The 144,179-nt window shown below is 37.1% G+C and overlaps 1 long non-coding RNA gene across 1 annotated transcript; it reads left to right on the top strand.

Moving 5' to 3' along the window:
• Positions 1-43,668: 43,668 nt before the first annotated feature.
• LOC144339441 (uncharacterized) lies at positions 43,669-90,598 on the top strand. The gene is made up of 3 exons (XR_013414465.1): positions 43,669-43,758; positions 44,675-44,865; positions 90,083-90,598. It is a non-coding gene; the product is annotated as an uncharacterized LOC144339441 (long non-coding RNA).
• The last annotated feature ends 53,581 nt before the right edge of the window (positions 90,599-144,179 follow it).

Here is a 144,179-nt window from a genome sequence, read left to right as displayed (position 1 = left end):
AGCTGCCAAGAACACAGATTGAATAAGAGGCAGCCTATTCAATAAATGGTACTGGGGAAATTGGATAACCATATATGGAAAACACAAAACTCATCCTCTATCTCTCACCATATACAAAAATCAAATAAAATGGACTAAAGATCTAAATCTAAGATTTGAAACTATCCAACTACTAGAAGAAAACACTAGGGAAACTCTCCAGGACATTGGTCTGGGCAAAGATTTCTTGAGTAGTATCTCAAAAGCACTGGCAATCAAAGCAAAAATAGACAAAGCACAGCAAAAGAAACAACAAAGTCAAGAGATAACCCACAGAATGGGAGAAAATATTTGCAAAGGTTAATAGCCAGAATATATATATAAGGAGCTCAAACAACTAAAAAAAAAAATCTGATTTTAAAATGGGCAAAAGATCTAAATAGATATTTCTCAAAAGAAGACATACATAATACCAGCACTTTGGGAGGCCAAGACGGGCGGATCATGAGGTCAGGAGATCAAGACCATCCTGGCTAACACGGTGAAACCCCGTCTCTACTAAAAAATACAAAAAACTAGCTGGGCGAGGTGGCGAGTGCCAGTAGTCCCAGCTACTCGGGAGGCTGAGGCAGGAGAATGGCGGGAACCCGGGAGGCAGAGCTTGCAGTGAGCCGAGATCCGGCCACTGCACTCCAGCCTTGGTGACAGAGCGAGACTCCCTCTCAAAAAAAAAAAAAAAAAAAAAAAAGAAGACATACACATTGTCAACATATGTATGAAAAAAATCTCAATGTCATGAATCATCAGAGAAGAAGAAATGCACAACAAAACTACAATGAGATATCATGTCACTACAGTTAAAAATGGCTTTTATCCAAAAGACAGGCAATAACAAATGCTGGTGAGGATGTAGAGTAGAGAGAACCTTTTTACACTGTTGATGGGAATTTAAATTAGTATGGCCACTATGGAAATCAGTATGGAGATTCCTCAGAAACTACAAATAGAACTACCATATGATCCAGTAATTCCACTGCTGGGTATTTATCCAAAATAAAGGAAATCGTATACAGAAGAGATATCTGTACTCTCATGTTCATTGCAGCACTATTCACAATAGCCAAGATATGGAATCAACCTAAGAGTCCATCAACAGTTAAATGGAAAGAGAAAATGTGGTACGTATACACAATGACATATTATTCAGCTCTAAAAAAGAATGAAATCCTGTCATTTGCAACAACATGGATGGAACTAGAGTACACTATGCTAAACAAAAGAAGTCAGGCACAGAAGGATAAATATCACATGTTTTCACTCCTATGTGGGAGCTAAAATTAAAAAATTGAACTTATGGAGACAGGGAGTAGAATGATGGTTATCAGAGGCTGGGAATGGGAGCAGGGAGGAAGGGAAAATGTGGTAATGATTAATGGATAGAAAAATATAGTTAGAACAAATAAGATCTAGTATTTGATAGCACATCAGGGTGACTGCAGTCTATAATAATTTATTGCATATTTTAAAATAGCTAAAAGAGTGGAATTGAAATGTTCCTAACACAAAGAAGTGATACATTCTTGAAGTGGTGGATACCCAATTACCCTGATGTAATTATTACACGTTATATTCCTATATCAAAACATTGCTTGTACGTGGGAACTAAAAAACAAAGTCATGGAAATCGAGAGTAGAATGATAGTTACCAGAGGTTGGGAAGGGTAGTGGGGAGGGTAGGAGGGCTAAAGAGGGGATGATTAATGAGCACAAAAATACAGTGAGATAGATGGACTAAGATCTAGTGTCCAACAGCACAATAAGGTAGCTATAGTTAACAATAATTTATTGTATATTTCAAAATAACTGAAAGAGTGGAATCGGAGTGTTCCTAACACAAACAAATGATAAATGCTTGAGGTGACAGATACCCTAATGATTTGGATGTAATCATTATACATGGTATGTTTATATCAAAATATCACATGGACCCCATAAATATGTGTAACTATTATATATCCATAATAAACAGATTTTTTTAATTTGCAAAATAATGAAGAAATTAACTGATATGTTTCTATTTTCCTTTTAACTAATTTAAAGGTTCAATGTGACCATGCATACGTACGCCTTACAGATAGCCATGGACAGACAACCCGCTTCTGTAAGCCTCACTGAGGTTTCAAATGTAATTTCCAGTGATTAGTATCAGCCTTCGTTTCTTAGTAGAGTCAATAGTGGGAAGAAATCAACCTCCCACAATCTTGGACATTGTTACCAATATCAGGAGAGCCTGTCTTACTGCACTAGCATTTAGGAGGGTGGAATATGGAGTACAGGGGTCTTTGTGGCATGAAGACATCCCTAATTCAACTGTAAAATAAGTGCTATGTGAAGTGAGTAAAAGTGTGGAATGGCAGGTCCTCTCATGATCACATCCTTTTTTTTTTTTTTTTTTTTTTTTTTTGAGACAGACTTTCACTTTTGTTGCCTAGGCTGGAGTGCAATGGCAGGATTTTGGTTCACTGCCACCTTTTCCTCCCTGGTTCAAGCGATTCTCCTGCTTCAGCCTCTGGAGAAGCTGGGACTACAGGCGCGCGTCACCACGCCTGGCCAATATTTTGTATTTTTAGTAGAGATGGTGTTTCACCATGTTAGTCAGGCTGGTCTCAAACTCCTGACCTTAGGTGACCCACTCACCTCGGCCTTCCAAAGTGCTGGGATTACAGGCATGAGCCACCATGCCCAGTCCCCCACCCTTTTTTTTTTAACTTTTATTTAAGATTTAGGTATAAGCGCAGGTTTGTTCCGCAGGTAAACTTGTGTCATGGGGGTTTGTCGTACAGATTATTTCATTACACAGGTATTAAGCCTAGTACCCATTAGTTATTTTTACTGATCCTCCCCTTCTCCTACCATCCATCCTCCGAAAGGCTCTAATATGTGTTGTTCTCTATGGATCACATCCTTCTTATGAGCCCTACTATTCCATAAGAAAATTCTGATTGCATTTTTCCATTTACTGGGATAATTTTCCTGATCATAGAGTCCTAGTCTGTCACTGTCATTCTCTTGAGGTGATGTGGTCCTACCGCTGCCATCATGTGTTATTTAATTAATGAATTACAAATTAATTGAGTAAATATGTATTGCATGTCTGAAAGATGTTATTTTCTGAGATGGATAATCCTAAAAAAGAAGCACGTATAGGGGTGTGAAATAATAAAAAAATTTTCATTTTAATCATATCAGGCATGAGATGTTCCATTAGATAGCAAAATGGAAGTGTTGAATAGGCATTTGGACATAAGTGTCTAGGGCTGAGGTAAAATTTGGGGCTGACATACATATTTGAGAGTCATTAGCATACAGAATATATCCAGAAAAGGAGATATTTAGTGTGGATATGGAGGAAAAGTGGCTTAAGGACTGATATCTGAGGGCACATTGGCATTCAGAGATCAGAAAAAGGAAGAAGAAGCAGTAAAAGAGGCAGAAGTGGCCAAGGTCTTGGAAGGAAAAAGTAAGAGTATAGTATATTCTGGAAGCCAGCCGGAGACAATGTTTCAGGGAGTATGAAAAAATCATGTCAAGTACTCAGGGGTCAAATAAAATGAAGACTAAGAATTGCCCTTTGGATTTGGCAATGTTCGGGTCATTGAGAACCTTGAGGAAAATTGTTTCTATTAAGAGGGTGCCCTCTATCTTACTTTAGCAATGGATGATATTATATAAGCCACTTATCAACAGAAGTAACCATACTGGTTTTAGACAAAGGGTAGCCCCTTGTTTTATTTAATTGCCTTTGGATCAAAAGCTACTCATTTAGTCCATGTAAACATTTGTTTCTCGTTTGGTGACCGCGTTTAGATGGACTACAGATAAAATAAGTTTGTTTTTATGGCTAGGATTTTTTTTTTTTTTGGAGGGAATCTTTTGATTCAAACTTGGTTCATGTACACAGAGGACAGGCTGGGTATATGATGAAAAACTGTAAAGCGCACATCGGAAATGAAACCCCAATACTGAGTTCTTTCAAACTGTTTTCTCATTTTAATGAGGGTTTTTCTTTGGTGCTCAAACCCCATTTTTTCATAGAATACTTTCTAGTTAGCATTGTGATAATAAAGTAAACTGGATTTTTACACACACTATATGATTGAGATGGCTTTAATTTACATTATTCCCATCTTTTCTGTGGGAGTTGATTAAAAAAAAATCACAAGACAGTAGGTTCATACATTGCCAGCATGTCCATCACTTACTTTCTAGGCGAGCCACAATTAAGGAATTAGAGTGAGCTAATTATACATCCCAATATTAAATATCTCCAGGAAAGGAGATTAGAAATGTACTAGAAAATTGTAATAGCTTTTCCTGAAATGCTCAAGCTTTTTCTAATAAATATTGTAATTTCCAGTTTCAACTGCACTGAGGTCAGACTGAGCAGTCAAAAATAGCTTCTTAATACCATTTGTATATTCTATATCTTTTCCTGGCTCATATTTTAGTCTGTGTGTCAAAATGGAGAAAATGAGTTATGTTGTCTCCCTTTTCCTCTCTCTCACTTTTGCTAAAATAGGACAGCCTGACAATGAGCTAAGTTTTTCAAGGTCAGCACCTGACTGTGCCTCTGTTTCTTCCCTCGCAAAACAGTCTGAGGGCCTCCTCTTTGTCATGCCATCTGAACTTTGGAAAGTCTGATTAAATGATCAGATTCTTTAAGCAACAATTATCAGTAGCCTCCTTGTACTAGGGGAAAAACGACTAGCTCTATTTGTTACTTGAAATCTATGAAGGAAAAGCTGTTGGGTTTGTTATTTGAATTCTATGAGGAAGTTTAGGTAACACATATTCAGCTAACTTCCAGAGAATTTGGTGTTAGTTATAACCAACTAAAAACCTAACCACCTCATTCTGATAGCTTTTCTTTCAGCTCCTTCACATTTATCATGGTAAAAAGCCTTTGAGTAAACCCCTAATGCAATTTTCAAAGACAAAGAGGCTGTGGCGTTTGGTAGTCAGCTTAATGCATTCTTTTCTTTCTTTTTCTTTTTTTTAGTTAGCTGTGAGATGAGATAATTTGTGAAATATGGTGTCTGGCAGGATAATCAAATAGGACTGAATTTGGACACATATTTCAATTTCAGCGATTTCTAGTTTTGACTGCAAACATGTTTAAGGGAGTGGTGGAATTTTATCATTTCATATCCTGTAGATGGCAATGTTGCCCTTGAAAAATAAACACATACATGCTTATGGCGTAGGCTTCACAGATGCTGTATTGCTTAATAATGGATAAACAGGAACTTTCATACCAATTCAAGGTATGTCATTCGGAAAATATACTTCAGATGGAGAGTACGTATGGAACAGATAAATATCTGTAAGTGTCAGCATTTACATTTAAAATTGTGCACGGTTTTAGACCATGTTCTGTTTAACTGTGCTCTTTCCTTTTAAGTGATCTCATTTTTCCTTCAATAATGCTTTATTTCAGGTATCATTACTTACAGTTGTTTTCACATTACTGCAAGATGAAGAATGGTCATGGTTAAAACCTACAGACTTTTTTTGGGTGAATGTACGCCATTCAGTGAGCCACAATGGAACCAGCAAGACAAAGAGCCCAGGAATAAACCACTGTGGCCTTCTCCATGATTTCCAAGAGCATTTTCTCTTTCTCTGGGCCTGAGTCCTGAGGTTAGTCAGGCATTGAGGTAGGAAGGAAGTGATGGAGAATTTTGTTATTCTCAATCAACGGATGCAATTTCAAAAGCAGCCAAGAAAGAACCAGATGACAAAGTTTTAATTAAAATATAAACCCTCAATAAGGCAGATACGCTAAATCACTTGCTTCTAAACTGAGATGAAAAATTCAAATGTATGCAAAGGCATACTACAAACTTCCAGAAAGAAAATGTAAACTGAAAAGAATTTCAGCTTTAGAAACCTAGTATTTTGTCTTTTGGACCAAAATATACCCTTTTTTCCCGTGGCCAGAGACTGAGGGCACATGAAGAAACAGAATCATGATCTTATTCTGGTCCATTTTCCTCTTTAACCATGAAATCTCAGAATCAAAATTTCTTGGCAAATTTAATCCATACAAAGAAGCAATTATATGTCTTTGATAAGAATGGGAGATTCAGAATAAGAATGGGCTGGGAGTTGGAAAAGAATTTTAAAGTATGACTTAAAAATCATGGTATAGTATCAGATTGAATGAGAATGAGCCTCCTTAGGAATAGAATACATTCTAGGCTTTTTATTTTAACTTAAAACATGCCTTTGGTTTCTGAATATTAAGTTTTGCCCTTAGAAAGTCATAGCCATATTCCATTTTATTGTGTATTTATGTTCTGGACCTCATTTAAAAAAAAACAAAAAAACGAAATTGACATCATGAGAGAAGGAGTTGTTAAGAGCACAGACATTGAGATTGGACAGCTCTGAGCGACTCACCTCAGCCTTGTGACTTGGTGAACATCAGTTATGAACATCAGTTTTAATCTGTACAGTAGTAAAATTAAGTGTACCTATGGGCTTAGAAGAAGTAGTCAATAAATAAAGGTGTTTATTTATTTATTTATTTTGTCTGTTAAATGGGCCTTCCTTTCCTTTTTCCTCTTTTGGGGTAAGAAAAATTACATAGTAACTATTTAATAAATATTTGTTGAAATAAGTAGTTGAAACAGTGAATCATTTAATTACTGAAGAAATTTTTTTCAGTGACATTGATGTCAGAACATTTTCTCCAGCTTCCCTCTCTAAGATCAAGTACAAGACAAAGAGTAACCATGTCTCAAGGGTCTATGATTAAGTCATACAAAACAGAGAAAGCAAAGCAAAAGAAGTCAGGATACTTAAAAATGTATTATGGCATGTCAGGTAGAATCGTAGACATTTTCTTATGGAAGAGAATTTCTAGTGAAGGTCATACTAGACTCTGGACTCTTCAGTTTGTGAACGGGAACCCACTTTAGCTTTGCATTATGGCCAGGAAAGTGAGACCTCAAACTCAGTCTCAAAAGAAAAGTTAGTAATTTACTTTTGTTGTTGTTGTTGTTGTAAGTATGTATATGTTTTCGCTTTAAAGCAAAGTGACTACTGAAGTTCTGTTTTATGTAGTAAGCTTATAGAGTTTTACAGAACATTAAAAATCATTGCTAAAGTATCCCAAAGCTGAACATTTGGATCTAATAAAATTTCAGGTGATGCAAATCTTTGTAAATTAGTTTATTATGAAGTGAATGCTTCAGCTAATGATCACAAATAAATCTAATTGTATAAAACTTGTGGCCCAGCTGAAAAATCTGTGATTAAAAATTGGATTCTAGGCCGGGCGCGGTGGCTCACGCCTGTAATCCCAGCACTTTGGGAGGCTGAGGCGGGTGGATCACGAGGTCAGGAGATGGAGACCATCTTGGCTAACACGGTGAAACCCCGTCTCTACTAAAAATGCAAAAAAATGTTAGCCAGGTGTGGTGCCAGGAGCCTGTAGTCCCAGCTACTCAGGAGGAGAATGGTGTGAACCCAGGAGGTGGAGCTTGCAGTGAGCCCAGATTGCGCCACTGAACTCCAGTCTGGGCAGAAAGCGAGACTACGTCTCAAAAAAAAAAAAAAAAAAAAAAAAAATAGATTCTAGATGTAAACTTCTCTTCTTTTCCTGGGTTCAGTGTATTTTGTGGAACAATCTTCTGATAAAATATAATGCATTTGGATGACTCACCTTTAACACAAAACAGAAGGCTGGCTTTTCAACTTTTGAAATAAAATGCTGTCTCATGTACATGCCTGATACCTAGAATACATTCATTTTTGTCAGTAAGGAACATTGGGTGTCTCTAACATTGAGATAATACCTACCAGATATTTGGTGTTGTGTTGAACAACTCACATGGCTGATTTTTCTGTGGTTACTTTATGCAGTAAGCTAAATATTGTTATTATCATCATTGGCCTTATTTTAAGGAGTCACCAGACTGCTGGAGATGTTAAATAACTGTCCACTATTTCCAGCCTGAAAGTGATATGCTTGGGCCTTGAACCGAGGCAGTCTAGTAAATAACATGGTAATAGTTCTGAGACTAGACTGTAAATACTGGGCAATCCTACTTCTCTAGCAAACACCTTTCAGTGGAACTTTTGTCAAAACTCTCGCTGAGAGAGAGTTTTTTCCACAAGAGTAGATAAGTCTACGTTTCTTATTCTGGTGCATGTTTGTTTCTCTGCTTATGTTTCCAGTTCTATATTTCTTAGTCTAAGACTTGTTATATTTCTTCAGAGGTTTCATTACAACATAGGATGAACATGACATGCCTCCTGAATGGTCTATTTTACTTTAATATTGTGGGGCAAAATGTTATTACTATTGCATGCTTGTGGCATAAAATTATTTCCAGCAGAAATAATTAAAAAACACTTGTAATTTTAAAACTTATCATCTTATTCTCTATTTTAATGTGAGCTTGAAGACCAAAAAGTTACATAGCTTGGCTATATCCCTCTGGCTCGCTTTATAATTTTTATTAGTGAACTCTTTAAATGTTGTAATATCAGTTTTCATAGATGATCTGATACAATAGGAAACTTTTCTGTTGCATTAAAAAACCCTGCTGTCAAGGTCTTCATTCATTACTTTGTTAAAAGCCCTTGTAAAAATCCCTATGAAAAATTTCTCCAAGAGCTCAGAACTCTCCCAATGAGTTCATGGTCTACTTGATGATAAGAGATATGAAATTCATTGTATTGTCCTTTGACCTAGATTGCTAGAAACTTAGAGCTAAGGTTTGAAATCACTTGCTATATTTTTCTCCAGTCAAGACTTTATATAATTTTTCTTTTTAGCTCTCCTGCTACAGTCCTTTTACTTTTTTTAAAATCATGAGTTAATAGTTTTAGGTTTATTTATATGCTTTTATTTCAAAGAATCTCAAATCTTTTATAAAAATTAAAAGGGTACAAAAGGGTGAGCAAGAATACATATAGAAATAAATATTGTTAGGTGTGCATTTATTTTTCTAGCACATGTGAGAATAATTTTCTTCAATGGGATAAAATTTCAATGTATGCTTGACAACTTATTTTTGTAAATTTTCATTTTTGATGCATGGATATCATAGTTGTGTAATGACCTTTCACAAACCAAACTTTATAGTAAAAATAAATATTTTTAGGGTATATTAAGATTTTGGTTGATGTTTCTTTATCATGTAGCTAAATGTTGGACAGAATAAGCATTAAGCAGATATTTCAATCTAAAAAATATTTTAAAATTATGATCAAGAAAGGGAGATTATTTTATGTATTTTATATTCTCTATTGATTGTGAAGACAATGTCTCAGTTTATTAAATGCTCTGTCTGTTAAGAAGTTTCCACAACTCAAGGAGGTACCTACCTTTCTATATGTTTTCCTTAATTAAAATTTGTATTTCATCTCCCAAGTTGTGGAAAATATGATATTGTTATAATATTACACAGAATCTTTTCCCCCATAACTATGTGTGAGATAAAGGGCAATTCTTTACATTCTGAATTTCTCATGATTCAGTGTCATATTTTCCAATTATGAATTTATAACTATATTTGTTTAATTTGTGATTAAATCCTACCGATTTTCCAAAACTCTTAAAGAAAGTGATTTTTCACCTGTTGCTCAACTTATGTAAGTCTACACTGTGAAGGAAACAGTTATAAACATGCAAAGTAAGATAATTCCCAAATGTGCAACAGAAATCAATTCTGAAAGCATCATGACATTGGGGGATGTTTGAAATAAGTTGGCATTTATCTATGTCATCAATGCTTCATGAAATTCTGACTTATTTCATTAGTAAAAATATCTATCCAGAATGTCAATAAAGAGTGCTGAGAGCATTTGTGAAATGCCATTGACTTTTGCGATTGCGAGAAATCCATCTCCCTAAACATGAATTGTGCTATGTCTGTGTGTCTTCCAATAAACATCTCCCCATCAAATAATTTCAATGTCAGTAAATAGAATGGAACACAAAAATCCTTCGTGTCTATTCTCTCTTTCAGAAGAAAAACTGACCTTGCCACATCTATAGAAAGTTAATATACATGGAAAAATTCAATATAACTCTTTTGGCTATAACTGTAGCATTAGTTTACATTTTGGAAACTACTGCAAAAGTAATTTGACATCTTTATTTTAAAAAATGCATTATATTAATAATTACAGGAAAGCAGGTGAATGGAGCAATTTTTTTTTCAATCAAATTATTGTGCTTTTGTGCAATGTGTATTTTGTCTTTAATGACTTGGAACCATATTCCTCTTCCTGGAGAGGTCATTATGCTTTTATTAGATTGTGATTTTCCCCCTCAGTTATTTCTTCCTTTCCTAAGTGCCAGAAATGTTCTGAAAAGAGAAAACAGAGCACATTGATGCCATTTTTCTCAGAATATATTGTCTAGAATGTCTTTGTCATATGGATTTTTATTATTATCTTTACTTAGGACAATATTCTTTTATCTTTATTATGCATTTATTCCTTTTAGTACATTTGGAAATTAGGATGCTTTCTTTTATGGAGAAAGGATGTGAAGTCACAAAAAAGTATTTAGACTTGTCTCCTATTGCCTCAAAGTGTAGAAGCAGGACAGGTGAATGAAAGCTTCAGGGGATCACTGATTCATTGCAAGAAATAATTTTGGACTTGACTGTCTTGGCATTTCCAGCCCTGGGGGTAATATAGTAAAGTGAGTTCAGTATCAGATTGGTGGTATTGAATGTTCTATTCCCATGCCTAGAAGCCCCTCTCACAAATCCATGTTTGAGCTAATTCTAATATTCCTTCACAAATCAGCTTGAATTTTATCCCCAATGTGCCATTTTCTTGGAATGACTCCACTCCCACCCACAGTAATATCTTTGTGCTCCAACAATACCGTGTGTACTTCTCTATCACATGTTTCATTCTCCACTGTTATTGTTACTTGTTATACTTGCCACTAGTTTTAAGTGGCTTAAGAGTGGGGGTCATAACTTATTTGGTTGTGTATCTCTAGCATCCAGTAGAGTTTTTGGCAAGAGCAAAATTACGTGAATGAATGAAGAAATAAGAATTTTTACACTCTTTCAAATATGTAATTTGGAAAGAAATTTGAAGAAAATCTGTAGTGTTTTAGCTTCTTTGGTTTTATTTTTATACCCATTAGGAACTCATACAATGTATCATGTTATATGGAGAAACATATGTGTACAGTTGCTCTAAAAGACAGAATTTGATAAGTCCTTATGAATTATGAATGCATCTTTTAGTATCACAGGAAAGATACTTTGCAAATTTGCTGCTGTTATTGTTGAAATGTCATTGACTTTCAATTTCTACTTCCATTTTATTTTATTTTATTTTATTTTATTTTATTTTATTTTATTTTATTTTATTTTATTTTTTTGAGTTGGAGTCTAGCTCTGTCGCCCAGGCTGGAGTGCAGTGGCCAGATCTCAGCTCACTGCAAGCTCCGCCTCCCGGGTTTACGCCATTCTCCTGGCTCAGCCTCCCGAGTAGCTGGGACTACAGGCGCCTGCCACCTCGCCCGGCTAGTTTTTTGTATTTTTTAGTAGAGACGGGGTTTTGCCATGTTAACCAGGATGGTCTCGATCTGCTGACCTTGTGATCCGCCCGTCTCGGCCTCCCAAAGTGCTAGGATTACAGGCTTGAGCCACCGCGCCCGGCCTCCATTTTATTTTTTGTGATGCTAAATATTTGTGTGGTAGTGATATTTATTTATTTATTTTTCACTTCACTGTTTCTACCAAGGTTTTAGCCAGAACTTAAAAATCAATCGACCTAAAATGGAAAAGACAGAAAATGCCAAGTGTTGTTGAGGATATGGGAACAACTGGGACACTCACCCACTGTTGATAGGAGTGTAAATTGCTATAAATATTTTGGAAACCTGTTTGTCAGGATCTCTAAAGCTGAATATATGCATACCTTATTACCTAGTTATGGCACTCCTAGGTATATGACACGTAGAAATGAATATATTCATCAATATATATACACACAAATGTTTGTGGCAGACCTATTCGTAATTATTTCAAATTGGAAATAAATCAAATGTCCTCAACAGTAGAATGCATGATTCTTGTATATAAATACAGTGAAATGCTTATATAACAATGCAGATGAATGAAATGCAACTATATGCCACACTAGGAATGAATCTGACATATACAACAATAATAATGTTGAATGAAACAATAAAGATCTGAAAGAGCTCTCATTGTATGATTCCATTTATATTGATTTTAAACACTGACAAAACTAATATGTGGTATTAGAAGTCAGAAGAGTGGTTACCCTTAAGGATTGAGAGAGAATGGTGATAGGAAGAGGGGCATGAGCAGGGGCTTTTAGAGGGTTGCCAATGTTTTGTTTCTCTGAGTGGTGGTTTTTTGGGTGTATTCAATTTGGTGAAATGGTTTTGAATTATAAAGCTTTGATCTGTGCCATTTTCTGTATGTTTATTATACCTCATTAAAAACTTAAAAATGAAATGAAGTCAGAATAAAAAGTCCAAAATCATGATTTAACAATTAGTAAACACCTTAAAGGGATATTTTGTGTCATGAATGAAAATTTCAGGATTCCACCTTAGTTTTATTAAATGTGTAGAATTTGGCTATGTTAATGTAGTAAAGTTTATCTACACCTTTAGGCTTTTGGTATTGCCATCCTATTGACTGACAAATATGGATATGAAAAACCCCTTGGATAATTAATAGTGATAATGTTTTATTTCTCCCTCAAAGAATATTAAATATTATTGTACTATGAAATAATTTCCTATCTTTTAGATACACTAATCCTTCAGAAGGTTTTCAAGTTGCTGCAAAAATGATCTACTATTCAGGTCATGTTAATAAAATGGCTCAAATAGTGATGGTGCTTTAATAATAAAAACCGTTGAGCATCGTGTACATTATAAATTTTGTGTATTTTTTGAGGAGAAGCATGTTATTTATAGTGTTTTCTCTGGAAAAAATAATTATTCCTAGTTAAATAGAGCAAATATATATTATTTCCTACTTTAAACTCAAATTCCGGTGTTCATATTTTATAAAAAGATAGCAACTAAGAAAACAAAGCTCTAAACAACTTGCTACCTGTAGAGAAATATATAGCATTTGTACTTATTAGCTACCAAAAAGAAAAAGGTAATAAATCTGCTATTTACTTTTTGTCAGGGGCCAAAGGGAAAGAGCTTCATTAGCATATTTGTCACGCAGATGTGAAATGAGACAGAAAACTACTAGAACAATTAGGAGAAATCTAAAATATGAAGTTCCAGCACAAACTTAGATGGCTTCTCACTATGTGAAGGTTTGAATAGCAACTTCTGACATGGAAAATAATCACAGCAAAAAGAAGTGAGGGAAAATTATGAACATGATAATGGGAAAAACAATGATACAATCTTTGCAATTTAGATTGGCCTTTGAGATGTGCCATATTGCATAGCTTAATTTTGAAAGGTCATTGAAGCAGAGTTAATTGCCTCTGTTAAATTGGATGGTCAACAAGTTTTGTTCAAATGCTTGGTGCACTTGAGGTTTCAGAATTACAACACAAAATTTATTTCTTCTTAGAACTGACCTGATAGATGGGCGCCACAAATGTTTCCATAAATGTTTTCTGTCTGGTGTTATCTATATAAAAATCAAATAGATGACCAGATAAATAATGTCAAGGTATATGAGTTAGAAATACCTAACTTTATAGCAGTTTGTAAAGAAAGAAAGAGAAACAAAAATTTCAGCTGTGGATTCAGACTTTTACACAAAATATTATGTTAGATATACATAGTATTATGATAGTATTTCTAAAAAATTCTATCTTTAGTTTTAAATTGTTGGAAGTGTTATGTTGGTTACTATGGTTTCAGCACCATTACTCTTAACAGGAGGGCATATGTTCAGTTGTGTCATTGGTTAGCAATGAAGCAATTTATATATTGGCCTCTATTAGGGGCAATTACAGTGGCTCATGTACACTATATATGTATGCCTGTATGCATAAAAATCCTGAGTGATGACAACATGGGAATTTCCAAAATTGGTTCCTAGGAAAATGTGGGCTGGATAGAGCCCATTTTTCATTATCTGTGAGAATGAAGATTTGGTATAATATAAAAATGAAATTAATGTTTATTACATGGTTTCATCCTCTTTACTAATAAATTTTTACTGTAGGCACTAACAAGTGACAGATGTGGTTGACTCATCTCCTTCTTCCTTGGACTCTCTAATGAGCAATTAAATAGCCTGAAACAGAACAATCAAGAGGTCTGGCAAATCCACACACTAGGTAATCGGTTTTTGAAAAATTGAGAGTTAATGGTACTTAACTCTGTTGTTAGTCAAGAATTCCCCAAGCATCTTTCTCAGAAAGACCGAAAAAAGGGACACCCAATAAACAGTATAATTCTCAGCATCATCAACCCAGTCCATAATTTGCCAACAGTTTTTCAAATACTATTTCAAATGAAGGTATGAAGAAGGCACGTGGTCATATGTGCTGTGTTGTTTGAGGAGATCTTGTGAAATTCTGATAATCCAAGCTAGCTTTCCTCCTCAGTTTGTGGGCCCACCAGTATTAATGGGTTCTTTGGGTGGTAATACTGCTTAGAATTTTCTTTCTTTCTTTCTCTTTCCTTTCCTTCTTTTCATTTTTCCTCCATTCCCTCCCTTTCACTATAAACATTCGTTGAGTGCTGAATGTGTGTCATGGATTGTGCTGGGGTATGGAAACAGGAAGATAAATAAAGACAAATTTTTGATCAATACTGACTGCTGTCTCTGAAGAGAGTATAAATATAAAGATACAAGGCAGTATGGCTTGTTCAAAAATAGAGAGATGCCATGGGTAATTGGAAGCATATACGAAGGGCGGTTTAGGAGTAGGGCTAGAAGATCATCTGGACAAGAAAGATAGCAAGAGCAAGAGAAGATGCCTTTGAAATAGCAGTGTCTATGAGGGAAATAACAGTCCAATATTTCTGTAGTGTAAAGTGCAAGGCAAGATTGTGATGAAGGATGAGGTAGGAAAGCACGATAAGAGCCTTACAATTCATGTTAATGAAATAAGGATTTTTCTTATAGATTTTGGAAACTCACTGAAGGTTTTTAAGTAAGGTAGAAATATGATCACCTTTGCCTTTCAGGGCAGCATTCTGGCAGTACTGTGGAGGCCGAGACCAACACAAGAATGGAAGCAAGACTGAAGCAGCAGTGCAGATTCTGACATATTCTGACATAGTGCCCGAGTACTAGGGAAAGAGGATGTGATGGCTTCAATGCATATTTAGGAGGATGAATTAAAAATATTTAGTGCTAGAGCAGATCAGTCTAAAGATAATTCAAACTGAGGTGTGTACGTGCTAAGTTCAAGCTGCATTTAAGATAGTCTAGCAGGTAAGTAGTTTGATGAGTCTATTTCATGGCAGATATATGTGCAGAAAATATACGTTTGGAAATAGGGAACATGTATGTTTCATTTGAAACTATACTAGTGGGTGAAATTTCCAAGGGACTGGAAGATTGTGATGAGATAGAGTCTAGGAATCCCCCTAATATCAATATTTAAAGGGAAGACAGAGATAGAGTTGCACAAAGGAAACAGAGGGTAGGCACAAAGAGGTCAGAAAAAGGACATGGGCACTATTTATTTATTTATTTATTTAGAGACAGTGTTTCACTCTGTTGCCCAGACTGGAGTGGTGTGATTTCTGCTCACTGCAACTTCTGACTCCCAGGCTCAAGTGATCCTCTTGCCTCAGCCTCCCCAGTAGCTGGAATTCCAGGCATGCACCACCATTCCCAGCTAATTTTTTTTTTTTTTTTTTGGTATTTTTAGTAGAGACGGGGTTTCATCATGTTGATCAGGCTGCTCTTGAACTCCTGACCTCAACTGATCCGCCCACTTTGGCCTCCCAAAGTACTGGGATTACAGGTGTGAGCCACCATGCCCAGCATCTTTTTTTAAAAACAAGAGAATTGGGCATCAAGGGAGTGGAGAGTTTCAAAGATAGTGCTTAGTGCAGTCAAGTACTTCAGAAAGTTCTTAGTCATTTTGCAAAGCTTAATAGGTTAGTTCCAAGGATCATGAGCAAATTGTCTTCCACTCGGTTAAACCAACCTCAAGAAATTCTGGAAGAATATGTACAAAAAAAAAAAAAAAAAAAAAAAAAAGGAAAAGAAAAGAAAGAAAGACAGAAAGCCAGGCCACACCAAACCCAAACAATACTTTTTGTTTCCAGATGAAGTATTGGCCCAAACTGCAATGTAGAACTGTAATTTAGGTATTTGGTTGACACACAGAAAGACCTTAAAGACTCTTTTACTTAGAATAGGCATGTTACTTGGAACGCCCAATCTCATTGTTCTGTGTTTTATTTAGATGAAGAAGAAATGTACCTTCAAGGAAAATCAAACCAACTAAAGGAGGAAAAACTTTGAGTTCTGCTTAAGGTCTAGGACTTCCTAAGGCTAATTCCAACTCCTCCAGATGAAGGCATTTTTTAAGCTAGAGAAAATTAAAAGTAATATTAAAATTTTTTGAATGAAAGAGAGAGAGAATTCAAATTAAATCTGATGTCTGAGAAAAAGAGATCAGAATCCACGATGACTTGTCATGACATAAACTCTGTGATCCAAATAAATACCCTGGCCCTAAGCCAGAAGTATCCCTTAGAGATCAATATCTTTCCAATATTGCAGTAAGAAAATCTCAGAAATACATCTGTTGAAGTTTATCATTAGGAAGACATTGATTTTTTTAGGGATAGCATTTTTTTTTTTTTAATTATACTTTAAGTTCTAGGGTACATGTGCACAACATGCAGGTTTGTTACATATGTATACATGTGCTGTGTTGGTTTGCTGCACTCATTAACTCATCATTTACATTACATGCTATCCCTCCCCCACCCCTCTGCCCCATGACAGGCCCCAGTGTGTGATGTTCCCTGCCCTGTGTCCAAATGTTCTCATCATTGAATTCTCACCTATAAGTGAGAACATGTGGTGTTTGATTTTCTGTCCTTGCGATAGTTTGCTCAGAATGATGGTTTCCAGCTTCATCCATGTTGCTACAAAGGACATGAACTCATCCTTTGTTATGGCTGCATAGTATTCCATGATGTATATGTGCCACATTTTCTTAAACCAGTCTATCATTGATGTACATTTGGGTTGGTTCCAAGTCTTTGCTATTGTGAATAGTGCTGCAATAAACATATGTGTGCATGTGTCTTTATAGTAGCATGATTTATAATTCTTTGGGTATATACCCAGTAATGGGATGGCTGGGTCAAATGGTATTTCTAGTTCTAGATCCTTGAGGAATCACCACACTGTCTTCCACAATGGATGAACTAGTTTACACTCCAACCAACAGTGTAAAAGCATTCCTATTTCTCCACATCCTCTCCAGCAACAGTTGTTTCCTGACTTTTTAATGATTGCCATTCTAACTGGTGCAAGATGGTATCTCATTGTGGTTTTGATTTGATGACCAGTGATGATGAGCATTTTTTTCTTGTGTCTGTTGGCTGCATAAATATCTTCTTTTGAGAAATGTCCGTTCATATCTTTGCCCACTTTTTGGTGGGATTGTTTTATTTTTTCTTGTAAATTTGTTTGAGTTCTTTGTAGATTCTGGATATTAGCCCTTTGTCAAATGAGTAGATTGCAAAAATTTTCTCCCATTCTGTAGGTTGCCTGTTCACTCTGATGGTAGTTTCTTTTGCTGTGCAGAAGTTCTTTAGTTTAATTAGATCCCATTTGTCTATTTCGGCTTTTATTGTCACTGCTTTTGGTGTTTTAGTCATGAAGTCCTTGCCCATGCCTATGTCCTGAATGGTATTGCCTAGGTTTTCTTCTAGGGTTTTTATGGTTTTAGGAATAACATTTAAGTCTTTAATCCATCTTGAATTAATTTTTGTATAAGGTATAAGGAAAGGGTCCAGTTTCAGCCTTCTACATATGGCTAACCAGTTTTCCCCACACCATTTATTAAATAGGGAATCCTTTCCCCATTGCTTGTTTTTGTCAGGTTTGTCAAAGATCATATGGTTGTAGATGTGTGGCATTATTTCTGAGGCCTCTGTTGTGTTCCACTGATCTATATCTCTGTTTTGGTACCAGTACCATGCTGTTTTGGTTACTGTAGCCTTGCAGTATAGTTTGAAGTCAGGTAGCGTGATGCCTCCAGCTTTGTTCTTTTTCTTAAGATTGTCTTGGCAATGCAGGCTCTTTTTTGGTTCCACATGAACTTTAAAGTAGTTTTCTCCAATTCTGTGAAGAAAGTCATTGGTAGATTGATGGGGATGGCATTGAATCTATAAATTACCTTGGGCAGTATGGCCATTTTCACAATATTGATTCTTCCTATCCATGAGCATGGAATGTTCTTCTATTTGTTGTGTCCTCTTTTATTTTGTTGAGCAGTGGTTTGTAGTTTTCCTTAAAGAGTTCCTTCACATTCCTTGTAAGTTGGATTCCTAGGTATTTTATTCTCTTTGTGGCAGTTGTGAATGGGAGTTCACTCATGATTTGTCTCTCTGTTTGTCTGTTAGTGGTGTATAAGAATGCTTGTGATTTTTGCACATTGATTTTGTATCCTGAGACTTTGCTGAAGTTGCTTATCAGCTTAAGGAGATTTTGGGCTGAGACAATGGGGTTTTCTAAATACACAATCTTGTCATCTGCAAACAGGGACAATCAGACTTCCTCCTTTCCTAACTGAATATGCTTTATTTCTTTCTCTTGCCTGATTGTCTTGGCCAGAACTTCCAACACTATGTTGAATAGGAGTGGTGAGAGAGGGCATCCTTGTCTTGTGCCAGTTTTCAAAGGGAATGCTTCCAGTTTTTGCCCATTCAGTATGATACTGGCTGTGGATTTGTCATAAATAGCTCTTATTATTTTGAGATACATTCCATCAATACCTAGTTTATTGAGAGTTTTTAGCATGAAGGGCTGTTGAATTTGGTCAAAGGCCTTTTCTGCATCTATTGAGATAATCATGTGGTTTTTGTCATTTGTTCTGTTTATGTGATGGATTATGTTTATTGATTCGTGTATGTTAAACTAGCCTTGCATCCCAGCGATGAACCGACTTGATCTTGGTGGATAAGTTTTTTGATGTGCTGCTGGATTTGGTCTGCCGGTATTTTATCATGGATTTTCACATTGATATTCATCAGGAATATTGGTCTTAAATTCTCACTTTTTGTTGTGTTTCTGCCAGACTTTTGTATCAGGATGATGCTCGTCTCATAAAATGAGTTAGGGACGATTCCCTCTTTTTCTTTTGATTGGAATAGTTTCAGAAGGAATGGTACTAGCTCTTCTTTGTACCTCTGGTAGAATTTGGCTGTGAATCCGTCTGGTCCTGGACTTTTTTTGGTTGGTAGGCTATTAATTATTGCCTCAATTTCAGAGCCAGTTATTGATCTATTCAGCGATTCAGCTTCTTTCTGGTTTAGTCTTGGGAGGGTGTAAGTGTCCAGTAATTTATCCATTTCTTCTAGATTTTCTAGTTTATTTGCATAGAGGTGTTTATAATATTCTCTGATGGAAGTCTGTATTTCTGTGGAATCAGTGGTGATATCCCCTTTGTCATTTTTTATTGCGTCTATTTGATTCTTCTCTCTTTTCTTCTTTATTAGTCTTGCTAGCGGTCTATCATTTTGTTGATCTTTTCAAAAGCCAGCTCCTGCATTCATTAATTTTTTCGAAGGTTTTTTTGTGTCTCTATCTCCTTCAGTTCTGCTCTGATCTTAGTTATTTCTTGCCTTCTGCTCGCTTTTGAATGTGTTTGCTCTTGCTTCCCTAGTTCTTTTAATTGTGATGTTAGGGTGTCAATTTTAGATCTTTCCTGCTTTCTCTTGTGGGCATTTAGTGCTATAAATTTCCCTCTACACACTGCTTTAAATGTGTCCCAGAGATTCTGGTACGTTGTGCCTTTGTTCTCATTGGTTTCAAAGAACATCTTTATGTCTGCCTTCATTTTGTTATTTACCCAGTAGTCATTCAGGAGCAGGTTGTTTTATTTTCCATGTAGTTGTGCAGTTTTGAGTGAGTTTCTTAATCCTGAGTTCTAACTTGATTGCACTGTGGTCTGAGAGACAGTTTGTTGTGATTTCTGTTCCTTCACATTTGCTAAGGAATCCTTTACTTCCAACTATGTGGTCAATTTTGGAATCAGTGCAATGTGGTGCTGAGAAGAATGTATATTCTGTTGATTTGGGGTGGAGAGTTCTGTAGATGTCTATTAGGTATGCTTGGTGCAGAGCTGAGTTCAAGTCCTGGATATCCTTATTAACCTTCTGTCTTGTTGATCTGTCTCATATTGACAGTGGGGTGTTAAAGTCTCCCATTATTATTGTGTGGGAGTCTAAGTCTCTTTATAGGTCTCTCAGGACTTGCTTTATGAATCTGGGTACTCCTGTTTTGGGGTCTATATATATTTAGGATAGTTAGCTCTGCTTGTTGAGTTGATCCCTTTACCATTATGTAATGGTCTTCTTTGTATCTTTTGATCTTTGGTGGTTTAAAGTCTGTTTTATAAGAGAGTAAGATTGCAACCCCCACTTTTTTTTGCTTTCCATTTGCTTGGTAGATCTTCCTCCACCCCTTTATTTTGAACCTATGTGTGTCTTTGCATGTGAGATGGGTCTTCTGAATACAGCACACTGATGGGTCTTGACTTTTTATCCAATTTTCCAATCTGTGTCTTTTAATTGGGACATTTAACCCATTTACATTTAAGGTTGATACTGTTATGTGTGAATTTGATCCTGTCATTATGATGTTAGCTGTTTATTTTGACTGTTAGTTGATGCAGTTTCTTGTTAGCATCAATTGTCTTTACAATTTGGCATGTTTTTGTAGTGGCTGGTACCAGTTGTTCCTTTCCATGTTTAGTGCTTTCCTCAGGAGCTCTTGTAAGGTAGGCCTGGTAGTGACAAAATCTCTCAGCATTTGCTTGTCTGTAAAGGATTTTATTTCTCCTTCACTTATGAAGCTTACTTTGGCTGGATATGAAATTCTGGATTGAAAATTCTTTCCTTTAAGAATGTTGAATATTGGTCCCCACTCTTCTGGCTTGAAGGGTTTCTGCTGAGACATCTGCTGTTATTCTGATGGGCTTCTCTTTATGGGTAACCCGACCTTTCTCTGTGGCTGCCAATAGCATTTTTTCCTTCATTTCAATGTTGGTTAATCTGACAATTATGTGTCTTGGGGTTGCTCTTCTCCAGGAGTATCTTTGTGGCGTTCTCTGTATTTCCTGAACTTGAATGTTGGCCTGCCTTGCTAGGTTGGGGAAGTTCTCCTGGGTAATATCCCGAAGAGTGTTTTCCAGCTTGGTTCCATTCTCCCCGTCACTTTCAGGTACACCAATCAAATGCAGATTTGGTCTTTTCACACAGTCCCATATTTCTTGAAGGCTTTGTTCGTTTCTTTTTAGTCTTTTTTCTCTAAACTTCTCTTCTTGCTTCTTTTCATTCATTTGATCTTCAATCACTGATACCCTTTCTTCCACTTGATCGAATCGGCTACTGAAGCTTGTGCATGCGTCACATAGTTCTTGTGCCATGGTTTCAGCTCCATCAGGTCATTTAAGGTCTTCTCTACACTTTTTATTCTAGTTAACCATTTGTTTAATCTTTTTTCAAGGTGTTTAGCTTCTTTGTGATGTATTCGAACATCCTCCTTTAGCTCGGAGAAGTTTGTTATTACCGACTTTCTGAAGCCTACTTCTGTCAACTCGTTAAAGTCATTCTCCGCCCTGCTTTGTTCCGTTGCTGTTGAGGAGCTGCAATCCTTTGGAGGGGAAGGGACACTCTGGTTTTTAGAATTTTCAGCTTTTCTGCTCTGGTTTCTCCCCATCTTTGTGGTTTTACCTACCTTTGGTTTTTGATGATGGTGACCTACAGATGGGATTTTGGTGTGGATGTCCTTTTTGTTGATTTTGATGCTATTCCTTTCTGTTTGTTAGTTTTCCTTCTAACAATCAGGTCCCTCAGTTGCAGGTCTGTTGGAGTTTGCTGCAGGTCCACTCCAGACCGTGTTTACCTGGGTATCACCAGCAGAGGCTGCCTAACAGCAAACATTGCAGAACAGTAGATATTGCTCCCTGATCCTTCTTCTGGAAGTTTTGTCTCAGAGGGGCACCCAGCAGTATGAGGTTTCAGTTGGCCCCTACTGGGAGGTGTCTTCAAGTTAGGCTACACGGGGGTCAGGGGCCCACTTGAGGAGGCAGTCGGTCCGTTCTCAGAGTTCAAACACCTTGCTGAGAGAAGCGCTGCTCTCTTCAGAGCTGTCAGAGAGGGATGTTTAAGTCTGCGAAAGTTTCTGCTGCCTTTTGTTCAGCTATGCCCTGCCGCAGAGGTGGAGTCTATAGAGGCAGGTGGGCCTCATTGAGCTACAGTGGGCTCCACACAGTTCAAGCTTCCTGGCTGTTTTGTTTACCTACTCAAGCCTCAGCAATGGTGGACACCCCTCCCACAGCCAGGCTTGCCGCCTTGCAGTTCGATCTTGGATTAGTAGTGAGTAAGGCTCTGTGGGCGTGGGACCCACTGAGCCAGGTGCAGGATATAATCTCCTGGTGTGCCCTTTGCTGAGACCACTGGAAAAGTGCAGTATTTAGGTGGCAGTGTCCCGATTTTCCTGGTACAGCCTGTCACGGCTTCCCTTGGCTAGGAAAGGGAAATCCCCCGACCTCTTGTGCTTCCCTGGTGAGGTGATTCCCCTCCCTGCTTCGGCTGGCCCTCCGTGTGCTGCACCCACTTTCCGATCAGTCTGAATGAGATGAACCAGGTAACTCAGTTGGAAATGCAGAAATCACCCATCTTCTGCATCAGTCACGCTGGGAGCTGCAGACTGGAGCTGTTCCTATTCTGCCATCTTGGTGAAATCTCATCGAATTTTCTTTTATAGAGTGGAGGTGGTGGAAGCCAGATTGCAATAGTTGGGAAGTGGATGAAAGCTGAGAAAGTAAAGAGTGTTGGCTACATTTTTAAGAAGTTTGGCTAATGCTTGTAATCCCAGCACTTTTGGAGGCCAAGGCGGGTGGATCACGAGGTCAGGAGTTTGAGACGAGCCTGGGAAACATGGTGAAACCCCATCTCTACTAAAAATACAAAAATTAGCTGGGCATGGTGGCACATGCCTCTAATCCCAACTACGCAGGAGGCTGAGGCAGGAGAATCACTTGAATCCAGGAGGCAGAGGTTGCAGTGACCCGAGATCGTGCCCCTGGACTCTAGCCTGGCCAACAGAGCAAGACTCTGTATCAAAAAAAAAAAAAAAGAAAGAAATTTGGATAACAAATGGAGGAAAGAAGTTCAACGATAGATCAATTAGGACCAAAGGTGGAGGAAATTTTTAAAATTGTACTTTAGAAAGGGAGATAATTTGTGTTATAAATTGAAGAGTTGGAAGCAGTATAAAGGGAGACACAAAATTTTAGGAAGATTAATGACTTATTTAAAAAGACTCTCCAAACCAAGGAGGGATACAAAGATGCTGAAACAGCTGGTAAAACAAGCCTTCTAAGATGTTATGTGTCACTTTTGCATCCAACCCAGCCACAAATAATTTTCTGCTGCCCATACAATTAAAAGAAAATATTTACTGACAGGATAAAGATCTCTCATGACAAAGCTTCCTGGGTATAATACTCATAGTTATAAGTTGCAGAACAATGCTTACATTTTGTAAAGCTAATGGCTAAAAGTCTGTAATGAAAACCGAGCTTAAAGTAGCTTAACACATAGAAATTAAAAATGAGTCAGTCTTGTAACTTTGCCGTTTGGTTTTTGTTTGTTGGCTTTTTACTTAAAATAATCATTTTAAGAGGTGATGGATGAATGTCCACATCTATTTCTGTTTGGCCTAGAACAATTAATTGTCTATAAGTCTTAATGCTCTCCGTGATAGGGAGTCCCATCAAGGGACGGGGTGGTCGTGGGGCAGGTAGCCAAGCCATCCTGGCAACTCTGTGGGATAAAATAAAGATTTGCTGGCCTTTGATGTTGCTTCTGGCAAATCTTGGCCAAAAATAAAATTCTAAGCATTTCTGCACACCCCCCCATCCTGGCCCCCATCCACTGGCCAACCAACCATCTGAATGGACTTCCTTCATTCAGGGCTCTTTTAACATTTAACCTGAGAGACTGTTTCAGGCCATGACTGGAAGTGGGGGTTGGACATGCCTCATTATACCTCTCTGGCATTAACAGCAACACAGACTTTCAGTCTGATAAGTCTGATAAAAAACAAGAAACATTTTACAGTCTATTGTTCTGAAGTCTTTTACCTGAAGGATTCCTTTGCAAATAAGAACTTGGATCTCCACAATCTGTTATCCTAACCAAGACTTTTCTTTCTGTTGATCCCAGGTCTTTAAACTCTGCCACTTGTCAACCAGAAAATGTAAAAATCCACCTATAAGCTGGAAGCATCCCCCCACCCTCCAGCTTTGAGTTGTCCCACCTTTCTTGACCAAACCAATGTATTTCTGAAATGTAATTGATTGAAGTCTCATGCCTTCCTAAAATGTATAAAACCAAGCTGCACCCAGACCACCTTGGGCACGTGTTCTCCTGAGGGCTGTGTCACAGGTCATGGTCACTCATCTTTGGTTCAGAATAAATCTCTTCAATATATAAAAAAAAGCTATCAAGGAGGCAGTAGTAGATGGGATCAAGGATTCAGAGGTCATTTAAATTTAAGTGCTTGTTCACTAATATTCTGATTTTCTATTTTCTGGCAAAACAGTAGGATACACTTCTTCATCCTTAGGAGGACACACTTCTTCATCCTTAGAAGGACAGAAGAATTTGCCATAGAATGTGCCAGTCAATAAAATATTAGTGAAAGTGATATGTGTCACTACCAGTTATGATTTGCCATCTTCTCAACCTTCTGCCAGAATGCCTCACCATGATTCAGATGATGACGTCACCATTAGCTGGAGTCACTGGGCAAGAATGATGTGAAGCAAGCTCAAGGCTGACCTACTAAGGTCTACAAACTGAATCTAATGTCTAAGAAAGTGAGATCCACCATGACTCATCATGCTATAAATGCCCTGCCTTTGTCCTTGACTACAATTTTAAGAAATTTGAAAAATACATGGAAGAAAGAAATGAATAGATGGATTGTGACTAGTGGTGAAGGACTATATTGCATGTCAGGTAGCAGGAGCAAGAAACACACCTTTGTTGTTTCAGGCTTCTAAAATTGTAAGGTTGCTTGTTTACTATGGCAGCATCCAGTCTGCCTTGACTGACACATTAGATAATATGAATCATTCATGCTTAAGTATTATTGATTTATTGTGTCTTTCCCACATCAAGCCAGGCGATAATTGTAGCTCTAAAACAGAATATACATAAAAATCAAACTGTATATATATTTTTTAAGACGGAGTCTCCCTCTGTTGCTCACACTGTAGTGCAGTGATGGGATCTTGACTCACTGCAACTTCTGCCTCCCGGGTTCAAGCGATTCTCCTGCCTCAACCACCTCAGTAGCTGAGATTACAGGTGTGCACCACCAAGTCCAGCTAATTTTTATATTTTTAGTAGAGACGGGGTTTCACCATGTTGTTCAGGCTGGTTTCGAACTCCTGACCTTGTGATCCGCCCACCTCAGCCTCCCAAATTGGTGAGATTACAGATATGAGTCATTGTGCCTAGCCAAAATCTATTCTTTTAAAGTACATTCAAGTGGATATGTGATGGTGTGTGTGTGTGTGTGTGTGTGTGTGTATACTTAAATTTTATATAGTAATAGATTAATATACACATATTTCACTAATAGTATATTGTAAAACCATTGCATGTCACTGCAAAGAAATCTGAAACTATGAACTCAATTTATTCAACTGTTTTCATATTAATGGACCTTGATGTTGATTTAAATTCTTCTAGTATGAATAATATTGTTATGACCATCCTTTACATGATATTTTTGTGTACACATGTAAATACATCATTTGAATGTTATTTTAGGTGGAATTTCTGAATCAAAGGTGTACGCATTTAAAATTTTAGATGTTACTCAATTGTATGCCATAAAAGTGCAACGTCTGAGAATACTTGTTTGCACCAATATTACCAACATAGTACATTACCTACGGTATTTTCACCTTTGAAAAACTAGTTTACAATAATAGAGTTTTCATTCTAGAGTAGTCGGTATTTCTTTTGTCCCTAAAGTTAAACATCCTTTAATATAATTTAAATCTTTATGCATTGCTTTCCTGTGATCTGTGTATACTCTTTGTCCATTTTTAGGTAACATTTGCCTATTTCTTGATAATTCAAACTTATGTATTTTTTTTTTTCTGAGACAGAGTCTCATTCTGTTGCCCAGGCTGGAGTGCAGTAGCCCAGTCTTGGCTCACTGCAGCCTCCTGGGTTCAAGCGTTTCTCGTGTCTCAGCCTCCCAAGTACCTGGGACTCAGACGTGCACCACCATGACCAGCTAATTTTTGTATTTTTAGTAGAGAAGGGGCTTCAACATGTTTGCCAGGCTGGTCTTGAACTCTTGGCCTCAAGTGATCCACCCACCTCTGCCTCTCAAAGTGCTGGGATTACAGGAGTGAGCCATTGCACCTGGCCTAAAATGTATTTCTATATATTAGGGAACTCAGTCCTACATAATAAAATTTTAAATTGCTTGCTCCAAATATTATTTTTACTTTCACTTCAATTAAATTGTGATCATTTTTGTCATATAGAAATATCAAATTTTTATGAAGTATTCAAATCTATTTTATCTTATTGCTTATGCATATCAATTAACTTCTTCACTTCTAGTTTATAGGAATAAAATTTTTTTAAAATTATACTTTAAGTTTTAGGGTACATGTGCACAATGTGCAGGTGTGCCACATATGTATACATGTGCCATGTTGGTGTGCTGCACTCATTAACTCGTCATTTACATTAGGTATATCTCCTAATGCAATCCCTTCCCATTTCCCCCTCCCCACAATAGGACCCAGTGTGTGATGCTCCCCTTCCTGTGTCCAAGTGATCTCATTGTTCAATTCCCACCTATGAGTAAGAACATGCGGTATTTGGTTTTCTGTCCTTGCGATAGTTTGCTGAGAATGATGGTTTCCAGCTGCATCCATATATTTTTTTCTAGCATGTCTATAACTTCATTTATATATTTTCTAGCATAATATTTTTTCTAGCATGTCTATAACTTCATTTATGTATTTTAATTTTTACTCCATTTGGAATTTATCATTGCCTGATGTAAGGTAAGAGATAAGTCTCTACCTCAGTTGGTTTGAATTAGTGTTGTTTTTGTCTCTCATTGGCAAAGCTACATATGGTTTATCTAAAAATATATATTAAAATACCAGATTAATATTACTGCAAATGATTTGTCATTTTGGGAAATGTATGAACATTATTTGTTTTAGATAGAGGTTGCTGAAAGTAATCAAGTGAGAATTCAGTTCAAGCAAACAAATTACTAAATTTTATTATAACAAAAGCATTGACTTAACTCTGGAGATGGATCTGCTAACTAGAGTTCCCTGCTCAGACATATTTAAAGATATATTCCTTGATGAGTAATTCTTTCCTTGATGAGCTGTATTAGGTTTTTAAATGATATTAATCAAAATCTCTCAAAGTCTTGAGAACCTGGAAACTAAAACTATTTCCGAAAACTGGTCCGAAGAGACTCTTATTTTGGTAATCAGTGAGTTATCAGAAGTGACCTATGAAACTTTTGTTAGGGTAAGATAACTTTTTATGAATATAGTTTCAGTTAAGGCAAGCCAGAGCAATTCATGATATGCAATTGTATGTCTCTTATTGATGTTGGTTTCCCTAGAATATTTTAAAATAAACTTTTAATTTGAGGCCAGGTTTAGGATTACAGAATTATTGTGAAGATAGTACAGAAAGTTTATTAACTGAAACTCGTATTTTATTCAGATTTCTTGTTTTTCCCTAATGTCGTTTTTCTGTTCCAGAATCCCACCCAGAATGCCACATCACACTTAGTCATCATGAATCTTTACTTCTTTTTGGTTGTGATGCTTAGAATCTCCTTTGTTTGATGACCTTGAGAATTTGGGGAGCATTGGTAAGATCTTCTGTAAAATGTCCCATAATTGGGATTTGTCTGATATTTTTCTGATGGTTAGACTTGGGTAATCTGCCTTTGTGAGAAAACCATAGATATAAAATGCCATTCTCTTCATATTACAATATGGCTTATCACTATTGACGTTAACCTTGGTCACTTGGCTCGTGGCAGTATTTGTCAGGTTTCTCTTCTGCAAATTTATAGTTGGCCCTCCATATCTGTGGGTTCCTGCAGATACAATCAACCATAGATAAAAAATGTTCAGAGAAAAAAGCACCAGCAACAATAAAAAATAATACAAGTAAAAGCAATATAGTATAACAACTATTTACACAGCATCCACATTGTATTAGGTGTTATAAGTAATCTAGAGATCATTTAAAGTATATGAGAGGATGTGTGTGGTTTATGTGCAAATATCATGCCTTTTTAAACAGAGGACTTGGGCAGCATTGGGTTTTGGTATCCATGTGGTCCTGGAACCAATCCCTTGTGGATAACAAGTGATGGTGGTAATTCTTTTTTCTCCACTTTCATATGCTACTCTTTGAAAGAAAGTCACTATGTGCAACCCACACTTAAGGAGTGGGTAGTTATGCTCAGTCTCCTTAATGGTGAGCATCTACATACATTATTTGGAGTTCCTCTACACAGATTTGTTAGTTTTTATTTATTTATTTATTCAAATAATTGATTTACACTGGCATAAACTCATGGATATTATTTTATATTTTGGGTTATAATTCAATACTAATTTGGTTTACTTTGTTACTCAAATTGTTCCAGGTTTGGCCACTGGGACCTTTTCCAGTTGGTTCCTATATCCCTTTGATATAACCACATCATTGTCTTTTTGTTTCTTTGTTTGTTTAGGTACTTCAAGATGCTCAGGGCTCATCTAGTATGTTCTTTGCCCCTGTCCTCGAATCAGCCATTTCTCTAGGGAGTTCTGGTTCCTTTGATTAAAGAATGGTGTTAGAAATCAAGGTTAGGATACTAGGTCTGTTCTTTGCTATTAGGTCTCCTTGCTTCTAGGCCTTCTTAGCTGACAGAGCAAGGAGACCTATACATGTATATGAATGCCCATATATCTATAAATATTTCCATATGTAGCTGTCTTTATTAAGCTAAGCATTGGTTCATATTGATGTCCTCAACTATAATTCATTACCATATGGCCTCATCCCCTTGCTTATCTTCAACCTCCCCTTCCAACATCCACTTGACTCACCATCCAGCATCCATTTATATAATTGTTCAGTTCCAATATAAGTGTATGTTGGCTTAAGAATTATTAACCTGTAGCTTTGTAGGGATCGATTTTATCACTGAAAGTACAGTGCTAACTATAGTTCCTTTTGCCTTTGTTCTTTCAAAAATTGCTTAGGTCAGCACTTTATTCTACCATCCCCTTTAGTGAGGTTGATTCAATCCTGTGATTTCCCCAATCTCTTCAGTGAGTTTTTAAAAATTTATATACATGAAGGCCTACTCCTTGTGTTGTAAATTTCTCTGGATTTGATAAATGTTTAATGTCTTATATTCAGAATTATTGTATTATACAGAATAGTTTTACATCCTAAAAAATATCCCATGCTTCACCTATTCAATCCCTCTCTGCCACTGAACCCCTGGCAAATATTGATCCATTTATTGCCTCCATAGTTCTACTTTTTCCAAAATGTCATAAAATTGAAATCATACAGTATATAGCTTTTCTATATTAACTTTTCCACTTAGCAGTATATATTTAAAATTCATTCATGTCCTTATGTGAATTTGTAGCTTATTTCTTTTTGTTGCTGAATAATATTCTTTTTATGGGTGCACTACAGTTTATCCATTCACCTATTAGAGATCATCTAGGTTGCTTTCACTTTTTGGTGATTATGAATAAAATTGCTGTCTTCATTTACATTCAGGTTTTTGTATGGACATGAGATTTCAAATCAATTGGATAAATACTGAGGAGTGTAATTGCGAGATCATATGGTAAAACTATATTTAGTGTTGTAAGAAGTCACAATGGTCATCCAAAGCAGCTGCACCATTTTGTATTCTGAATAGCAGTGATTGAGAGAGTTTTTGTTGCTCTCCACCCTGACCAGCAATTGGTACTGTCAGTTCAGATTTTTAGTCTTTCTAATGGATAGATAGTGGTATCTCATTTTTGTTTTAATTTACAATTATCTGATGACAAATTATCTTTTCCTATCATTATTTGCTATCTGTATATCTCCTTTGGTAAGGTTTCCAATAATATATTATGCCCATTTAAAAAAATAACGTCAACTTTTATTTTAGATTCATGGGGTACATGCACAGGTTTGTTCCATGGATACATTGAGTGATGCTAAGGTTTGGGGTACAAATGATCCCATCACCCAGGTAGTGAGCTTAGTATTGAATAGGTAGTTTTTCAGCCCTTGCCCCAACCTTCCCCCTTTAAAGTCCCTAGTGTCTATTGCTGTCATCTTTATGTTCTCTAGTAGCCAATCTTTAGCTTCCACTTATAAGGGAGAACATGTGGCATTTAGGTTTCTGTTCCTGCATTAATTGTCTTGGGATAATGGCCTCCATCTGCATCCATGTTTTTGCAAAGGACATGATTTTGTTTTTTTTAAATGTATGCTCTTTTTTTTTGAGACTGAGTCTCGCTCTGTCACCCAGGCTGGAGTGCAGTGGCATGATCTCAGCTCACTGCAAGCTCCGCCTCCTGGGTTAATGTTTGCTCATTTAAAAAAATTGTGTTGTTTCCTTATTGTTGAAATTTTTGTATATTTTAAATACAAGTCCAATATCAGAGTTCTGAAAATAGTGTCTTCAAGTCTTTGGCTTCTTTTTGCATTGTTTTAACAGTATCTATCATAGAGAAAATTTTAATTTTACTGTGTTTCCTTCAAGAAATTTTAAAGCTTTAAATTTTACATTTAGGTTTACAGTCCATTTTGACTTCATTTTTGTGAAAAGTATAAATCTGTGTCTGGATTCATCTTCTGTGGGGTGTGCATGTTCCATTGTTCCATCACTATGTTTTTAAAAAGGACCACCCTTTCTCCACTGAATTGTTTTTGCTACTTTGTCAAAAACTAGTTGACTGTATTTGTGTAGGTCTAACTGGGCTTTCTTTTTGGCTCCATTGAACTGTATGTCTATTCTTTTGCCAAGATCACAGTCTGCGTCTTATGCAAGCCTTGAAATTTGATAATGCAAGTCATCTAGGTTTGTTCTTCCTCAGTATTGTGTTGGTTACATTGGGGTCTTTTGCTTTTCCACATAAACTTCAGAATCAGTTTGTTGGTTTCTGGAAAATAGTTTGGTGGGATTCTAATTGGGATTGCATTAAATCTATAGATCAGGTTGGGATAGTTTGGCATCTTCATAATATTGGATCTTCTAATCCATAAACATAGAATATCTCTCCATTTATTTAGGTCTTCTTTGATTTCTTTCATCAGAGTTTTGTAGCTTTACACATACAGCTCTCATATATATTGTTAGATATACACCTATTTTATTTTGAGGAGTGCTAACATAAATGATATATATTTTTTTAATTTTAAATTTCAATTATTCATTGCTGGTTGTGGTAGACAGAAAAATGGCCCCCAAAGATGTCCATGCCTTAATGCCCCAAATCTGTGAATATTTAACCTTAAATTGCAAAATGCACTTTGCAGATGTGGTTAAGGATTTTGAGATGGGGAGATTATCCTGGCTTATCTGGGTGGATCCAATGTAATCATTTGGATACTTACAAGAGTGAGGCAGTAGAGTCAGAATCAGAGAAGGAGATGTGATGATGGAGACAGAGTCCAGAGAATCAAAGAAAGGTTTGCAGATGTGGTGCTCCTCATTCAGCAAATAGGTTGAGTCCATGAGCCACATAATGCAAGTGGCCTCTAGGAGCTAAAAATGGCAAGTAAATGGATTTTTCTGTAGAGTATCCAGAAGGAATGCAGCGTTGCTGACACCTTGATCTTAGCTCATCTAAAACGATTTCATACTTCCACCCTCCAGAATTGTAAGAAGATACATTCATGTTGTTTTAAGTCACTATAGTTGTGGCAATTTGTATACGCATGTATAGAAACACATTTGTATTTTGCATGTTAACCTCCTATCCTGTGTCATTGCCAAACTCACTTATTGGTTTCAGGAGTTTTGTTGTTCATTTTTTGGATTTTCAGTATAGACAATCATGTCATCTGTAAACAGAAAGAGTTTTATTTTTTCTTTTCTGATTTATATATGTCTTATTCTATTTGGGCTGCTATAGCAAAATATCATGAAGTGTGTTTCTTATAAACAACAGAAATTTATTTCTCCGTTCTAAAGGATAGGAGTCCAAGATCAAGTGCAGGCAGATTTAGTGGCTGATGAGGGCCCCCTTCCTCATCAACAGCTGTCTTCTCACTCTAACTTCATGTGGTTAAAGATGTGAGGGATGTTTCTCAGGGTACTAATCTCCCAAATGAAGGCACTGTCCCCATGATCTAATTACCTCTCAAAGGCCCCACCTCCCAAAACTTTCACCTTGCGGGTGAGGAACTCAATATTTGAATTTTGAGGGGATATAAACATTTAGACCATGGCAATATACCTCTTATTTCTGTTTCTTGCCTTATTGAACTAGCGAGGACTTTCAGTACAACATTGAATAGGAGTGTTAAGAAAAGACAGCTTTGTTTTGTTCCTGAACTCAGGGAGAAATTGACCAGTTTCTTACCTTTAAGTATAATGTTAACCATAGGTTTATTTGTAGACATTCTTTCTCAAATTGAGAGAGTTTCCTTCTATTCTTAGTTTGGTGAGAGTTCTAATCATGATTTGATGCTGGATTTTATCAAATATTTTTGTGTGTTGATTTATATGGTCATAAGATTTTTCTTTTCTTTGTTAATGTGATGCATTACATTGATAGATTTAAAAATTTGGAATCAGCCTTTCATACCTGGAATAAATCCCACTTGGTCTTGGTATATGATGATTTTTGTACAATGTTGGATTTAATTTGCTACAATTTTGTTGAAGATTTTTGCATGTTCATGATAGATATTGTTCTTAAGGTTTCATTTGTTGTAATGTTTTCATCTAGTTTTGGTGTTAATACCGTACTGACCTGGGTTAGTAATCTTTCTTCTGCTTCTGTTTTCTGGTAGCAATTTAGAAGAATTGGTATCATAAATGTTTGGTAGGATTTACTGATGAAAACATCTGGGCCTGGTGCTTTCTTTTTCATAAAGTCATTATTTATTGTATTTACCTACTTGGGCTGCCATAAAAAATACAATACATTGACTGACTTTGGCAATAAAAATTTGTTTTCTCCCAGTTCTGGAGGCTGGAAATCTGAATAGAGGGTGCCAGTATGGTTGGGTTCCTGATGAGGGCTCTCTTCTGTCTTGCAAATGACTGCCTTTTCACTTTACTGGGTCCTCATATAGGAAAGAGAGAGAGAGAGACAGAGAGAGAGAGAGAGAGAGAGAGAGAGAGAGAGAGAGAGAGAGAAGAGGAGAGGTGAGACAAGTTCTCTCGTGTTTCTTCTTACAAAGCACAAATGCCATTATGAGGGTCCCACCCTCATGACCTCATCTAAATTTCCTCCCAAAATTAAATCTCAAATGTCATCACATTGTGGTTAGGGGTCAACACATAATTGGGGGTCATGGTGGGGGTTAAGTCACAAACAATCATTCTATAGCAATTATTGATCTTAATGGATTTAGGACTAATGCTACTTATTTCTCGAGTGAGTTTTAATAATGTGTGTCTTTCAAACAATTGTTCATTTTATTTAAATAATCAGTTTTGGGGCCAAGAATTGTTAATGCTCTTTCTTTCTTTCTTTCTTTCTTTCTTTCTTTCTTTCTTTCTTTCTTTCTTTCTTTCTTTCTTTCTTTCATTAATGTCCGTGGGAACAATAGTGATGCTTTTAAATTCATTTTTAGTATTAATTGTCTTCTTCCTTCTTTTACAGTTACCTTGGCAAAAAGTTCATAAACTTTATTGATGTTTTCAAAGAATTAGCTTAAAAAATATTTTTTGAGACAGGGTCTTTCTCTGTCACTCAGGTTGGAGTGCAGTGGTATGATCATGGCTAACTGTATCCTTGACCACCTGAGCTCAAGCAGTCCTCCCACCGAGTCTCCTGAGTTTCTGGGACCACTGGTGCATACCACCATGCCTGGCTAGTTTTTTAAAATTTATTTTTATTTTGTAGAGACGGTGCTTCACTACTTTGCTTACTCTGGTCTCAAACTCCTGACTCAAGTGATCCTCCTATCTTGGCCTCCCAAAGCGCTGGGATTATAGGTGTGAGCCACCATGCCAGGCCAGAATTAGCTTTTGTTTTCATTAATTTTTACTATTGTTTTCCTGTTTTCAAGTTCATCGTTCTGCTCAAATTTTTATTGTTTCTTTTCTCCTGTTTGCTTTATGCTTAGCTGCTCTTTCTTCTTTAGTTTATGTGGAAATGTAGGTGAGTGGATTTAGATGTCTCTTCTTTTCTAATATATACATTTAATGCTATAAATTGTCTTCTAACTACTGGTTTGGTTCAATCCCTCAAATTTTGATAAATTGTATTATAATTTTCTTTTAATTCAAATAGTGTTTAATTTATCTTGAGATTTCATTGAGCCATGTGTGATTTAAAAGTGTGTTGTAAATAATCCCACTAAAAAGGGGGCAAAAACATTAACAGATACTCCTCAAAAGAAGACATACGGCCGGGTGCAGTGGCTCATGCCTGTAATTCCAGCACTTTGGGAGGCTGAGGCAGGCGGATCACGAGGTCAGGAGATCGAGACCATCCTGGCTAATACGGTGAAACCCTGTCTCTACTAAAAAAAATACAAAAACATTAGCCGGGCATGGTGGCGGGTGCCTGTAGTCCCAGCTACTTGGGAGGCTGAGGCAGGAGAATGGCATGAACCCAAGAGGTGGAGCTTGCAGTGAGCCGAGATTGCGCCACTGCACTCCAGCCTGGGTGACAGAGCAAGACTCCGTCTCAAAAAAAAAAAAAAAAAAAAAAGACATACAAGAGGTCAATAAACATGAAAAAATGTTCAGCATCATTAATCATCAAAGAAATGCAAGTCAAAATCACAATGAGTTAACATTACATACCAATCAGAATGGCTATTACTAAAAAGTCAAAAAACATGCTAGCAACAATGCAGATCAACAGGAAACATTTATACGCGATTAGTGGGAATCTAAATTAGTTCAGCCACTGTGGAAAACAGTCTGGAGATTTCTCAAAGAACTTAAAATAGAGCTACCATTAAACCCAGCAATTCCATTACTGGGTATATTTCCAAAAGAAATAAATCATTCTACTCAAAAAAACATGCACATGTTCATGGCAGTAGTATTCACAATAGAAGACATGGAACCAACCTAGGTGCCCATCAGTGGTGGACTGGATAAAGAAAATGTGGTATATGTACACCATGGAATATAGTATGCAGTCATAAGAAAGAATGAAACCATATCCTTTGCAGAAATGTGTTTGCAACTTGAGGCCATCATCCTAAGTGAATTAATGCAGAAATAAAGAAAAAAACCCACATGTTCTCACTTATAAGTGTGAGCTAAACATTGGGTACTCATGAACCTAAAGATGGGAAAAATAGACACTGGAAGCTACTTTGGGGGTGGGAAGGGGGAAATGGTTTAAAAACCATCTACTGGCTACTATGTTCACTATTTGATTATGGGATCATTTGTACCCCAAATCTCAGCATCATGTTGTATACCCATGTAATAAACCTGCACATGTACTCCCTGAATCTAAAATAGAAGAGGAAATTAAAATTATAAAAAATAAATAAATAAAAATGTGTCGATGTTGTCTTATTTCTGAGATCTCTATTCTGTTTCATTGGTCTATGTGTCTGTTTTGTTACCAGTACCATGCTGTTTTGGTTACTGTAGCCTTGTAGTACAGTTTGAAGTTGGGTAGTGTGATGCCTACAGCTTTTTTTTTTCTTAATTTTGTCTTGGCTGTACAAGCTCTTTTGTGGTACCATATCAATTTTAAGGTATTTTTTTTCTAATTCTGTGAAGAATGTCATAGTAATTTAATGGGAATAGCATTGAATCTATAAATTACTTTGAGCAGTATGGCCATTTCATGATATTGATTCTTTCTATCCATGAGCATACAATGTTTTTCCATTTGCTTGTGTCATCTCTTATTTCCTTGAGCAGTGGTTTGTAGCTCTCCTTGGAGAGGTCCTTCACATCCCTTTTAAGCTGTGTTCCTGGGTATTTTATTCTCTTTGTAACAATTGTGAATGGTAAGTTCACTCATGATTTGACTCTGTCTATTGTTGGGGTAAAGGAATGCTTATGATTTTTGCACATTGATTTTGTAGCCTAAGACTTTGCTGAAGTTGCTCATCAGCTTAAGGAGCTTTTGGGCTAAGACAATGGGATTTTCTAGATATAAGATTATATCTTCTGCAAACAGAGACAATTTGACTTCCTCTCTTCTTATTTGAATACTCTTTATTTCTTTCTGTTGCTTGATTGCCCTGGCCAGAACTTCCAATGCTATGTTGAATAGGAGTTGTTAGAGAGGGCATTCTTGTCTTGTGCCGGTTTTCAAATGGAATGCTTCCAGCTTTTGCCCATTCAGTATGATATTGACTGTGGGTTTATCATAAATGTCTCTAATTATTTTGAGATATGTTCGATCAATGGCTAGTTTATTGAGAGTTTTTAACATGAAGGGATGCTGAATTTGTCAAAGGCCTTTTCTGCAACTATTGAGATAATCATGTGGTTTTTGTGATTAGTTCTGTTTATATGATGAATTACATTTATTGATTTGCGTATGTTGAACCAGCCTTGTATCCTAGAGAAAAAGCTGACTTGATTGTGATGGATAAGCTTTTGGATGTGCTGCTGAAGTCAGTTTGCCAGTATTTTATTGAAGATTTTCACATTGATGTTCATCAGGGATATTGATCTTCAACAAACCTGACTAAAACAAGCAATGGGGAAAGGATTACCTATGTAATAAATGGCGCTGGGAAAACTGGCTAGCCATATGCAGAAAACTGAAATTGGACCCCTTCCTTATACCTTATACAAAAAATTAATTCAAGATTGATAAAAGACTTAAATGTAAAATCCAACACCATAAAAACCCTAAAAGATAATCTGGGCAATACCTTTCAGAGCATGGACATGGGCAAAGACTTCATGACAAAAATGCCAAAAGCAATTGCAATAAAAGCTAAAATTGACAAATGAGATCTAATTAAACTAAAGAGCTTCTGCACAGCAAAAGAAACTATCATCAGAGTGAACACACAACTTACAGAATGGGGGAAAGCTTTCACAGAATAGGGGAAAGCTTTCACAATCTACCCATCTGACAAAGGTCTAATACCCAGAATCTACAAGGAACTTAAACAAATTTACAAGAAAAGAGCAAACAACCCCATCTAAAAGTGGGCAAAGGACATGAACAGACACTTCTGAAAAGAAGACATTCATGTGGCCAACAACCATATGAAAACAAGCTCAACATCACTGATCATTAGAGAAATGCAAATCAAAACCACAATGAGAAACCATCTCACACTGGTTAGAATGGCAATCATTAAAAAGTCAAGAAACAGACGCTGGTGAGGCTATGGAGAAATAGGAATGCTTTTACACTGTTGGTGGGAATATAAATTAGTTCAACCATTGTGAAAGAAAGTGTGGCGATTCCTCGAGGATCTAGAACCAGAAATAACATTTGACCCAGCAATCCTGTTACTCAGTATATACTCAAAGGAATATAAACCATTCCATTACAAAGATACATGCATGTATATATTCATTGCGGCACTATCCACAATAGCAAAGACATGGAATTAACCCAAATGCCCATCAATGATAGACTGAATATAGAGAATGTGATACATATACACAATGGAATACTATGCAGCCATAAAAAGGAATGAGATAATTTCCTTTGCAGGAACATGGGTGAAGCTGGAAGCATCATCCTCAGCAAACTGTCACAGGAACAGAAAACCAAACACCACATGTTCTCACTCCTAAGAGGGAACTGAACAATGAGAACACATGGACACAGGGAGGTGAACAACACAGACTGGAGCCTGTTAGGGAAGTGTGGGGAGGGAGTACATCAGGATAAATAGCAAATGCATGCAGGGCTTAGTACCTAGGTGATGAGTTGGTAGGTGCAACAAACCACCATGGCACATGTTTACCTATGTAAAAGAATCTGTGCATCCAGCACATGTATCCTGGAACTTTAAAAAATGGTGTATTGTTTAATTTCCAAATATTTGATGATTTGGAAGATATCTTTCTTTCTGTTATTGATCTCTAGTTTTAATTCCATTGTTGTCTGAGCTGACGCTTTGTGTGATATCTATACTTTTAAATTTGGTAAGATGTGTTTTATGACCCAGAATGTGATCTAACTTGTTGAACATTTTGTGTGATCTAAAGAAGAAAGTATATTCTAGTGTTGTTGAATGGCATATTCCACAAATGCCAGTTACATAAAATTGATTGATATTGCGTTTAAGTCAACTAAATCTTTACTGATTTTCTGCCTGCTTCATCTATCAATTGCTGAAAGATAGATGTTTAAGTCTTCACCTATAATAGTAAGTTTACCTATTTTGCCTTAAAGTTCTATCAGTTTTTGCCTCACATAGTTTGATGCTCTATTGTTAGGGTTGTTGTGACTTTTTGGATAATCATTCCCTTTATCATTTAATCATTGCCTTGTTTATCTATGGCATTTTTTCTTATTCTGAAGTCTGCATTGTCTCAAATTAATTGAGTTACTTCAGCTTTCTTTGGATAAGTGTTAGCACAGTATATCTTTTTCCATCCCTTTACATTTATCCTATCAGAGTCTATATGTAAAGTAAATTTCTTGTATGCAACACATAGTTCAGTTCTGTTTGTTAATTCACTCTGACAGTGTGTGTCTTTTAATTATTATATATGGACCATTTGTCTTTAAAGTGTTTATTAATATACTTGGATTAATATCAACCACATTTTTACTGTTTATTTGTTGCCAAAAGCTGTCTTTTCTGTCTTCTTTCATTTTAATTGAGCATTTTATATAATTCCATTTTCCTATCTCTCTTAGCATATTATCTTACTTTTACAAATATTGTTAGTGGTTGTCCTGGAGTTTACAATATAAAATTTTAACAAATCTAAGTTCACCTTCAAATAAAAGTACTCCATTTCACATGTAGTACTTATTTGTCCCTTGCATCTCTTGTGACGTTGCTGTCATTCTTCTAATTATCCAGAAGATAGAAGTTGTTATTATTATTATTTAGTAACAATAAATAAGCAATAAATAGTTATCTTTTAATCAATTAAAAATGTGAAAAATAAAAAATTTAATTTTTCTTTATTTATTCTTCTCCCTTGTTCTTCTTTTTTAATGTAGACTAAAGTATCCGGCTTACATAGTTTTCATTCTATCTAAAGACAATCTTTACACATTTTTTACATGATAGATATGCTGGCAATGAAATTCCTCAGTTTTTGTTTGATAAAATATTTTTGTTTCATTTATGAAGGACAATGTATTTTGATATAGAATTCCAGGTTTTTTTTCTTTTAGCACTTTAAATATTTTGCTTGTTACTTTAAATATTTTAATTATTGCTTGCATAGTTTCTGGTGAGAAGTCCACTGTAATTATTGTTCCTGTTCCTGTATAGGTAAAGCATTTTATTTCTTTCTGGTTACTTTCAAGATTTTCTCTTTGCATTCAGTTTTCTGCAGCTTGAATATGATATGCCGATAGATAGTTTTTGTTTTTGGAGGGAGGAAAGAGAGGTTATTTATTCTCGGGGTATCTCTGAGCTTCCTTGGTCTGTGGTTTGTTGTCTATAATTAATTTTGGAAATTTCTTGGTCATTATTACTTCAAATATTTCTTTTGTCTCATTTTCTCTTTATATTCTGACATTCTGTAATATTACATCTTTTGAAATTGTCCCGTAACTATTGGCTATTCTATTTTATTCTGTTTTGTTTGTTTGTTTTTCTTTTACATCTTGTCTTCTCTTTGCATTTTAATTCAGGAAGTTCTGCTAATGTTTCTTTAAGGTCACTGATTATTTCCTTGGGTTGAGTCTACTGATGAGCCCATCAGATAATCTTCACCACCCTTGCTCTGTTTTAGATTTCTAGCATCACCATCAATTCACCAAAATTACCATCTAAGTCAGGAACGTACAAGCTTTTGACTTCCCTGGGCCACATTGAGAGAAAAGGAATTGTATTGGGCCACACATAAAATACACTAACGATAGCTGATGAGCTTAAAATAAAAAATTGCAAAAATATTTTAAGAAAGTTTACAAATTTGTGTTGTGATTCATTCAAAGCCATCCTGGGCTGCATGTAGCCCATTGGGCCATGGGTTGGATAAGCTTCATCTAAGTGTTGCTGCTAGTTAGTGGTTCCAATGGCTTTTGCTGCAGACGATCTTGGCTTTGGGTTCCAGTTTGCCCTGGGACCTATGTTCTCAGATGGGTTTTTAAAAAGTCACTGATTTTCATTTTATATAGCCCAATCTAAAAATCTCTGCCCTAGAAGTTTGCACTAAAATATACTGGAAAAAAAAGATTAATTCAGAACTTTAGGATCTCTGTACCAGGAATTTAGGATTTAAAAACTCAGGAGTTATATAATTTTGGGGGTGAGGGGTGCACATACATCTTTCTTTTTTTAAACTGATTTAAAACTGAAATTTATCATGTCTTTCAATTATAAGCATAAGCAACAAAGCACAACAGTATTGGCAGTAGCTGTGACATTGTTACCAATGGAACTCACACGTATTTTCATATTACATTTATAGTTTTTTTCTAATAAATTAATATATCATTTATGCTGAACCCTTTGAAAAAGGGTTAGTAGACTCACAACTTGATCTTATTATTTAAAGCATTAGTGAAGATGAGGACATATAACTATATTTAGGTATATTCGTTTCCTTTTCAATTTGGTGTATTTTTATTTTAAAATACAAAATTATTCTGAAGAAGTATGCGAAGCAGAATAATGACCCCCAAAGATGTCCACACCCTATTCCCAGGTACCTGTGAATTTCTTTTTTTTTTTTTTTTTTTTTTTTTTTTTTTTTGAGACGGAGTCTCACTCTGTAGCCCAGGCTGGAGTGCGGATCTCAGCTCACTGCAAGCTCCGCCTCCCGGGTTCACTCCATTCTCCGGCCTCAGCTGGGACTACAGGCGCTGCCACCTCGCCCGGCTATTTTTTGTATTTCTTAGTAGAGACGGGGTTTCACCGTGTTAGCCAGGATGGTCTCGATCTCCTGACCTCGTGATCCGCCCATCTCGGCCTCCCAAAGTGCTGGGATTACAGGCTTGAGCCACCGCGCCCGGCCTACCTGTGAATTTCTTAAAAGAGACTTTGGGTTTGTTGGCCTGTAAATTAGTTCAACCAGTGTTGAAGACACTGTGGAAGACAGTATGGTGATTCCTCAAGGATCTAGAACCAGAAATACCGTTTGACTCAGCAATCCCATTATTGGGTATATACCCAAAGGATTATAAATCATTCTACTATAAAGACACATGCACATATATGTTTATTGCAGCACTATTCACAAAAGCAAATACTTGGAACCAACCCAAATGCCCATCAATGATAGACTGGATAAAGAAAATGTGGCACATATACATCATGGGATATACACTATGCAGACATGAAAAAAGATTCATGAAAAAAGAGTTCATTTCCTTTGCAGGGACATGGATAAAGCTGGAAACCATCATTGTCAGCAAACTAACACAAAAACAGAAAACCAAACACTGCATGTTCTCACTCATAAGTGGGAGTTGAACAATGAGAACACATGGACACAGAGAGGGAAACATCACACACCAGGGCCTGTTGGAGGCTGGGGGCAAGGGGAGGGGTAGCATTAGGAGAAATACCTAATGTAGATGACAGGTTGATGGGTGCAGCAAACCACCATGGCACGTGTATACCTATGAAACAAACCTGCATGTTCTGCACCTGTATTCCAGAACTTGAAGTATAGTAATAATAAAAAGAGAGACTTTGGGGATATGATTAAAGTTAAGGACCTTGATATGGGGAGATTATCCCAGATTATACACATGGGCTCAATCTAATCATACAAGTCCTTAAAAGTGGAAAAGAAAGGCATAATGTTGGGTCAAAAAGTTGAGACATGAGTAGAACTGTACTTGTTTTTGCTGGAGTTGAAACTGCAGGCAGGTGACCATGAACCAAAGAATGCAGTGGGAAAGACCTTCAGCTACAGACAGGAAGAAAATGGGGATCTCAGTTCTACATCTGCAAGAAGTTGAAATCTGCCAGCAATCCAAATGAATAGGAAACAGATTACCTCCTAGAACCTCCAGCCTGCCTACATTTTTTAGTCTGGTGTGACCTGTGCTAGACTTCTGACCTACAGAACTGTAATATACTGTTGTTTTAAGCCACTTAGTTTGTTCTACTTTGTTACAGCAGTAATACTAAACTGATATGCAAAGGATGCCCGTACTTCATCAAAATATCAATGTTGTCCATGACAGGCAAAGAACCCAGCTGTAGTTTAATTCAACATCACAGTCCCAACATGTTTTCAAAGGTAAATGTTATGGAATGAAATAATTAATGATCATTAAAACACCCCAAATTTTGGCACTGAAAATGATTCCATCTATGTTAATAAAGGCATAAAACAATTGTAATAAATTTCTACCTTATCTCTTCCAATTTGGTTCCTGAATTTTCTAACTCTATGTGCATGGCTGATTATGACAATTCAAAATTCTTTTTCTGAAAATTATGATGCATATATAAACTCGGGCACCTAACTCAAGAGTAGCTTTTAAGGAATTGATTGCCATACGCAATCAATTGAATGTAAACTTATGTCATTGAAGAATGCATATGGGTGGAAAGGTTGTACTAGCAAAATCTAATGAGGAAAATGATGTATTAGAAATACAGAAGAGTGATGGCTTGTTCTGAGTATGTCTCTTAGGTTAGAATAGATTATCTTCTGTTATAATCTCAATATCCTTTGGTAAGAGTAACTCTGAAAATGTATGTTGGTGCCAAAGCAACATCACTGTGTATTATTTATGTAAATATGTTTCTAAAGTAGTAATCAGAAGACCATGAAATTCTTTAAACATCTGTTAGAATTAGGGAGTGGTAGAAATCTAAATTAGGCTGTTGGAATATTGCAGTATTGCTACCAGAAAATAGAAAGTCCATAGGCAATTATATGAAGGGACAATTCTTGAAAAACAGATTCTTGATTTTTTTCTTGGCATACACTTTCTAATTAGTTTTACTTTAGCACCTTTCTTTTTTATAGTTTGCCAAAATGTACTATCTTTTATTCACAGCTTTTGGTCCCAGGATTATTCAACCTAGCTCATAAAAGAAAACAATATTGCATTTCTAAGCATTTGTTCCTAGAATTGGCAAGTTTAGTCGAAAAAAGCTGGAATGACATTAAAACAACACCCTGTCATCTTTCAATCAGTCCTTAGCTGAAGTTAAAATCCCACTCATTCTACATGATCCAGGTAAAGATCTTCTTCCTTAAGGCACTTCACTGCTTCAGGCCTCTGGTTTGCTTTTTCCCTAAAAATCCTTAAATGTTTGGCACCCATAAACACTAAATTGAGTTTTCAGTATTCAATTCACTCATTCATCCAACACTATTTGATTGTCTGCTGGATGCCAGTCATGGGGCTAAGCTCTGTAGATACAAGGATGAAAAGGACTCTGACCACATTCTTAGTATAAGAGGGAAATAAACATGAAAAGTGATAGTTACGGTACAGTCTGATAAGCACTGTCTTAAAAATTGGAAGATTATCACACATTGACAATTATAAAATTATGGAGATGTGTTCTCTCTTTAGCTGTTAGTTAAGTCCCCAAAATGCTTTATGCTTTGTCTCCCTGTATTACCATGCTGATCTGTTCATAATGCCTGTTGTTAATTAAGTCTTCTTGATAAAATGTTTTTCTCTTACTGTGCTCTTCTCTTATGTTTTTTTCCCCATTCTTTCCATTTCGTACTGTGAACAGTGAGAAGGCATTTCTTCTCAGCCCAGTACTACTACTTTGAGTTAGTAGAGGGGAGCGGTTAAAAATTCAGGCTCAGGGTAGAGATTACCTGCATTTGAATCTAGGTCCAGCCACTGGATAGCCTTTTAACATAGGCAAGTCATATAAACTCACAGTACCCAAATCTCCTCATCTGCAGAATGATGAGGAACAGCACCTGTTCCACAGTGTTCTTGTTAGGATGAAATGAGATACTGTGTGTAAAGTGCTTGGCATATAATAAGCACTGTGCAAATAGTGGCATTATTATTTGACAGCAGAACAGAGGCCAGACATTTCTTCAGTTTATAATTTAGGACCAAATAGAAATGCTATTAATAAGAAATATATTGTTTTTATTTTTGATTGCACATGACTGCTGGAGAGCCTCTGTAGCATAGAGTAAGTAGCCCCTTAGCAAGAACCAAAATGGAGGGTATGGATGAGGCTCAGATCATCACCATCTGGAGAATAGAGACAGTGCCTGAGTCGCCAGGAAATCTGTCCCCTGCTCATCCCAGAATCCCCAATCTTTGACTTTTTAAGGGAACATGTGACAGATAATGCCATCTGAGAAGGTAAGCAGCAGATCTTCTAAGTGGTAGAATTGAGATTTCAACCTTTGGCTCTCTGACTTTAAAACATGATTTTTCCCCCTCCATAAATAAAGTGTGTTCCCAATGGGACAAGGATCCAATGAATGAGTATGTAGGAAAGAGACTTGTACAGAAGATGCTGTGATAAAGTGGTCTTAGCAAGAATTGGGAGCAGACATGGGAGTGTGGGATGTCATCTGTTGTCTAGGGCAATGACGATGTAGAACAGGGACAATATTTCTTAGTAGTGCTGCCATATGCTTAGATACACCCTAAGCTTTGTTGGTATGAAGTAGTCTTTAAGATGATTGGCTGTTGGTAAAACCACAATCAGTATTGGCCTTTAAATTATACTGTGTTGATATTCAATATTGACTCTGCTGGAGTGTCATATAGATTTGCTTTTTCTTCTCAATGCTGTGGCATGACATTGCCTTAAATTTTAATAGATTATTAGTGTTTTAAAAGAGTGTGTCATTTTATATTCATATTAATGAAATTCTGTTTTTGTTTTTGTTTTTCCTGAGACGGAGTCTTGCTCTGTCGCCCAGGCTGGAGTGCAATGGCCGGATCTCAGCTCACTGCAAGCTCCGCCTCCCGGGTTCACGCCATTCTCCTGCCTCAGCCTCCTGAGTAGCTGGGACTACAGGCGCCCGCCACCTCGCCCGGCTAGTTTTTTGTATTTTTTAGTAGAGGCGGGGTTTCACCATGTTAGCCAAGATGGTCTCGATCTCCTGATTTCGTGATCCGCCCGTCTCGGCCTCCCAAAGTGCTGGGATTACAGGCTTGAGCCACCGCGCCTGGCCTGAAATTCTGATGTTGTTAGGATCACACAAGGTTGTCAAGACAAGACAGAATTCATACAATGTGCTTCCTACAATGCTCTTGGCTAAAGGGCTTTCACCACTGGCAGGACCTTGTTACAATAGCCCGACCTTCCTGGATTCCCACAGCCTGGACCCTGAGGGCTGCCACGGAGCCAGGCTCCTGTATGGCATGGGTTTGGGGAAGAAGCCAGACAGGGTTCTTAGCAGGAATATAAATTGTGTGAGGAGTCATAAAAACTAGATAAGGAATGTGTTGTTCAGTAGTTAAAGATGTGCTGGCCTTAGTTTAACTATTTTAAACCCTTAGAAGGATTTGGAAAATGAATTGAGAGCTGGTTTGTTATTTTTGCCCCCATGAGTCTTTCTTTGTTTGTCTTTTTAACAAGCACAATGGCTTTAGAAATCCTGTCTCTAGTGATGTTTACTTCTTTTCTACTTGGGAAACATTCTAAGGCTCACAATGGTACTTGTGGCACCCTAGCACATTTCCCCACCTCTTATCCCCCATCCCTCCCAATATAAAAAGAAAGAAAAGGAAAAGCTACTGACCGCACCTGAGGCTTTGTCAAAACTCTTTGGCACAATTCAGTGCCTGCAAATGTTACAGGAGGATGTGCAGATAGATGCAAAAGGGCGTTTGTCAAATCAAGAGAACACTATTCAACCGAGACGCATTTCCAGCTCTCTGTTATGTGGTTGCCTTGAGAATAATTATGTACAAGCACTGCTTGGATCTTATGGTGACCTGGCTAGGGGAAGAAGATTCTGGGAATAAACAGCAGCTAAGCAGCAACAGAGCTTGCCGTCTGTTTAAATAGTGCTCTGTAAATGTCTTCAGGTAGCCTGTCTAAACCCTGGAATTTTATTTTCTTCAGGGCTGCTAACCACCTCTCTGTGCTACCAAACTGTATAGGAGAAACCTTTGCATTTTATCTTTTAAAAACCTGCTTTTCACTCCTCCCTACATACAACTACCATCACATATTTCATGATTATCTCAGACTCTTTTAGCATTTGCATGTGGTTAGTTTTCTTTCGTTATTTACTAGCCTTGAATGAATCTGTAGCCTTTTATATTTTATAGATATTATATAAAACACATCATGTTTGTTTCATAAAGATCTTGTTTTTCAACACTGATGACTGTAGATGCATAGTTTTTGCAGCATGCTAAATCTTAATCTCCATTTTGTATTTTCTGGTTAAAATCATCTCTGTAAAACATCAATAAAAGAGAGAAAGCACAGTTTTTTTCCAGGTGCTCCCAGGTTGATCTTGTACAGTAGAAAGGTACAAGACTTCACATATATTTATCCAATCTAGAAAAATTTATTACACATCTGATTCTGAGTGAAAATACAGAATTACTATCTTTAACTTTCAGGAAGCAAGGACTATAGTAGCTTTTTTTTGTGTGTGCTAATGGAAAATCTCCATTATTCCATAATTTTTGGAGCCTGTTGCCAAATTTGGTGGAGCAAGAATAGAGCTCTGCTTTTATCTTTCATGGTGCTTGAATCTTCGCTCTCTTTCTTGGCTTTGGAGAAGTGTACAGTTGTTTTTTCCTTCTTCTTTTCTCAGTCCTTCTCTGAAATTCTTGAATGGCTTGTTTGCCTCTGTTCACTGTTTTATGGCTTTAGAGCTCAATTTTATATCTCCTTCCCTGACATCTCTCATGAGCTCCAGTACCTGGTGGAATTTCCACCTTAGACTTGGCCTGTCTAACATTGACTGAGCTCACATCTTCCTCACTCCATCTTTCAGCACATTTGTGCCAAAGTTGTTTGCTGCCTCCTTTAGTCAGGCTCCAGAGGGCTTTACTAAGATTTCTATCATTTATCTTGATTGTGCCTGATTTAAAAAATGATTTAAATAATAAGCTCATCTTACTTTTAATTCTAAATCTTCCTGGATGGGTTTGAATTCAAAGTTTTCTTTTGTTTATTCAAAATCCACTGTCTAAAAATTTTCACTTGTGTTGAAGGTTTATGAAAAACTGAAAAGTATGAACAAATTTAAAAATATATACTTTCTACATGCTTAAAAGGGTCTTAGAAGTCATTTGGTAAAATTACTCATTACATAGATGAATAATTCATTGTAGACTGTAGTGAGTTGGGTTTCTAGGCCCTTGGTGAAGCTTTGCTTTTACTAAATATAATGAGAAAAGTATGGTTGTTAATGAATTACATATTCCACATCTCTATGTACATTCATGTTTATTTCTTCATTCATAACATTTTGAATCTTCAGACCTATAAGAGGATCATCTTTTGGGAATTATATGCTTTATATTTGCAAAAGTCTATTTCTAAAAGTCTGACCTGAGTTTCACATAACTTGAGTATATTGCTTTCTTTCAGAGAACATTTGTCTTTGGGCCTCATCACACGTTGTTTCTTGTGTAGAGACCTGTCACATGGCCAGTCTCAAATCATTAGCCAAGTCCAAGTTTTGCAATAACCAACCCATGAATAATGACACAATAATGGGAATTGAGCAGCAATATAAATTATGTTAGATTTAGCAAACCACACGTTATGAACACATTAAAAAAAGAAATACCGTTCCACTTTTAGAATGACCCTATTATGTGATGAAAAAGGAACTGAAGAGAATGTGGGCACTGCTAACTTCTAGAAGTAAGGAAAGTACACTTAGATATGGGCATAATTTTTGGTGAACTGAAATTCCTGTCCTCAAAGTAATAAAATTTGATTCATTTCTCTAAATGATCATCTCTAAATAGATCTATACAATACTAAGTACCTACTGGCTTATATGGCTGTAGTTCCTCATAGTTATTTGAAATGAGCCTGTGGTGATGGTTTGAGGCTAATATAATTATTTTCTTCCACTGCGGGCAAGGTATAAATCCTCCAGGACTTCTGAAATGCCCTTTTATACTCCTTTCAGGAAGGTAAAATGATCACTTTATCAAATCCATGTCCGTAGGAATTGCATTTCTATGTATGCTGTTTGATCTTATTAGATCAAATCATTTTCTATGGATCAACTTGTCTCAGTCTTCATTTCTTTCAAGAGGAAGGAGTTATAAAGACTACGGTGGGGATATTTCACTTGGTTTGCACACTATTGGTAAAGGATAAATGATAAAAGAGGATATAATCATGACTCATACAAATATAAAATAGATACATGTCAACATTTTTATTTCACTCACTAATTAGTGAAGGAACTGGAACAGTTGTAAAATTGGTTGCTACAAAGGAGAATTTAAACAGCCAACCAATACACAAGCTCATCAGAAAGGCTGATTTAAATTTGCTTAATAGATACAAAGCTAGCTTCTTCAACAGTGGGAGAGGGAAGTCGATTGAATTTCCACTGGACAGAGTTTATTTGCATGCCTCTAACCAAGAATTATTTGCATTGCTATCAGTTTTCTGCAGGTTAATGTATACCTCTACAGAATTATAAAATAGCTGAAGACAATGAAAAGCACAAACTTCACAAAATTAGATAACCTTGGGTGTGTTCTAAACAATGCATTGTTTTGCATTAATGACACCCTTAGTCTTTTGGTCTACTTCATTAGCTTTCCCAGTTTTTCCCTACAGATTGCCCTCTTCTTTTGGCTTTAATTTTTCAATGGTTTTGGGGAAGGTAACACCCAATTTATGTTTCAGAATAATTTTTATTATCTCTGCTTAAGCCTTTTGTTCCCTCGTCTTCAAGTCCAGCTTAGGCAACTAGTCACCCTCCTCGCGAAGAGCATATCCCCAAATTGGAAAATAATCCTTCAGGACATCTGAACATAAGTACATTTGGCTTACTTGGTGAAGCAGTGGTCTGAATAGAATAAGACTACATGGAAGGAGGCGAGTGTTCGACATTTTAAAATGCATTTTAAGAAAAATTAATTTTGGGTCTTTTTGCTTACCATATTTATTTGCTATGTATTTTATTATTATTTTTTGAGACAGGGTCTTGCTCTGTCACTCAGGCTGGAGTGCAGTGGCACAATCATGGCTTACTGCAGGCTCTACCTCCCGGGCTCAAGCAATTCTACCACTTCAGTTTCTTGAGTAGCTGGGGCTACAAGAGTGTGCCACCACACCCAGCTAATTTTTTATTTTTTTGCAGAGATAGGGGTCTCACTATGTTGCCCAAGCTGGACTTGAACTCCTAGGTTCAAGCAATCTTCCTACCTTGACCTCCCAAAGTGTTGGGATTATAGGCATGAACCACCATAGTCACCATACACTGCTATGCATTTTAGAGTAGTTAATACAATTGTGACAAATTACAGTGGGAGGTAAATCAATGAATATTGTAAAACATTAGCAAAAATTCAAGGTCATATGGTCCAAACATCTAAACAGTTCTATTGTTACTTCACTAATGAATTAATTCATTTATTCACTAGATCTGAAGCTCGGTAAAGGCAATAACTTCACCTATTTTGTTCCCTATTGCCTCCCCAAAGCCTTGCACAGTGTTGGAGGCATAGTATATTTGTGATATACACTTATCCAGTGAAATTTTAAGAGTAATTTATTAACCACCTACTCTTTATCTGACACTATGATAGGTGCTGGGGGTTAAAAATAAATATATAATATTCATTATGATTAATGTTTTAGAAAAGTTCCTCATCTTTTATTGGATCTTTTCCCTCAAAGGAATTTGTCCTTGATGAGATAATTTTAGGCATTATGGCAGACTAACTGGAGAACAGTCTGAGTTTTCCCCAAATCACACCATATAGGCAAGTTTCTTTTGAATGTGTGGTTAATATTATCTCTACTGGGATCTCCCCAAGCAGTATGCTGGGTGTCACCCACATGGAGACATTGGAGGTTGCTGAGATATAGACCGCTGGCTTCAATGGCAGCAGTTCAAGTTCTTCTAGCAACCCTTCACCGTGTTTCTGAGTCTGATCAGAGATTCTTCCTCTTATAGTAGCCTAAGAAGAAGAATCACTACTACCGATTAGTATGTGCCAGAATCTAGGCTAAGCACTTTGTAACTTATATCTCATTTAATCCTTATACCTAGCCTGTGGAGTAGGTGAGAAGTTAAGGTTTATTATTTCATTAATGCAGCTAGTGAGTGGCAGGGTTAGGACATGATTTGAGGTCTGCCTGAAGTCAAAGGCCATACGCTTTGAACTGTGTAGCCTCAATATCTAGAACTGATGTGATGAGAATATGGCTGAGTCTATGTTGAGTGTTTTTGGGTCTGCATGAGTGGATGTGGGAGAAGCAGGATTCTTTTTTCTTCATTCATGATGCAATAAAGACAAAATGTGCATTATCCATTTTTGCTCTGCTGTAGACTTCTCTCCATCTAGGCTCCTGTTGAAAAATTACATAGTGACTCTGACAATTGAATCAAGACTTCTATTAAGACCCCAGAGAGGTCAGCCTTTCATACAATGGCATTTCGACCTTCTCTTCCACCCTCAGCCTGAAGAGTTCTGAAATAGCTGCTGTCTGCCCATAAGTCATCCTTCAAACCTTTGTATTTACAGGACAACTTGGCATTTTTCTTTTATTCATCTTTCAAAATTTCCAATACCCTTAACATTTGATTTTTTCTCTCAGAATTTACTTCTCTGAAAATGTCTACATTTTGGCTTCCTTTAGTTTCGTTTCCAATTTTGAACTCAGTGTGCTCCTCTGAAATCATTTCCCTCCTTCTAATTAACCTGACTCCATTACATACACATTCCCTATTCTTAGCTTCATTGTATCATCTACATAAATTACTAAAGTTATTTCAGCTTTATCTCAGACCTCCTTTAACACCTACTCTTCAGAATTCTTGGTTTCTTGCCATTATCCCTGATTAGCCTCAAATCTCTCTCTCTCTTTTTTTTTGAGACAGAGTCTCTCTCTGTGGCCCAGGCTGGAGTGCAGTGGCATGATCTCTGCTCACTGCAACCTCTGCCTCCTGAGTTCAAGCAATTCTCCTACCTCGGCCTCCCGAGTAGCTGGGATTACAGGCACATGCCACCATGCCCAGCTAATTTTTGTATTTTTATGTATTTTTTGTATTTAGAGACGGGGTTTCAACATGTTGGCCAGGCTGGTCTCGAATTCCTGACCTTGTGATCCACCTGCCTCAGCCTCCCAAAGTGCTGGGATTACAGGCATGAGCCACCACACCCCCAAATTCTTTTGATTATCTCTTTCTAACATCCCAACTAATGTGAACTGAGAGGAAAAAAAAAAAAAGAAAAAAGAATGTGTGGAAAACTAGAATAAATTCTATAAAGATTTACATAGTCATTTAGTTTTTATAAACAGACTCTACTCAACTTTGTTGGTCTAAGTTCTAAAAGGTACCTTTGGGGTAAAAAATAACTACATAGCATATTATAGCAAAATAACTATGTTTTAAGAGTTTAATTTTCAATTTTTATTTGATCTGTGACTATTTCAATGTAATGGTTTATGTATGCTCCTTTTGTTTTAACTTTTTTTTTGTAGAAAATTTCAAAAATATACAAAAATAGGATAGAATTAACAGCCATGTAGCTGTCACTTAGTTTTAACTATTTACAACTCATGACCAGTCTCATTCCATCTACTTCCTCCTTCCTCCTGAAGTGTTTGGAAACAAATTCCAGACATCATATCATTTTATATAAGTATTTCAGTATGTATTGCTAAAGGAAAAGCAATACTTTGGGAAAAATCATAACTGCAACTAAACATTTTCTTAAAGATCATCAAGTAATAGCCAATGTTCTAATGTCCTTGTCTTATTTATTTTACAGTTTGTTTGCTTCAATCAAAATCAAGTTCATGAATTGAATTGGTTGTTATATTTTGTGTCTTTTTAATATGTAGACTCTCACTCATCTCTTTATTGCCATCAATTCATTTGTCGAAGAAGTCAAATTATTTGTTTTATGGTGTTTCCAACAGTTTGGATGTTATTGATTGTATCCCTGTGGTGTGTTAAATGTATTGCTTTAGCATTTATATTTTCTCTAAATTGGTGATCTGATTCAGATCACCTTAACCAGATTCAGGTTTGACTTCTTGGGAAGGTTACTTCATAGGCAGTATTGTGGACTTTCATCAGGAGGTAGCACAATGGCTGGTTATCTCTCTTTTTATGATGTTAGTGACCATTGGTTTTCACATCCTAGATTCACAGAGCAACCAAATAAGGACGATTGAGTGAATGGCTAAAGAAATAAATATGTTCGAATCTGTACCCATCTCATGTCTTTCCCGATGTAAGTATAGAAATTAAGATTATTCGAAGATCATAATAAGTTCTACCTCCTCCAAATAAATATTTTTTTCAATAAAGTTTCCAAGGACCTAGATAATTTAGGATTATCTTGTCCAATGAGACCTTGGAATATTTGTGTTTGGAGTCACTGTGGAAGACACATGCACATATTTTAGAAAGCTGAGGAGCAAGCTGGCATTCTCTAGATAAGATTAAAGAACACGGCTAGATGTATACTTTTTTAGGTGAGGGAGGGAAATGATCTGGGCACACACAAAATAAGCTGTTAACAATGATTATCACTGGTGAGAATGAGTGGGGGAGATGGGAAAGTTTGTCATTTCATTTTGTACCTGTCTATTGTTTGAACTTTCTCCATGATTATCTAGATGGGATCATGTTCATTTCGATTTTCTTCCTTGTATTTATATAGTTAAAAATGTAGTAAATGCTAAATAAATGAATGAGTAATTAATTAAATTAGAAAGCTATTTAAGACACTTGTCTGGATGGAGATGCTTCCCATTCTTTTTTTTTTTTTTTTTTTTTTTTTGAGATGGAGTCTGACTCTGTCACCCAGGCTGGAGTGCAGTAGCTCGACCTCGGCTCACTGCAAGCTCCATCTCCTGGGTTCACGCCATTCTCCTGCCTCAGCCTCCCGAGTAGCTGGGACTACAGGCGCCGCCACCACATCCGGCTAATTTTTTGTATTTTTAGTAGAGACGGGGTTTCACCGTGTTAGCCAGGATGGTCTCGATCTCCTGACTTCGTGATCCACCCGCCTCGGCCTCCCAAAGTGCTGGGACTACAGGCGTGAGCCACTGTGCCCAGCCGATGCTTCCCATTCTTAAGGAACTTACCTGGTTGGAGAAAAAAAACAAAACTAGGACATAGCACTTATGTTTATCAGCATACTTACTGCACGTATGCTAGGCACTGGGGGTGTTACAAGAGAAAAGATCATATTTCTTTTTAAGATTTCCCATAGGACTTTCATCAACTCTACTGTGTAGGAGAAGCGATCAATCATCAGGCCTCTGCCCATGCTCCCGAGCACATCACCTATAGGCTCTGAAAGCCCCAAGATCTCAACTGGCTTCCTGTAAGCCTCTGTACCAGCTGCCTTACACCCTAACCTAACTTGAAGGCATCCTGCCCCAGGCTGCTTCTCTCCCACTGCAATTCTCCTCTGCACTGCTCTCTTTGCTTTGTACAACTCCGGACTCTCTGGAACCTCTGAACATTGCTTTTTACCTCGTTTTAATTAAACCAGTTTCCCCAGTGGCATGGCTCTCCTTTTTGATCTCCTTAAGGGACAGGTTGATTTTACTTCTTTGGTAATATTCCCCTTCAGAGGCTTGAGGCGCCTTCAAACTATAAACTTATACACGATAATTTTTCTTCTCTCTTAGAAAAAGGATAAATTTATAATGGCTCTGTTAACTAAGGTTTTTAATAAGCTACACCAATATTAATGTGTACCCTTTTCCTGGAAGATATATTTTACTTACAGAAAAGAATGAAATATGCATTTTCAAAATTTTTGTAAGAATTTTCCAGCCCCAAATCATTCTGGTTGGAGGTTTAATGTGGGACCTGACCAGTGAGCCCATTTCAAATAAAGTAGGGAGCTGTGACTCCCCTCACTGCACATAAGAACTTACGTCCCAGGAGAAGAAAGGGGCAAGGACCAGCACAGCTCTTAAAGCTGGTGGAACCCATCCTCAGTACCACTTTCCACAGGGCATTGGGTTAGGAAAAAAGTCTAGATCTGCTCAGACAGCTGAAAAGAAAAAGGAGAAAAAGAAACCTAACAAGCAGAGTGCTAAAATCGATGTGCCCAATGTGAGAAAACAATAAAAGGTGCATCCCTTGTGAATTTATTTAGTTTCCAATAACAGAAAGTTCACCTAAAAGACTGATATAAGTAGGCATTTATTCTGCTTATGAAACAAAACATCCAGAGGTGAGATTTTTCTGGTATCAGTTCAGTTGCTCAAGTTATCATCAGAGATTACATTGATTTCTCCTCTTTTGTTCTGCTACCTTACTTTGTTGATCACATAAATATACATGTTTGCTGCATCTTTATCACAAGATGTGCCAGATATTTTGTCCACATTGACAGAAGAAAGAGGAAGCACATCCAATCATTCTCAACCTCTCTCTTCAGGAAGACAAAAGTCACCAACTTCCTCAAGCAAATGTTGCTTTATGCCTCATTGGCTCAAGCTGCATTCTCTTGGCACCCTCAGATGTAAGAGAAGCTGGGAGGCCAGGGAGCAGTCATTGTCTCACCTGAGACTGGATGTGTGGCAACATTAGGCAGTGATCTGTTAGCAAGGAACAAGCTGTGAAGCGAGGGTGGCAGGTGGAATTACAGGTAGGCAACTATGAAAGACGGCAGAATCTGTTTGATACCTAGGCCTTTTGGAATCCTGGAGTGTCTGTCCTCACTACTTGTTTTAAAAAATCTCAAACAAAGCTCAGACTGGAGTATGAAGTCACTGATTTTCACACGTGCCTAAGATTATTTGACACTGAGGATTTTGGGGATATGTAAAAAGCAAATCCTAGGTCCAAATAAACTCCCTTGTGTTGAGCTGGGAGGTGCCTTTTCCTGGGAACTGTGGAGAAAGATGATCCTAGGTCCAAATAAACTCCCTTGTGTTGAGCTGGGAGGTGCCTTTTCCTGGGAACTGTGGAGAAAGATGATGTAGTGAGTTCGAGTTTATTTTTTTCTCTTTTTGGCACTGTCTATCCCAAATGCCTGTCTCTTTTTTTCATGGGAGTATGGTAGGAAAAGTAACTCACTCATATCTTATCAATTATAACTATAAACTTTATTTTTTATATATGTGAGTTAATTTTTCTATTTTTGTCTGTGATTCTGAAGAAAAACCTGTGATCTTGGAATCTTTTACTTTATGCAAACATAAAAGAGGCTAATTTAGCTACAGTTGTGTTTATAGAGATCAAGGGTAAAAATGGTTTTGTGGAAAAGATGACTCATAAACATAATTTAAAAAACTCAATTGATAACATAAAGTACCTAAGTTTAAAACATAAAGTTATCTTTTAAAGATTCTAATTGAAAGACAAATGGGTGCTAGCTAGTCCAGGAAAAGATGAAGAAGCTTGTTTGAAAGATTAGGTGGTTGTAATCTTTATTATTTCCAAGATGCAATTCCACTGAGTGGGCTAAAAAATCCTATTATGAGTTCCATCCTCTGTATCAGAACATTTTAAAAGAAACCTGCCAAGATGAGGGGAAATTCCCTTTTATTTGCCAGGATCTAATTAATGAATTGGGGGTTTTGGAAAGCAGTGAAACATGCATTCACAGCTCTAAGAGATAGAAATCAGTTAAAAGATTTGTTTTCCATCCAAATTCTTCCATAAGTTTGGAGCTAATATGATACAGTCTTCCAAAATCTAGATCATTGACAGTTAGGATGTCCAATCACAGTTGTTTTTATTTGAAATATTGAAATGTGTAGGAGTTTCTTTATGAAATATTTGAAGCAGTAAGCGTACATATATTTTCTTGACTTAAATAATAAAAAATTTCTAGAACATTATATAAGTTAATTTCTATTCCTTGTTTTGAGTCAAATAAGTTATGTCTTGGGATAAAACAGGGCCTTGGTTGGGAGCTGGGCTTGCTTTTTTTTTTTTTTTTTTCTTGAGATGGAGTCTCCCTTTGTTGCCCAGGCTGGAGTGCAGTGGCACGATCTTGGCTCACTGCAACCTCTGCCTCCTGGGTTCAAGCGATTCTCCTGCTTCAGCCTCCCTGAGTAGCTGGGACTACAGGCACATGCCACCATGCCCAGTTAATTTTTTTTTTTTTTGGATTTTTAGTAGAGACGAGGTTTCATCATGTTGGCCAAGCCGGTCTTGAAGTCTTGACCTCAGGTGATCCTCCTACCTTGGCCTCCCAAAGTGCTGGGATTACAGGTGTGAGCCACCACTCCTGGCCAGGCTTGCTCATCCTTATTGCACATTTCTCTGCACACCCATATGCCTCCACCCAAGTGAAAAACCCATGCCCTTGAGAGGCTTGTGACTCTGGCATATTCTCTACATCTCTGCATTGTTGTCATCCTTGAACACTCAGATGCCATTTGTTGAAGTCTTCAGCAATAAACTGACAGATGTCACGTCCATGTCCTGTCCTGTCATAATCCTAGCTCCAACTCTCTGACCATTCAGTCCTAGAATACAAATGACTTTGACCTACCTCTGCCTCATGTCTGTCAGTGTTCAGTCCACTTCAGTCCACACATGCTTTACAACACTTTGAGACTTTTAGGCTCCCCTCACTCTGAAATCCTCTCTTGGCACCTGTGGCACTTTCTAGCTTTTTTCCTGTTCTCTGGATGGGTCTTCTTAGTCTTTTTTAAAGCTCCTAATTCTCCATGCCTCCCTTGAATCTTGTTTCTCAGGCTTCAGTCTGTGTGTTTTTCTTAGGCCAGCTCATCCTTCGCATGGCTTCAATTAGCACCTGATGAAAACAAAAATCTACAGCTGCAGTTCAGTACTCATCCTTGAACTCTAGGGCCCTATCAAACTTCATCCTGGGTCTCTCAATTTGAAAGTCTAATCTCAAACTCCCCATGTACCTCCTGCACTCATTGCCTTCACCTTCCACACCACCATTTCGCCATTGACCATTTTACAGCTCTGGCTCCTGTTTTCCATGTCTCAGTGTTGGCATCTGGTTGCCCAAGCTATAAACCCAGACGTTTTCTTTCACCCTTTCCTTTCCTCCTCATTTCCTCTATAAAAAATCAATCTGGTCCTATGAATTCTCCTTTTAAAATGTATCCATAACAGCTCTCAAATGTGTTTATTGCTTTCTGTTCTTCCATTACGCATTTATAGGTGACTACTTCAATAGTTCTTGCTGCTTTCATCTTCCCTTTTTCTACTCCAAAGAGTAACTATAGCAATTAGTTTACTCCCTTTTGATAGTGCCCCAATTTTTTCTTTCTTTTTTTTTATTATTATACTTTAAGTTCTAGGGTACATGTGCACAACGTGCAGGTTTGTTACATATGTATACATGTGCCACATTGGTGTGCTGCACCCATTAACTCATCATTTACCTTAGGTGTATCTCCTAATACTATCCCTCCCCCCTACCCCCTCCCCACAATACGACCCAGTATGTGATGTTCCCCTTCCTGTGTCCAAGTGATCTCATTGTTCAATTCTCACTTATGAGTGAGAACATGCAGTATTTGGTTTTCTGTTCTTGCAATAGTTTGCTGAGAATGATGGTTTCCAGCTGCATCCATGTCTCTACAAAGGACATGAACTCATCCATTTTTATGGCTGCATAGTATTCCATGGTGTATATGTGCCACATTTTCTTAATCCAATCTGTCACTGATGGACATTTGGGTTGATTCTAAGTCTTTGCTATTGTGAATAGTGCCGCAATAAACATACGTGTACATGTGTCTTTATAGCAGCATGACTTATAATCCTTTGGGTATATCCCCAGTAATGGGATGGCTGGGTCAAATGGTATTTCTAGTTCTAGATCCTTGAGGAATCGCCACACTGTTTTCCATAATGGTTGAACTAGTTTACAGTCCCACCAACAGTGTAAAAGTGTTCCTATTTCTCCATATCCTCTCCAGCACCTGTTGTTTCCTGATTTTTTAATGATTGCCATTCTAACTGGTGTGAGATGGTATCTCATTGTGGTTTTGATTTGCATTTCTCTGATGGCCAGTGATGATGAGCATTTTTTCGTGTCTGTTGGCTGTATGAATGTCTTCTTTTGAGAAGTGTCTGTCCATAACTTTTGCCCACTTTTTGATGGGGTTGTTTGTTTTTTTCTTGTAAATTTGTTTGAGTTCTTTATAGGTTCTGGATATTATCCCTTTGTCAGATGAGTAGTCTCCCATTCCTTAGGTTGCCTGTACACTCTGATGGTAGTTTCTTTTGCTGTGCAGAAGCTCTTTAGTTTAATAAGATCCCATTTATCAATTTTGGCTTTTGCTGCCGTTGCTTTTGGTGTTTTAGACATGAAGCCCTTGCCCATGCCTATGTCCTGAATGGTATTACCTAGGTTTTCTTCTAGAGTTTTTATGGTTTTAGGCCTAACATTTAAGTCTCTAGTCCATCTTGAATTAATTTTCGTATAAGGAGTAACGAAAAGATCCAGTTTCAGCTTTCTACTTATGACTAGACAATTTTCCCAGCACCATTTATTAAATAGGGAATCCTTTCTCAATTTCTTGTTTTTCTGAGGTTTGTCAAAGATCAGATGGCTGTAGATGTGTGGTATCATTTCCGAGGGCTCTGTTCTGTTCCATTGGTCTATATCTCTGTTTTGGTACCAGTACCATGCTGTTTTGGTTACTGTGGCCTTGTAGTATAGTTTGAAGTCAGGTAGTGTGATGCTTCCACTTTTGTTCTTTTGGCTTAGGATTGTCTTGGCAATGTGGGGTCATTTTTGGTTCCATATTAACTTTAAAGCCGTTTTTTCCAATTCTGTGAAGAAAGTCATTGGTAGCTTAATGGGAATGGCATTGAATCTATAAATTACCTTGGGCAGAATGGCCATTTTCATGATATTGATTCTTCCTATCCATGAGCATGGTATGTTCTTCCATTTGTTTGTGTCCTCTTTTATTTCACTGAGCAGTGGTTTGTAGTTCTCCTTGAAGAGGTCCTTTACATCCCTTGTAAGTTGGATTCCTAGGTATTTTATTCTCTTTGAAGCTATTGTGAATGGGAGTTCAATCACGATTTGGCTCTCTGTTTGTCTGTTACTGGTGTATAAGAATGCTTGTGATTTTTGCACATTGATTTTGTATCCTGAGACTTTGCTGAAGTTTCTTATCAGTTTAAGGAGATTTTGGGCTGAGACAATGGGGTTTTCTAAGTATACAATCATGTCATCTGCAAACAGGGACAATTTGACTTCCCTTTTCCTAACTGAATACCCTTGATTTCTTTCTCTTGCCTGATTGCCCTAGCCAGAACTTCCAACACTATGTTGAATAGGAGTGGTGAGAGAGGGCATCCCTGTCTTGTGCCGGTTTTCGAAGGGAATGCTTCCAGATTTTGACCATTCAGTATGATATTGTCTGTGGGTTTTGTCATAAATTGCTCTTATTATTTTGGGATACATTCTATCAATATCGAATTTATTGAGAGTTTTTAACATGAAGAGCTCTTGAATTTGGTCAAAGCCTTTTCTGCATCTATTGAGAAAATCATGGGGTTTTTGTCTTTTGTTCTGTTTATATGCTGGATTACATTTATTGATTTGTGTTTGTTGAACCAGCCTTGCATCCCAGGGATGAAGCCCACTTGATCATGGTGGATAAGCTTTTTGATGTGCTGCTGGATTTGGTTTGCCAGTATTTTATTGAGGATTTTTGCATCGATGTTCATCAGTGATATCGGTCTAAAATTCTCTTTTTTTTGTATTTCTGTCAGGCTTTGGTATCAGGATGATGTTAGCCTCGTAAAATGAGTTAGGGAGGATTCCCTCATTTTCTGTTGATTGGAATAATTTCAGAAGGAATGGTACCAACTCCTCCTTGTACCCCTGGTAGAATTCAGCTGTGAATCTGTCTGGTCCTGGACTTTTTGGTTGGTAGACTATTAATTATTGCCTCAATTTCAGAGCCTGCTCTTGGTCTATTCAGGGATTCAACTTCTTCCTGGTTTAGTCTTAGGAGAGTGTAAGTGTCCAGGAAATTATCCATTTCTTCTAGGTTTTCTAGTTTATTTGCTTTTATAGTATTGTTTACTGTATTCTCTGATGGTAGTTTGTATTTCTGTGGGGTTGGTGGTGATATCCCCTTTATCATTTTTTATTGCATCTATTTGATTCTTCTCTCTTTTCTTCTTTATTAGTCTTGCTAGCCGTCTATCAATTTTGTTGATCTTTTCAAAAAACCAACCTCTGGATTCATTGATGTTTTGGAGGGTGTTTTGTGTCTCTATCTCCTTCAGTTCTGCTCTGATCTTAGTTATTTCTTTCCTTCTGCTAGCTTTTGAATGTGTTTCCTCTTGCTTCTCTAGTTCCTTTAATTGTGATGTTAGAGTGTCAATTTTAGATCTTTCCTGCTTTCTCTTGTGGGCATTTAGTGCTATAAATTTCCCTCTACACACTGCTTCAAATGTGTCCCAGAGATTCTGGTATGTTGTATCTTTGTTCTCATTGGTTTCAAAGAACATCTTTATTTCTGCCTTCATTTCGTTATGTACCCAGTAGTCATTCAGGAGCAGGTTATTCAGTTTCCATGTAGTTGAGCGGTTTTGATTGAGTTTCTTAGTCCTGAGTTCTAGTTTTATTGCACTGTGGTCTGAGAGACAGTTTGTTATAATTTCTGTTCTTTTATATTTGCTGAGGAGTGCTTTACTTGCAACTATGTGGTCAAATTTGGAATAAGTGCGATGTGGTGCTGAGAAGAATGTATATTCTCTTGATTTGGGGTGGAGGGTTCTGTTGATGTCTATTAGGTCCGCTTGCTGCAGAGTTGAGTTCAATTCCTGGATATCCTTGTTAACTTTCTGTCTCATTGATCTGTCTAATGTTGACAGTGGGGTGTTGAAGTCTCCCATTATTATTGTATGGGAGTCTAAGTCTCTTTGTAAGTCTCTAAGGACTTGCTTTATGAATCTGGGTGCTCCTGTGTTGGGTGTATATATATTTAGGATAGTTAGCTCTTCCTGATGAATTGATCCCTTTACCATTATGTAATGAATGGCCTTCTTTGTCTCTTTTGATCTTTGATGGTTTAAAGTCTGTTTTATCAGACACTAGGATTGCAACCCCTGCTTTTTTTGTTCTCCATTTGCTTGGTAGGTCTTCCTCCATTCCTTTATTTTGAGCCTATGTGTGGCTCCACATGTGAGATGGATCTCCTGAATACAGCAAACTGATGGGTCTTGACTCTTTATCCAATTTGCCAGTCTGTGTCTTTTAATTGGACTATTTAGTCCATTTCATTTAAGGTTAATATTGTTATATGTGAACTTGATCCTGTCATTATGATATTAGCTGGTTATTTTGCTCAGTAGTTGATGCAGTTTCTTTCTAGCATTGACGGACTTTACATTTTGACATGTTTTTGCAATGGCTGGTACCTGTTTTTCTTTTCCATATTTAGTGCTTCCTTCAGGATCTCTCGTAGGGCAAGCCTGGTGGTGACAAAATCTCTAAGCATTTGCTTATCTATAAAAGATTTTATTTCTCCTTCACTTATGAAAATTAGTTTGGCTGGATATGAAATTCTGGTTTGAAAATTCTTTTCTTTAAGAATGTTGAATATTGGCCCCCACTCTCTTCTGGCTTATAGAGTTTCTGCCGAGAGATCTGCTGTTAGTCTGATGGGCTTCCCTTTGTGTGTAACCCGACCTTTCTCTCTGGCTGCCCTTAAGATTTTTTCCTTCATTTCAACTTTGGTGAATCTGACAATTATGTGTCTTGGAGTTGCTCTTCTCGAGGAGTATCTTTGTGGTGTTCTCTGTATTTCCTGAATTTGTATGTTGACCTGCAATACTAGATTGGGGAAGTTCTCCTGGATGATATCCTGCAGAGTGTTTTTCAACTTGATTCCATTTTCCCCGTCACTTTCAGGCACACCAATCAGACGTAGATTTGGTCTTTTCACATAATCCCATACTTCTTGGAGGCTTTGTTCATTTCTTTTTACTCTTTTTCTCCACACTTCTCCTCTCGCTTCGTTTCATTCATTTGATCTTCAATCACTGATACTCTTTCTTCCAGTTGATCAAGTCGGTTACTGAAGCTTGTGCATTTGTCACATAGTTCTCGTATTATGTTTTTCATCTGTATCAGTTCTTTTAAGGTCTTTTCTGCACTGATTATTCTAGTTATCCATTCATCCATTCTTTTTTCAAGGTTTTTAGTTTCTTTGCACTGGTTACATAGTTCCTCCTTTAGCTCTGAGAAATTTGGTTGACTGAAGTCTTCTTCCCTCGACTTGTCAAACTCATTCTCCATCCAGCTTTTTTCCATTGCTGGCAATGAGCTGCGTTCCTTTGGAGGGTGAGATGCACTGTGATTTTTTGAATTTCCAGCTTTTCTGCCCTGCTTTTTCCCCATCTTTGTGGTTTTATCTGCCTTTGGTCTTTGATCATGGTGACGTACTGATGGGGTTATGGTGTGGGTGTCCTTTCTGTTTGTTAGTTTTCCTTCTAACAATCAGACCCTCAGTTGCAGGTCTGTTGGAGTTTGCTTGAGGTCCACTCCAGACCCTATTTGCCTGGGTATCAGCAGCGGAGGCTCAGAAGATAGAATATTGCTGAACAGCGAGTATTGCTGTCTGATTCTTGCTCTGGAAGCTTCATCTCAGGGGTGTACCCTGCCGTGTGAGGTGTGAGGTGTCAGTCTGCACCTAGTGGGGGATGTCTCCCAATTAGGCTTCTCAGGGTTCAGGGACACACTTGAGCAGGCAGTTTGTCCGTTCTCAGATCTCAACCTCCATGCTGGGAGATCCACTACTCTCTTCAAAGCTGTCAGATGGGGGCATGAACCTCTGGGGAGGTTTCTGCTGCTTTTTGTTTAGGTATGACCTGTCCCCAGAGGAGGAGTCTACAGAGCCAGGCCGGCCTCCTTGAGCTGTGGTGGGCTCCACCCATTTCGAGCTTCCAGGCGGCTTTGTTTACCTACTTAAGCCTCAGCAATGGCAGGTGCCCCTCCCCCACCTGGCTGCTGCCTTGCTGTTAGATCGCAGACTGCTGGGCTAGCAATGAGGGAGGCTCCCTGGGTGTGGAACCCTCTGGCCAGGTGTGGGATATAATCTCCTGATGTGCCGTTTGCTAAGAACCTTGGTAAAGTGCAGTATTAGGGTGGGAGTTACCCAATTTTCCAGGTGTTGTGTGTCTCAATTTCCTTTGGCTAGGAAAAGGAATTCCCTTCCCCCTTGCGCTTTCCAGGTGAGGTGATGCCTCACCCTGTTTCAGCTCTCGCTGGTCAGGCTGCACCCACGGACCAGCTCCATCTATCTGACAAGACCCAGTGAGATGAACCCTGTACTTCAGTTGAAAATGCAGAAATCACCCGTCTTCTGTGTCACTCACGCTGGGAGCTGGAGGCTGGAGCTGTTCCCATTCGGCCATCTTGGACACGCCCCAGAATTTCTCCCCAATTTTTTCTTAACCTAAATTCCTAACTCTATGATTCATTTACAACCCTTCACTTCCTTCCATTCCTCTCCTTGCCAACTTCCAAGGTGCAGTTCATGTTATTTCGCCTCCTTGAAAACATTTTCTATTATTCCCTCTTCCATGAAGCTTCTTCCTGAGCCTTCAACTACCAGACTTCCACAAACTTTTCATCTATTTGGTAGACATCATTTTCTCTGCAAAACCTCTCTTGTTCACTCCCTGTCTGCATGTTCAGTCCCCTGCCTCTCGTGCATTCCCCTGGTTATAACACTTGTTGCTCCATAACTATTCATTGTCTTTTATCTCCATGACACCATAAGTCCAAGATTTTTGTTTTGTTTAACTTGTTTACCACTGCTTTCCCTTTGCTAAGAAAAGTGATTGGAACATAGTAAGTGCTCAATAAAAAAAATGAAAGAATGAACAAATTAGTAAGGAACACTACTAGGGATTCAAATACTGAGATCTGGAGTCAAATATGTGTGTTAGAGTTCCCTCTTCATTCTTACTAGCCCTGTGATAGTTGAAACATTTATTAATTCCTATAAAAATATGTTTAGTACTTTTCTTGTTGTTATGCACCATTCTTATGGAATGACTATACTAATGAGCGAGCTAGGTCATGAATAAGTGAAAAATAAATGAATTAATTTAAAAGTGATGGTAATTGTTGGGAAAGTGCTGTGAGGAAAGTGAGATGTAGTGTAACTCTATGGGGGAAGGGTGATGAGCAAAGGCTGAGAGGAGGTGGAATTTAGGCTGGGACATGGAGGAGAAGGAAACAGCCATGTTTAGAGCTAGGGGAAAAAGATTCCAGGAGGAAAGCACAGCAGCTGTGAGCTCCTCTGAGCTTTGTGCTTGTCTTCCTTCATCTGTAAATTAGCATAGTAATAATAAATGCCACATAGAATTACTTTAAAGTTAGAATCAGATCAATCATGGAAAGCACCTATCCCACTGTCTAATTGATAGTGAGCACTAAGCAAAGGTCAGTTGGTTTTATTATGAAGAATAAAGTAGATCAAGTTGTCCTTTTTTAAAGGGGATCTTTAGTTATGGATATTTTACTTTACATAGAGACTCAGTTTCTCTTTACTTATACCCTAAACAAATTATTATTGAGTACCTACTCTGTGTAAGGCAGTATGCTGGCGACTGTGGAAGGCTAAAGAAGTATCTAGGAACTAAGGTCTATTTTTTTACACTCTACATTTCACTTCTGTTATTTATTACTGCTTTGTCTCACAATCCATTCTAGAAGTTACCTCCCCAAGCACACACACGCACACACACAAGCACACACATATCTCTCTTTATATTTTCCCTCTGTTTGGCAGCTAGAAAATTCAGTGTACGTGGCTTTTCTTGGGTGATGACCTTATAAATCATTTGAATCACAGTTGGTATTTCTGAACATTTGAAATGCTCGCGGCAAGGAAGCCTTCACATTTCTGAAAGAAAGGCTGTCACAAATACTGAACTTTATTGAAAAAGGAGCCAGATGCTAATAGAAAATATAAATGTTATCCAAGAAAAGGTTTGCATTTGTATATTAGGAATATTTTTTGTACATAATAGCTACATGTGGTGACATTTCTTTTCTTCCTGTGGGTGTCCACTTCCAAGGAAATGATGATTGAAATGTTAGAAATGCAAAATTAATTAACACCTTGTATAGTTCATTTGGCTCCCACAGACTCAGTAATGGCTTTACTTGTATATAACTGTGTCTGTTGCCTATTTTTGACAAGTTTGGACAAAATATCTGCTCGTCACTATTTCTGGATTTCTGATGCTGCTGAGAATAGCTGCAAGGATAAGAGGTAATGAAAAGAGAACAAAATACTCTAAAATGTTATTGAGAGGGATTATGCTTCTATTTGTATGATTTTGGGTCAATCCTGGGTTTTTATTTAAAAAGAAAATATATTTTAAGGCTAATGACTTGTTTTAAAAAAACAAAGTAAACGACAATCATAATTTTTAAAACATAAAAATTGCATCTTTAAAGATATTTTTGTAACTTGATGCCAAAGACAACCTCCCTCAATAAAGCAAGACTGATCTAAATATGACATGTGGGAAAAGGGTCCTGAAAGCTTACCTTTACTCTCTTATCCACTACTTAATCGTTCTTTTGTCTTCATCTTGCTTAGTTCTTTCTCTTTAGACGAAACAGTGCCTAAACTAACCCAAACAGGAGGGATCTTATCCTTTAAACTTACATTTTTAGAACAGTTTTAGTATGTAGTTGTAGGGCTGATTGCAAAACAGATTTTATCAAGTTTATGGTTTGATGACTCTATATTAGGCTATATTTCTCTGATATGAGAATGACCATTTGTTATGTGTGTATATATATGTGTGTGCATAAATATTAATGTGTATATATTTGTGGGCATAAATACAAATATATAAATTTATGTGGGTATATGTGTGTATGTTTAAACCTTGATGAGAATTTTTGATTACTTGTAAACTTTCTCAATTTTTTTACATGATGTTAACATTGCATTTCCAAAGTCATAGGTTGGAAATATTTGGAGAACAGTTGGTTTATAAGGTATCAGAGTTTAATGCTGTGAAATTTGAGGTGAACTATTGTCGGTAATTGTCTTCAGAAATACAATATGCTGGTAAAGTTGTTGTTAGATCCTAAGAGCATTATAGAACAAAGAACGACAACTATTGTTTGTTTATTAATTTAATATTTTTTGAGCACCTGTAAGTACCACAAGTTGTGCTAAGTTCCAGAGTAGCAAATTGTAGTTGCCCTGGTCTTTAGCTGCCTATCATGTTGCCATCTTTCCTCTTTCTCTTGGTATCAGCACACCCTTTCCTCACTTTTGGTCCCGTTGGGGTAATAATTATGATGCCAACGTCTCCTGAGCTCTTCGTGACAGATATTTGACTTAGGCTGGGCTAATCGTAGTACCTGACATAAATTCACAGAAGTGCCTATAACTTATAGGGGAATTACTCTGTGGGACATTTGGGAAAAAAAGATTTGCTTTCCTTTGGAGTTACTAATCTAAGTTTACATAATCCAGAATGTATTAGTTAGTAAACTAGTAGTTTTCCTTTTATGCCTAAATTAGAATTTGATTTCTATCTGTCGTAGCTAAAAGTCTCGATTAATGAAATTGTGGATGCAGAGATGTACAAAGTAAGGTTTTAGTCCTTAAGTAATTCTGTTTGATTAGAATAGACTCATGAAACAATAGTTCCAATGTAATATGAAAAGCATTATTTTTGGTGTATGTATAGCAAAGTGGAACCAGAGAGGAGAAAGAAACTTGGCTGGCGAAGACTTCAGAGAATGATATTTGAGCTAGGGGTTAAATTATGTGTGGATAGTCATGAAAGCAAAATGAGAGAGAAGGGATACGTAAGGCCTAAGAAATAGCATGTCAAAACGTAGGAATCAGAAAATGCATGATGTATTGGGGAACTGCAAGAAGCTCTATATTTTCACTGTTGCATAGACTGTGAATAGAAGTGGATGGTAGATGAAAAAGTGGTGGGTTGGGTTGCCTTTGGTACAAGCTGAAAGATATGCACCTGTGGAAAAATCCCACTCCCAAAAGTAACAATAATCCCAGGGGAATTTTTAAAAATCCTGTTAAAAATGGGTTTTGAAAAAGTTAATGTGTGAGTGTTAAAAACCTACTACCATTTCCCTGCCTTTTCTGTATGTACCAGTTGGTTTCCCAAACTTTTCATATGCTGGCCCAGGTAATGGGTGAAGCAGGAGACTGGAAAAGGCAAAAAGGACAAATTATAAATGCTGAAGACCTAACTAGGGGAGCAAAGATTGCTTCTGGAGAAGTGAAACAATGGAAATACGAAAAAGGGTGGGGGAAAAGCCAATGAAAGCTGAGTTTTAAGAGCTTTTGAGGCTTTTAAATACCTGAGCCTAGAACCTAAAAATCAGACACTGTGGGTAGCTATTGTATTGTGTGAGATGAAAAAGGATTGAGAGATTATATTTAAAACTGTTGCTGTGTGTTCTGAGTGTAATGTTTCCCTTTGCCAGCGATATTAGTAAATGTTTTCTCAGTGATTTTCTTTCATTGTTATTGAATACATGTTTCTGTGGAATAGGACACCCATATTAAGGCTGTCCAACATTTATCAGGTTATATGAAAACAAAGGACTTCTCTGTGAATCTTCATTTTTGAAAAGGTCAACTGTACATTTCAAATCTTAGTTTAATGAGGCTAATGTATAGAAGAGTGTGATGGTTAATTTTATTTGTCAACTTGGCTAGGCCATAGTACGCAGATATTTGGTCAAAACCAGTCTAGATGTTTCTGTGAAGGTATTTTTTAGATGAGATTAACTTTTAAATTAGTAGACACTGAGTAAAGCAGTTACCTTCTGGAATATTTGTTGACCTCATCTAATAAGTTGAAGATTTTAAGACAGGGGAAAAAAGACTCAATTTTTCTTTTTCCAGAGGAAAAGGATATTCTGCCTTCAGACTGCCTTCTGACTTGAGTTGAAACATCAACTCTTCCCTTATTCTTTAGCTTGCCAGCCCACTCTGCAGATTTCACTTTTAACCAGCCCCCACAATCACTTGAGCCAATTAAAAAATAAATCTCTCTCTGATACCCGTGCACACACACATACACACATGCACACTCATGCATAATCTTCTATTCTTTCTATTTCTCTGGAGAAAGCTAACATAAAGTACAACAATCCAAAATGAGCAAATTAAATCTAATTGAGCCTATTCGGCAGTATGTTACTTAATGTCTCTGGAATAGAAAAGATTGAGAGAGGTGTCTAGGAGTCAAATCCTGAAATGCTTGACCAGCCACATACCATAGTTACCATAGTTTTACCACTTCACTAGGTGCCCAAATAGATGCATGCATAGAAAGCAAAGGTAAGTGAATCACAATGATGATAGGGGTTGTGAAGAATTCATATCTTTGTAGAGAAGATTTTCTTCTTCTGTCCTAATGCCTACAAAAGTGTTCCCTACTTCTGCATATTTTCTCCAAAGCCTATATCCTAAGTTCAGTGCTCTCAATTTTGATACTCTGATGGTGAGAGAAGTCGAGGTGAAAATTCCAAGGAAAATATCTTCAAGAGAGCATGGGAATGTTTCTTTGCTAGGTCCAAAGTACCGTTGTAAGCATCTTTCAAAGATGGGGCTTCTTCTGAGAAGAAAAGTAGACTCAGACTCATCTAAAGAAATTTGAGAAGAGAGAATCAAAACAAGGTGGGTCCAAAATACAAATTCTAGGGGAACAAGCTACTTGAAATTAAATGATTTAAATATCTTCTCTCCAAATAAGAAAAGTTTAAATTCTATTAGTTATGGGTCATAGTGTCTTGATCACTACTAATATTTTCTTAGGTCCAAAATTTATTGGTGGGGGCAGGATGGTATGGGAAGGAAGAAATTTTGAATTTCTTCCAGAATTCAAGGTAAATTTTAGGTATCTGAAAAACTCAATATGTCTCATCTGCTTTCTTAAAATTTCTGTGATTCTGTAATATTCTCAAAGTTTTTATACACTCATTTTTTTTGCTTTGCCTTTTACTATAATTCTCCTTAACAACACTGCCAATATAGAATGGGCTGGAAGGAATCTCATTAATTTAGGTACAGAAATAAACATTGAGTATATGTCCTGATATCACAGAGGAGCTTAAAAATTTTTAACACTGAGTGTCAAGGTCTTCAAAGAAACTCAAATCAATAATCTAATATCGCCAAATGTTTTGGGATAGTTTCAAGACACACACAAGACTATTTAAAGACATTTAAAACACAAATATAAAACCATATCCAAACTCTATGCAATTTGTGGCCAACCAAGCCAAATTCAGTATTAAACAGGAAGTAGAAATAGGAAAAGAAAACTAGTCTTTCAGAGGTTTACATTGTTCATCTTTATGTCTTCCACTGCTCTTAGTACAATTATATATGTATTTATATATATATAAGGCAATCAGATATTTTTGGAAATAAAATTTTAAATAAATTTTAATTTCAAGATGATGCTGGTGATTTTTATACTGATAAAGATAATTATCTTCTGAATAAGGACTCTGTAAACTCTCAGAACTTTACAATGTGATTTTTAATGAAATAAAATAACTTTTCTATGCCCTTTAATGATAAGAGCTATCAATGAATATTTGCTGTGTCCTCTTATATGCATGTTAGTAGCATCCACTGCATGCCCAGTTGTGAATGAGCAGCTTTATTTAGTAAAGTTCCTGAAGCAACGCTGACCCTTTATGACCTCTTTGAGAGATAGAAACAGCAAATCTCTCTGGTATTATTAGGGAAGAATACTGGTGAACCAATGTAACAGACTTCCTTTTCAAAGAAAAAATAGACTCATAATTGGAAAAGTGTTTTGGGTGTTGCTGACCTGACAAAAGATTAAAATTAAACTCTAAAGTAAAAATGACTCAAGTAAGGTAATACTTTAAAGCATTGTTTTCTTCTCTTTTGCAATTGGTGTTCTCATAGATACGCTATAAAACACAATTATGTAATATATAATAATATACATATCATTTGGATATATGATATAATCAAAGTAGATATAATAATTGCTATCATTTTTGAGAACAGACTATGTGCAGGGAATAGTGTTAGGTTCTTTAAATATATTCTCTTATTTATTGCTCTGAACTAGTATATAAAATATATTTTATAATTCACAATTTAGAAGTGAGGAACTGAGGCATGGTGAAATTAAATAACTCGCCTAGAGCAACAGAGTTAGTAAGTTTGTGGAGCTGGAAATCAGAACCAGGTCTGTAATTCCAAAGACCACACTCTTTATTCAGTAGCTATTTATCATTGCCATCATCTTTGATGACATGTAAAGTAAGTAAGTGAAACAAAAACCTCTATATGCAACATGATGGATACATTTTTATTTATCAAATAAAAAAATGAGAATACACTTCTTAAAGAAAAGTTTACTTGGCCAGGTGCAATAGCTTACCCGTGTAATCCCAGAACATTGGGAGGCCAAGATGGGAGGATGGCTTGAGGCCAGGAGTTAAAGACCAGCCTGGTCAACAAAGTGAGATTCCCATCTCTATTTTTAAAAGTGAGAGAGAAACTTACTGGATGTTCCAGTATATAGAAAAACAGAAGATACAAGCTACATAAACCTTTTTTTGACTTTGGGTACATTACTGGTGATGTTGGTTCAACGAGCCTACATCAAACAAAAGAAAGATCAACAATCCAGAACCGGGGGGGCAGAGCAAGATGGCCAAATGGGAACAGCTCCAGTCTCCAGCTCCCAGTGTGAGCGACACAGAAGACAGGTGATTTCTGCATTTTCAACTGAGGTACTGGGTTCATCTCACTAGGGAGTGCCAGACAATCAGTGCTGGTCAGCTGCTGCAGCCTGACCAGCGAGAGCTGAAGCAGGGCGAGGCATCGCCTCACCTGGGAAGTGCAAGGGGGAAGGGAATCCCTTTTCCTAGCCAGGGGAACTGAGACACACAACACCTGGAAAATCGGGTAACACCCACCCCAATACTGCGCTTTACCAAGGGTCTTAGCAAACTGGCACACCAGGAGATTATATCCCACACCTGGCCGGGAGGGTCCCACACTCACAGAGCCTCCCTCATTGATAGCCCAGCAGTCTGCGATCTAACAGCAAGGCAGCAGCCAGGCTGGGGGAGGGGCGCCGCCATTGCTGAGGCTTAAGTAGGTAAACAAAGCTGCTGGGAAGCTCGAACTGGGTGAGGCTCACAGCAGCTCAAGGAGGCCTGCCTGTCTATGTAGACTCCACCTCTGGGGACAGGGCACAGCTAAACAACAACAACAACAACTACAACAACAAGCAGCAGAAAATTCTGCAGATGCAAAGGACTCTGACAGCTTTGAAGAGAGCAGTGGATCTCCCAACACGGAGGTTGAGATCTGAGAATGGACAGACTGCCTGCTCAAGTGGGTCCCTCACCCCTGAGTAGCCTAACTGGAAGACATCCCCACTAGGGGCAGACCGACACCCTACACCTCACACGGTGGAGTACACCCCTGAGAGGAAGCTTCCAAAGCAAGAATCAGACAGGTACACTCGCTGTTCAGCAATATTCTATCTTTTGCAGCCTCTGCTGCTGATACTCACGCAAACAGGGTCTGGAGTGGACCTCAAGCAATCTCCAACAGACCTACAGCTGAGGGTCCTGACTGTTAGAAGGAAAACTAACAAACAGGAAGGACATTCACACCAAAACCTCATCAGTACATCACCATCATCAAAGACCAGAGGCAGATAAAACCACAAAGATGGGGAAAAAGCAGTGCAGAAAAGCTGGAAATTCAAAAAATCAGAGAGCATCTCCCCCTGCAAAGGAACGCAGCTCATCGCCAGCAACGGATCAAAACTGGATAGAGAATGACTTTGATGAGATGAGAGAAGAAGGCTTCAGTCGATCAAACTTCTCAAAGCTAAAGGAGTAATTACGTACGCAGTGCAAAGAAAGTAAAAATCTTGAAAAAAGAGTGGAAGAATTGATAACTAGAGAACTTAATGCAGAGAAGGCCATAAACGAACTGACAGAGATGAAAACCATGACATGAGAAATACATGACAAATGCACAGGCTTCAGTAACCGACTCGATCACTTGGAAGAAAGAGTAGCAGTGATTGAGGATCAAATGAATGAAATAAAGCAAGAAGAGAAATCTAAAGAAAAAAGGAGAAAAAAAAATGAACAAAGCCTCCAAGAAGTATGGGATTATGTAAAAAGATCAAATCTACGTCTGACTGGGGTGCCTGAAACTGACGGGGAAAATGGAACCAAGTTGGAAAACACTCTGCAGGATATCATCCAGGAGAACTTCCCCAGCCTAGAACAGCAGGCCAACATTCAAATTAAGGAAATGCAGAGAACGCCACAAAGATACTCCTTGAGAAGAGCAACTCCAAGACACATAATTGTCAGATTCACAAAGTTGAAATGAAGAAAAGAATCTTAAGGGCAGCCAGAGAGAAAGGTCAGGTTACCCACAAAGGGAAGCCCATCAGACTAACAGCAGATCTCTCGGCAGAAACTCTACAAGCCAGAAGAGAGTGGGGGCCAATATTCAACATTCTTAAAGAAAAGAATTTTAAACCCAGAATTTCAGATCTAGCCAAACTAAGTTTCATAAGTGAAGAGGAAATAAAATCCTTTACAGATAAGCAAATGCTTAGAGATTTTGTCACCACCAGGCCTGCCTTACAAGAGACCCTGAAGGAGGCACTAAACATGGAAAAACAGGTACCAGCCATTGCAAAAACATGCCAAAATGTAAAGACCATCGAGGCTAGGAAGAAACTGCATCAACTAACGAGCAAAATAACCAGTTAATATCATAATGACAGGATCAAGTTCACACATAACAATATTAACCTTAAATGTAAATGGACTAAATAGTCCAATTAAAAGACACAGACTGGCAAATTGGATAAAGAGTCAAGACCCATCAGTTTGCTGTATTCAGGAGATCCATCTCACATGCAGAGACATACATAGGCTCAAAATAAAGGGATGGAGGAAGATTTACCAAGCAAATGGAGAACAAAAAAAGCAGGGGTTGCAATCCTAGTGTCTGATAAAACAGACTTTAAACCATCAAAGATCAAAAGAGACAAAGAAGGCCATTGCATAATGGTAAAGGGATCAATTCAACAGGAAGAGCTAACTATCCTAAATATATATGCACCCAATACAGGAGCACCCAGATTCATAAAGCAAGTCCTTAGAGACTTACAAAGAGACTTAGACTCCCATACAATCATAATGGGAGACTTCAACACTCCACTGTCAACATTAGACAGATCAATGAGACAGAAAGTTAACAAGGATATCCAGGAATTGAACTCAACTCTGCAGCAAGTGGACCTAATAGACATCAACAGAACTCTACACTCCAAATCAACAGAATATACATTCTTCTCAGCACCACATCACACTTATTCCAAAATTGACCACATGGTTGGAAGTAAAGCACTCCTCAGCAAATATACAAGAACAGAAATTATAACAAACTGTTTCTCAGACCACAGTGCAATCAAACTAGAACTCAAGACTAAGAAACTCAATCAAAACCGCTCAACTACATAGAAACTGAACAACCTGCTCCTGAATGACTACTGGGTACATAACGAAATGAAGGCAGAAATAAAGATGTTCTTTGAAACCAATGAGAACAAAGATACAACATACCAGAATCTCTGGGACACATTTAAAGCAGTGTGTAGAGGGAAATTTATAGCACTAAATGCCCACAAGAGAAAGCTGGAAAGATCTAAAATTGACACTCTAACATCACAATTAAAAGAACTAGAGAAGCAAGAGCAAATACATTCAAAAGCTAGCAGAAGGCAAGAAATAACTAAGATCAGAGCAGAACTGAAGGAGATAGAGACACAAAAAACCCTCCAAAAAATCAATGAATCCAGGAGTTGGTTTTTTGAAAAGATCAACAAAATTGATAGACCGCTAGCAAGACTAATAAAGAAGAAAAGAGAGAAGAATCAAATAGATGCAATAAAAAATGATAAACTGAATATCACCACCGACCCCACAGAAATACAAACTACCATCAGAGAATACTATAAACACCTCTACACAAATAAACTAGAAAACCTAGAAGAAATGGATAATTTCCTGAACACTTTCACTCTTCCAAGACTAAACCAGGAAGAAGCTGAATCCCTGAATAGACCAATAGCAGGCTCTGAAGTTGAGAAAATAATTAATAGCCTACCAACGAAAAAAAGTCCAGGGCCAGATGGATTCACAGCCGAATTCTACCAGAGGTACAAAGAAGAGCTAGTACCATTCCTTCTGAAACTATTCCAATCAATAGAAAAAGAGAGAATCCTCCCTAACTCATTTTATGAGGCCAACATCATCCTGATACCAAAGCCTGGCAGAGACACAACAAAAAAAGAGAATTTTAGACCAATATCCCTGATGAACATCATGCAAAAATCCTCAATAAAATACTGGCAAACCGGATCCAGCAGCACATCAAAAAGCTTATCCACCATGATCAAGTGGGCTTCATCCCTGGGATGCAAGGCTGGTTCAACATATGCAAATCAATAAACATCATCCAGCATATAAACAGAACCAAAGACAAAAACCACATGATTATCTCAATAGATGTAGAAAAGGCCTTTGACAAAATTCAACAGCCCTTCATGCTAAAAACGCTCAATAAATTTGGTATTGATGGAATGTATCTCAAAATAATAAGAGCTATTTATGACAAACCCACAGCCAATATCATACTGAATGGGCAAAAAGTGGAAAAGTTCCCTTTGAAAACTGGCACAAGACAGGGATGCCCTCTCTCACCACTCCTGTTCAACATAGTGTTGGAAGTCTGGCTGGGGCAATCAGGCAAGAGAAAGAAATAAAGCGTATTCAGTTAGGAAAAGAAGAAGTCAAATCGTCCTTGTTTGCAGATGACATGATTGTATATTTAGAAAACCCCATCGTCTCAGCCCAAAATGTTCTTAAGCTGATAAGAAACTTCAGCAAAGTCTCAGGATACAAATTTAACGTGCAAAAATCACAAGCATTCTTATACACCAGTAACAGACAAACAGAGAGCCAAATCATGAATGAACTTCCATTCACAATTGCTTCAAAGAGAATACAATACCTAGGAATCCAACTTACAAGGGATGTAAATGACCTCTTCAAGGAGAACTACAAACCACTGCTCAGTGAAATAAAAGAGGACACAAACAAATGGAAGAACATACCATGCTCATGGATAGGAAGAATCATGGCCATACTGCCCAAGGTAATTTATAGATTCAATGCCATCCCCATCAAGCTACCAATGAGTTTCTTCACAGAATTGGAAAAAACTGCTTTGAAGTTCATATGGAACCAAAAAAGTGCCCGCATTGCCAAGACAATCCTAAGTCAAAAGAACAAAGCTGGAGGCATCACACTACCTGACTTCAAACTATACTACAAGGCCACAGTAACCAAAACAGCATGGTACTGGTACCAAAACAGAGATATAGACCAATGGAACAGAACAGAGTCCTCAGAAATAACACATCTACAGCCATCTGATCTTTGACAAACCTGAGAAAAACAAGAAAGGGGAAAGGATTCCCTATTTAATAAATGGTGCTGGGAAAATTGGCTAGTCATAAGTAGAAAGCTGAAACTGGATCCTTTCCTTACTCTTTATACGAAAATTAATTCAAGATGGATTAGAAACTTAAATGTTGAACCTAAAACCATAAAAACCCCAGAAGAAAAGCTAGGTAATACCATTCAGGACATAGGCATGGGCAAGGGCTTCATGTCTAAAACACCAAAAGCAACGGCAGCAAAAGCCAAAATTGACAAATGGGATCTAATTAAACTAAAGAGCTTCTGCACAACAAAAGACACTACCATCAGAGTGAACATGCAACCCAGAGAATGGAAGAAAATTTTTGCAATCTACTCATCTGACAAAGGGCTAATATCCAGAACCTACAAAGAATTCAAACAAATTTACAGGAAAAAAACAACCCCATCAAAAAGTGGGCATAGGATATAAACAGACATTTCTCAAAAGAAGACATTCATACAGCCAACAGACACATGAAAAAATGCTCATCATCACTGGCCATCAGAGAAATGCAAATCAAAACCACAATGAGATACCATCTCACGCCAGTTAGAATGGTAATCATTAAAAAATCAGGAAACAACAGGTGCTGTGCTGGAGAGGATGTGAAGAAATAGGAACTCTTTTACACTGTTGGTGGGACTGTAAACTAGTTCAACCATTATGGAAAACAGTATGGCAATTCCTCAAGGATCTAGAACTAGAGGTACCATATGACCCAGCCATCCCATTACTGGGATATAACCAAAGGATTATAAATCATGCTGCTATAAAGACACATGCACATGTATGTTCCATTGCGGCACTATTCACAATAGCAAAGACTTGGAATCAACCCAAATGTCCATCAGTGACAGACTGGATTAAGAAAATGTGGCACATATACACCATAGAATACTATGCAGCCATAAAAAAGGATGAGTTTGTGTCCTTTGTAGGGACATGGATGCAGCTGGAAACCGTCATTCTCTGCAAACTATTGCAAGAACAGAAAACCAAACACTGCATGTTCTCACTCATAGGTGGGAACTGAACAATGAGATCACTTGGACTTGGGAAGGGGAACATCACACACCAGAGCCTATCATGGGGAGGGGGGAGGGGGGAGGGATTGCATAGGGAGTTATACCTAATGTAAATGAGTAGTTGATGGGTGCTGACGAGTTGATGGGTGCAGCACACCAACATGGCACACGTGTACATATGTAACAAACCTACATGTTATGCACATGTACCCTAGAACTTAAAGTATAATAATAATAAAAAAAAACAAAACAGCAACAGTCCAGAACCTACGAAGAAGTCAAACAAATTTACAAGAGAAAAACAAACAGTCTCATCCAAAAGTGGGCAGAGGGTATGAACAGACACTTCTCAAAAGAAGACATTCATACAGCCAACAGACACATGAAAAAATGCTCATCGTCATTCACCATCAGAGAAATGCAAATCAAAACCACAATGAGATGCCATCTCACACCAGTTAGAATGGTAATCATTAAAAAGTCAGGAAACAACAGGTACTAGAGAGGATATGGAGAAATAGGAACACTTTTACACTGTTGGTGGGACTGTGAACTAGTTCAACCATTGTGGAAAACAGTGTGGCGATTCCTCAAGGATCTAGAACTAGAAATACCATATGACCCAGCCATCCCATTACTGGGGATATACCCAAAGGATTATAAATCATGCTGCTATAAAGACACATGCACACATATGTTTATTGCGGCACTATTCACAATAGCAAAGACTTGGAATCAACCCAAATGTCCATCAGTGACAGACTGGATTAAGGAAATGTGGCACATATACACCATGGAATACTATGCAGCCATAAAAAAGGATGAGTTTGTGTCCTTTGTAGGGACATGGATGCAGCTGGAAACCATCATTCTCAGCAAACTATCACAAGAGCAGAAAACCAAATACTGCATGTTCTCACTCATAGGTGGGAATTGAACAATGAGATCACTTGGACACAGGAAGGGGAGCATCACACACCGGGTCCTATTGTGGGAAGGGGATAGCGGGGAGGGATAGCATTAGGAGATATACCTAATGTAAATGACGAGTTAATGGGTGCAGCACACCAACATGGCACATGTATACATATGTTACAAACCTGCATGTTGTGCACATGTACCCTAGAACTTAAAGTATAAAAAAAAAATCAGCAAGCCTTATTTTTAGAAATCTGAAAACAATAAATACTGGTACTAAGATTATAATATATGGTGATTCTTTTCCACTTTTACTTGATTCTGTTGTCCTCAGAACTGAGGAAGAAGTGTTTTCCAGAAATCTCAGAGTCTACTTTTATTAATCCATGCTTGTCTCCTGAGGGGGATGACATATTGTATGCTGCTACTGTATTTGAAAATCATACTAGAATTCACTTCAGACTAAGCACCGTTATGTAGTTGGAACTATATACACTTGGACATGCTATATGACAACACTGAAAATGGGTGTTGTATATAAACTTCCCTCCATCTGGATATGTTTTAAATTCCATAGCAAATAGAAACGTTGGCAAGACAGGAAAAATACTAAAGAATAAACATTTCAGCCCTCCAGAGGCTATAATTCATTTAGTCATTCATTCTAATACACTCATTCATTTAACAAGTATGTATTTAGCATATGCTAGAAACCAGGCATTGACATAGGTGTGCTAAGGACACACTAGTGAACCTTAAGGATGGATGGAAATCCCTACCTTGTTAAGCAGACCTTCTGCTAATAAGATGTATCTTCAACATACCAGACTCTTGTTAACATACTCCTAGAGCAGGGGCATGTTAATGTACCAAAATTTTTCTGTGAAGGGTCAGATAATACATATTTTAGGCCTTGTGGGCTATATAGTTGCTATTGTAACCACTCTGATCTGCCATTGTAATATGAGAGCAGCCATAGATAATGTGTAAATAAATGTGGCTATATGTCAATAAAAACTTTAATTACAAAAACGGGTAGTTGAGTTAGACTGTAGATCATCTAGTCTGGGTCTCTGACTTGATAACTTAGAACAGAGACAAAAAGCTGCACAATATGAAAAGTTACTTTAGAAATCAATCCAGAAATCTTCATTTTGCAGGTGAATTAAATGAGGTCCTGAGAGGTTTAGCTCCAGGTAACAAAGTAAACTAATGGCAGAACCAGAACTAGAACCTATAACTCCTGACTCTTAGTAGAGTTTCCTTCTGCCTCACTAGATTGCCTCTCCTGTGCTGGAAGTCGTAGGACTTACTACAGTGTTGTTGTACTATGTGAAAGAGAACATTTTTCTTCGGTTTCTTGGGGTCCAAATACTACTAGTTTTAAAAACACCTGTGCACTATCATCACTATCACCACTATCATCACTACCATCATCACCAGCCTCACTATCATCACAACCACCACTACTACTAACGTCATCAGTATCATTATCACCACCATCATCACCATCATCATCACAAGAAACAACCAAAGACCATCACAGAAACTCAGAGTCACAAAGGGGTTTATTTTTCTTGGTGCAGCAGGATCTGAGAGTGCATTTAAGTGTCATTGTGAAAGCACCTCAGTAAGGGGATGTTGAGAGGAGCTTCTTATGGGCTTGGGTTTGTGCCGATGGTTCTGAGGATGGATTACAAAGCAGAAACTCACTCTGGATCAAATGCTATCAAGAAACAGAGACTGTTCTGAAGTCCTTGGGATTAAAAAAAAGAGAGAGAGAGAAACAGAGACAGCTGATGATTGGATTTCTTTATTTATTTTGTCTAGCAGGTGGGAGGATTATAGCATGGGTAGAGTTGTGTTGGTAAAGAAGTACCAATCACTCAGCTTAGCCAGAAGAGGGGCAAGCTAGTCATTTTTGTGGTGGTGAGTGGTCTTGTTGCTCTTTTGTTTCAAACATCAGTTTTTTACTTTCTTACTTGTATTTTCACACTTCAATAGCAATAAATAAGGTCTACTGTTTAAAAATTGTAAAATTCAGATAGGAAAAAAAGATAATTAAAATCCTCCATTCATAGATAATAATTAACAACTTGGTATGTACCACTTTTCTGTGTATACATGCACATACATATATTTGCACAAGATATGAGATAACAGTATACATTCCAATTTAAACTACATTTTTACTTAATGTATAAAACATGTTTCCATAAAAAGCATCATTTTTAATGAGTTCAAAGATATTTCACTATGTGAGTCTGCCATAATTTATTTAACCGATTACTTATTATTATATATTTAGAAGAAGGTTTCCAGTCTTTGCTGTTATTAAAAACATAGTCATTTTTTTTGTGCAAATTCCAAATACTTTCCTTGGGATAAATTCCTAGATCTAAGAATGTTAGATCAATGCGTATATACATTTTAAGACTTTAAAAAAAGTTAGTAAATTTCTATCAGAAAATCTGTATAAATTTTTGCTCATGCATATAGCGTATGAGAATATTCCTAATCCTCCAAAAATAAAATATCCATTTTACTTAAAAATGACTCTAGCATAATGTCCTAAGAACATAATTTTATTCTTTTTACATAGAATTTATTCACATTTCCCATCAGTCCAATAAACTTTCATTGAATATTAGTGTGGGCCAGTCACTGTGCTAGGTGCTGAATATAATCTGTGATTTTTCATAGTCAGTATCTTTACTTGTCACAGTCTAGATACATGACCATCAACCACTTTTATAGAAAAAGGTAAGAGGAAATGTAAATCTTGTTAGATGAGGATTTTTAGGAGGAGAATTGTATCTGTATTGTGGCACCACTAACAATCCATTACAAATAATTTATCATCATCATCTTGGATGTGCGACACGAGTTAACATTTTCTCCAAATATTTTATTTAGTTCTATACTTTAGATAAATTAATATAACTTTTGTCTCTTTTTTGTCCAAATATTTATTGAACTCCTAAGAAAATATTAGTAATCACCATAAAATACATTACTGACTCATAGGCAAACTCTGAACTAGTTGTTCTGGACAAAAAAAAGTTGCTGGATGTAATTTCCATATCCTTGTTGTTCCACTGTTCAATTAGGAATATTTGTCAAGTCTTTATCAAAAGAGATAACAACACAAGTATTAATATGTGAGGTTGCACTAGCTATCTTGGAAATAAAGCTTTATGTTGCAAGGAAAAATTAAAACTGGCAATCGAAATGTCTAAAATACACAATTGCAAAGTGAGATAATTTTTTTCTTTAATTTTATTTTCTGCTGCACTTTCTTAAGATTAGGGAGGGGCTTCGTTATTAACCAGATTCTTGCTTTCTATTGAAAGCATATACACTGCGAGCTTGGGCATATACACCATCCTAAAATTCTGTTGCATGTGTACACTTTTCATTTCCTTGTATCTTTTTTTCCCAATTCAGTGCATGTCAATAAACACTATTAGACTTTCATACTAACAGCTGTAGCTATTTTATAAATTAAAATAAATTCCTAAGAGATTATGCTTTCAAAAGATAATTTCATTTGACATTTATGTATGTTCAGAAGTGAAATATATCTGCTAATATCACACTTAGGTTGTTTTCTCAATACTTTCTTTTGCTTTTTGAATTATTGTTGAGTCCTTTCACGTGAAACTTATTTAAGCTGTAATCTGTTTTTAAAACAAATCATTATAATGACTGTAATTTGTATTCTTTACAAGCTACTTTAATTTTTAAAGTAGCATTGAATCATTCTACAAAAATTTGGATTAAAAATAAAATATAAAATGCATTCAGCATATGAAATATTATTCCTTTGATATACTTTCTTTGTATCCACATCGTTCTAAAGTAATTTTATGTATTTTATATTCATCAATTATAATAAAGATTAATTTTAATATGTGCAGAAAATCATAATCATACATAATATGTATAAGTCTTAGTCTTCTTTTTCATTATTACGATTTTTAAATTGCTGCTTTATAACTTAAAGTGACAACCAAAATTATCATTGGCACCCTGAGTTTTAAATATGCTAATACATTAATTGAGTTGGCTTTGTTGCTTTTATGTAACTTTGCAAGTTTTGTGTGTTGAGAGTGATATAAGTTCAAAGATCTCAATGTGAATCATTACTGAGACAGTTATAAATATCATTAATTGTTTAATTGTGGTATTTATATTTTGTAAATGAAATTAATTTGAAATAACTAGTATACTTTGTTATTCTTTTATTCATTTTGACTTAACAAATGCATATTGAATAGTTACTCTGCATAAAACACTGCATGAGGGGTCAGCCCGTACTTCCCATACTTTCATAAAAGAACCATTATTTTTTGGCAAAATCTCTTTCTCTTTACTCTCTTTTTCTCTTTCTCTCTCACGCACACATACACACACACAGAATTTATTCATTAAAAGTAAAAATTTATATAATCAGTTTTTAATGTTTATAATTTTTTATTCTTTAATTTACAGTAAACTTTTCTGGGGCGGTGTACAGTGGTATATATTTTGCTAATACATGGAGTCCTGTGTTCACCACCACAATCAAGCTACTAAAGAGTTTCTTCACACACACATACCAATTTCTCATGCTGCCTTTTTGGTAATTGGCCCCTCCTCCACTTCAATCCTTGGGAACCACTGATCTGTTCTCTGCCTGATAGTTCTTGCCTTTTCCAGAATGTCACATAAATGAAGTCATAGAGTGTGTAGTCTTTGAATGGAGTTTCTTGCACTTAGCATAATGCATTTGAGATCATTCATGTTGTCATACATATCAGTAGTTCCTTTTTGTTACTGAGCAATGTTACACTGAATGTATGTGCAACTGTTTCACTAATTGGGGGACATTTTGGTTGTTTCAACATTTAGCAGTTATGAATAAAGCACTTGAAAACATTAGCTTACAACTATTTTGGTAAACATAAGTTTTTATTTCTCTTGTATAAACAGGAGTGGGATTGCGGGTCATATGGTAAATGTATGTTTAATTTTAGAAGAAACAGCCAAACTGTTTTCCAAAGTGGCTGTGCCATTTTACATTCCCACCAGCAAAGTGTGAGGGTTCCAGTTGCTCTGCCTCATTGCCAGACTTATGACGGTTAGTTCTATCAATTTCAACTATTTAAATAGATGTATGTTGTATTGCATTGTGGTTTTAATTTTTTCATTGTCCTAATGACTAATGACACTGAGGTTATTTTCCATTTGTATATCTTCTCTGGTGAAGCATTTTAAAAAACTCTTTGACCATTTTAAAAATTGGGAGATTTTTGAAAATGTTGAATTCTGAGATTTGGATACAAGTCATTTGTCAGGTAGGTGATTTGAAAATAAATTACTTAAATACGCTTGCTGTTTTATTCTCTTAACAGTGTTAAAAGCCTTATTTAACAATTTTTTTATTTTAGGGCTCATGCTTTTGTTGTCATATCTAAAATCCGTTTGCCTAATCCAAGGTCTTAAAACTTTCTCCTATGTATTCTGGTAGATGTTTTTTAAAGGATGGTTTAATGTTCAAGTCATCCTAGACAGAACCTTGATGATTCTGTTAGGTCTTTGGACACTGAGCCTCATTATCTAGGTTTCTATCTTGATTTGGAGACTACCCAAGTGAAAGTGCTATGTAAATTCTAGAATGCTGTAGACTTTTTAGTTATGTTTCCTTACTTTTAAAATTATGGAAACAGGAACTGTTATGTACTTACATGTGGGTCACAACCCTGTGGCTCATTTCCTGAGTTCCCTGAACCTCTGCTCTTTCTAGCTCAGTAAAATGCAGCATGATGTTTATGAGTTCTAAGTAGATCTGCTTTTTGATAAATCTGGCTCTGGACCCACTAGCTGAGAGAATTTGGGAAGACTTTGTAGCTTGAGTAGCAGTTTCCTCTGTGAAGTACAAAACTCAATCCTTCTCAGTGTTTTAGCAAATCTGTTATTGTTAGTTAGCAATTGTTGTCATTTGTATTGAAATGCTGCCTTGCTCCTTCCATTCTCCTTCAGTTATTAAATTACACAAGAGTCCAGGAGTTGAGGTTCTTTCCTTGTTGCCAGTCTTTCCTGTTGTTGGCCAGCATCCCAGATACCCCATTGCAGTGCACCCTCCACCTACAGAGACTTTACCCCACCCAATTGCTCTCTGATGATGATAATCACCAGTTGTGCCAAAAGACACCGCGTGTCTCTAGACATTAAATTCCACCTGCCGAAACTGTCCCTCTCCACCACCTACCCTTCCCTGACGTTCACTACAAGTTAGAGTAAATGCTGATTCCCAGGTTCCAGCTCCCCGCGAGGTTGCCTGTGCTCCACTCTCCAACTCAGAAGCTCTCTCCAATAGATCTATTTTGCCTCTCTTCAAAGCATTCAAAAAAGCTTTGTCACCTCTTTTTTAAGTTCTTAATTAAAAGGCAAAACTCATGTCATAAATTCACCACTGGTTTCTACTTGCGTGGGATTGAAATCTCTTACTTAAGTTTAGGAAGTTCATAACAGACTGTATAGGTAATTTTCTGCCCCTCTTGATTTAAAATGGCTGCTAAGATGGAAATTCAGATTGCATAACACATTCCATTTCAGTGGAACGGGATTGAGGAAATTATGGGGTGGCAATCATTTGAACATGATGGGTATTGAAAAGTTTCATGTTCCAGAACCGTGGGTATGTCGAGGCAAAGCCTGACTATTTTAGCTATAAAACCAACTGCCAAACTGTACAGAGGTTTACTGTCTCAGGTTACATAAGGATTTCTTTTGTGAAAGGTTCTTTTATTTGTTTGGGAGTTGGAGATACTGCTTACATTGCTCTGTAGTGTTTTGAATGCCATCATTTTTTCCCCTTTGAAAATACAGGAGTTTTCTGTGTGTTTTGAAGTCTGTTTTCATCTTCTTTCATCTCTTCTCACTCTCGAAACTAAAGTAAGGATGTGAGAGATGTAACATCTCCACTCACTTCCTCATCCGGGAGCTGTGATTTTTCAGAGGAAGAGAGATAAGTGCCTTTTGATTATTGTTTAGGGGCAATTGTGACATCTTCCTGGAAAGTTAAGCACAAGGAGAGATCAAATGCTCTGGTTTGAAGTCCAGTTGTATTCGCAGCTCACGTCAGAAAAATGTGAAATCAAGGAAAAAAACAGCTGAATAAAAGTAAACCCAAATCCAAATGATAGTGAAGTTCGAGCAAAATATTGTGGAAATGTGAAGAAATGACGTGCTGCAAGCCAGTGGAAGATGGATACTAATAATTTATTATCGAGTGTATGGGTATGTTAAAAAAAAAACAAAAAAACCCCAGGTGGAATCCACTTCTTAGGCTCTTGGACCACCATGCAGTTAGCTTCTGCCTGCTGTTCCATGGAAAGTCCCTCTGGAATCACCTGCTACCTCACAGGTACAGGCAGAGTCAAAGTGGGTGCCAGCCACCCATCTTAATGAATCAGTGCTGATGGGGTGCCAGGAAATAATTAATGCATTCAATTTCTTATTCTGAGGGTGGTTAAAAAGTGAGATTTTTAAATAAAATTGCGTCTGAACCATTGAAGTCTTTGGTTAGCCTATCATGGCCTTGGTTGTCCTTCCATTTGTTCTGCTAGGAAGGGCTGTTATCACTTTTCAACATCTTGTATTCTCTTTTATTAATACTGTGGGCTCCTTTTGTGATTATGATATGGTTTGAGCTGTGATTTTTATGATTCATGTCACTTTGGTGTTTATTAGAACTGCATGTTGCTGGGTACAGTTTATCAAAACTGCATATTACAGGCTCAGGCCTATACTCACAGCATTTTGAGGGGCTGAGGTGGGAGGATCACTTGAGCCCAGGAGTTAAAGAGCAGCCTGGCAGCATGGCAAAACTCCATCACTACAAAAAATATAAAAGCTAGCTAGGTGTGATGGGTGCATCCATGGTCCCAGCTACTAGGGAGGCAGAGGTGGGAGGATTGCTTGGGCCTGGGAGGTCAAGGCTACAGTGAGCCATGATAGCACCACTGGACTCCAGGCTGGGTGACAGAGCAAGATTCTATTTCAAAACAAAACAAAACAAAATAAAAACCCTGCATGTTGGGGTGGTACATCTTGATGTCAGAATGAGCAGAGCACCTAGCTCCATCTTAGGGATTTTCCCATTGCCAGTGACCTGGAACTCTCTCTTACATGATGTCAGCAGTCCTGAAGGAGATAAGATAGAGTAAGACCCACCACACCACTGGAAAAACATCTTAAAACTGAGGTGAAGGTCACAGATGTTAGTTCCTGCATCTTGTAGTGATACCTTTACTCCCTAGGAGAGGTTGTCAGATACGAATGATTGGGGAAACACTTAACAGTATGGATGGTGTGAGTAAACCTGTATCCCTGGAGCGAGATGACCCTACTTATTCTTGCACAATGACTAAAGAAGAGACTATATGCTGAAATGCATTAGATCTGTATATGCCTTATTCCTGGGCACAGCTGGACCCACAGTAGAGCAATGCTCTTGGGAAGGGGCTCTAACTCTCCTGTTATTATCCTTTGTACTAAATGGAGAGAGCAAATAATATGCAGTCTAGATTTGCATACCAACTACTCAAGGAGTCACAGACAGATATCTCGCAGCTAGCTACCTGCTATCATGGACATCAAATCCCTGGTGTGATAGAACCTGGACACATTGTGCAAAGCTGAAAATAATAGAATCTCCTCCCATTGGAGAATGAAGAGCCACTAATCTCAGGCAGCTTCTTGTCAGGCAATGTGGAGGTAGCCACCAATGTTATCCAGCAGAAACTCCTGTTTACCTCTCCAAAATAATATATGAAAAAGAGAATAGGCTAGGTGCGGTGGCTCAAGCCTGTAATCCCAGCACTTTGGGAGGCCGAGACAGGTGGATCACGAGGTCAGGAGATCGAGATCATCCTGGCTAACAGGGTGACACCCCGTCTCTACTAAAAAATACAAAAAATTAGCCGGGCGTGGTGGCAGGCGCCTGTAGTCCCAGCTACTCCGGAGGCTGAGGCAGGAGAATGGTGTGAACCTGGGAGGCAGAGCTTGCAGTGAGCTGAGATGCGGCCACTGCACTCCAGCCTGGGCGACAGAGCGAGACTCCATCTCAAAAAAAAAAAAAAAAAAAAAAAAAGAAAAAGAGAATAATACATTGTGAGTACATATGTTAATTTTTGCATTTATAGCAAGGGAAGGAGGATAGAATATGGGTAAATATTCAGAAACAGATGAGGTTATGGGTTTGGTGGAGGAATTGAGGTAATTACACACAGCAGGTTTCTATTTTCTTTATTAACAGCAGGTTAGGTCATTTGTTGAGAATGAAGTGAGCAGCATCTGGTTCAGAGGTTTGAGGAAGGTGGAGAAGTATAAAAATAGTCACTGTGGACAACAGGAAAGAGATTTTCCTGGAGAAGAACTGCAGGATTTCTGGACAGTTACAGTTTGAAGCCATGAATTTTTAATGGCATCAATCTCAGCGGTTGTGTGATTATTCTCTAGCAGTGATTGAATCAGCAGTCCAGGTATAAATATGAAGAAGGTAGACTTTGGGATGAAGCAGGGTTGAAAATTTACTTTATGGCATTGTGTCAGGGTGGTTGCACTTAATATTACCATTTGTTGCCATTACTTTTAATGGCAAAAACCGCTATTATATTTGCACTAACCTAATATATCGGTAGAGAACAATTGTAATGATAAAAGTATTTAGGACATGGCCATAGGGCCTGAAGTTTGAAGTGGAATGGGAATAAAGATAATGAAATGAGGCAACGGAAAAGCTAAGAGTCTTAGAAATGTAGCTTAGACTCCAAAGCAGACTAAAATACCAAGGAACCAGTGAAACATTTGATGAAGAATGAATCAATTACTTGTAAAATTTAGGAAACATGAAGTAACTTAATGGCAATAACTATTTTATGGCTATTTTTGTGGGTTCCTCCTTTTGCTTATACCCCACAGGAAACTCTTATTTCCTCCAGCTTGAACTGTGTCAGAGCTAGATGGGAGTCTGCAGTTGTCCACTGAGGAGCCATGATGGTTACAAATACTCAACCATCATACAGGTCCATGGTTTCTCAACTCACAGGGATGAGTGAAAAAGTAACCAGAAGCTGAGGGAAGAAAAATTGGGCTTCTAATGACAGGAGAGAGTGAAATGAAGAAATGAAAGTTCTTGCAAGAGAGACATAGCCTTTAGTGAGGCCAACACAGCGCATGGTCAGCCCGTAGACCAAAGTCAATTGCTTAGCTTACCTGTGCTTATGTGTCTGTCCAGGCCCTTCCCACCTGCAGATCCATCCCACACAGACAGTGTTCCACCTGAATGTGAAATGCATTCACTGATTTCTCTAACTCACACCCTCGTACATCTCCCTATGTTAGAATAGAAGGTGGAATACTTAGAAAGATAGTGGGATAAGAAAGCCCTGCTCTTGATCAGGATTGAATTATATAAAATTAGTTTTAAATCTGCTTCTGAGTTGTGTAACAAACTCACAAGACTCCTGCAATCAGAATTATTATTATTATTTATTATACCTTAAGTTCTGGGATACATGTGCAGAACATGCAGGTTTGTTACATAGGTATACACGTACCATGGTGGTTTGCTGCACCCATCAATCCATTATCTACATTAGGTATTTCTCCTAATGCTATCGCTCCCCTAGCCCTCCACCCCGGGACAGGCCCTGGTGTATGATGTTCTCCTCCCTGTGTCCGTGTGTTCCCATTGTTCAACTCCCACTTATAAATGAGAACATGCAGTGTTTTGTTTTCTGTTCCTGTGTTAGTTTGTTGAGAATTATGGTTTCCAGCTTTATCCATGTCCCTGCAAAGAACATGGACACATCCTTTTTAATGGCTGCATAGTATTCCATGGTGTATATGTGTCATATTTTCTTTATCAAGTTTATCATTGATTGGCATTTGGGTTGGTTCCAAGTATTTGCTATTGTGAACAGTGCTGCAATAAACATATGTGTGCAAGTGTCTTTATAGTAGAATGATTTATAATCCTTTGGGTATATACCCAGTAATGGGATTGCTGCATCAAATGGAAATTCTGGTTCTAGATCCCTGAGGAATTGCCACACTGTCTTCCACACTGGTTGAACTAATTTACATTCCCACCAACAGTGTAAAAGCATCCCTATTTCTCTACATTTTCTCCAGCATCTATTGTTTCCTGACTTTTTAATGATTGCCATTCTAACTGGCATGAGATGGTATCTCATTGTGATTTTGATTTGCATTTCTCTAACGACCAATGATGATGAGCTTTTTAAAATATATATATATATGTTTGTTGGCTGCATAAATGTCTTCCTTTATCAGAATTATTTTTAAAGGTAGTTTTGAGAAAGAGAATTTGGGACTATACTACAGAAAGTCTTAAATTTCAAGATAAGGAATTTAGACTTTATTCTAAGATTCTAAACTAAGGCTCTCCCCTTTGGGGACAGAAAGATAACATGTTGGAAGTAGCACTTTTAGAAGATTCATGAGATGCTGGTGGATGGATGAAATGTGTGTTTGTTTCACCTTACATCAATGGGAAATTTGTCTTTTGTTCACTATCAACAGATCTTGTAGTTTCTTCCTAAATAATGTCTTTAAATAGTTTTCCTTTTTCTTCTATTATTCTCTCAATTTCCTATGCAGCCACTATCATTTTTTTTTCTCTTAATTTGCTCTCAGACATCCACCTTTCCTCCTTTAGTTCAAAAATGCCAGTTGTTTTTGTCTTTTTAGTAACTTTTGTGGAAGAAGATCACCCATTGAACTAATCAAAAACCTCTCAGTGGTCTCATTTTAATTAAATAAAAATCTCTAATTATGAGTTCAAGGTACTTCTGTCCATTCCTTATCTAATTTAATTTCCTTTATTTCTTAGGATTGCCTCCTTTACTGTATGTTTTCCAGTGAGATGAAGATTTTGGTCATTTCCTCATTCATATTCCTGCTTTTCAAAACCCAAGCAAGAAAGGAAACTTCTGCAGTGACTTTCTCATTATGAAATCTTAGCATTCACTAACCGGCCATGATGGACAACCAGCCAAATGGACACATATACACTAGTCTGTACCTGCAGAGAAAGAACTGCAAATCTCTGTGATCAGAAAACTATCCTATCTTGTACATTATTAAAAGTCTGCCTCCAAAAAGTTTACTTCTGGAATACTGCAATTGAATAGAATCAGGGATCCTACCTGTGTCCTTCAACTTTCACTTCTTGTCTACTGAAGTAAAGGTTGAATTTGCATTAGACCCAATGCAGTAGACCCAGTAGTCTGTGAATGGAAATGGGCAAACCTGTGACCTCCCAAAAATTAAATGTGAAAGTTTTGTTTGTGTATACTCATGACATTATTCTTTTAATGAAGAGATAATCTGTATACTTTTCTTTTTTAAAAGATACTTTTATTTCTTTATTGTTGTGAACTGACGCAGCTAATTTCTTTCTGAAGAGGTTCTTTGGTTGAGAATGGTAGCAACTAGTTTGATGTAGGGGGTGAGAGTTAGCAGTCCCCCCAAATCTTACTTTCAGGTTATAATGAAAGAAATCTCTTACAAAATTTTTACACACGGTGAAGGCTGCTCTCTGCTTCCAAGATATCCTCTTCTCACTGCAGCCTCACATGACAGAAAGGCAAAAAGGGATTAATGCTCTGTCCTCACATGCAGAGAGATGGAAGGGCCCGGCAGCTCTCGGAAACCCCTTTTATAAGGTCATTAATCCCATTCACAAGGGTGGAGCCCTCATGACTTAATCACTTCCCAAAATTTTTTTTGTTTTTTCATGATTACGGGTACACAATTGTTATGTATATTTATGGGGCACATGTGATGTTTTGATACAGGATACAACGTGTAATAATTACATCAGGGTAATTGGGTATCCATCACCTCAAGAATTTATCATTTCTTTGTGTTAGAAACATTCCAGTCTACTCTTTCAATATTTTAAAATATACAATAAATTACTGTTGACTGTATCATCCCGATGTGCTACCAAATACTAGACCTTATTCATTCTATCTAACTATATTTTTGTCCCCATTAACCATCCTCACTTTTTCCCCTCCACCCTGATCCCCTTCCCAGCCTCTAGTAGCCAATATTCTACTCTCTGTCTCCATGAAATCAGTTGTTTTAATTTTAGCTCCTACACAGGAGTGAGAACATGCAAAATTTGTCTTTCTATGTCTGGCTTAGTTCACTTAACAGAATATACCCCAGTTCAATCCATGTTGTTGCAAATGACAGGAGTTTCTTCTTTTTTTTGGTTGAATAATATCTCATTGTGTATATGTACCACATTTTCTTTATGCATTCATTTGTTGATGGAAACTTTGGTTGATTCCAATTTGTGGCTATTGTGTATCATGCTATAATAAACTCTGGAGTGCAGGTATCTCTTTCATATACTGATTTCCTTTCTTTAGGATACATTCTTAACAACAAGATTGCTGGATCATATGTTAATGATCCATACGCAGAAGAATGAAATTAGACCTCCATCTCTTGCCATATACAAAAATCAAAGCAAAATGGATTAAAAGCTTAAATCTAAGACTCCAGTCTATAAAACTACTACAAGAAAACACTGGGGAAACTCTTCAGGACATTGGTCTGAACAAATATTTCTTGAGCAATACCCCACAAGTACAGGCAACCAAAGCAAAAATGGACAAATGGGATTACATCAAGCTGAAAAACTTCTGCATAGCAAAGGAAATAATCAACAAAGTCAGGAGACAATTCACTGAATGGGAAGAAACACTTGTAAACTACCCATTGACAAGTGCTTAATAACCAGAATATATAAGGAACTCAAACAAGTCAAAAGGAAAAAATAAAATAATCTCATTTAAAAATGGGCAAAAGATCTTAATAGACATTTCTCAAAAGAAGACATACAAATGGCCAATAGACACATAAAAAAAGCCAACATCATTGATCATCAGAGAAATACAATTTAAAACAACAATGTAATATCCTCTCAGCCATTAAAATGGCTTTTATAGAAACAAATGCTGGCGAGAATGTGGAGAAAGAAGACATCTCATACACTGTTGGCGGGAATGTAAATTAGGATAGCCACTATGGGGAACAGTATGGAAATTCCTCAAAATACTATGCTGAAGTATTTAAAGTTCATAACAGGTACCATAATATTTATGCATATAACATACATATATAAAATTTTACATAAATGTAGAGAGCTCATCATATATGCTCTGTTTTTATTATTATTATACTTTAAGTTCTAGGGTACATGTGCACAACATGCAGGTTTGTTACATATGTATACATGTGCCATGTTGGTGTGCTGCACTCATTAACTTGTCATTTACATTAGGTATATCTCCTAATGTTATCCCTCTGCCCTCCCCCGTCCCCACAATAGGACCTGGTGTGTGATGTTCCCCTTCCTGTGTCCAAGTGATCTCATTGTTCAGTTTCCACCTATGAGTGAGAACATGCGGTATTTGGTTTTCTGTTCTTGCACTAGTTTGCTGAGAATGATGGTTTCCAGCTGCATCCATGTCCCTACAAAGGACACGAACTCATCCTTTTTTATGGCTGCAGAGTATTCCATGGTGTATATGTGCCACATTTTCTTAATCCAGTCTGTCACTGATGGACATTTGGGTTGATTCCAAGTCTTTGCTATTGTGAATAGTGCCGCAATAAACATACGTGTGCATGTGTCTTTATAGCAGCATGACTTAAAATCCTTTGGGTATATCCCCAGTAATGGGATGGCTGGGTCAAATGGTATTTCTAGTTCTAGATCCTTGAGGAATCGCCACACTGTTTTCCACATGGTTAAACTAGTTTACAGTCCCACTAACAGTGTAAAAGTGTTCCTATTTCTGCACATCCTCTCCAGCACCTGTTGTTTCCTGACTTTTTAATGATTGCCATTCTAACTGGTGTGAGATGGTAGCTCATTGTGGTTTTGATTTGCATTTCTCTGATGGCCAGTGATGATGAGCATTTTTTCATGTGTCTGTTGGCTGTATGAATGTCTTCTTTTGAGAAGTGTCTGTTCATATCCTATGCCCACTTTTTGATGGGGTTGTTTGTTTTTTCTTATAAATTTGATTGAGTTCTTTGTAGGTTCTGGATATTAGCCCTTTGTCAGATGAGTAGATTGCAAAAATTTCCTCCCATTCTGTAGGTTGCCTGTTCACTCTGATGGTAGTGTCTTTTGTTGTGCAGAAGCTCTTTAGTTTAATTAGATCCCATTTGTCAATTTTGGCTTTTGTTGCTGTTGCTTTTGGTGTTTTACACATGAAGTCCTTGCCCATGCCTATGTCCTGAATGGTATTACCTAGCTTTTCTTCTAGGATTTTTATGGTTTTAGGTCTAACATTTAAGTCTCTAATCCATCTTGAATTAATTTTTGTATAAGGAGTAAGGAAAGGATCCAGTTTCAGCTTTCTACTTATGACTAGCCAATTTTCCCAACACCATTTATTAAATAGGGAATCTTTTCCCCATTTCTTGTTTTTCTGAGGTTTGTCAAAGATCAGATGGCTGTAGATGTGTGGTATTATTTCTGAGGACTGTTCTGTTCCATTGGTCTATATCTCTGTTTTGGTACCAGTACCATGCTGTTTTGGTTACTGTAGCCTTGTAGTATAGTTTGAAGTCAGGTAGTGTGATGCCTCCAGCTTTGTTCTTTTGGCTTAGGATTGTCTTGGCAATGCGGGGTCTTTTTTGGTTCTATGGGAACTTTAAAGCAGTTTTTTTCCAATTCTGTAAAGAAAGTCATTGGTAGCTTAATGGGGATGGCATTGAATCTATAAATTACCTTGGGCAGTATGGCCATTTTCACAATATTGATTCTTCCTATATATGAGCATGGTATGTTCTTCCATTTGTTTGTGTCTTCTTTTATTTCACTGAGCAGTGGTTTGTAGTTCTCCTTGAAGAGGTCCTTTACATCCCTTGTCAGTTGGATTCCTAGGTATTTGATTCTCTTTGAAGTTATTGTGAATGGAAATTCATTCATGATTTGGTTCTGTTTGTCTGTTACTGGTGTATAAGAATGCTTGCAATTTTTGCACATTGATTTTGTATCCTGAGACTTTGCTGAAGTTGCTTATCAGCTTAAGGAGATTTTGGGCTGAGACGATGGGGTTTTCTAAATATACAATCATGTCATCTGCAAACAGGGACGATTTGACTTCTACTTTTCCTAACTGAATACCCTTTATTTCTTTCTCTTGCCTGATTGCCCCAGCCAGACTTCCAACACTATGTTGAACAGGAGTGGTGAGAGAGGGCATCCCTGTCTTGTGCCAGTTTTCAAAGGGAACTTTTCCACTTTTTGCCCATTCAGTATGATATTGTCTGTGGGTTTGTCATAAATAGCTCTTATTATTTTGAGGTACATTCCATCAATACCGAATTTATTGAGCGTTTTTAGCATGAAGGGCTGTTGAATTTTGTCAAAGGCCTTTTCTGCATCTATTAAGATAATCCTGTGGTTGTTGTCTTTGGTTCTGTTTATATGCTGGATTATGTTTATTGATTTGCGTATGTTGAACCAGCCTTGCATCCCAGGGATGAAGCCCCCTTGATCATGGTGGATAAGCTTTTTGAAGTGCTGCTGGATTCAGTTTGCCAGTATTTTATTGAGGATTTTTGCATCGATGTTCATCAGTGATATTGGTCTAAAATTCCTTTTTTTGTTGTTGTATCTCTGTCAGGCTTTGTTATGAGGATGATGTTGGCCTCATAAAATGAGTTAGGGAGGATTCCCTCATTTTCTATTGATTGGAGTAATTTCAGAAGGAATGGTACCAACTCCTCCTTGTACCTCTGGTAGAATTCAGCTGCGAATCCATCTGGTCCTGGACTTTTTTGGTTGGTAGGCTATTAATTATTGCCTCAATTTCAGAGCCTGCTATTGGTCTATTCAGGGATTCAACTTCTTCCTGGTTTAGTCTTGGGAGAGTGTAAGTGTCCAGGAAATTATCCATTTCTTCTAGGTTTTTCTAGTTTATTTGCATAGTGGTGTTTATAGTATTCTCTGATGGTAGTCTGTGTTTCTGTGGGGTCGGTGGTGATATCCCCTTTATTATTTTTTATTGTATCTATTTGATTCTTCTCTCTTTTCTTCTTTATTAGTCTTGCTAGCAGTCTATCAATTTTGTTGATCTTTTCAAATAAAACCAGCTTCTGGATTCATCGATGTTTTGGAGGGTGTTTTGTGTCTCTGTCTCCTTCAGTTCTGCTCTGATCTTAGTTATTTCTTGCCTTCTGCTAGCTTTTGAATGTGTTTGCTCTTGCTTCTCTAGTTCTTTTAATTGTGATGTTAGGGTGTCAATTTTAGATCTTTCCTGCTTTCTCTTGTGGGCATTTAGTGCTATAAATTTCCCTCTACACACTGCTTTAAATGTGTCCCAGAGATTCTGGTACGTTGTATCTTTGTTCTCATTGGTTTCAAAGAACATCTTTATTTCTGCCTTCATTTCGTTATGTACTCAGTAGTCATTCAGGAGCAGGTTGTTCAGTTTCCATGTAGTTGAGCGGTTTTGATTGAGTTTTAGTCCTGAATTCTAGTTTGATTGCACTGTGGTCTGAGAGACAGTTTGTTATAATTTCTGTTCTTGTACATTTGCTGAGGATTGCTTTACTTCCAATTATGTGGTCAATTTTGGAATAAGTGTGATGTGGTGCTGAGAAGAATGTATATTCTGTTGATTTGGGGTGGAGAGTTCTGTAGATGTCTATTAGGTCCACTTGGTGCAGAGTTGAGTTTAATTCCTGAATATCCTTGTTAACTTTCTGTCTCATTGATCTGTCTAATGTTGACAGTGGGGTGTTGAAGTCTCCCATTATTATTGTATGGGAGTCTAAGTTTCTTTGTAAGTCTCTAAGGACTTGCTTTATGAATCTGGGTGCTCCTGTATTGGTTGCATATATATTTAGGTTAGTTAGCTCTTCCTGATGAATTGATCCTCTTACCATTATGTAGTGGCCTTCTTTGTCTCTTTTGATCTTTGATGGTTTAAAGTCTGTTTTATCAGACACTAGGATTGCAACCCCTGCTTTGTTTTGTTTTCCATTTGCTTGATAGATCTTCCTCCATCCCTTTATTTTGAGCCTATGTGTGTCTCTGCATGTGAGATGTATCTCCTGAATACAGCAAACTGATGGGTCTTGACTCTTTATCCAATTTGCCAGTCTGTGTCTTTTAATTGGACTATTTAGTCCATTTACATTTAAGGTTAATATTATTATGTGTGAACTTGATCCTGTCATTATGATATTAGCTGGTTATTTTGCTCAGTAGTTGATGCAGTTTCTTTCTAGCATCGACGGACTTTACATTTTGACATGTTTTTGCAATGGCTGGTACCTGTTGTTCCTTTCCATGTTTAGTGCTTCCTTCAGGATCTCTTGTAGGGCAGGCCTGGTGGTGACAAAATCTCTAAGCATTTGCTTATCTGTAAAGGATTTTATTTCTCCTTCACTTATGAAACTTAGTTTGGCTGGATATGAAATTCTGGGTTTAAAATTCTTTTCTTTAAGAAGGTTGAATATTGGTCCCCACTCTCTTCTGGCTTGTAGAGTTTCTGCCGAGAGATCTGCTGTTAGTCTGATGGGCTTCCCTTTGTGGGTAACCCGACCTTTCTCTCTGGCTGTCCTTAACATTTTTTCCTTCATTTCAACTTTGGTGAATCTGACAATTATGTGTCTTGGAGTTGCTCTTCTCGAGGAGTATCTTTGTGGTGTTCTCTGTATTTCCTGAATTTGGATGTTGGCCTGCCCTACTAGGTTGGGAAAGTTCTCCTGGATGATATCCTGCAGAGTGTTTTCCAACTTGATTCCATTTTCCCCGTCACTTTCAGGCACACCAATCAGACGTAGATTTGGTCTTTTCACATAATCCCGTACTTCTTGGAGGCTTTGTTCATTTCTTTTTACTCTTTTTTCTCCACATTTCTCTTCTCACTTCATTTCATTCATTTGATCTTCAATCACTGATACTCTTTCTTCCAGTTGATCAAGTCGGTTACTGAAGCTTGTGCATTTGTCACATAGTTCTCGTATTATGTTTTTCATCTCTATCAGTTCTTTTAAGGTCTTTTCTGCACTGATTATTCTAGTTATCCGTTCATCCATTCTTTTTTCAAGGTTTTTAGTTTCTTTGCACTGGTTACATAGTTCCTCCTTTAGCTCTGAGAAGTTTGATGGACTGAAGCCTTCTTCTCTCAGCTCGTCAAAGTCATTCTCCATCCAGCTGTGTTTCATTGCTGGCGATGAGCTGCAATCCTTTGGAGGGTGATATGCTCTCTGATTTTTTGAATTTCCAGCTTTTCTGCCCTGCTTTTTCCCCATCTTTGTGGTTTTATCTGCGTTTGGTCTTTGATGATGGTGAGGTACTGATGGGGGTTTTGGTGTGAATGTCCTTACTGTTTATTAGTTTTCCTTCTAACAGTCAGGACCCTCAGCTGCAGGTCTGTTGGAGTTTGCTTGAGGTCCACTCCAGACCCTGTTTGCCTGGGTATCAGCAGTGGAGTTTGCAGAAGGTAGAATATTGCTGAACAGCTAGTGTTGCTGTTTGATTTTTGCTCTGGAAGCTTTGTCTCAGGGGTGTACCCCACCATGTGAGGTGTGAGGTGTCAGTCTGCACCTAGTGGGGGATGTCTCCCAGTTAGGCTACTCAGGGGTCAGGGACCCACTTGAGCAGGCAGTCTGTCTGTTCTCAGATCTCAACCTCCATGCTGGGAGATCCACTGCTCTCTTCAAATCTGTCAGACAGGGGCATTTACCTCTGCCGAGGTTTCTGCTGCTTTTTGTTTAGCTATGCCCTACCCCCAGAGGAGGAGTCTACAGAGGCAGGCTGGCCTCCTTGAGGTGCAGTGGGCTCCACCCAATTGGAGCTTCCTGGTGGCTTTGTTTACCCACTTAAGCCTCAGCAATGGCCAGCGCCCCTTCCCCAGCCTGGCTGTCCCCTTGCAGTTAGATCTCAGACTGCTGTGTTAGCAATGAAGGAGGCTCCTTGGGCGTGGGACCTTCCAGGCCAGTTGTGGGATATAATCTCCTGGTGTGCTGTTTGCTAAGACCCTTGGTATAGTGTAGTATTAGGGTGGGAGTTACTCGATTTTCCAGGTGTTGCGTGTCTCAGTTTCCCTTGGCTAGGAAAAGGAATTCCCTTCCCCCTTGTGCTCCCCGGGTGAGGTAATGCTGCACCCTGCTTCAGCTCTCGCTGGTCGGGCTGCACCAGCTGACCAGCACCGATTGTCCGGCACTCCCGAGTGAGATGAACCCTGTACCTCAGTTGAAAATGCAGAAATCACCTGTCCTCTGTATCACTCAGGCTGGGAGCTGGAGGCTGGAAACTGTTCCTATTCAGCCATCTTTGGCGCGCCCTCCATATATGCTCTATTTTTAGTGGAATCTTTTTATTTTATTTTATTGCTTGTTTAGTCTTCTCTTACACCTTCCTCAATTATGTGTTTTGCAAAGAAAAAAGCAATAATATTATGCCCATTTTTCTATACCTTTTAAAAATGTCTTGTTTAAAAATTTTAAACAAAATGAAACTTTAACATAAAATTCATCTATTTTAAGTGCACAGCTCAATGATTTTTAAATAACTTTACTGAGTTTTACAATCATTGCCATAATCCACTTTAGAACATTTTCATCACCCCAATGTGATCTCCGCTGGGATCAATAGTTAATCCCTGTTCCCATCTCTAGCCCTTGATGACCATTAATCTTATTGTATTGGATACTTTCACTGTACCCAATTTGTAGACTTTTACCCCTCACCCCCCTTCCCACTCTTTCCCCAAGTCTCTGTGGATTTGACTATCTTGCTTTTTAAAAATAACATGCAATGGAAATCCCTCCAACTCAAATGAGTAGTCTGTAATTCTTTGCTTTGAATTTCAGCACATTTTTCCAGGGTGTAGATACACAGTATTTTATTCAGTTCTTTCACTATTGATGCTAATCAGTAAATGTGAGCATGTTTGCCCTGTTTTAAGACCTTGGATATCTTCTCTGTGCATGTTCATTCATATGCTTTGCCATTTTTTTCTATTGGGATATTTGTCTTCTCTATGTCAACTTATAATGGCTCGTATATCATTGATATGAGCCTTTTGCCTATTTTTTGTATTACAATTTTTTACTAGGTCTATTAATTTTTAATTGTATTGTATTATGCTGAGAATGTGACTGAAAAATCTTTACTTAAAAAAAATTCACTAGGATTGTCTTTGTGACCAAGATAACTAATTTTTGTAAACATTACAGGGACATACATTTACTGAAATCCTCCTGTTTCTTTTGAGGTATGTATAGTTCTTAACATATATTAGCTCACATTTAATGAATTCTGTTATTCAATTTTTATCTGACTGAAACCTACTACATCTGTCCATTTCTGACAGAAATACATTGAAGACTCCCACGGTAATTAACTTTTTATTCTTTGCTATCCTGGCACCTTAGAAAGGTTTGATTTTGTGAACTACCAGCTATATTGGTTGTTACATACATGTTTATGACAGTTACACAGCCACTTTTTTCACTATCGTATATTAACTGATGCATAATTATATCCATTTTATCTGACTAGTGTATTTAATGTTATATCCCATTCTGGTTGATACTGTACACCCCTCCTCAGTTCATCCCACTTTCTGTTTGATTTCCCTTACATGATATCTCTTTGCTTACACTTCATTAAGCTTTTTAAAAATTACTTATTTTCAAACAGTCTATAGCTGGTCTTCTCCCTGACTCCTTGATTACTACTGGAATCACTTTTAAAATTTATTTTGTCTCACTTTCTCTTAATTACTTAGATTCTGCTTTAATTTCTTTCCTTTTTATTTATTTCCATAGGTTTCTGGGGAACAGGTGGCATTTAGTTATGTAAATTCTTTAGTGGTGATTTGTGGGATTTTGGTGAACTCATCATCTGAGCAGTATGCACTGTACCCAATTTGTGGTCTTTTATCCCTCACCCCATTCCCATCCTTTGCCCCAAGTCCCTAAAATCCATTGTATCATTTTTATGTCTTTGCTTCCTCATAGTTTAGCTCCTACTTATGAGTGAGAACATACGATATTTAGGTTTCCATTCCTGAGTTACTTCACTTAGAAAAATGATCTCCAATTCCATTCAGGTTGCTGAAAATGCCATTATTTCATTCTTTTTTATGGCTAAAGAGTATTCCATGGTGATATCTATGTATCTATGTATCTATCTATCTATCTATCTATCTATCATCATCTATGTATCTCAAAAATTGTTTCTATTTCTATATGTTCTTTTTCCTTATTGTTTCTGCTTTGGTCAAGTTTGTGTTCAGTCTGCTAGCCCTCCCCCTTATTAATTTGAAAGTATTTTTCAAAATCCAATTTCTGTTACACTTGGATTACATTTACTACTCTTTTCTTTTACCTAATCTCTTTGTTTTTGGTGAGATCATTTAGTAATAATATTAGTAATAACTAATATTTATTGTTTTTTTCTTGATTAGGAAATTTTCTAAAGTGTTTTCGTCAGAGGTAGTACATGGGTGATATATTCTCTGATGTCTTGTACTTCCTAAAATATTTTTCTTTCACCTCAACCTGTAATTAATATAGCATTTGCCTGTAGGATTATTGGACTGTAATCATTTTTTTCAGTGGTTCTGTGAATGCGATTCTACTGGCTATTATTCACTCTGGATTGAAGGTGAGATGTCTGGTACTAGTATGAATTTGATTGGATAATTTATTACATTTACATTGACAGGTAAGGACTTACTACTGTGGTTTTATTACTTCTGGAGTTTCCTCAGAACTGTTATTTTGAACTCTTCATCTGAAAAATCACACATTACTATCTTTAGGTTTGATTACTGGGTCATTGTTTTTCCCATTTGTGAATGTCATGGCTCCATGTTTTTTTTTTTCTCTCTCTCTTTTTAATATATAAACATATGTCATGCCTTCACATGGAAGTATTAGTTATTCCAGTCTTTGTTGTCTGACTTGGTTTGGTCTTTTACAAGTACGCCTGTCTAAAAGTTTTATGCAGATTGACTATTGGGTTCCTTTAGTTCAAGACTGCTGCCTCCTTTTAGGCACTTGATAGGACACTAAGTCCAGGTTTCCTGTGGCCCTCACAAAAGTTTGGAGCACTGCCCATCCCAGATGGGATACTCTGGCTGTGTGAGAAGACTGGCTAGGGATTTGTGTCCAGAGGACCTATGGAGCATGCCTCTTACAGCATGGTGCTGCTGAACAGCATCTCTGATTTGGCATCTCCTTTGACTGACATGAAGAGCAGCCACTGAGTTTCACATGCCGGGAGTTGCTAGCCCCACATCCACTCTTCATTTCTAGTTGCCCTCAGAATTATTCACCCGACAGGCTTGATGCTTTCCATGAATTGAAGCAGGGACCATTTTCCTGTGAAGGAACCCAAGGTCATAGGGAAGCTTGATGTCTGCCTCAAGCTCACTTTTCCCAGTGAGTCCAGGAGGACTTTTCAATGAAGTGCCTGGAAGTTTGGGCGAGAGATTTTATGGCTGGAGAGGTCCATTTATCTTACTTTCTGCTCGTAGTTTTTCACTTCTCTGTGGCCCCTGGGATTGTCACAGACTCAGTTTTGAGTTCTGGACTTTTTCTGGTGATAATTTTGGCACTGGATAGTGGTTGGTGGCTTTCTGTGGAGGAAAATGAAGCCAGATTGCTTCTACTCCTCTATTTTCTAGTCATTCTCAGTTTGACTTTAATTTCCCTTTATTAGCTAAGTGATTCTTTCAGCTGGAAAGTCTGTGAATTTTTAAAAAAATTTATCTTCCAAGTTCAAGAAGTTACCAAGGCATGCTTAGTTGCACGTCTTTTCTCATCAATCCAGCCCTTAGCAAGTCCCTTGAATTTTCAGACTCAGGTCTCTTCCTTTCCTTGGGAAATTTTCCTTCTAATATTAGTTTATTTTCTTTTCTTCCATCTGTTCCTGTTTTTCCTCTGGAGCTAACAAAATATTCTTATGTTAGTTCTTCTGCGTTTATTCTTTGATTGTCTTATTTTATTTTTACCTGGTGATTTTCATCTCCTTAATTTGCTCTGTATTTTAAGACAATGTGAGAGTTCTCACACTTAAACTTCCAAGTCACTAATTTGGGCCTCAATAGTGCTTTATCCTTCAACTCATCTGTTGAATTTTTAAATTTGGAAATTGTAACTTTTAGCTCCAGGAGTTCTTTATGCTTCCCTTGAAGAATTCTCAAGTGAATATATTTTTATTCAGATCCTAAGTTATCTCCTCTAGCAGTTCTGTATCACAGGATATCTATTCTGATTATTTTTCTGGATCAACTCTAGCTTTTCAGGCCCTTTAGCTTAGTTGACATTTTTTCTTGGACTTGCTGGACTGAGGTTTGTCAAATACAGTATTGTAAACAGCAAGAACCTTACTTGAGTGTCTGCATTACTCGTGCATATTGTGTAGGTTTTCAGGCCCTGTTAAGTTGCAGATGCTATTCCTTGATCTCTGCTTTTACTGCTGTCTCCTCATTTCAGGGTTAGCCTTTCCATCTCCTGGCCTTCTGCAGTCAGAGAAACCTACCATACTTCTGGGAGGCATCTGATCTCTGAGAATCAGTTTAATCTCAGGACCGTAACTTTTTGTCTTTGGTTCTGAGCTCTGAAGCTATTTTTCAGGTGCTTTTCTAAGTACAGGGAATAAAGTTTCTTATTAATTCTTTCTGCTGTGGTAACAAAGGAGTTGAGATCTTATTTGAGCCAAGCTATGTTTAAGTCTCTGCAGGCCAGAGACACAAGTAGACATGATTTCAGACTGGGTCTGAAGAGATGTAAATATAGCATCATTATTTATGGAACATAAACTAATTGCTCCATGTGCTCTAAACATACATCTCTAAATGATGTAGAATTGGGAAGAGATGGAAAGGAGCCACTGTCATGACGTCCTGCATTCTTTCTCGCTTGTCTGTTCAGATCCAAATAGATTTCGATCTAAATCTTTGTTTTGAGTGGGTTTTCAAAGCAGCCTGTAACTCACAAAGTAACTGTTTCTCTGGATAATAGCAACATAACTCCTAAAGTCATGTATTCTCCATGTCTTTAATGCATTTATCTGGGAATGACTTTGCATATGGATTACAATGCCTATTAAGATTCATAGGACTGTCCATCTAATCTACCAGACAGTGGCCTGTAGTTTCCTCCTACTACGACAAACTTTTTTTTCCCCGTAGGGCAAAACATTATAAATGCAGCTTATTATAGGGGCTCTGGCAGATACTTAAAAACAAGTACATAACAAACCCTCTGTAAGTCTTTGATCTTTAAAAGTGTCTTTATCCTAAATGGCTGAGCACTATGAAAAATTGATATTTTAAAAAGGCTTTTCTATCTGCTAAAACATCTGATTGTTAGAAAGAGACATTTCAAAAAAATAATAACTTCAGAAATCCTGATTGGGTCTTAAATCCCTTCACTACAGAATTTGAAGGAACATTAAAGATCCTTAGTCCAATTTCTCATTAATGCCAAGTGGTTAGTTGGTTTCTACCTTAATTCCCTGGAGAGGCTAATTTAATACCCCATGGGTAGTCAATCCATTTATTGGAAAACTCTGACTGTTAGAAAGGTCTTGGTATATTGAAGTTGAATCTATCTCTTTGCAAACTATAATCATTGATTCCAGTTCTACCTTTGGAACATCTATTTTGCAGAAGAACATTATTCTTATAAAAGCAAGATTTTATCATCAGGAGAAAAGCATATGTACTTGCAAAGTTTTCTAAGAAGGTATATGTGCTTAAATGCTATTATTATTTGGAAGCTTAAATACTATTTTGACCTTTCATGTAATTTTAATTTGGAATATTCTGAATTAACTGGGCGAGATAGGCATATAGAGTTGACCCTTGAACAAAGCAGGTTGAAAATCCATGTATAACTTTTGATTCCCCAAAAACTTAACTTCTAATACATACTGTTGACTGAAAGCCTTATCAATAACATAAACAGTTGACTAACACATATTTTTGTATGTGTTATATACTGTACTCTTACAGTAAAGTAAGCTAAAGAAAAGAGTTATTGAGAAAATTATAAGAGAAAATATATTTACTATTCTTAAGTGAAAATGGATTATCATAAAGACCTTCATCTTTGTTGTCCTCACATTGAGTAGACTGAAGAAGAGAAGGAAGAGGCAGGGTTGGTCTTGCTGTCTTAGGGGTGACAGAGGAGGAAGAAAATCCATGTATAACTGCATCTGTGCAATTCAAAACTGTGTTGTTCAAGTGTCAACTGAATATTGATCTAATCTTATGATATTTAATTATGAAACTTGGGATTTTAGTACTGGAAGTAACTTTACATATATACAACCTAGCACAGTAAACTTTTTTTTTTTTTTTTGAGACGGAGTCTTGCTCTATTGCCCAGGCTGGAGTGCAGCGCGTGATCTCCGCTCACTGCAAGCTCCGCCTCCCGGGTTCACGCCATTCCCCTGCCTCACCCTCCCCAGTAGCTGAAACGACAGGCGTCCACCACCAGGCCCAGCTAATTTTTTATATTTTAGTAGAGACAGGGTTTTACCGTGTTAGCCAGGATGGTCTCGATCTCCTGACATCGTGATCCACCCGCCTCGGCCTCCCAAAGTGCTAGGATTACAGGCACCAGCCACCACATCCGGCCAACATTTTTTCTTTTTTTTTTTTCCTTCTAAACCTAGGAGGTTACTGAAGTCCAAATATATCAAGTTTCTTTAAAAAGTCAATGCCATTCCTGCCTAAAATTCAGACCTCCTCACCTCTCATGTAACAGTTTTAAAACCTACTACACAATAACTAGAGATTAAAGAAGGATTCAATGGATGCTAAAAGGTAGATAACAAAGAATACTGAAATGATTTACAAGTGTCAGAGGCTAACATAGACAGATTTGAGATGCAGAAGAAACAATAAATATCATTATGGAAGACCAACTAGTTACTTACCGCCACCTACTTTAGTACTTTAAAAATAAGTCCATTCATAATAAACCCTGTCTCTAAGAAATTTGCAAACTTCTTACAGAGATAAAACCTAAGTAATTACCTAGTACTCAGTGCTGTCTAGATCTAGCCTAATATGAAAACTAATAAAGAAAATAATCTTTCAAAATTCACCATCGGTTGAAAACTAATTATAGTGTTAAAATTACTGAGCTGCTGAGTTATTAATTTTTTTGACAAGAAAGAAAATCTAATGCTAAAAGTTAAAAATAACATAAAAATTCTGTTACTAAAGAATAGGTAAGAGAAAGTTTTAAATGTAAATATATCTTAATTAATGATTCCAGATGGCATGTGACCATATCATTAAAGGAATTCACCTGTTGAATTATTTATGGATAAAAAAGCCAGGAAGAATGATAAAAAGGACTCCAAAGGAGACTGGAGAGTATAAGAAAGATAAAACATTTCTTCTTTTGCTTGTTGAAGTGCTAAAGGAAGATGATTCAGAATCAGTTTTCCTTGGTGGAGATGTTATTCTTTTTAAGATGCTTATGAGATCACTTTCCTGCTGGGTGGTTGGATATGCATGCAAGGAAACCCTCATCACTTCAACACCATTGTGCTTCATGAGGAACTGAGAAGTATTTCTCATCTACCTGCCACATATGGTGGCATGCAGTAATATAGACACAAGACTATTAAAATGGAAACACACAGCAGACTTTGACTAAAACAATTCTTTATTTTTATTATTTATGCCATTGTTGCAGGATACAACCATCTCTGAATTACTACTCCTTGGGGGCTGGACCCGTGTTTTGTCTTTGTGTTATTATACTACAACATTGAGATGAAACCATAGTTTATTTTCTTTCTCCTTCTTTCCTTAAAGCTTTTGAAGAAACTCTGGCCTGGCAGTTCAGTTTTTATTGAACAAAACTAAAAGAAATCAAAATGAGCAAAATACATGTGTGTGGTATCACCCCACATGGTATATAAACAACCTTGCTCCCTTAGTGAATGTAATATTTTAACGATCAAGAGGTAACCAATTGCAAGACTATTTCTCAGTTATACTAGTGGGTATAAAAATACCATGTGATTTCATTTCATCAATACACTGGGCAAAGAAGAATTATTGTTTCTTTTACTTTGTGGCTCTGGTGAGTCCTCAGGAAGTGTAGTTGAAAAATCAATTTTCCAGACTGAAGTCTTTGCTGGTCACAGTTCAGGGATTAGAGAAATCCAATTTGAAGAAAATATTGGTCTGCCTGAAGGCTCCCTTATAGCTTATCTTTTTGAAGTGCTAAGATGGCTTCCCTTCTGGGTGAATATACAAGCCAAGATTTTCATCTGTTAATGTAGAACTTCCTCCTTGCTGCTTATGTAATAGGTGTTCAAGACTTCTGGATTTTTTTTTTTTAATTTATTATTATTATACTTTAAGTTGTAGGGTACATGTGCATAACGTGCAGGTTTGTTACATATGTATACTTGTGCCATGTTGCTGTGCTGCACCCATCAACTCGTCATTTACATCAGGTATAACTCCCAGTGCAATCCCTCCCCCTCCCCCCTCCCCATGATAGGCCCCGGTGTGTGATGTTCCCCTTCCTGAGTCCGAGTGATCTCATTGTTCAGTTCCCACCTATGAGTGAGAACATGCGGTGTTTGGTTTTCTGTTCTTGCGATAGTTTGCTAAGAATGATGGATTCCAGCTGCATCCAAGTCCCTACAAAGGACTCAAACTCATCCTTTTTTATGGCTGCATAGTATTCCATGGTGTATATGTGCCACATTTTCTTAATCCAATCTGTCACTGATGGACATTTGGGTTGATTCCAAGTCTTTGCTATTGTGAATAGTGCTGCAATAAACATACGTGTGCATGTGTCTTTATAGCAGCATAATTTATAATCCTTTGGGTATATACCCATTAATGGGATGGCTGGGTCATATGGTACATGTAGTTCTAGATCCTTGAGGAATCGCCATACTGTTTTCCATAATGGTTGAACTAGTTTACAATCCCACCAACAGTGTAAAAGTGTTCCTATTTCTCCACATCCTCTCCAGCACCTGTTGTTTCCTGACTTTTGAATGATTGCCATTCTAACTGGTGTGAGATGATATCTCATTGTGGTTTTGATTTGCATTTCTCTGATGGCCAGTGATGATGAGCACTTTCCATCAAAGATCAAAAGAGACAAAGGAGGCCATTACATAATGGTAAAGGGATCAATTCAACAGGAAGAGCTAACTATCCTAAATATATATGCACCCAATACAGGAGCACCCAGATTCATCAAGCAAGTCCTTAGAGACTTACAAAGAGACTTAGACTCCCATACAATAATAATGGGAGACTTCAACACTCCACTGTCAACATTAGACAGATCAACGAGACAGAAAGTTAACAAGGATATCCAGGAATTGAACTCATCTCTGCAGCAAGCAGACCTAATAGACATCTATAGAACTCTCCACCCCAAATCAACAGAATATACATTCTTCTCAGCACCACATCGTACTTACTCCAAAATTGACCACGTAATTGGAAGTAAAGCACTCCTCAGCAAATATACAAGAACAGAAATTATAACAAACTGTCTCTCAGACCACAGTGCAATCAAACTAGAACTCAGGACTAAGAAACTCAATCAAAACCGCTCAACTACATGGAAACTGAACAACCTGCTCCTGAATGACTACTGGGTACATAACGAAATGAAGGCAGAAATAAAGATGTTCTTTGAAACCAATGAGAACAAAGATACAACATACCAGAATCTCTGGGACACATTTAAAGCAGTGTGTAGAGGGAAGTTTATAGCACTAAATGCCCACAAGAGAAAGCAGGAAAGATCTAAAATTGACACTCTAACATCGCAATTAAAAGAACTAGAGAAGCAAGAGCAAACACATTCGAAAGCTAGCAGAGGGCAAGAAATAACTAAGATCAGAGCAGAACTGAAGGAGATAGAGACACAAAAAACCCTCCAAAAAATCAATGAATCCAGGAGTTGGTTTTTTGAAAAGATCAACAAAATTGACAGACCACTAGCCAGACTAATAAAGAAGAGAAGAGAGAAGAATCAAATCGACGCAATTAAAAATGATAAAGGGGATATCACCACCGACCCCACAGAAATACAAACTACCATCAGAGAATACTATAGACTTCTGGATTTTTACCTTCATTCAGAAACAAAAGGTATCTGCGCATCACCAGAGGGTTTAAATGTGTACCAATTGCCATTTAGGTCCTGCTAAGGCCTACTAATATGGTGTTATTTGAAGAACCTTGGTCTAAAGGACATGTTTTCTATCCACTTAAATAGGAAGACTAATTTCCATCCTTTTAGTGTAATTTTGAATGTAGTATACTTGATCATAAATAAGCCTCGGTAACACTAAATTCTGTGATGGAGTCAAGAGTAAGGTCAAGTTGTTAGTTTTGATGACTGTATATCAAAATCTTTAATATTTAGGAGGGGTATACTTCACAGAGGTTTCTGTAGGTAACTGTGCCGGGAGGAAACCAATTGACCCCAACACAACCTACACTCTGAATGTAAATTATAAGTAACTTACTCTTTATATAAGCTGTGCTGCCCTTGCAAAGTAACTAAAAATTGCTCAGTTTCTCTCCTGAGTAAACAGAGCTCCTAATAGTGGCATACCCAGGCCTGTCTGTATCTTTATACTATAACTTTATACTATACTTTATGCTATACTGTTAGCAACTAATGGCTGACAGAAGTTGCTCAATAATTATTAAAAAATGTATCCCAGCGTTAGTACTGTAAACACTTAGCACATAATTGATGAGCTTTTTAAAATTTTCTTTGCGTGTACTACATCTCAGGGGAACAACTGGTTTACAGTCTTACCACGGGACACTATGTTGCAAGAACCACATTAAGAATCAACCTGTGGGAAAGACAGTTGCATCTTAGTACAGGTTTTTCTCATAACTATGAGTGAGTTGAACGGATCTGGGTGTTGGAACTAACATTGATCTACTTTTAATTCAATATCCCTACCGCCTCAGGTGAAGGGAAAAGTTATTAGCCACATATAATCAAGACAGTATCAGGTCTTTCTTTTTTTGTCCAATCTGGATGCTACACTGTCCTGTCTTGCCTGATCTGCACTGTGACTGTTAGGAGGTCTAGAACAGACCAAACGCTTTTTGATTTTTACTCACTCTCTGCCAATTGCTGTGATTTTTTTTCTTTTTACCCCCAAATGCTTGACTTAATCTTTAAATAATTTGATGTTTTCATCACACCATTCAATTTGAAGCCCTCTTTTTTTGATACTGGAGGAATCTGGGTGAAGCAGGAATTATGGTTGTGGCTGTGTAGCAACTTCAGGAATACACTTCTAGGAGCTGTCAACATGACTGCAGAGGAAAGAATTTCATAGTTTGCCATGGTTTTAGCAGGGAACGTGAATATTTTCTGGGCTGAGTGCTCTCTAGAAGGTTTACTTCCATTACTCAAGCAGTGAACCTTTTCTTTACATTGCTCTTCCCTGTCTCTTTACATTGCTCTTTATATTGCTCTTATCTGTCTCTCACCATTGCACCTCTAAAGAAGAAAGGGTTCTAAAGAAGAAATTGTTCCTGGGACTGTGGATAAAATAGGTATGTAGCAGATTGTTTAATTTCTCCATATCTATATGCCAAGTTTGCATGTGTGTATTCTTACATATGCATGTATGTTAGAAATAAGCACACTGCCTATAATCTAAAGTTTAAGACAAAATCAATAATCATCATGAATCTGCTATAGAACTGGACATGACACTGTGGTCCTCAGTGCCTCAGTGTTCCATAAAGTGTTTTGCTCAAGAGTAGTGGCAATTTCTGAGATTTTCCAGGTGGGAGCCTTTCAGAACTTTGTCTTCTGAACTGTAATATTCATTGCCTCCCATGCCTTTGACCTCTCACTGTTATGGGTTTTTCTCTGCTCCTGCCTCTGTTGTCCACTGCTGGAAAATCATTACAGCCCAGTCCTCATCTCATCAGCAATTATTTTTCCTATAGCCATGCCTAGAGAAATTTTAGGCATTCTGGGGCTAGGGAATTTTTCCGGAATCTCAGATTCAAAAGAGATCACCTGGGATCTTTGTAGCCCCTTATACAGGAGCTTTAGGAGTCTCTCTTGACCTGACCAACATCTTGCTTCTCAAGAATAGGTTGGGGCATTCCTTCTCCAAAGAAGCATCCTGTATTCCTCAGAGTCTGGCAAGGCACATCAATTTTTTTGGTCATGGATCACTGCGTAGAAAACATCAAGTCACCTGGACGTTCATTGACGAATACTGATATTTCTCCTGTTTCTGGAAGCTGTGTTTATAGGAACCCATACAGTTACAGTATTTACCCTGCTTCTAATTTTCTGGAATACTTTGTTCCATACCAGACTACTCAAGGACACACAGCTGGCTATTAGAAAGTAAGAACTGGAACCCAGCTCTCTGTCAGTTCACAGCAAATATGGCCCTGGCTGTGCTGGCAACAAAATGTATTTAATATATAGACATAAATTATACCCTTAGGATATATGAGTCATAAAGCAGGAAAATGACAGAAAGCATCTGGTTTATTTTGGTTATTTAGTTCAGTTTCACTGAGGATTTTTAGTTTTTGAAAGAGAGAGGTGTTGTAGAGAATCCACAATGAAGAGATAATTTTGTTTTGTGTTTTAATTGAGCTGAAATATTCATCCACCTTGATTTTTAGCTCAAAAGCTCCTAAAATGATCAGCAGCTATTCATTCAAGAGTGTACTACCTGTCTGAATACGGAACAAAGTATATTTGTCTTTGAAATTTCACAAAGGTAACAGGAGAAACGATTGCTTCTTTGTGGCAAAACAAACCTACACCAGCATGAGAAATCTGATCAGTACAGCTTGTTGAATTTTCTTAATAATCAATACATTTCATTACATGAATGATGTAGCTCCTGCAGTCCACTACGTAAATTGTTCTTATCTCTGACCAATTTTACCATTATGCTTTGTAGGTACTGATATTGACTTTAAACTTGCTTTTAAAAATAGAGAAAATACTAGCATGATAAATGCAGTGTGATAGAAAATAAATATAACTGAAGCCTTTTCATCCCGTGTCTCAGCCAGTACGAAAAATATTGGCTGAGAGGAAAGTTAATTTTGTTTAAATACCTGATAAGTAGTACAAGAATTGTTTAATACTGCATTGTCTCTTTTAAAAATGAGTACAGTGTTCTGTGCAATCACAAATTTCTAAACTATTGAATGTTGCAGATAGGAGTTGCCAAACTACAGCCAAAGGGTCAAATCTAATCCAATGCTTATTTCTGTAAATAAAGTTTTATTGTAATACAGCCACATTCATGCATTTATGTATTGTCTATGGCTGTTATCACACTGCAGGGGCAGAGTTAAGTAGCTGCAGCACAGACTGTGTGACACATAAAGTCTAACATATTTATTATCTGGCCCTTTACAGGAAAAGTTTACTGATTCCTGGTATAGAATAGTAATTTTTATATTGTTCTTTCATTGACATTAATATTATTTTACCTATCCGTTCTTTTAACCGTCATCTTTTCTTTAAATGGTTAAATTATTCCCTAAATAGAACTGACTTTTTAAGTATATGTGCCTATAAATGTAAATATTCAAAGACTGAACATATGCCTATTAATTTCTTTGTGTTCTTTTGATTAAAAATATAGGTCTACATAATTACAATAAAGCACGTGCTTTTTTTTACTAATTGGAGTAAGTAAAAACATGGATAGTTAAGGACTGATTTTACTAGATTGTAGACAAAAATCTTATGAGTAATTAAAAATATACCTCGTGGTATATTCTGTGTTTCTTGAGAACCAGTGAGGTTAGTGGTTAGCCTAAAGTTGTAGAGCAGTCAAAATTGATACAAGCATAGTATTGCCTGAGTCACCAAGCAACTGTGACTTCCTTCATTTGTTCTCTGCAGAGCTAGACATGGCGTCTTCCGTTATGACTGTGAGGATGCTGTATAAAACGCATCTCAGAAATCTTGGCAGGTTTAGCCCGTTCTCACTCATAGGTGGGAATTGAACAATGAGAACACTTGGACACAGTGTGGGGAACACCACACACCAGGGCCTGTCGTGGGGTGGGGAGGAGGGGGAGGGATAGCATTAGGAGATATACCTAATGTAAATGATGAGTTATTGGGTGCAGCACACCAACATGGCACATGTATACATATGTAACAAACCTGCACGTTGTGCGCATGTACCCCAGAACTTAAAGTACAATAAAAAAAAGAAAAAAGAAATATTGGCAGGTTTATTTAGAATGTTAGGTTTTTGGAGGTTTCTGGAACAGGTTCAGTGTTCACTTTGCAGCACTCTCTGCTAGGCCAGCAAGATTTAGTGGACACTTGTTGAAATAATTGTTTGCCAGGGATGTTTATATTAGTGATTGGATATTTATGGTACATGTTGAATATCTACTCACTTTCTATTTGCCAATAAATTTTGAATGTAACCAATATATTGGGTCTGTAGGTGTTACATTTCCCAGACAGCATCAAAGTATGTCTGAAAATAAAATAAGAGCAATGTTGCCCCAAATTGAATGCCTTTTTGTGACTAATATTTATTTATTAATGGATGATAACTTGTATTACATTTTAAGACCCTGATTAGTTATGCAATGATTGTATATGAACAGGAAGTATAGTTTAAAATCTGAAAGTTAAGTTTAAAGTTTATAATTCTGAAACTCTAGATCTAATATATTCATTGTTCTATTTTGAGATGAGGATTAAATATTTCAATCCTCTAAAAGAATTTTATGCATTTAATCTTTGCTAAAAGCAGCAACACTTTTTTTCTGTAAATGTGTGTAAAAAATTAGAGAAACACATACTGATTTAGGTATGATTTTTGAATGCCCAATATATATTATACCTTTATGATTGAGGACTGTTAAAAATGAAAACAAAGTTGGAGAAAGCACCAGAAAATACTGGAGGGGAGGATATAAATAAAAGCTTATAGCAATAATATAAACTACAACCCTGTTTTCTAATTTGGTAAATCTTGGTAATTCTTTGTGTCCTTTACTCTCAGTGCATCTTACACCAGACTAGATACATTTCCGGTGTTCAGTAGCCAAATGTGGCTAATAGCTGCCATGTTAGGCAGCGTGTCTCTAGACTAATCATCCTAATTACTGTGGCGTTAATTCTATAAATATTTAATCTCTTTTGATTGGCAATTAGGATGTTTTCAATTATTTTGCCATGATAAATGCTGCTTTGCTAAACTTTCTTATACATGTGTCATAAGTATGTGGAAGAATCTTCCACACTGTATTCTTATTAGTGGATTTACTGGGTTAAGAGGATACTTAATTTCAACTTTACTAGAGGGGCATCACAATGCTCTCCAATTTGGAGCAATTTCCATTTATTTGGGAGTTCCCATGGCTCAACATCTATGCCCAAGTGTATTCTTACACTGTAAAATACTCTGAGCCTGAATGATGTGAAACATTATCCCATTGTGATTTTAAAATTTTATATAGTCATGATTAACAGTGAAGCCAAGCATCTTTGCATTTGCTTTCTGACTGCCCAGGTTTCTTCTGTGAATTATCTGTTCTTACATTTTGGCTAATATTTATTGGCTTGTTTATTTTCGACTTTTTGATTTATGTAAGTTTTTTAAATGTTCAGGATGTTAATATTTCATCTCAAGAATTGCAAATCTCTTCTTCCAGCCTGAACCTTGTCATTTTCTGGTGTGTGTGTGTGTGTGTGTGTGTGTGTGTGTGTGTGTATGTGTGTGTTTTTAAGTAGTTTTAAATGTAATAAAGCTAAATGGATCAGTAGTTTCCCTAATGGGGTATGTTTATGCATCTTGTTTAATAGTTTTCTGCCTTGGTTTCTTATGTTTTTGTCTAAGATTTAAGTTTTTCTTTTTCTACATTTTTATATTTGATACATCTGGATTTAAAGTGTACATGTACACTGTATGATAGAGATCTGATGAATTATTTTTCAAAGGGTCATGTATTATTTTCCAAAGTGATTATTATTTTCCAAAGTGATGATGGTTCATTTATTTTCCAAAAAAAAAATCAGTTGGTCTTCATGATTTATTGAAAATTACATCCTTTCTCTGCTGATCTATCATATATCAAACTTCCATGTATATACAGTCTCTTTCTGGGCTCTTCATTCCTTTCTATTTCTGTCCAGTCATAGCGAATGTAACTTGATTATAAATATTGAGACCTGGTAGATTAAAGTCTTTCACCCTCTTCTTTGGTAGAGTCTTGACTAGTGTTGGTCCTTTAGTTGTCCATCAAGTTCTATGAAAAGTTTATTAGAATTTTCATTGTAATTATGCTAAGTTGATATATTCATTTTGGTACAACTGATATTTTAATGATATAGTGACATTATAGTTTATGACTATGGTGTATATCACTAACATCAGTGAAAATGTGTTGCAAATAGATTTTATAGTTTCTCTTAATAAGGGTCTTAGAAACATTTTACTAAATTTATTCTTACTACTTTTTTGTGATTATTATAAATAAGTATATTTACATATATTTAAAATTAGTTTTTTTTTTTTTTTTTTTTTTTTTTGAGATGGAGTCTTGCTCTGTCGCCTAGGCTGGAGTGCAGTGACTCCATCTTGGCTCACTGAGAGCTCTGCCTCCTGGGTTCACGCTGTTCTTCTGCCTCAGCCTCCCGAGTAGCTGGGACTACAGGCACCTGCCACCACACCCAGCCAATTTTTTGTATTTTCAGTAGAGACAGGGTTTCACCATGTTAGCCAGGATTGTCTCAATCTCCTGACCTTGTGATCCGCCCTCCTCGGCCTCCCAGAGTGCTGGGATTACAGGCATGAGCCACTGTGCCTGTCTTAAAATTGCATTTTCTACATGGGTATAAAGAAGTGATATTCTAATCTTTACTTCCATAATAACATACTTTTCTCAGTAATTGATAAAGAAGCAGACATATCATTAACATGTATATATACGCTTTAACATGAAACAGATTCATCTGAATGCATGTTGAAACCTACTTCTAACAATTAGAGATTATATTCTTCTTGGGTAAATATAGGAAGTTCACAAAAATGATCTATTTTTTACTTCACCAACTTTCTTTTCAATTTACATTCAATCTTTTAACTCATATGTTTGATTTTGTGTTGACTTTATTTTTATTTATATAAATCTATTTTTCTTTTTAAGATTTCCTAGTATTTTTAAATACTGTTTTGTGTCACTCTAGTGTTTCTGATTTCATCATTTATTATTTTAAATGTTCTTATTTTTTATTATTTATAAGTCTTTTGGTTATTGTTTCTGGTTATTCTTATTGGTGAATTTTACCTCAAATATTTTACGTGTTTCATTGTGATACCATGTCTGTCTGGTGGCTTTACTTGTGGAAATATTGTAGGGCTTGGTTTGATGATTTATCTTTGAGAGGAGGTTTGGATTTGTTTCTGCCAGACATGCAGAGGTATTACCAACCTGACCCTGCTTTAAGCCAATTTGGGGTTTCGAGCGTCATCCAGATGGTGTAAATTCATACCCAGTCTCTCGGGAGAGAACTATAGCTATGAATTTTCATGGGACACTTTTCCTCTCCCATAAGACAGGCTCAGTAAATATTTCCAGCTCATCCCCTTTTGGTGGCAGCAATTCATTTTTAAACCAAGGTTTCATTCTGTAGAATATCCAAAACTTATGTATTGGTTGCACTTTCAACTCTCAACTTGCATGGACTTTGTCCTTTGTGGTTTGTATGGTCAGAAACACCGTCTTTGTTGCTGACATTGTCAGACATTCTCACCGCAGCTATAGTTTCAAGCATCAGCTTATCACTCTAGTTTTCTGCTCCTCATTTGCTTTTGGTACATGGGCATTTCTCTTGTAGCCCTGCAAATATGTCTGTATGTTTAAAAGAATGTTTACCATACTTTATCAGTCTTATTAAATGATCTAGCTCCCACCAACCAAATTCCTGAAAATGAATACAAATTTGCAACCCTGTCAGTAATATACCGGAATTTTCATGGGAGATTTTTCCCCACTGAGAAGAATCTGATTCCTTTAGCACAACAGTCTGATTCAGCAATATATGATAAGAACCCAGTTTGTTGCACCCTTGATAAATTTTGCTGTGATTAATGAAGCAATCCAATCATTCATATTTGTTTTAATGTATACTTCTTTTATTACTTTTATGAAGACATCTTTTTTTGTGTGATGATGGGTCATTAGCTTTCATTTTCAACACATTTCCTGTTATTATATTTTTGCCAACTAGGAAAAAAAGCAAAAAAGGGAGAAGGAGGAGAGAAAACATTTTCAAAGCAATTCTCTTTTGGAGCTGGTATTTTTGTCCTAGTAATTCCTTGGATAGGCTTTAGAGAGTCACGTACTCCCTAAAACTGTGTGCAAAAATGTATCAATAAGAATATGCGTTTTTGGATGAACAGTCTCTATAATTCTCACTGGATTCTTGAAATGTGATCCAGAGGTCATTAAAAACCATCACTATATTTGATACAATTTTATCCTTTTAAGGAAGGAGTAGATGTTTATTCAAAATTGCTTTCTTTTCTTAGGAAAGCATTTTAGAACAGTGGAATCAAAAAGGAAACAGTAAATACATAGTGAAGAATACAAAATGAAAGTTGTTCGGTCTTTTTTTAAATTGAACTTTATTTATTTTTAGAGACAGGGTCTTGTTCTTTCACCCAGACTGGAGTGCAGTGGTGTGATCATAGCTCACTGTAACCTCGAACTCCTGGGCTCAAGCGATATTCCCCCTTAGCCTCCTAAGTAGCGAGGACTACAGGTGTGCACCACAACATTCAGCTAATTTTTAAATATTTCGTTGAGATAGGGTCTCAGTACGTTTCCCAGGCTAGTCTTCAACTCCTGGCCTCAAATGATCCTCTGCTTCAGCCTCCCAAAGGGCTGGGATTAAAGACATGAGCCATGTTCTTGATGGGGTTTTTGAAACTAAAAGGCTATTAGAGGTTAAAAAAAAAAAAAATCCCTCAGAGATGATGCAGTTTCCTCTCTCATTTTATGAATTAAGTTGATTAAAAACAAAAATTAAAAACTCCACCTACTTAAATTGCTGATAGTCGTCTTCATTTTTGGACATTAACTCTTGAATAGTCCTTACCTAATCAACACACAAGTAGGCTTGTACATAGAAATAAATTTATACACACATTTTAAAGGAAAAAGTTAAATGCATAAAGACCTATACTTTCATTTTTCTCCACAAGACAGTTTTTTATTGGAAATTTTCATTGACCTACTTTTTAAGGAATGTGGACAAGAAAATGGGGGTTGATTCTGTCTTGTGGACGAAATAGTGAAGATATAGGTAACGAAATTTTTTCACAATGCCAAGAAATTCATTCTAATTAAGATAGAAAGAGCAGATGGCAAATATGGGGCTTAAGAGTTATAGCACAACTAGTTTAACTTTGAATTCTAATATCTACTCCATGCTAATAGATATAACACAGCAGGTAATATGCTACAAGTTTTTAACCAGGCTCTGGGATTCTGATCTCTTCAAGGTTACAGCAAAAATTATGTTGCTGTAGGTCAAAGGTGAGGGTGCTCTGTCATTGACTTTCTAAATCTAGCTCCTGTCACTGCCTTTTCCTCTAGGTAATAATCTTCTCAGATAGTAAGATGTCTGTTTCTTATACAAAATTCAGTCAGCAGAAGTTTAATCCAGGTAGACTTCGATGATATAACATTTATTCAAAAAGACAAATGATGATAATTAACTAATCTGGTATCAAAACTTCACAATTTTATTACTATTAATATACACAGATAGTAATTTTAGATGAGGGCAGGCAGAAAGGAAGAACACTTTTAGTGAAAGTGTCAGCTCCATAAGGACAAAGATCTTTGCCTGTTTTATTCAATGATGTATCCCAACCACCCAGGATAATGCCTGATGCATCACAGATTATTATTTGTTACTGTTTTTTTGTTTGTTTCAGAGAAGAGTGTGTCAACTTTTTATCTTGGGTTCATAAGGGAAGAGTTTGATGATAAGAGCAATGATTCAATGCATAGAGTCATGGAATTTCAGGGCTACGTAGGGTGTGATGACAAAGGGTCATACAGTCAAAAATCTTCATTTTGTGTTTAAGGGAAATAAAGCCCAGAGTGGTTAGTAGCTTGCTGCAGATAACTTAAACAAGTTTGCAGAACTGGGAACTGGAACAGAAGACGGCTAACTCCCCATCCAGTACACGTTCCCATGTGTTATGTTGCCATTCTTCCTCTGTTGCTTCAGATGATAAAATTGAATCACAGATTCTAACTTGGTATTTATTTGTTTATTTTTATTGAGATAGTCATATATCATAAAATCATCCTTTTATAGTATATAATTTAGTAGTTTTTAATACTCAAAATGTTGTGCAATCATCTCCACTATTTAGTTACAGAACATTTTCATCATCCCAAAATAAAATTCCATGTCCATTAGCAATCACTCTCAACTTCCTTCAACTGCTCACTTCTGACTCCCACTAATCCATTTTCTATGTCTTTTTCTGTTCTGGATTTTTCATATAAATGGAATCATACAGTATGTAGCATTTGGGGCCTGGCTACTAACATAATATTTGCACTATGTCTATCTCTATTGTAGATGTCTATAATCTATATCTACAGATATAGGTTTACCCATGGATCAGTACTTTATTTCTTTGTAGGGTGGATAATATTCTGTTATATAGATATACCACATTTGTTTATCTGTTAATCAGCTGATGGATATTTGGGTTGTTTCCACTTTTTTGGCTATTTTAAACATTCATGCATAAGTTTTTGTTTTGAATGCGTATTTTTAACTCTTTTTTCACATGTGCATGGGAATGGAATTTCTGGCCTATGGTAATTCTGTGTTTAACCATTTGAAAAATTGTCAGACTATTTTCCAAAGTGGCTGTACCATTTTACATTTATACTAGCATTGTATAAAGAAAGGTCCAAATTTTTCTACATGCTTGCCACATTCTTTCACAGCTTTTTCTTCTAAGTTTTTTGATTAGCTTGTTGTTTGCCTCAACTGTTACCACCATCTCAGCAGACATGATGTTAAATAATGCCACTGATTGGTTTTGACAAACACCTCTAAAAAAAAAGACTGTTTTCTTTAGGTGAACTTCTGAGGTCAAATAAAGATATTCCTTGAGAGTAGGGTTTCCCAGGAAACTGCCAGACAGTTCAAATAATGACAATTCTCTGAGAATGAGGCTTTGAAAGAACTCTAGCCCCTTTCCAACCTTTCCAGTGGTGTCTGTGCTGCTAGTTTACAATTTTATTTCAGGCTGTCAGTTTTCATGGCTACCACAGAGCTAGGGAGAAGTGGATGGGAATAGGGCAAGTTAAAATACCAAAAAGCTCATTTTTTTAAACCAAGATTCAGCAGTTTTTCTTGAATAAATTGTTATATGCCTTTGGTTAATTTACAGTGTTCTGAAAAGTTGATTTTGACAATTTCTTTTGCTAGTGTTCTAGTTGCTTTTATTAGGAAGAGGATTTTGAAGTCTTTATTCCACCATTCTTGCTGATGTCATCATCACCAGGTGGCTTGTTTTCTAATTACTAGAAAGAAATTAAGCCCTGGGTGCAGGAAAATAGAGAAAAGAGGGTTAAAAAGCAATTAAAGAAGAACAGGAAGAAGGAAAGAGCTTATTTGGGAAATTTGAAAGAATAAAAGATGTGTGCATCTTTTGTTTACGGAGGATACTAAGTGCATAATCTTTTATGGATCTATGCCTGAAGGAATGCTAAAAAATACAAATGGCATATTTTATGAATCTTTAGCAGATTCATGCTTGTAGGACAAATCTTTCTATAACAGCATGTGCTGAGTGTGTTGAAAAAATGCAGCCAATCTTTTTCTTTCTATTTTTTTTCACAGTTTTGTTTTTAAGGAAGAATAAAAAATCTAAATAAAAACATTGACTAAGTTTAAACTGTGTTTTATATTGTGTATTAAAATCTAAGCCAATGGAAAAATTGAATTTAAAGTGAATAAGGACAGTTAGTTTAGGGAAAGAAAATATCTTTAAAGCCTGAACTTTACCAGAATTTATAATTTCCACATTTTCCTTCCTATACTTGAATTAAAAAAGGATAAGTCTCTCAATGACAACAATTTACAACTTAATTCCATCTTAGAGCTAAGCTCACTGCCACCTTAGAAAGTGATCTAATAAGCTAATTCCTAGTAGGTTTTTAATTACTGATAATTGTCTGATGCAAAACCATTAAAGGCATAACCTTTATGTCACTATACCCTTGTGTGAATCATACAGGAAATTAATTTCAAGGAGTATTGCCTTTGATGACATTATCTACCCTCACCCCACCCAGTCCTCCTGGGAGTATTTGAAATATGGGACAGGCAATGTTGATACTTGTTAGCACTTTTATCACAAAGTTATCAGAGAAGAACAATTAACAGAACATAAAACATAGCACAAGTAGCATAACCAATGGGAAGAGACTGCTTTGAATTCACATAAACCTGCATTTGAATCTCAAATCCAACATTTACCAGAAGTGTGACTTTTAGGAAATTTCTTAACTTCTCTGACTCTGCCTCCTTGCAGCTGAATTGGAAATAACAATATCTACTTCATGTGCTTCTGGAGAAGATTAAATGGTATATCTTGTACAAAGTGCTAGAACAGTAGTAACTGAAGAAAGGGCGTTTGATATTGGGGTGGCCATAGCAATTGGCCACTCCAGTACTGGTAGTCACGGTAGAAAGGTAGTCATGGTCCTGGTTACCATTCAGGTGCACATGGAGGCTGAAATTCTCTGTGGACTAAATGGCATTAGAATGTCCTTCACCTCACTTAAAGACTTGAGGAGGCAGGCTATCTCCAGGACTCCTCTGTTCCGGGGGTCTTGGCTGTTTGTGTGCTCTCCACAACCAGTGCTCTCTAGCAGCCAGCAGACTTGCAAGTGAGGGAAACTCCCATTCCCCGAGGAGCCTTCAGTTAATCCACCAACTCTGGGACTTCTCGAGTTGAGTTCTTGGAATCCTGAGTCACATTGAAATCTGCTACCATTACCTCAGTCTTAATTAACAGGCAGAGGAAAGAGGCCATAATTGCTTTTATTTTGTGTGTGTGTGTGTGTGTGTGTGTGTGATTTCTTCTTTTTTCTCCCTCTGAAAGCCACTATTTTGATATATCAGACTGGGGAATGGAACTGGCCTGAAAGAGTCAGTTCCAGTTTCCCTTTAGTGTTTCTCTTCCCTCATGCCATCACTGTGGTAGTTATGAGATCATATGATGTCTGGACAGTGACAAGCTGAGGCCGTCTATCAGTGCTACACTTCTAGTAAGATGCCATTAGAATCTTGTTACAGAAAGATATCTACACTTTGGGAAATAAATACTGAAGATATAAAGCCTTAAATTAAAGGTTTTCTTCAGTGGGGCACATCACACTTTTCGGTTAGGGGGATTTTCCCTGTTTCTCTGTTGTGCATGTTCTATTTGACCTTTTTGTTGGTTGGGGAAGGGATAAGTTTTAGGGATTTTCTCAGGATATGGGGTCTGAACCCAAAATATGGTGGTGGAAATATAAAGAAAGGTACAGATATAAAAAGACAATTGTTAGTAGAAGATAAGGCAAGAAACAAATAGTGGAGGGATGGCATGAAGAATAGGACACATTTAAGAGTCTCTGGTGTCTGTCTTGGGGTATATTTTGCAATCCCACTGCATATGAGATAGGTACTAAAGAAAAAGACGCAGGTATAGAGACAGAAAAGAGTGTGAATTTTGGACATGCTCATGAAATACTAGTTAGAACATCTTATTAGGTAGTTAAAAATGTAAGTCTGCTGTCTTGAGATATAAATTTGTGGGGCATCCGTATATATAGAGCACCTGAAGCCATGGGAGTGGATGACATATTAAGGAAACTCTTCATAGGAAGAGAACTTCAGACCATGCAGACAGAAGATAGAGGAACATTAATCATTAAAGGGATACTAGAAGAAGTGGACAAACATGAAAGACTCAGAAAAGCAGTCAGAGATGCAGCAGGAGAATTAAGAAGGAGTCCTCCTGTGGAAGCCAAATAAACAGGAAGGGCTCAGAAGAGAGAGGTTAATAGTGACCATTGTAATAGTTTTCTAACTGGTCTTTCTCCCTCTAATCTCTTTCTCCATGCTTCCTGGCCTCATTCTGCTGTCCAAATTACCTCTCCAATGTGTACCTCTATTCACATTCTCAGACTCGCTGTTTTGAGATATCTGCAACATTCAAACTTTCATACAAATAAGAATTACCTAAGCCTAACTCATTGCATAAACCTAATTGGTTTATTGAAAGGCCAGTTCTGGGCCTCATGCACAGAGATGCTAATTTAATATGTCTAGACCCAAGAATATACCTTTTAACCAAAGTCCGCATATAGTCAGATGCAGATGGTCTATGGATACTTTATGAAGCAATGGTTTAGAGAATGAAGTTCAAGTTCCTTAGTAGAAGTTCATGAACTTTCACTTCTGGTTCCAATCCCCATTTCCCTCCTCACCATTCCCTTCCACCCTCTATCACCTCCTCCTACATCATGGACTCTACATGCTAGCCCTGCCAGAAACACAAAGATGGAATGGGAAGGAGGAAAGTCCTTCCTGGGAAAGGGATCAGCCTATGCAAAGGGACCATGGTGACACAACATAGAATGTGAGAAAATCGTCTAGTTTGAATGATTCCAGCGTACCTACAGAAATGGGTCTGGAAAGCACAATAGGGCCAGACTGGAAAGCACTGAAGGTCAAGTTGGGGAATATACAATTGTTCAGCAGTAAACTGGAATGTTTGGCTCTTTCATGCTTTGTTTGTTCATTTTTTTTCACTTTCAATCTTGGATCTAGGTATTAGCCTCTTCTTACTATGATTGAAACTATATCTTCAGTGTTGAGTCATGAATACCTCATGAAGAGGTATTCAAAAATGAAGAATGAAGTTAAATTTTTAAAAATTCTATAATGATTAAAGGGTCCTGAATTATCTAGAGACAGTAGAAAGGCAATTAGTCAATTTTCAATTTTCCAAAGCCTGGTTGAGAGGCTGGTAAGCCACTGTGAGTATGCTCTTAACTTTTACAAAAAACAAAAAAGCAAGACATAGCTCAAGTAGCTGTAGTTCTGACTCATCACCATAAAACTGAACACCATGAATTTCTCTCCCAGGGAAGATTTCAGCCCAGCCAGGTCCAAGAGAACATACGAGCACCTTATGCTGAACACACACTTAGAGAACTGGATGGTTTTTGCCATCTGCTAAGCCTCACATAGCCTCCAGTTTGAAGTTGAAGTGATGTCAGAATCTGATTTAAGCAGCTTACATATGTTGCACTGCAGAAAAAACATTGGACGCTGGGGACTCTGAAAAACAATGGTAGGTGTTTGGGATCCGTAAGTGCTTAGTGTTTGTGACAGAAATGCCCTGTAGCCACAGGGCAACACTTCCCCCCTACTTAGATTTAAGCATAAGGTTTTCTCCTTTGCTTAGTAAAATAATTTTCACATTATCTTGTATATAATTGGAACCACATGATCATCATTCATTGAAGCAGGTAAGGTTATTGTAGTTAATCGCAATCCTCTTTTGTTGCTTTAACTTTGACAGAAAATACCAGTACTATGGCATGCTTTGGAAAATTATGTTATGAATTTGCCACTATTGATAATGTTTTGGGAAAATTTAGGTGCATAATAAGTGGATAAGTTTATAGTCACTGACCTTTACAATTCTTCAAGGGCCTCACATGCATACTGAGCATTGTACAAATCACTCAACTTGTCCTCTGCAGCCTTCTATGGTGTGACCCTACCTACTTTTTGCTCCTTTCTCATACTTTCCTATCCAGTGCATACATACAATTACAAGTCTTCAAACATGCTGAATTTTTAAAAAATCTCTCACTGCATTTTCTATGTCGTTTCTATGTCTAACTTTTTCTTTCCTTCTCTTCCTGCTTTTCCCATTATCTCTCCCTGTTGATAACTTACCTAACAGTAAGGATCTGTTTGAGTAGCTTTCTCCCATGGAGCCCTTTCTGATTACTTCTTGTAATTTTGTTATATCACTTAGCATGGGTTGCCTTGTTTCACAGTTTTAATATGAATATTTTAAAGATCTACGTTTAAAGGATCATCCTCATCATTCAAATGACAATCCTTGTCCCCATCATGTGCATTTCAGATCCTTGTCGTGTGCAAAATTCTCAAGGCCTGAGTATCAGCAGTTGCTATAAGAAAAGGTAGTAATTGTTCCATTATTTTGTAGCTTTTAAAAATGAACAATGTTCCATTTAACTCAAATTTTGGAATTCTGTTAGAAAAGTTGTAGCTGTAGCCACTTTTGTATGTAGAATAGCAATTGGCTAGTTATTAACATTGGCTGAATTTTTAGAGAAGCAGGATCTCTCCAGGTTTCCATTCAACCCTTTATACTTTAAGTTTTCTGCCCTAGTCCCTCTAGGCACTGAGTCATGCCTCCTGGGCTTAGATGTTTCCCACATCCATTCTTCTTGTTTCTAGACACCTTTCACTCCAGATTTCCTTCGATTTCTATGCTGGTAAGCTTTTGTCACCTCATTCTTGCTATTCATGCTCCTGAAGGTTTTCACCTATCACTTCCATATCCTCCATGCAGACATGGATTCCCCTTGTAATTCTTCAAAGTACAACTAACGTTAGGCTGCAATGTTTCAACAAAACCTTTCTGAATAATGGAGTAGGAGATGTTAAAACCAGATATCTGATGCTACATCTCTTGGCGTCCATGATCTATATCCCTTACTACAATTTACCTTCTTAGACCAAGACCTGCCAAGGGCTTGTGCTCCTTTACTGGAAAACCTTCTTTCTCCCTCTATTCCATCTGAAACAGAAGTGGTAAAAAACAGTTGACAGAATAATCTCCATAAAATTTCACACTTCTCCTAATGAAGTTAGCTTTTACATTATGAAATGAAATAAATCAGTATTTCTTCCTTAATTGAGGGATTGTCTAAGAACAACGGGTAAGAATTTGTATTGTTAATGACTAAAATTGTTCACCAAAGTGGTGAACAAGGGTCTTAGACAATGCTCTCCTGGGTCAAATTTCCACCTTTGAAACACAGCAGTTTCTTAGAACTCGCAAAAATGTAGATTCATCTCAATGGGTGAGAATGAGTATGTTATCACTTACATTGTTTGGAATTGCCAGTGCATAGTGATAAAAAGGAGAAGACTGCCTTTCTTTAAAATTGGTTTTATTGTTGTTTTTCAGTTCTCTACAGACAATATACCCTGTTACTGCCTGCATATGGGGAAGAGAGGGAGTGAGAGGAGGACTCCTCCTATTACTTGTCCCCTCTCCTGCCACTGCTTGGAACTTCCCAAAGTGGCAACTTTCCTAGATTCAATAACTTTAAGAGCAAGATGATTCCATCTTAGGAAACAGGGGGAAAAATACTGGCAATACTTTTGACGTGAAAGAAAATGATTAAATATTTGTTTACATGCTGTTGTAATTTCTAGGAATACATGTTTTGTTCCATAGAGACAGAAATTCTTATGCATCTGGAAAACATCTGGGCAACAAGTATGCACTGTTTGTTGTCTTGAATTGAGCTGAGTTGAATATATATCCTCTTTGTTTGAAGTTTTGCCTAGCCAAGAGTCATGAAGTTTTTTCTCAAAATTTCTTGGGCAATTCTCCAATGCACATCTAGTGCACTAGTTTCTATTAAGAGAGTGTGGAGTGAAGGGTTTGGAGTAGAGTTGTGGGTGAAAAAGAAACTGTGATTTCAGCTACCCTGTTGGGCCAGGGATAAGGAGGGCCAAGGGTTTATACTAAATATAACAGTAAAAGAAAGCTTTAGAAACAGACCTCTTGGGTTTGACTGTCTCCACCATCACAAACTAAGTGACACTGGGCAGATTGTTCAGTTTCTTATGCTCTAATTTTCTCCTTCATACATTGGAGAGAAGAATAGTGTGTTTTTCATTAGAGTTACTGTTCAGGTTAAATAAGTCAAATACATTTAGCAGGATGTGGGGAATAGGAACACTTGCGTACTGTTCATGAGTATGGAGTCTGGTGCAAAGCAACCTCGAAAGTGAACTGGCCACACTTAGTCAGGTTAAATATTTTTTTTTAAACTCCACAATAACCTAGTAATTTCACTTCTAGGAATAGGCCCCAAAGAAATTTTTACATAGCATTGTAAGAAGGCAAGTCAGGTTTCCCCAGTCATCAAGTAGGGATGAAAACTAACATTTATTAAATTCCTACTGTGTTCTACAGAGGTAGTGGTCTCACTTAACCACCAAATATTATTATTATTATTTTTTTGAGATGAATTTTCATTCTGTCACCCAGGCTGGTGTGATCTTGGCTCACTGCAACCTCTGCCACCTGGGTTCAAGCGATTCTCCTGCCTCAGCCTCCCGAGTATCTGGGATTACAGGCACCTGCCACCGCACCCGGCTAATTTTTGTATTTTTTAGTAGAGATGGGGGTTTCACCATCGTGGCCAGGCTAGTCTTGAAATCCTGACCTCGCGATCCACCTGCCTTGTCCTCCCAAAGTACTAGGATTACAGGCGTGACCCGGCCAAATATTCTTATGGAGTTATTGTATTATCTGTTTAACAATTGAGATAAATGATTTTCAGTAAAGTTTCATAAGCTGCTGAAGGACACTTAGCTAATGATGGACAAAGCTGGGATTCAAACTCAGGTGTACATTTTCCTTCATTGCAATATCCTAAGCAGTATCTAAAAATGATAATTATCTCTCTTCTGTTTCCCTCACTGATTCTTTGCATGAATGAGCTCATGTGTTATATCACATGATTTTTCAACTTTGTCTCCCTGTCAGCTTCATTTCTCAAGTTTTGCATATTATCTCTCTTTCATTTAGTCTTTTTCATCCTATTCTTTTTACTCTCTGCCTTTTTTCCCACTCAATTGAAGATAATCAAAATTTACTTTGGATTTTTAAAAATAGAAGATTGAAGGATAAGAAAAATTCAGTTACACTAATAGTTACAAATTAAACAAATTGGAAGTCAGCTTTATTTTAAAATGGAACCAATCAACTGTCTTTTCAGATGTCAGCCAGGTCATACTATTCATTTCCTTCTTTTTATAAGTCGACTCAGTTTAATAGAGTATTTTAGTTTTTAATGAGAGGTCTTTAGGACGAGGTCCAAGTTCATTGATTTCTGTTTTATCCACCCATTTTCTCACTTACTTTCTTAAAGGGTAAACTATGTCTCCTCAACTTTGAAAATGGAATTTAATTTTTCACTGATGTGAGTAATTTCCACCCTTTGGTAAAGGATATTTGTCATATAACTACATATTTCACTAATGGATTGGTTAGTCTGTATTAAGAGATCCCAGGGGACATTAACTCTTCAAACACGAATTTTTCATGTTTGATGTGATGATGACTAAGTTTTAAAGAGCTTTGTAGACTGCTTACAAGCAAGCAGGCAAACAAACAAACAAACAAACACCCATTCCTAAGCATGATTAGTTGCATAAAGATAAATTAGATATTTTATAAGTTGCCGGTAATGGCACAGGGGAGCTATACAACGTGGTTCACAATGAGTTTCATTATGAAGGAACAATATCCTGGCCAACAAAGGAGGGATAGATTAATAACAAATGTTCCTCATTTGTATTTGGTGCTGGGCTTTGTGAATTATTTATGTTTCTGGGCAAGGCCTGGGAAGTATTTCAATGAAGCCTAATTTGTCAAGGTTACTTATACTTTACCATATTTTTCCTAACTATATCTTTCTGGATAGTACCACACATAAATATTTTCATTGTGTTATACATTTATTTGCAGTATTGATGGCACTGTAAAATGTGGGATATTAGCACCTCTTTAACCAATGTCAGACTAAGAATTAAGATTAGAAACACCAGTGCCTTTCTTTTAGAAATATGGAGGTTAACTTTGATTATTATTCAGCTTTTGTGGCTGATGAGCCAGCTATAAGTCATACTGTGGAAAATTTATTGTCTAGAAATCATGCTACTGAATATTTTATCTTACTGGAAATGTGCTATAAAGGGCTGCATCTTTAATCAAATACATGATGATGTTGCAATCTCTTGGTTGTACTATCATATTAAAAAGTTGAGGTTAAGCCCAACCAAAGGCATAGCTCCTGGGGAGAGCAGTGATTGTGCATGTGGATGTGGATGTGGGTATTATTCCTCAAAGAACTTGTTTTACTTTGCCTTTTTATTTAAACCTATAAAAATGTTAAAAAGGGATGTAATGTTCAGATCCCAGTCACACCAGGTAGAGAAGCATAAGAGACACTACAGTCAGGAAGGAAACAAAGAATAAAAATCAAATAATTGCTGCTCAAGTGTTTTCAGTTTCTATCCTTGATATGTGTTCCAAATTTCACAGAAAATTCGAGAACATTTTCTGGTCAAAGAAAGCAGCCATTTTATAAGGGCAGAAATTAAATGCCTGCTTCATACTCGGAGGTGCCGTGAATGTGCACTGTGCGCCTGGCTGTTGGGCGGTCACACCTCTCCCTCTTTCTACCACTTCACACATGGATGCTTGGGAGGTTTGCTATGGTTGTTTTGTGTTTTGTTTAGGAATTGGAAAGAAGAAATAATTGTTCATTGTTGGATTTGATTTTCAGTTCAAGCCTCTTTATGACTATTGGACACACTCTCTCCTGATGCTTTTATTTCTTTTCAATGACAAAAACACAGAAAGGAATACTGAAGGGGGTTTCAGAACAACAGCCAAATTTGAAAAGACCCCAGCTGAGAGGAGACCTAGAGGGTGGTTGAAAACACCACTGAAATATTATCAAAACAGCATCATTCATGTCTTGACCTTGTTTAGCTATTTTTAGTGTCGATCTCATTGTTCTTTTACAACTTTTTCACCATAGCTTTATTGTTTTCTAAAAATGTTTCTCACTATAACTCTCATAACCTGGGTGAGCCTAATTGCTTATAGCTCAAGATAAAAACCACGTTGCTGAAGCTTGCACTTGGAGTGGATCACTATAAATAATGAATGTGCTAGCCAATGCTATTTAATAGAACATTTTTGATAACGGAAATATTCTATACATTAACCACTAGCCATATGTGGCAATTGGGCACTTGGAATATGGTTAGTGTACCTGAGAAACTAAATTTTTATTTAAATTTAAATAACCACATATGCCTAGTGGCTACCATATAGAACCAGCATAGCTATATACATATATTCAGGATACTGTTAACTCTTTTTTGTTGAGCAAGGTCAATATATTCCTTTAAAAATACTTTTCTAAGTAAAATGTCCTTTCTTATTTTATTAAAAATTAATCTAAATAAACTCATTATTTTGTGTTTGTGTTTGCTAGTGTTGGGAAAAGTGGGTAGTAGGAGAGATAGTGACAACTATATTTCTATGTTTATATATTATTATGTATAGGAAATAATATGTGACAAGTTCTTTCTTGGCAAATATGTTTTACCATTATGGATCTGGGGATTTATTTTAAGTGAAACCAGGTGGTGTGCTATTTCAGAAGTAAGAGGAATTATAGCAAGACTCCACTTGATATCTAGCAGTCAGTGTTCTGTTAACTTAACTTGCAAGAAGGGATGCTAAGAAGCCAGAAGTAAATGAAAGAGACCTCTGAGGAGTTCTGGATGGCCCAGATGTCCTTGACTACCTTAATTTCCTTTGCTCTCCTACATGTGTATACCTTGTTCATTCACACTAGACTCACTCTTCCTGTTACAGAATGTGGAGTGTTTTATTCTGTCTTTGCTTAGATGGTCCTCCTTTAAGGTCCTCTTTCTGTCTGCTGAAATCCCATCTACCCCTGAAGGTCAAGCCCATGTTCTTTGTATCTGGGCCCTTGGGCTTCTGCTCCTTCAGCTCAGTGCCTGAGAATTCTTTTCCTGCAGGTAACAATCTAATGAAACATGATTGGACTCAAAAGGAAGGAGACTGGGCTGGCTTATAATGTCCTAAAAAGTTTACCTCTGATCCTAAACTTATTTCCAGTCAGAAGTCTTGTTTTCTTTGACAGATAAAAGTTATATAGTGTAAGGTACTTGGAGACACACGGAGGATCAGGCTTCTTGTAATCTGGCTCTTTTCAGCTCTCGTTACTCCCATTTCCAGTATTTATAGTTGTAATTGACCTCCACCTTTAGGGCATGATAAAGTGTTTTCTTCTGTTATTCACAAAAATATGTTCTTATCTGTCTTTATTGATCTCAAAAATATAGACAGAAAGCATTTCTCTTAACAAACTTATATTCCTCTTATTATTCTTTCTTTTCTTAAGACAAGGTCTCATTGTATTGTCCAGGGTGGAGTGCAATCGCACAAACATAGGTCACTGCAAGACAAGCTGGGAGTGACAAGGTGGCGATCCTCCCACCTCAGTCTGCTGAGTAGCTGGGACTACAGGCATGTGCCATCATGCCTGGCTAATTTTTTTTTTTTTTTTTTTTAAATAGAGATGGGGTTTTGCTATGTTGCCCAGGCTGGTTTGAACTCCTGGGCTCAAGCTTTCCTTTTGCCCTGGCCCCCTAAAGTGTTGAGATTATAGGCATGAGCCACTGTGCCTGGCCTCATTCTGCCTCCCATTATTCTTGATTGCCTTCAAGTGGACTAACTTACAGCGGCTTTTGTTCTTTCTTAATACCATACATAAGTTTCTAAGAGTTAGCCAACATTCTCCTGTCTCCTTTCGTTTGGATCTCTTGTCCTCATTTGCTCCAACTTTTATGAGCACATAGTCTGCATCCAAAAGACAATCAATGATAGTTTAACCAACTGCTTTGCTGCTATGTAACAAGGACTGCCATCTGCTCAGTTTGGGATCTTGGGAGTCTCACTGTTCTTCAATTTTACCAGGACTCTAGTGGATCTGTCACTTGCAACACCTCGCACCCGAGAGTGTATGTATGAGTTAGGACTGTTTGGATTTCAAGTGGCAAAATTTCAAATGGTCTTGGCTTAAGCAAAAAATTATATTTATTCAAAATATACTGAACAGAGAACAACAATACTGAGGGAATAAACACAAAGCAGTTAGGCTACATATACACGTGACTGCCTGGGCTTAACTAACTTCAAAACTCTGTCTCTCATTTTTGCTTTTCTCTGTGTGCTGGTATCATTCTTCATTCCAGCTCTAAATATACCCTTCACTACGGGAAACAGGGCCAACAACCACCCAACTTGGCTTTTGGGTCGCAAGTCCGAATATCCCGAAAGGGTCTGATTGATCTAACTTGGGTCAGCCTATCCCTGGATCAATTTACTGCTACTTACTACCCTAGGACTTTGGCCTTATTCTCTTTGCCAGCAAACATAAAGGGACAAAAGGTAAACTGTGAATAGATTATAGAGCTTTAAGATTCATCTAGCAAGGAAAAGTGTTACATAATTTTTTTTTTTTTTTTTTAAAAGACAGAATCTTGCTCTGTCACCAGGCTGGAGTTCAGTGGCGCGATCTTGGCTGACTGCAACCTCCGCCTCCCAGGTTCAAGCAATTCATTTGCTTCAGCCTCCTGAGTAGCTGGGACTATAGGCACGTGCCACCAGGCCCAGCCGTTTTGTATTTTTAGTAGAGACAGGGTTTCACCATGTTGGCCAGGATGGTCTCAATCTCTTGACCTCGTGATCTGCCTGCCTCGGCCTTCCAAAGTGCTGGGATTACAGGCGTGAGCCACCGCACCCAGCCTTATGTAATTTTTTGAAAAAAAATTACAAGTGGCATTTTAGGAATTGTAACCTGGAAGCTGGTGCAGATAAGGACCCTACAGACAAATTCAGTGGTTGTGGAGAGAGTCCGCGCAACGTTTAGGATGGGACAATCTAATTAGACAAGAAGATAGAAGCACTGAGAGGATACAGGAAGTTGTCAGATCTTAGTTCTCACATCCTCCTTCTATATTTGTGCTGTGTATTTAATTTCTGCTTTTTGTTCACCAAACTGGCCATTTTCTACTTTTAACTTCAGAGCTTTGTACATGCTTTTCTTTCTATCTAGTTACTCCAATTTATTTTTAAAATCTTTACTAAACTAGGGTTTTTAGAGAGAAGATGAAGCAAATGAGGCAAAGCTGAGAAAATTGTGAATAGAAAAAATTGAAATATTTTAACAACAGATTATTATAAAACTAGAACAGATGACATAAATTCAAAGCAATAAATCTTTTTTCAGTATCTACTATTTTCAAGGAGGTTTAATCAAAAGGACTATAAAGTTTCTGGGTTTGGAAACTAAAATCAAGAAGGGGTAGAAATTAAGGAATTAGGACAGTAGTTCTCACTTTGTTTAGGTGATAAAACATCTGAGATTTATGGTACTCATTGGGTAATAAGCAAAATAAAATACTGATATACTAATATAAAGGAAATAATTATAAAATTTTGTGCTTAATCAACTACAATCTTGTAGTACATTTTAGCACAGACGATCTGTAACATCTGTCAAAATTTTAGGAATGTAATTCTAGGGGGAAAATTACAAATTGAAAAAAAGTCTATTCTACTGTCTTAACACTGTTCTCTGAATTGAGCAAAGAAATGAAGTGCCTGATTTTAGTGATGGGGCATTTAGGTGGAACTCAGGGGCAGCATGGTCTGAGAACCAGTCCATCAGGAGTCAGAGTTTGAGTATGCTCTCCAAGGGCACAGGGTAAACTTTATCAGCATGTGTGTTCATTGCTCACTGCTGCCTACCTCCAGTTCCATGGATTTAGGGCCTGCTACAACATATGATCCCAGCAAGACAAACAAGAAGCCCATCTTGACATACAACAAGAGACAGTGCGTTCTCAGTTCTGGCTATATATTAAGATCATTTGAGGAGCTTTAAAGCAAATGTAGATGACAGAGCCCACCCCAGACCAATTCAATTATAATCTCTAGGGTGACATGTGGGCATTGCTCTTTAAAAAGTATTCCCCAGTTGATCCTAATGTGCAACTAGTGTTGAGTGAAGATCACTAATGGAAGAGATGAAAAGGAATCACAAATGTCCTAGTTTAACAATCCAGAGTCTTGGATTATTATTAACAATAGGGCAGTGCAATGTAACTATCGTATATCTCAATTTTCTGGGAAATGAAGGAAAGAAAAGAATGAAGAAGACATCATGCATTTTTCTAGCTCTATGACTTTTTAGATGTACTCCTGGAAATTTGTATATAAACAAAACCTTATATAAATAGACACAATATAGTTAAACAAATCCTGTGATGAATCTTTGAGTAATACAAATAATATATGTATAATATTTATAATATAATTTTTATATATAATTCAATAGCGATCACATTCAGAAACTAAATCACTGAGTATTTCCCTGTTAGAGATACTTCAACAAATAAATAAATAAAAAAGATTTCACCAAGCAGACCAGACTCTGGTTGTCATAATCATTATCCAGAGAGGATTTTTATCAGTTCTCCATACTCTCCCTTTGTTAATGTTTCTAAGTGACTATTAATTTTTCATTGCTTTTCTTGAGAATGTTGAAGATGTCATCACACTCGTGTGCTGGGCCACCTGAACAATGTTTTGCTTACTAAATACCAGTACACTCTCAAAATCTCTTACACATTCTTTTTTATTTTTTTAAATTCATTTATTTATTTATTTATTTTTGAGATGGAATCTTGCTCTGTCACCCAGGCTGGAGTGCAGTGGCGCCATCTCGGCTCATTGCAAGCTCTGCCTCCTGGGTTCACACCATTCTCCTGCCTCAGTCTCCCGAGTAGCTGGGACTACAGTCGCCAGCCACCACGCCCAGCTAATTTTTTGTATATTTAGTAGAGACAGGGTTTCATCTTGTTAGCCAGGGTGGTCCTGATCTCCTGACCTCGTGATCCACCCACCTCTGCTTCCCAAAGTGCTGGGATTACCAACATGCATCAATGGGTTCTGCCTAGATTTTATACCATTGCCTGTGGACATAACTTCAACAACTGTATTGCATGACTTGAAACTTATCTCTCTGTTATTCTCTTACTTTCTCTGTGATAGTTGATTTCTGCTTTAATCCAACTACACTTTATTGTTACCATTTTCTGGATGAAAAAACCGAGAGCCTGAGAGCTTTGTTACTGGTCTAGGTTACACAGCAAGTAAAACAGGAAATTGATGTCAGGGCTGTTTTACTCTCTAAACTCTGCAGGTTTATGCCAGCACCCAAATGTTAAACAAAATGTTCATTTAATAGATGTTTAGAAAAATCTGTGTGCAGGAGTTGTGGGTGATACAAAGTTAATAGATTAACCCTCATTAGGATTCCTCTTAAGAAGGAAGAACTCAGGAGTTTTTGGTAACATAATTTGATAGGTGCTGAGACCTGAGAACTAAAGGTTTGGGTGAACCAAACAAAGGTTTGGGTGAACTAGGTTTAGGTGGAGCTAAACTATTGGTTAAGAAGGGGGATTTTGCTTGTTACTCCTGAGGAGGAGAAAGAAATTGAGGTGATGGAAAATAGAGATAAGTAGAACCAGGAGATAGCAGAGGACGATGAGCTATAAAACCCTAGTCAAATCTAACAAGTCCTGAATAACCAAGGTGAGTGACTTTCTCATGGAAACTTGTAAAGAATCTTGGTTTTTCATCCAGAGCATCCCAGGACAATTAGAGAGGTCTGTGGGAGGCTGTGAGGCATAGAAATGCTTAGGGAAGAAAGCATGCACTCATGGCTCAACTCATGGAATTGGGTTCAGAGTTCAGGACAAGTTTAAAGAGATGTTGCAGGGCAGCGAGTGGGTGGGGAGGGGGAGGAGGAGTCATTAGCTGACATGTAGCTGACATGTGTTATACCAAAATGAAGAGAATATGCCCACTAGCTTCAGCCAAAAATATGAAACAGAATAATTTTAGAGACAACAGCAGTGTGAAAATGATTTACTTATACTCTTAAAAAGTCATTGCCAATGGCATAATAACCCAGAATGTTTCAAGACATGTAAAAGATTAGCAAATAGAGGAGTCTAGAGGTATAATAATTAATAGTGAGAGTCTACCATATTTCTTTAGCTGAGTAAACCAGGTGTGCATAAGTAAAGACATGATGAAGAAGGTCAACATTTGTGTAGTTGTAAGAGAATTACAATTCAGGGATTTAATTAAATCATTTATTTTTCCCCCTTAGACATAGTGTTTCATCATGGAAGGCTTATGAAATTTAAAAGAAAAAAAAAAAAAGTCAAACCTACCTAACTTTCTAACTTGGAATTAATTTTCCTTGGTGTAGAATTGCTAAAATGGGCTTCATTATGTTCACTGAATTTGAAATAACTACTGTGGCCTGCTTTATTATTTTCAGTGATGAAATATTGCTGAATTTCTCATAATGTACCAAGACAACGATGTGGACAAGTGAGTTGCATATTTACAATATGTTGTTCTTTCGTTTTACTGTGAAAGGTATTCTTAAATTATTTTAACAGAGCATATGCCTCTGTAATAAGTCAGTCTCCAAAATTTAATTGTTTACAATGAATATGCCAGGTTCTTTAGAAGATATATTACTCTACCGGTTAAAAATATTAAGCAATTCCCAGAGCACTTACATTCAATTTAGTTTGGCTAGTTCATTATAATTTTTTACTTAAAAAAGAGGAGGCAGAGACAAGAGCCTTCAGAATAATGATACCAGTCCCCAGACTTTCATTCTAAATTTAGGTCACGTAATTAGTGTGTGTTGCCCATAACAAACAGGGCAATTATAATGGTAAATGCCCATCAGTTAAATCTACCTGGAAAAGTGGATTCCTTATTTGTGTGCTTTAACAACATTGGAATAACTCCTGAAACCAAGATTTTAACTGCAAACTTGTGTACTTCTAAAATCTAGCATTTACTACTTGTATAAATTTGTCATACCTATTTCATAGCTTCCTACAGAAATGGCACTTGAGCTAAATGGTGCTTGTGTTCACCATGGAAGAAAATCAAATGGGTATGTAGTCTAGAAGGAAAGTACAATATCATATTAAATTACATTTTTTGACTAAGGAAGACCAGCAAAGGTATTTTAGGCATCAGTCAATGAAAACTCCACTTGAGGTATTTGTGTTCTGCTGTGTCTGCAGTTGTGTAATCACTGGGGATCTGCTTAGCTCTGTGTGTGTCTTTTCTCATTTGTCATCTAACTTAGAGATCCATATGCAAATGAGAGTTAATGGGGGCGTGATAGGGAAGTTGTCACACTCCCTTGGAGATGTTACCTCCCTGACACAGAAATGCAGTAATAGATTATTTTTCTCCATGATGAGGAAACTTTTCTCTGTTTAACTTTCTGGGTATATTTTTCAACACAAAATTTATATATTCTTCTTCTATGGGTGATGAAAATGAATTGGTTAAATACAGTGATCATTAGCAGCAAAAGAAAGAAAGAAAGAAAAAAAACCCAGTCTCCTGGTTGGACACATAAGTCTCCAACAACTTTCTTATACAGTAAGCATGAATGAGTTTCCAAATTTACAGTGCTGTGGGCCAGGCCCTGGCCCTTGGTAAAATCCCAGAGTAAATGCTACCCAAGCTCTTTTAAAATAACCAGTTATGTTGGTCTATGTTGGCGAACTCTGCTTCATTACACACCACTGCCCCTTTTTCTTTTGAAATCTCTGTATCATTCATTCCAGCCTACCTTGGTAAGAATTATTTATATATTAACAAATATGAATTATATATACCTATTGTCATAGATCCTCAACATCATTTTCCTCTTACGTAGAGTTACTACATTGAATTTTTACCTTCAGCTAATTTGATTTGGTTATACAATGTGCATGATATCTATTATCATAGGAATGTCTATATTGGTTACAGCTAGATCCAAAGTGGAAAACAAAGATAACTTCAGGCGTGAACTAATTTATTGTTGAAACATTTGAAATATTTCTATCCTTTTTTTTAATCCTAAAATAAAATCTGCAATTGTGTTTCTATTGCCAAAACCAGAGGTACCAACTTCTTACAAAGGGACAAAGTATGCTGGAATTTGTTCAAGAGTAGTGCTATAAAATCCAAGTTATTGATTTAGTTAAGGATTTCCTCCAAAGATCATGTACAATATGACCCTTGTTTCTCTCTTTTACATCTGAACTATTTTCAGAAGATGTTTTTCCCAGGGTTCTGCTTGTGATAGATCCTTGATGAGGCACATAAAGAACTGATGATGCAGGTAGACTGATAAGACAGATGCCATCAATAAATGCCTTCCCAAAAATACTTGCCTGTCACAAGTTAATTTGAAGCAGTATTTTCTGTCATGAGGGTGGATTAATTTTGTCCATTTTCTCCTCTTGTAATTCTTGTCATGTGAATAAGAAAGTATTATAAAGAACACACTAGACATTATAATTCTGTGATAACTCATTTTTGTGACAAAGAATATAATGAGACCAGACAATAGTGCAAATTCATCATATTCTTACAGTGAACTTAATATTGACTTTCTGGCTTCTTTTCATGATTTCGAGGGCATGCCACTTATGGTTTTATACCAACCAAATGATTAAAGGAACCACCATTCAAAGACTTGTACTGATTACAAAAGCCTTTTCAACAGGGAAATAAGAGAATCATTTTGATTTTCTTTCCTTTCCAGCTTAAACACATATTTAATGTAGATCTGTGATTTCATTTTGATGAAGAAAGACTCCTTGATTTGATAAAGTTACTTAGAAATTGTTATAAACTGAAAGATTGGACTGCATCTATCATTGAAAAAGGGTGAATTTTCTCAATAAATCACTATTGTAAGTCATAAAGGAAAAACAAAGTTTTACTATAAAGAACCTTTTTGAAATGCTCTCCATATTTTGTGCCAGTAGCTAAGGCAAATCAATCACTATTAACATGGTCTGTAGCTGCAGTTAGGAAGTTCTATTCAGGAAATACCTCCCTAGTGAACAATTTTTTAAAAAATTTCCTCTATTTGTGACACTTTCACCTTAACCCCTGATTCTTCCATTTCTTCTCTCTGTGTTGGAAAAAAGAGAGAAGCAATTACACAGAAACAGTCCCTCCTTTTGTACAACTTCAGGCAAACATTTAAACAGAAACAGAGAAGATAGACTCTGTAGGGAATAATGGAGCTAGAAGAATAGTCTACTACATAGAAATGCCATATAAATAACACAATTGTTACCATTCGTATACTCATTATGGTCAGTGAAAATCAAACATAATCATTTTTTTCAATTCTGAGTTCAAATAGCTTCTCAGAATCCTCCTGAACACAAGCACTAGAAATGAGTTGGTAATAATGGGTTTTGTCTCAAGAGTTGAGGTCTACTTATTATTCTTGCCATGAGATTCACTGTCTATGTGACTAGTATATGGATATTGTTAAATACATGCATATTGAATGGGTGATTAAATGTTTCAAATTTACAAAGAAAAAACTTCCACAGCCACATAATTGGGGTCTCATTTACCTTGTGGCCTAAAATAAGAATGCACCCACCAACAAAATCCTTTGCTATTGGACTTTGTTTACAGAAGATGATGATCTCACCTAAAAACTCATGTGAAAAACTATTTGGATACCTGTGTTTATATACATGAAATCTATACATATTATAAGTATTTGCATAAACATAAATTCACTCACAGTATAGTGTAATGGAAAGAACTGTGAGGCTTTGCTTCTGTTTCTCCCTCTCTCAACCTTGGATCTCAATTTTTTCAGCTGTAAAATTTAAGCACTGGATTTCCCTTTTAAATTCTATTCCTCTTTATTTCTGCACACATGTACAAAACCAATTATAAGACAAACCAATACATTTCACTTGTCCTGATTTCATGGACTTATTTTTATCTGAGAGAAAAAAGTCGATATTTTACTTGATTTTTTTTTTTTGCCAAGAGCCTTTTTTCTAATTACGATTACCTATAGCAAAAATATGCAATAATATTGTTTCCTTGATAGAACCTAGGGATTCTATTCCGATGTTGAAATTGGAATATCTCCAGCCTCTTGTGAAGTGAAGTACAAAGAATACATGTTCTGGCTGAAGCAGAATTTATCCAGATAGAGACCCACTCTCAAGTCTCCTGGAAGATCTGCTGCCTTCTGAGAACAAAAGGCCTAATCTAATATGGAGCCTTACAAATGGTGCTCAGGCAGGAAGCCCAAGTTACCCAATGGGGGAGCGGCTAATTGGCCAGACAGTCTTGGAATGAATTTAGCTGCTGGTTGGCAGGTGGGGTACATTGTAAAGCACCACATCTAGGCTGTACTGTAATTTGTTTTTAATTACTGTGTTTGCTTGGGAAAGGCTGTAAGGTCTACTCATTGCTCATATTGGTATGCTAATTGACTGTTTGGAGATTTACAAACCGGGTTTTACACAGTGTCCTTTTCTACTGCCTGTGGTGATCTGAATAGCATGTTATTTATTTAGATCTTCTAAAACTTTAAGTTTGAATATTTCAAATAAAGATAAAAGAGCAAACTTACCTCTTACTGAATTTCAACTGATAAAGACTGTAAGAGTATATTACCCTTTAAGCATGTATTTGATTTCATTTTGTTTCCTGGCTTAGAAAGTGGAATATTTTTGTGTGAAATACTCGTGGATGTCAACAAGTAAATATTGATTTATGTGCACACTTTTATGGCCCAGGGAGGTGGGCGGTGAGGTGGGGGTGAGAAGAGTAGCCAGGCTGCGAGAGAAGCCAAGCAAATGGCAAGCCAGGTGCCTGCCCAGCAGGAAGCATGCCCAGGAGCAGAGTATGGGAGCTCAAAGTGGGTCAGGGGGGTTCAGGGGAGAACAGGTGCTGGGCAGATCCATGCTCACAACCTGGAATCAGTCGTGGATCAAGCTGGGATGAAAGGGAAGAGACATAGAAATGACCTATGAGAATTACAAGGAGCTAGTCAGAATTGGGTCAATCAGAGGATGCACTGAAGGCAGGTGAGTGAGAAGGTATGCATACAAGTCATAAGGGCTGTGTGAAAATCTCCAGATGTTGAACTTGAGAGCAGAGGATGTGTAGTTTATAATTGTGTCTCCAGGGCCTCCAAGATGTTGGGGTAGTGGTGAGGAACAGATACACATTGCCGGAAATCTAAGAAGTCCTGTTGAGTTTGTTGCATTTGTAGTGATATAAAATTCCTGGTATAAAATGTTTAATATGAAAATCCCATGTTAAGTATTTAGCCTCTCTGTACTTCCTGGGGTGGGGGCGCATATTTTTGTTTAACCAGGTGCACTCTTGTTCAGCCTTTGTTGGTCTACAATAGTCCTGGCATATAGGTGGTGCCTAATGAGTTTCATCTAATATTTATTTTTGAAAAGACAAGTTTTTCTTTCTGCAGTGTTTTGGTCCTAAATCTTAAAGATGTGTAAATGGTGGCTTTGTACCCACACAAACTCTACAGAAGCAGTACAAGGTTGAGTTTAGAACCTTTCTGGGAAATGTAGGTACCATCTCATGTTGACTTGGCAAATCTAGTTTTACTTTATCCTATTTGAGCAAGGGGTATGGGTTATGTTTTCGGCATAATTATATGAACTTTTATTTAGTTATTGTCAATACTTGTGAGAAGTTATTGTTGCATTGGGGTACTAGCTGAAACACAATATTATGAGGCCAAGGGCCCAGGAATTCTGACCTTAGCCAAAAGTACCCACTTTAAAGAGAAAGATAAATGCCTATTCCAATGTGCTTAATAATATTTATCTCTTTTGAAAATGTCACCCCTAAAAACGTGACTAAATCACTGCTACTGAAGCCACACTTCCTCCAAGGTAGGGATAGGATGGTGGGGTGGGGTTGATGTTGCATAGCGCTAAGAGCAGCAGGTAAGATTTCCCTGTGTTTAGTTTACAGCTCTACCACTTACTAGTGTTATGACATGAGTCAAGTTATCTCATCTGTAAATGTGGTTAGTAACAGCACTTACCTCATAGTGTTGGTGCGAAGATTGATGTATGTATGTTATTATGTGTAATGCTTTTAGAACAGTAGTAGATACACAGTAAATACTACATAAATGTTTGTTATCCTCAATAAAATTCTGTTTATAATAGTAATTATTAACTGTGACTCATACTCGAGAGGAGGAAGGTGAATGAAGATAAAATAAGAGAAACTTTGTTCCCAAAGATCAACTAAAATAATAGTGGATAGGATGAAAATGGAAACATTCATTCTGAGCAATTTTTCTTTCTGCTCAGACATTTAACAAATATTTTATTTTCTGTCCAGGTGTTTGATAACACGGTGAATATAATTTACACATTTTTATGAATCAGATGATATAGTAATTAGACCACACTGGAAAATGATTACTTATATAAAGATCTATTAATTCCCTGTGCTTTTCTTAAGCAGTGGGCATAATAATCAGACTGTGCTTTCATAAATGTAATTATAAAACAATATTGACGAAGAACTCAAGACTGGTGCAATTAACACGAAATGGTAGTAACTAAGAATATTGTCATCTACTGACAACTAAAGCAAATTTATTCCACTGAAACAAGAAAAGAGATCTAATATGAAAGTGTACCTGAAAGATCCTCAATGGTGAAGCAAATTTTGGCTGACCAAGTAGCCAAAGTGGATCATCAAAGTGTAACGATGACTCTGATAAAGCCGTTGTCAGATCTTTGCTGAGGTATATTAACCCACAGCCAAACTGTGACATCATAATCAACATACCCATCTTTATGATTTCTTCCTGGGATTGCCTTCCATTGTTTGAAATCTCACTTAATCTTACCACAATAGAGGGTCGATATGCAATTGTGAATTCCTAAATAACACTGGTTTTCTCTCTAATTTCATCTAAGAGAAACATTTTATAAAATCATATTCAGATTCCATGCAGAAAAGAAATGGAATGCACAATAAAGTGTCCACAGGGGGTTTCAGCATTTCATTTGGGGTGTCATACTGAATATTAAAATGCAATGTAATAATAAGATGTGTGGAAGAGATGAAATGATGGCGTTGTGCTGAATAACTTCAAGAAAAAAAGACTACTTCAGCCTAGACTGCTCCTTTTTATTTATCTTGGCACTAATCACAGTGCCAAGATATCTTGTTATATCTGGCACTAATCACAGTATCATTTGATATCTTGGCACTAATCACAGAATCTCTAGTTAGTTTGCAAAGATGGTTCTATCAACCTCCTGGGGGAAGGGAAACAGCCTACTCTGATTGGTCCACCAACAGGAGACTAACTCAAGGAAACGAAGGAGGGAAGATGAAGAAAATTTGTCAGCGATGTGTAAGGTGTAACAAAAGTTTTCCGAGGGAAATGTGCATGAGTGCAAGATCAGTTTAAAGACTAAGAATTTGGAGGACAATGGAAGGTCAAGATAATAAGCTAAGCCTACAGAAGGAAAATAGAGAGGAGACTGCTGCATTCTGAGCAGAGCTGGCTTAAAGAAGAAAAGTTCAAACTGGATATATAGTATTTTAAAGTCATAAACCAAAGAGGAGGATCATGGGAGTACAATACCTGTATAGCTATTTGTTCACAGCTATATTAACAGAATACACAGCATTTGCAGAATATCATGGCTTAGAATAAAACAAAACAAAACGTTATTTAGTTAAATAAACTTGAGACTGGACACACCTAGTCATAATGTGCTTGCACTAAGAATATGTGTAGATTATATATTTTGTAGCATATGTGAATAGATTTTTTAATATATAATTATACTGTATTTTATATTATATAATACATAGTATATTACATTATTCTATCCATTAGTTTTAAGATTTTTCCATGAAAATAAAAAACTGTTAAAACGGATTATTAAAAAATGTCTGTAGAGCAGTCATTTCTGCATGGACGGAGCATGCTCAGTTAAATTGAATTTGAGGATCAAATCCTGTCAAGTTTACCTTTAAAGTATATCTGGAGTCTGATTGCTTTTCATCCCTCCCCTGCTGGTACCTTGATTATGGTGATAACCTTCTAACTGGTCTCCCTGTTTCTACCTCATTCCTAACATTACAGCCAAAGAGGTGTCTTGAAAACGAAAGTCCGGTTATGCTGCTCCTCTGCTCATAGGCTAATGGCTCCTCATCTCACTCTGAGTCCAAGTCCCTGCATGGCCAGCACCTGCAGAAACAGTGCCCCACAGTAAGACCAAGCAGCTCCACAGAAGCTCGCTTACATAATACAGCCTTTGCATCTATATGATATAAAAGCACTTTGTTTCACTGGATAACTCACTTCAAAGAGCCTGGAAATCAACCATTTTGCTTTCCAAGTTTTACAAACCTGGACCTAATTTCTGGCATTATGTTCAGCATAATCCAAGTCTATCAGGATATAGCCATATGGTAGTTTCATGGAATTTGTCATAACTGAATTTTATCTGTTATTATACTTTGTGCTGTAGTTTAATGATTTTTTATTTTACCTGCACCTATTGCTACCTTGGGGTTAAGAGTTCCAAACTGACTTTTTAACAAGATGAAATAAAATATTAAAAATACCATTTTGAGAGTGGAAAGTTCAAGATGGACATGTTTCTCTGTAGGAATTTTAAAGTTTTTTAAATTGTGAGAAGATGTACTTTTAACTTACAGTGACCCAAGTAGCTTAAAATAGAGAGAGATACTTTGAACCAATTCTTTGAAGATGTTTTCACATAAAGGGGAGAAGTAACATTTATAATTGATGAGAATGCAGCATTGTGTAAGTATTAAAAAACTTTTGAACCACATACAGTATTTCCCAACTGTAACGTTCATTGTTAAAATAAAGATTCAAGGTCGTGCCTTAGAAATTCTGATTTAGAGTTGGAGTGGGGCTCAAAAATGTGTTTATTTAAAAGTATTCCCTGGA

This window comes from Macaca mulatta, chromosome 2 (genome assembly GCF_049350105.2).
Source record: "Macaca mulatta isolate MMU2019108-1 chromosome 2, T2T-MMU8v2.0, whole genome shotgun sequence".
Lineage (NCBI taxonomy): Eukaryota > Metazoa > Chordata > Mammalia > Primates > Cercopithecidae > Macaca > Macaca mulatta.
This window is presented reverse-complemented; position numbering and strand designations above follow the sequence as displayed.